The sequence below is a fragment of the Macaca thibetana genome, chromosome 2, assembly GCF_024542745.1.
Source record: "Macaca thibetana thibetana isolate TM-01 chromosome 2, ASM2454274v1, whole genome shotgun sequence".
NCBI classification, from domain to species: domain Eukaryota; kingdom Metazoa; phylum Chordata; class Mammalia; order Primates; family Cercopithecidae; genus Macaca; species Macaca thibetana.
The window spans coordinates 84,716,161-84,860,339 of NC_065579.1; the positions used below are offsets into that span (position 1 = coordinate 84,716,161).

At 38.8% G+C, this 144,179-nt stretch overlaps 2 protein-coding genes and 1 pseudogene across 8 annotated transcripts; 1 reads left to right on the plus strand and 2 right to left on the minus strand.

Moving 5' to 3' along the window:
* Positions 1-1,273: 1,273 nt before the first annotated feature.
* On the minus strand, positions 1,274-1,689 carry LOC126948393 (60S ribosomal protein L32-like; annotated as a pseudogene).
* Positions 1,690-27,406: 25,717 nt separating this feature from the next.
* FXR1 (FMR1 autosomal homolog 1) lies at positions 27,407-94,344 on the plus strand. 6 transcript variants are annotated; one of them, XM_050780113.1, is made up of 18 exons: positions 27,407-27,826; positions 48,681-48,733; positions 50,464-50,557; positions 61,883-61,954; positions 62,375-62,523; positions 62,745-62,838; positions 63,558-63,674; positions 65,610-65,780; positions 68,410-68,488; positions 72,431-72,540; positions 79,026-79,112; positions 80,442-80,499; positions 80,587-80,649; positions 85,604-85,807; positions 87,695-87,895; positions 88,584-88,664; positions 93,109-93,200; positions 93,920-94,344. In XM_050780113.1, exons 1-18 carry the CDS (start codon positions 27,407-27,409, stop codon positions 94,088-94,090), a joined length of 2,316 nt encoding a protein of 771 aa, XP_050636070.1. In that variant the 3' UTR covers positions 94,091-94,344. The 6 variants fall into 6 exon arrangements, with proteins under 6 accessions (XP_050636070.1, XP_050636067.1, XP_050636071.1 ...); XM_050780110.1 differs by having other exon boundaries at positions 80,442-80,649; XM_050780114.1 differs by lacking the exon at positions 88,584-88,664.
* On the minus strand, positions 88,661-107,323 carry DNAJC19 (DnaJ heat shock protein family (Hsp40) member C19). 2 transcript variants are annotated; one of them, XM_050780151.1, is made up of 7 exons: positions 107,152-107,323; positions 105,717-105,768; positions 105,567-105,640; positions 104,638-104,717; positions 103,624-103,694; positions 102,352-102,429; positions 88,661-88,679 (listed from the first exon to the last, which is right to left on the minus strand). In XM_050780151.1, the coding sequence occupies exons 1-6, from the start codon at positions 107,152-107,154 to the stop codon at positions 102,359-102,361; spliced, it is 351 nt and encodes a 116-aa protein (XP_050636108.1). In that variant the 5' UTR covers positions 107,155-107,323; the 3' UTR covers positions 88,661-88,679; positions 102,352-102,358. The 2 variants fall into 2 exon arrangements, with proteins under 2 accessions (XP_050636108.1, XP_050636107.1); XM_050780150.1 differs by lacking the exon at positions 88,661-88,679 and having other exon boundaries at positions 102,264-102,429.
* Between the last annotated feature and the right edge of the window lie 36,856 nt (positions 107,324-144,179).

Sequence of the window (144,179 nt, forward strand, 5' to 3'; positions counted from 1 at the left end):
AAACATGCATACCAGGAAGCAGAATCAGGAGGGCTACTTTAGAATTCTGCCTACCACAATGTACAGAGTGTAGAACCTACTGATGACTGAAAATCTGTGAAACACAGCTTTAACCAACCAACTCTCTCTAGACTGTTTCATTCATTCATTCATTCATTCATTCATTCATTCATCTATCCATTCATTCATCTGACTTATGTGAAGCACTTAGAGCCAGGCACATAATAAACTGATCATAAGTGTTGACTACCATCATTTTTATTTTTTGTGTGTGTTTTAAGCAACAATTGAAGATTGTCTATGCTCAACGCTAGGTAGTAGAAGGGAATACAAAGAAAAATAAGACTGACCTCTGTTTAAATTCTGGGAGTGAAGGTGGAGGACACCCACATAAACAAGCGATAACAATTCGATAGACTATGCAATATTACAACTCTGCACCATGTAAGATGGGTGTGCAAAGAAGGAATGCCAATTTTGCACTGTGTCAGTGGTGCCTCCACAGAGCAGAAGACAATTTAGTGGCATCTTGAAGATACTGTAGTTTGGCTGATAGTCAAGGAAGGGGACATTTCGAACCTATGAACAACATGAAAAATGACAACAGTGTGAAAAAGCAAAATTCAGCCCAGTTTAAGTTTTTCCCTCTGTTCACATAGAATTTGAAAATATTTATACTGCATTGTATTATACCACATAAGTGTTTGCAACATTTTGTACTCATTATTTTTCACCAACTCACATGCTCTTTGAAGGAAGTTTTAAAAATATACATATCAACTATACTTGGTACTTAATAAGTAATTAATGAATGGGGAGATGGATTTCAGATTGAATTGGGAATAATACTATAAGCCACACTAAGAGGTCTGGAATTAATATATTTGTGAAAGGTAGCTGTGAGGTAATGTTAAGAACAAAGACTCTAGAGTTAAACTACCTGGCTCTGCCAAATTACTGATCTTGGGCAAATCATTTAACCTCTCTATGTCCTGGTATTTGCATTTGTAAAACTGGAATGAAAAATGCTGTTTCAAAAGGGCTGATGCAAAGATTAAATAATATAAAGTACTTAGAAGAATATCTGGCATATATTACATGTTCAATATATGTTTAAAATGGTGATAATATGATGAATTGATAGTGTCAGATAACAAACAAGAAATCGTGTGTTTAGAAGTAAGAAGACCATTTGACTAAGGTTTTTTGTTTTTTGTTTGTTTGTTTGTTTTTGCAGTTTTTACATTTTTATTTAAATAGAAAACGTGCATATGAGTTGTCTACTCATTTTCTTTGCTGCGCAGCCTGGCATTGGGGTTGGTGACTCTGATGGCCAGCTGGGCAGCTCTTTCCACCATGGCTTTGTGGTTCTTGGAGGAAACACTGTGAGCAATCTCAGCACAGTAAGATTTGTTGCATATCAGCAGCACTTTCAGCTCCTTGATGTTGTGGAACAGGAACTTCCAGAAGCCACTGGGCAGCATGTGCTTTGTAGTTTTTGTTGCTCCCATAACCAATGTTGGGCATCAAGATCTGGCCCTTGAACCTTCTATGAACCCCGTTGTCAGTACCTCTGGGTTTCCGCCAGTTAGGCTTCATTTTGATGTATCGGTCAGACTGGTGCCAGATGAACTTCTTCGTTCTCTTTTCGACAATCTTGGGCTTCACAAGGGATCTGAGGGCAAACATGATTCTGAGGAGGAGATGACTGCCACTTCCGTAAGCAGCGCCCAGGTTGGGGTTTTAAAAAATTAACTTATTTATTTTGAGACAAGGTTATAAGACTATATATATATATATATATATATATATATATATATTTTTTTTTTTTTTTTTTTTTTTTTTTTTTTTGAGATGGAGCCTTGCTCGGGAATGCCAGGCTGGGGTCCAGTGGTGCAACCTCGGCTCACTGCAACCTCGGCCTCCTGGGTTCAAGCAATTCTCCTGTCTCAGCCTCCCAAATAGCTGGGATTACAGGTGCCCACCAGTATGCCCAGCTAATTTTTTTTGTATTTTTAGTAGAGATGGGGTTTCACTATGTTGGCCAGGCTGGTTTTGAACTCCTGACCTCAAGTGATCCACCGGCCTCAGCCTCCCACAGCACTAGGATTACAGGCATGAGCCACCGTGACCGGCTGAGATTTTCTAACTTTTGTACTTTTTTTTTTTTTTTTTTTTTTGAGACGGAGTCTCGCTCTGCCACCCAGGCTGGAGTGCAGTGGCCGGATCTCAGCTCACTGCAAGCTCCGCCTCCCGGGTTTACGCCATTCTCCGGCCTCAGCCTCCCGAGTAGCTGGGACTACAGGCACCCGCCACCACGCCCGGCTAGTTTTTTGTATTTTTAGTAGAGACGGGGTTTCACTGTGTTAGCCAGGATGGTCTCGATCTCCTGACCTCGTGATCTGCCCGTCTCGGCCTCCCAAAGTGCTGGGATTACAGGCTTGAGCCACCGCGCCCGGCTGTACTTTTGTAAAGACTGGTTTTCACCGTGTTGCCCAGGCTGGTCTCGAACTCCTGGCCTCAAATGATCCACCTACCTTCGCCTTCCAAAGTGCTATGGTTACATGTATGAATCACCACACCTGGCCTAAGGTTGACTTTTAAAAAAAGAATTCTTGGCCGGGCGCGGTGGCTCAAGCCTGTAATCCCAGCACTTTGGGAGGCCGAAACAGGCGGATCACGAGGTCAGGAGATCGAGACCATCCTGGCTAACACGGTGAAATCCCGTCTCTACTAAAAAATACAAAAAACTAGCCGGGCGAGGTGGCAGGCGCCTGTAGTCCCAGCTACTTGGGAGGCTGAGGCAGGAGAATGGCGTAAACCTGGGAGGTGGAGCTTGCAGTGAGCTGAGATCTGGCCACTGCACTCCAGCCTGGGCGACAGAGCGAGACTCCGTCTCAAAAAAAAAAAAAAAAAAAAAAAAGAATTCTTATCAGTAGAGAGGGATAAAGACTGAAAAATCACAATGGAGAAGGCAAAAACCAGTTAGGATAAAGACTGAAAAATCACAATGGAGAAGGCAAAAACCAGTTAGGATAAAGACTGAAAAATCACAATGGAGAAGGCAAAAAACAGTTAAAGGGCTACTGCAAGCATACAGAAGAGATGAGTAGAAACTGAAGGAATACAATGAGAATGTAGATAAAGAGATAAAAGTGAGATATTTAAAATGTTGAAGTAATGAGGCCTACTAGGTAGAGATGTGATAAGAAATGAGGAGAGATTCATGGGTAAATTTAAGTTTTTACTTAAACAAAACATTATGAACAATTGGGTACATAATGATGCCATTAGTTAACATAGAATATAGAAGAAGATCCCTTTATTTGTGGAGGCAGATAAGTTCTTTTTGGAAAAAATTATATTTGAGGTCTCTTCAAAACTTGCAATGATTTTAGAGAAGATTAAGTTTTGGGAGTCTCTAGTGAATGTTCAGCATTTAAGATGGTTGGATATAAAAATGCTCTAGAAATAAATGCTCGGTGCCACAAAGTGGAACCAGCATTCAGGCAAAAGTTTTCTCAGCAAGGCAACTTACTTCTGCAGAAGGGTGCCACTTGCATCAATCAAGATTGCAAGAGCACACAGAACAAAGGAGAGCAAGGTGTTTTTATCTCTGGCACATAGTCCTTACCTTTGTGTCACTCGCAATGGGCTGGGGTCAGACCACACAATCTGAGCTGACCCAATTGGCTACTTTCAAATATCTTTGTAAATATGGAAGGGAAGGGGGACATGAGGTACAGTGGTGAAGCATGTGAGACATGCAGTATCAGGCAAAGAATGGGTGCAGGTAAGCAAGGAAACAGATGTGAGTTATTGATTAGAGCTGACGGGAAGGGTGTAGGCTGTTTACAGTAACTAGGGGCGAGGAGGCATGTAGAACAAGAAAGTTAAGTTTGGGAACAAAGAACCAGGAAGTTAGCAGGCTAAACCTTTGAAGAGAAACTTTACTGTATCCTGCAAGAGCAGGAAAACATGAGATTTTTCAGGAAAGTTTAAATGAGAAGAAACTATAAAAGAGTAAATGCAATTTATAGGTAGGACTATTTTGAAAAAAAGAGGCTACATGGTGTAATTTACAGAGCAAAGGAGACTATATTATTGTATTAATATAGACTATCATATTGAAGAGTAATATTAATAAAAGATGGAAGGCACCAGGCATGGTGGCTCATGCCTGTAATCCCAGCACTGTGGGAGGCTGAGGTGGGCAGATCACTTGAGGTCAAGAGTTCAGGACCAGCCTGGCCAACATGGAGAAACCCCACCTCTACTGAAAATACAAAAATTAGTGGGTGTGGTGGCAGGTGCCTTGTAGTCCCAGCTACTCTAGAGGCTGAGGCAGAAGAATCGCTTGAACTCGGGAGGCGGAGGTTGCAGTGAGTGGAGAGTGTGCCACTGCACTCCAAAAAAAAAAAGAAAAAGAAAAAAAGATGCAAGGCAAATTAACTGATTAATGAAGACTAGATATAAACTCCCCTAGAGCAAAGATACAAAGATTTCTGTTTTGGCATGACAGTATCTTGCCCAGTACTTCATTCATTATAAGTTCAAAGTAAATATAGATGAATACATGAGATATGAATGATAAAAATAAATAGAACGGATGCAGTGGCTCACGCCTGTAACACCAGCACTTAGGGAGGCAAAGGTGGGAGGATAGCTTGAGCCTAGGAGTTCGAGACTTGCCTGGGCAATATGGTGATACCCCCATTCTCCAGAAAAAATTAAAAATAAAAAAACCATGAATAGATACCTAATCTATGTAACAACATGGAAAATGCTTAACAATATGTGCACAAAAAATAAAGCAGAATATAAATTGATCCTCTGGTGTGTACTGGAGTTTGAAAAAAAAAGTTGATCAGCACTATGATTATAATTTTGTAAAATTTATATGTGCAAACAGATAAGAAGTCAAGACTTAAATGAAAATAGTTTGTTAGGGTGATTAAAATACTGTTCCCCGAACTTTGGGAGGCCAAGGTGGGTGGATCACAAGGTCAGGAGATCGAGAGCATCCTGGCTAACATGGTGAAATCCCATCTCTACTAAAAATACAAAAAATTAGCTGGGCATGGTGGCGGATGCTTGTAGTCCCAGCTACTTGGCAGGTTGAGGTAGGAGAATGGCATGAATCCGGGAGGCAGAGCTTGCAATGAGCTGAGATCACACCACTGCATTCTGGCCTGGGTGACAGAGCAAGACTCTATCTCAAAAAAAATACTGCTCCCCCTGAACCCCAACGATTTATTTGGAATTCCATTCATAATGTAATTTAATAAGAAAAAGAACTGTTAAAACATACTTTTAAATTTTATTTATTTACTTTAGAGACAGGGTCTTGCTCTGTTGCCTGGGCTGAAGCACAGTGGCATGATCATAGCTCACTGCAACCTTGAACTCCTGGGCTCAAGTGATCCTCCTGCCTCAGCCTCCTGAGTAGCTGGGATAACAAGCACATGCCACCACACCTGACTAAGTTTTAAAGAGATTTTTTGGTAGAGATGCTGTCTTGCCATGTTGCCCAAGTTGGTAATGAAACATTTTTGACCAGAAGGCAAGATCACTGACCTCCACAGCAAGCTTGAGTCTATTGTGGTTACCTTAGGCTAGCCAATTCACCTCTTTGAGGTAGTGCCATTATGCCAAAACATGAAAAAGATGATGTCAGATACAACTAGGTGGAATGGAGACAGTAATAAAGGGGATAGTATTCTAGTAAGAATATGAAGGCTCCTAAGGATCAAGATGACTGGAGCATAGAGTATAAGGGAGCTATGGCAAGAGTAGAGCTTGGCCTAGAGATTCCTGGCAAATAACTAAGGGATTTATGTTTTATCCTCTGTCGTTTCAGCTATTTGGGTGGCTGAGATTGGAGACTCACTTGAGCCCAGGAGTTTGTATTTAGCCTAAACAACGGAGTAAGACCCTTCCTAAAAAAAAGAAAAAGGAAAAAAAAATGTTATTCTAAGGACAATGGGAATCCATTATAGGTAGAATAAAGCAAGCTGTGGCTCTTAGAAGACCAGAAGCTCACGTGAGGAAGCATAAGGTTTTATCAAAACTTAGAGTTTACTTAAGAGGCTGAGGTGGGAGGATGGCTTGAGCCCAGGAGGTCTTGGCTGCAGGAAGCCTTGATCGAGCCACTGCACTCCAACCTGGATGACAGAGACCCTATCTCAAATTGTTTTTTAAAAAAAGCAAAAACAAAAACACTTAGAGACTATCACAAGATAGCTGTTCACCTGACTTGCCTGGGCAGGTAACCTTAGGAAACTTCTCAACTTCTTCAGGAATGAGGACTGAAAATACATTATCACAAACTCATAATCTGGGGACTGTGATTAGCCTCCTAAAAACTTGCTCACCTCCACATTATCCTGAATATTTTCCAGAATTTGCATGGAAAATTATGGGCCTCCTTATTTTAGAATTTTTTGCTTTCAGTTCTTTCTTATTGTTATTAAACAGTACTTGCCTTTTAACATAAAATTTTTATTCTGGAATAATTTTAAATTTACAGAAAAGATTCAAGTGTAGTACAGAGTTCCTATATACACTCCAACTAGTTTCCCCTAATGTTGGCATTTTTTTTTTTTTTTTTTTTTTTTTTTTTGAGACGGAGTCTTGCTCTGCTGCCCAGGCTGGAGTGCAGTGACTGGATCTCAGCTCACTGCAAGCTCCGCCTCCCGGGTTCACGCCATTCTCCTGCCTCAGCCTCCCGAGTAGCTGGGACTACAGGCGCCCGCCACCTCGCCCGGCTAGTTTTTTGTATTTTTCAGTAGAGACGGGGTTTCACCGTGTTAGCCAGGATGGTCTCGATCTCCTGACCTCGCAATCCGCCCGTCTCGGCCTCCCAAAGTGCTGGGATTACAGGCTTGAGCCACCACGCCCGGCCATGTTGGCATCTTATATTGCTGTAGTACATTTGTCAAAACCAAAAAACTAGTATTGATATATTGCTATTAACTAAATTCCAGACTTTACTAAAATTTCACTAGTTTTTTTTTTTTCCACTAATTTTTGTTACTAATATTTGGTTCCAGGATCCAATCCTGGATAGCAAATGGCATGTATTATCATGTCTCTTTCATCTCCTCTAGTCTATGACAGTTTTCGCTTGTTTTTCATGACATTTTGTCAGTTTCAAGTCAGTTATTTTGTAGAATGTCCCTCAGTGTGTTTTTGTCTGATAGTTCTCTTGTGATTAGACTGGAGTTAAAGATTTTGGGGAAGAATACCACAGAGGGGAAGTGCTCTTCTCACCATATCCTATCACAAACGGGATGCCATCAACATGATTTGCCACTGGTGATATTAGCTTTGATCACTTAGTTGAGAAATCTGTTCTTCAGATTTCTCCACTGCAATTGTTTCTTTTTTTTCTTTTCTTTTTTTGAGACAGAATCTCACTCTGTTGCCCAGGCTGGAGTGCAGTGGTGCAATCTCGGCTTACTGCCACCTCCACCTCCACTTCCTGGGGTCAAATAAGTCTTGGGCCTCAGCCTCCCAAATAGCTGGGACTAGAGGCACCTGCCACCACGCCCAGCTAATTTTTTTGTATTTTCAGTAGAGATGGGTTTTCACCATGTTGGCGAGGCTGGTATTTAACTCCTGACCTCAAGGGATCTGCCTGCCTCAGCATCCCAAAGTGCTGGGATTACAGGCGTAAGCCACCGCACCTGGCCCAATTGTTTCTTATACATACTTTATTCTTTCAACATCACTAAGTTCAACCCACACTCCAGGTGAGAAGGAGTAAAGAGGGGAAAGAGTGAATAAGTTCCATCTTCAGGAATGGGGGTTATCTGCATATATTATTTGGAACACTTCAGTAAGAAAAATTTGTCCCTTTACTCCCATTTATATGGTTATTTACTCATACATATCAGTCTAGATGCCTTGTTATTCACTATGTATGTTGAGTATAATCCAATACTACTTTTTATTTAATTTATTTATTTATTTATTTATTTTTGAGATGCAGTTTTGCTCGTCACCCAGGCTGGAATGCAATGGCGTGATCTCGGCTCACTGCAATCTCCGCCTCCCGGGTTCAAGCAATTCTCCTGCCTCAGCCTCCCAAGTAGCTGGGATTACAGGCGACTACCACCACGTCTGGCTAATTTTTTGTAGTTTTAGTAGAGACAGGGTTTCACCATGTTGGCCAGGCTGATCTCAAACTCCTGACCTCAGGTGATCTGCCTGCCTCGGCCTCCCAAAGTGCTGGGATTACAGGCATGAGCTGCTGTACTCAGCCTTATTTTATTTTTGTGACAGGGTCTTGGTCTGTTGCCCAGGCTGGAGTGCAGTGGGGCAGCCTCAGCTCAAGCAATCCTCCCACCTCAACCTCCATACCCAGCTAATTTTTGTATTTTTTGTAGAGACAGCATTTCACTGTGCTGCCCAGGCTGGTCTGGAATTTGCAGGCTCCATCGATTTGCCTGCCTCAGCCTCCCAAAGTGCTGGGATTACATGTATGAGCCACTGAGCCTGCTCTACTTTATTTTTTTGCTCAGATTACCCAGCTTTGGCCATTGAGAGCTCTTTCAGGTTGGGTCCTGTGTTTTTGATGTACTCCCATCCTTTAATTTTCTGAGTACTTCCTTGCTTTCTATAAGCCTCTGTAAGCATCTGGAAGATGCTTATGGCTCATTTAATATTTTCTCTGGCCCAGCCCTAGAATAATTTATTTCTCCATATATTCTTTTTCATTAACAATTTGTCCCAGCTAGGTACGGTGGCTCATGCCTATAATCCCAATGAGACAGCCAGGTGGAGGAGGGTCCCTGGAGAAACTCCAACCAGGCTGCCCACTGAGGTGGAGCCTTGGGAAGTTCATGATGTTTGTAGCAGGGAGGAACCTGGCTCCTCCTCTTCCTGTATGGAAGCTGAGACTCAAGCTGCAGGTGGGAAGCACTCTAGCAGGGACTCTGTCCTAGCAAGAGTCCCTGTTTCCCCCTTTTCTTCATTTTCACCCAATAAAACCCTGCTTTACTCACCCTTCAAACTGTCTTCGAGCCTAATTTTTTGTGGCCGTGGGACGAACAAGGACCCCATCTTTAGCTGAATGAAGGAAAAGTCCTGCAACATTTTTTGGCGCCCAATGTGGGGCCTCAAAAAGCAATGAGTGAAATGGGGACTCCAAACCTCTCACTGTTGTTTCTAAGCCTTTCATCGTTAGACTTCTGAGGGTGGGAGAAACCATGTCCCCAGCTCCCCATCACTCCTGCACCTTTTCATGGCCTTTTCCTTCCTTTTTCAGGACTGACCAGTGAGTAGCAGCTCCCCATGACTCTCCCCTCCTTGCTGGGGCTGGGATGCATGGCCCAAGGTTCCAGCACAGCCAGGTGGCTGGCATTTTCCACCATGTGCCACTGGAGCCTTCCCTTTCCCCAGCCAAGGGGCTCTTCTCCATCAGACAGTAATTAAGCTTTTCTCCTGTTGGAGGAACAAGTTGTATAAGAATAAGAGGTTATTTCCCAGGCATGTTTAAACCTTTCATCTTTCCTGTTCTCCACCCATCAGCAGTTAACCTTTAAAATTTCTCCCCCATTTGAGAAGACGGTTTTACTAGGCCAGGCCCCAACTCTCATTGTATTCTTTGCAAAGTTTTGGTTGTGAAATCAAGCCTCCATCTTATTTTACATCCTGAGGGCAAGGCTTGTAACTCCAGTGGCAAGGCTTTGTTTAGCAATCCTGCCTTAGGGAACAAGTTTCTTTCTGGTTTGATAGCTGCATGTTTTCCTAGCCCTGTCTCTTAAAGGGAGACTCCCAATGACTGGGTATTCTGCTTCTTAGTGTGTGTGTTGTGCATAATGTCTGTAAAAAGAGCTCTAATTAATTTGGCCTAAAGGAATACAAGGGCTTGGATCAAATACATTTTAAAGGGAAGATAAATGCTGTAGTACCTTTTAGTTCACATGACTTTAATCTTTGAGAAATAAAAACAATCCTAAAGATTTGGTAAAATGCAGGTCAGATGCAAAGTTTGCTAAGTGTTTTAAGGTTACAAACTGCCACTGCACTCCAGCCTGGGTCACTGAGCGAGATTCCATCTCAAAAAATAAAATAAAATAAAATAAAATAAAATAAAATAAAATAAAATAAAATAACAAGGTTTTCCTAAAGTGCTAATCTGCTCTTTGGCAAAATTTGTAAAGGGTGATAAAAGATTTTTGCTTCTTTAAAATTTCTAAGTCATGATTTTGGCAAAATAAATAACTTATGGTAATCTGGAATTCTTTTTTTTTTTTTTCTTTGAGACAGAGTCTTGCTCTGTCGCCCAGGCTGGAGTGCAGTGGTGCAACCTCCACCTCCCTGGCTCAAGTGATTCTCCTGCCTCAGCCTCCTTTGTAGCTGAGACTACAGTCACATACCTCCACACCTGGCTAATTTTTGTATTTTTAGTAGAGATATTGTTTCACCACGCTGGCCAGGCAGGTCTCAAACTCCTGACCTCAGATGATCCACCCACCTTGGCCTCCCCAAGTGCTGGAATTACAGGTGTGAGCGACCATGCCCAGCCTGGAAATGTGGAATCCTATTCCATAATATCAAGTGTTTTAAACCTCAAACATTTAACAGCCTTCCCAAAATCAAACTTCAGCTTCACAATTGTCTTTCCTGGCACCTGGCTTTTCAAATACTTCAGAGGGGCCGGGCGCGGTGGCTCAAGCCTGTAATCCCAGCACTTTGGGAGGCCGAGACGGGCGGATCACGAGGTCAGGAGATCGAGACCATCCTGGCTAACACGGTGAAACCCCGTCTCTACTAAAAAATACAAAAAACTAGCCGGGCGCGGTGGCGGGCGCCTGTAGTCCCAACTACTCGGGAGGCTGAGGCAGGAGAATGGCGTGAACCCGGGAGGCGGAGCTTGCAGTGAGCTGAGATCCGGCCACTGCACTCCAGCCTGGGCGGCAGAGCGAGACTCCGTCTCAAAAAAAAAAAAAAAAAAAAAACAAAACAAATACTTCAGAGGGCCCCTGAAGTGTCCAGAAAAGAGAGGTAAACAGGATTGTGTGACAAGTTTAGGTACATGGAATTGCCAAAATATGCTTAATCTTCTTTAGGTTGTATCTTGGTGAATAATGCTAATACATGTTCCAAATTGTATGGAATTTCTAAAATTCTAATATCTGAGTATATACTATCAATCATAATTAAGGTTTTTATCTTAAGTTATTGTAAACCATAGAGATAACCAAACTTCTTCATCACTCGTATTTCTAACTAACTACCCTGGACATTTTGCTATTCACAGATAATTGTTGTCTTGTTTTAATCCTTTTCAAAGATGGTTTATAATGAGTGATAGAACTGTTTTTTTTCTTTTTTTTTTTTTTTAGTAGAGACGGGGTTTCACCATGTTGGCCAGGCTGGTCTTGAACTCCTGACCTCAGGTAATCTGCCTGCCTTGGCCTCCCAAAGTGCTGGGATTACAGGCATGAGCCACCACACCCAGCCATGATGAGCTATAGAACTTTAACAGGTGCTGTCAAATATAGGCTTCCCATAACTTTAGGGAGATTATAACATTGGAATAAAGGAAAATGTATAGGACTCATAAAGCTGAAATGCTCACAAATATCAAGCAGAACAAGAGTTAACTAAATGGACAGAACTCAGCTGAAGCAACCTTTTTGAAATTTGCTTGGAATATTGCTGATCCTTGTTTTGTTTTTCAGAGTCAAGGAAACTTTTTTCTTTTCTTTTTTTTTTTCTTTTTGAAATGGAGTTTTGCTCTTGTCACCCAGGCTGGAGTGCAATGGCGCTATCTTGGCTCACTGCAACCTCCACCTCCTGGGTTCAAACGATTCTCCTGCCTCAGCCTCCTAAATAGCTGGGATTACAGGCACCCACCACCATGCCTGACTGATTTTTTGTATTTTTAGTAAAGATGAGGTTTCACCATGTTGGTCAGGCTGGTCTTGAACTCCTGACCTCAGGTGATCCACCTGCCTTGGCCTCCCAAAGTGCTGGGATTACAGGAGTGAACCCCCGCACCCAGCCATTTTGAACTATTTAAGGCCTTTAATAATTCAGTAAGGTATGCTCCCATGAACAAAATTTGGAGTATGTTTGTTTTCCTCTGCCTGGTTCCTCTAAAATAACACAGTGAAACCCCGTCTCTACTAAAAAATACAAAAAACTAGCCAGGCGAGGTGGCGGGCGCCTGTAGTCCCAGCTACTCGGGAGGCTGAGGCAGGAGAATGGCGGGAACCCGGGAGGCGGAGCTTGCAGTGAGCTGAGATCCGGCCACAGCACTCCAGCCTGGGCGACAGCGCAAGACTCCGTCTCAAAAAAAAAAAAAAAAAAAAAAAAAAATTTGGAAACTATCTGTGAGTATTCATACGGCAATATAGTTGTTTGCATCAGTGCAGTAAGAATCCATTTTCTTTTGCAAAAGGACTCAATTGGAGAAACTGGTCATTTTATCACTCGATGGGTATGCTTTCCTTTAAGGAGTCAATCTCAACTTGCAGAGCCAATAAAAGCCCAGTGGGGAAACTGGCCTCATACCCTTGCCTATGCAGTCCCTGTACAGGATTCCTGACCTGTGGTCAGTAAAGAATGTCACTTTCTAACAGGTCTAGGAACTCCAAGTTTATCTTGAGACCTTAAGAGGACAGAATCACCCAACTCAGAGGTGTTTGAGGATACAAACCCATGGTTGGGCTCAGCTTTAAAGGTCTTATCTGAGATCCCTTGGGGAACAGAGTTCCATCAAAGCCAATCCAAAAGGCCTATGTAGAAGTAATTATTCTTGCAGCACTTTATGCAAATAATCAGGCCAAGTATAAGATTAAAATCTATTTTGCAAACCACTCAGTCCTATCATAATTTTTTTTAACAAAAATGAGGACTGGAGAGAAAGAAATTATGTTCCCAAACTTATCATACATTTGTCACTAAATTCTAAACTCAGTAGTTTTTAAGTTTTCGCCTACATGTTAGACTAGCCCTGCTTGTTCCTGTGAACCAACCAGCAGTCTCCAGCTGCAACTCAGAAAAGACAAGAGGGATGGTAATGTAGAAATCCAGATCAATATTCTGGTTCCAGGCAATTATCCTACAAATCCTGCCAGGTGATGGGGATAAATAGGATGCCCATCACTTGGAGGTTTCCTTTTTGGGAAAGTAAAACCATGGGAGCTAACGAAAGCCAGGCACCATGCACCCAAATTCTAACAAACATAACTATAGCTACCAGTTACCTGGGTGTGTCACAAGACATCCTTTTCTCTCCCTTGTTGGAGAAGGACTCAATTCCACAGTTTCACCCTAGCATTTGGCTTATGATAAGGAGTCTATGCACCGCCCCCTCGTGACACATTTTTGTCCCATACTCAATTTCAAGCTTCAAGTCAAAGTCCTAGGAAAGAAAACTGGATCTAAGGGATCCAGAGGCAGATGACAACAGAGGTTAAAAGGCACAGTGCAGGTGAGCGTGGCTGACTCCTGTAATTAAGCCAAGTCCAAGCTTCCTATTTCATGGATAAAGGCCGCGTTAGCATCCATGATGTAAATTAGGTCTAGGCACATCAAAGGCTACTGACAACAGGGGAGACAGGGTATATGTGGGTAAGAGCAGATGATTCTCGCCCCCTAGAGCCCCCTGCTTCATGGGTGCAAGTCACTTTGACACCCATGGCGGCACCTGCCAAGGTTGCAGGGACTTGGAGATGCAAGGATGGAAGATGGAAATAGGATGCTCTTCCCTCTCTCCCTCATGTACCCTGGGTATCTGCTAGGAAGAGAAGGGAACCAGGGAAACCTGCTTCCCTCTTTCTAGATGGGTAGCCATTCATCTTCAGTCTATACCTCATTCGAATGCATACTGAACCTCTGGGACTCCTTTAAAAACTCCTTGTTTTCCTTTCTCCTCCTCTGTTCTCTCTTCACTAGTAGGTAATTGTGTTTTCATATTATGCTCCTCTGAGATGCATCCTCCAACCTGAAAGAGTTAATTTGCCAAGCTTAAACTGGTTGTCTTAGGATTGGACTTAGGGGAAGGGAACCCAGAAGCCCAACATGCCAGCAAAAGGGTACATTTTTTTTTTTCCAGTTGAGCTTTTGGCTTCCCTCTCCCTGTGCAAACTGGTAAAAGGCCTAGGGATTATTGAGCTGTCCTTACCCCTACTCTTGTTTCTTGCCTTCAGGCCATCAAACTCCAGTCATGCAATTGGAGCTTCTGACAATGGCGCCTTCTGCTGGGAACCCTTACATAGGCCTCTGAGGTAGCTCTGACTTCTGTTTGCCGGAAAACAGTGCCCCCCGTCAGCAGGAAGCAGTTAAGATTCGTCTTCATCTGTATCCTTAATCTAAGGACAGTAACTGATGTACTTTTTTTTTTTTTTTTTTTTTTTTTGAGATAGTTTCGCTCTTGTTGCCCAGATTGGAGTGCAATGGCATGATCTCAGCTCACTGCAACCTCTGCTTTCCAGGTTCAAGTGATTCTCCTGCTTCAGCCACCTGAGCAGCTGGGATTACAGGCATGCGTCACCACGCCCAGCTAATTTTGTATCTTTAGTAGAGACAGGTTTTCTCCATGTTGGTCAGGCTGGTCTTGAACTCCCGACCTCAGGTGATTTGCCCGCCTCAGCCTCCCAAAGTGCTGGGATTACAGATGTGAGCCACCGCTTCCGGCCAGATGTACTTCTTTAGAGGGGGAAGTGAGATAGCCAGGTGGGAGGGGGTCCTCAGAGAAACTCCAGTCAGTCTGCCCACTGACGTGGAGCCTTGGGAAGTTCACTTTGCAGCAGGGAGGAGACTGGCCCCTCCTCTTCCTGTGTGGAAACTGGGATTCGAAACAGCGTGTGGGAAGTGCTCTAACAAGGACTCTGACCTAGCGAGAGTCCCTGTTTCCCCCTTTCCTTCCGCTTCATCCAATAAAACCCTGCTTTACTCACCCTTCAAACCATCTGCGAGCCTAAATTTTTGCAGCTGTGGGACAGACAAGGACCCCCATCTTTAGCTGAACTAAGGAAAAATTCTACAACACCAGCATTTTGGGAGGCCAAAGCGGGTGGATCACCTGAGCTCAGGAGTTCAAAACTACCCTGGACAACATGGTGAAACCCAGTCTCCACCAAAAATACAAAAATCAGCCAGGCGTGTGGCACGGGCCTGTAATCCTGGCTCTCAGGAGGCTAAGGCAGGAGAATCACTTGAACCTGGGAGGCGGAGGTTGCAGTGACTACACTCTAGCCCAGGTGACTTAGCCAGACTTTGTCTCAAAAACAAACAACAAACCCAGTTTATACCAGATTCAGCCAGTGGGAATGTCTCCAAACTGACTAGTGGGTTCTTTTAACATGGTCCATCAGTATTTGAACTATATGTACATTGTGGCACAGCAGCATGTACTAGGTTCATCTCATACTCTCCTTCCCCGGACATGGAATCAGCCATTTCTCCTGGAAGCCTTGGTTCCTATTATTGGGGAACTGCGTTTAGAAACTAAAGTCTGAATGATGGGCATACATCTGCTTCTTTAAAAATATAAAATGTTTTATCAAAGACATTTTTAATGAACTAAAAAGATAAGACTTTAGGATTTTTAATGAACTAAACAGATATGACTTTAGAATTTTATTCATAGGCATAAAATATGAGCTAGGATGCCATGGACTTCAAAAAGTACTTTTTTTGATTTTGGTGGTCTTGAAAGCATTGAAAACTAGGAGTTATTTGATTGTAAACATAGACTTGACCTTAGACTTTTATGAATATCATAATTTATTACTGTAGTGAAGACATTGTAAAAAATACACAAGACCAAGTGCAGTGGCTCATGCCTGTAATCCGAGCACTTTGGGAGGCCAAGGCAGGCGGATCCCGGGCTCAGGAGTTCAAGACCAGCCTAGCCAACATGGTGAAACCCCATCGCTACTAAAAATACAAAAAATTAGCTGGGCGTGGTGGCAGGCGCCTGTAATCCCAGCTACTTGGGAGACTGAGGCAGGAGAATCGCTTGAACCCGGGAGGTTACAGTAAGCCGAGACTGCGCCATTGCTTTCCAGCCTGGGCAACAGAGCGAGACTCCATCACAAAAAATAAAAAAAAAAACAAAAAAAGAAAAACATACACAATCATTTTTAATCATCTTTATCCTTCTGTAACTGTTCATTTTATTTTCTCTTTCCATAATTGTGCATTTTATTATTTTTAATCTTCCATAACTGTTATCTTAAGTGCATGTATTTATTTTTAAGTTTTTTTTTTCCTTTAAATCAATGTTACTGTGCTCTTATTTAAAAGGAGGGGACCACCATTAGCTTCAAATAGCACTAGCCCAATATTTCTGAAACATTTAAATAAGCCTTTATTAGTGGAAAGTTCTCTGGTCTATTCACTAGTATTTCATTCCAATTTTTAAAATGTTGGTAACATCCACTGAATTGATTTAATGATCCAATAATGAATCGGGATTAGACGTCTCTACTAAAAATACAAAAAAAGTAGCCAGGTGTGGTGGCATGTGCCTGTAGCCCCAGCTACTTGGGAGGCTGAGGCGGGAGAATGGCATGAGCCTGGGAGATGGAGCTTGCAGTGAGCTGAGATTGCGCCACTGCACTCCAGCCTGGGCGACAGAACGAGACTTGTCTCAAAATGATAATAATAATAACAATAACACTAAGTAAGGCTGGGCACGTTGGCTCACACCTGTAATCCTAGCAATTTGGGAGGCCAAGGCGGGCAGATCATCTGAGGTCAGGGGTTTGAGACCAGCCTGGCTAACATGGTGAAACCCCATTTCTACTAAAAATACAAAAAATTAGCCAGCTGTGGTGGTGCATACCTGTAATCCCAGGTACTCAGGAAGCTGAGGCAGGAGAATCGCTTCAACCTGGTAGGCAGAGATTGCGGTGAGCCGAGATCGCGCCATTGCACTCCAGCTTGGGCAATGAGAGTGAAACTCTGTCTCAAAAACAAAACAAAACAAAACAAAAAACCACTAAGTATTTACAATGATTTCAAATAAATGAGTCTTTTACTTAAAATACTGAATCTAGTAGTAATAGACTTCTGGAGCTTAATAATAATAATTTAAATGCTTATTACATGCCAGACACTGTGTAGTCAGCACCTTTACATATATTTCTTTTTTTTTTTTTTTTTTTGAGACGGAGTCTCGCTCTGTCACCCAGGCTGGAGTGCGGTGGCGCTATCTCGGCTCACTGCAAGCTCCGCCTCCCGGGCTTACGCCGTTCTCCTGCCTCAGCCTCCTGAGTAGCTGGGACTACAGGCGCCTGCCACCATGCCTGGCTAATTTTTTTTTTTGTATTTTTAGTAGAGACGGGGTTTCACTGTTAGCCCAGATGGTCTTGATTTCCTGACCTTGTGATCTGCCTGCCTCGGCCTCCCATAGTGCTGGGATTACAGGCGTGAGCCACCGTGCCCGGTCACATATATTTCTTTACTTGATCTTATCAGCCCATTGAGGTAAACATTCTACATTTTAAAAAGAGAGAACTAAAGCTCAGAGATGTTAAGTAACTCACTAAAGACCATATAAAGGATTCTAATTCTAAAGTTCGCGCCCTTAACTGCAACATCACAACATCTCAGCACTATTAGCAATTTAATTAAGGTGGAATGAGCATAAGAGTTACATTATAAGGGTTGCCTAAAAGGGATGGTAAAGGAAAGCAGCTTAGGAGTTGAAAAACGGCATGATAGCATAGGCCTGAAATATGATCCTAAAGTTGAGAACCGTGTCTATTGACTTTCAGAACATTCTATTTTTCTCGGTCAACACTGGTGCTACCAGACCTCAGACCCTCAGTTCTGCATTAATGCATCTCAGTCCTGGATTGTCTACAGAACAGAAAGGATACTCTTTCTTCTGAATAAAATTGTATTTCTTCTTTTTAGTTTTGATCTTTGTCAAAAATTCTACCTATTTAAAGAATCAGGCTGCTTTGGGCACACTGCCTGTGGGGTAGCCCAGCTCCAAAAGGAGCACTTAAAAGGAAAGAAAGGGGCCAGGCGCAGTGGCTCATGCCTGTAATCCTAGCACTTTGGGAGGCCGAGGTGGGCAGATCACCTGAAGTCAGGAGTTCGAGACCAGCCTGACCAATGTGGTGAAACCCCATCTCTACTAAAAGTACAAAATTAGCCAGGTATGGTGGTGGGCGCCTGTAATCCCAGCTACCCAGGAGGCTGATGCAGGAGAATCGCTTGAACTTGAGCTGAGATCACTCCACTGCACTCCAGCCTGGACCACAAGAGTGAGACTCCATCTCAAGAAAAAAAAAAAAAAAAAGGCCTGGCGCAGTGGCTTAAGCCTGTAATGTCAGCACTTTGGGAGGCCAAGACGGGAAGATCACTTGAAGTCAGGAGTTCAAGACCAGCCTGGCCAACATGGTGAACCCTCATCTCTACTAAAAATACAAAAATTAGCTGGACATGGTGGTGGGAACCTGTAATCCTAGCTACTTGGGAGGCTGAGGCAGGAGAATCACTTGAACCTAAGAGGCGGAGGTTGTAGTGAGCTGAGATCATACCACTGCACTCCAGCCTGGGTGACACAGTGAGACTCTGTCAAGAAAGAAAGAAAAAAAGAAAGAGAGAAGAGAGAGAAAGGAAGGAAGGAAGGAGGAAAGGAAGGAATGGAGGTAGAATCAATTAGTTTTCAGAAAATTTTAGAAAACTTTAATGTCTCACTACTCTCCATAATTATTTTGCTTTTCCCAGAGACAACTGCGTTTAACTTTTTGGCTTATTATTTGGTGTCTTCCACATCTCTAAAAAATATATGGTCATTTATCTATTGCCCACATATTATGGGCATTGTGGAAAATAAGACCTCAGCTCTCTTCCCTTTATTTCCCACATTACACATGCACAAGTACCACTGCTCTTTCTTCAACTTACTCATGTTGGAATTCAGTTGGATCAATTTTATATGTCTTTTCATAATATTTATATATTCAGAGCTGAGCCATGAGATAAATGAGGACTACTTTTCTGAAATGACTTTATTTCTTCCCAATGTTGTTAATTATCTTTTTAAAACTTGCTTAATATTCTAACTACCTATTCATAACTCAATCCCAACAGTCCATTAACCATCTAAATATCCACTCAGGAAGTTCATTCACAGGAAGCATTCTATCAGATTAATCCTGAAAAAGTCTCTCTCAGAGATGTTTTTACTTCCTAAAAACTGGGCTGGACGCTGGGTGTGGTGGTTCCTGCCTATAATCTTAGCACTTTTTGGAAGGTCGCGGCAAGCAGGCGGATCACCTAAGGTCAAGAGCTGAGGTAGGAGAATCCCTTGAATTGGGAGGCCGAGGTTGAAGTGGGTGGAGATTGCTCCACTGAACTCCAGCCTAGGTTATTTTTAAAACAAAACAAAACAAAACAAACACAAAAGAACAATAACAACAACAAAATGGGCTGGTTACACTCTTTTAAAAATTATTTATTTATTTATTTTAGTTTTTCAGATAGCCATTTCTGGGTTCAAGGGCTGGTTAAACTATTTTTTTTTTCTTTTTTTACTGTTGGACACCATTGACTAGATGGTTACACTCCTAATACAACTGTCATACTGACATTGTCTTCACCATCTTCACCAACATCTGGGGATCCACTCCACCTCTCCTCTGTGTTAGAATCCTTTTTTGACCCCTCAATTTTCTTTTTTTCCTTTGGAATAACCATAATCTTTAGCTGCTTCCTCAGAAAAAAAGGTAAGTAAATTTTTTACATTTTTTAATGTCTTATTTTCTTTCTTTTGAGACAGAGTCTTGCTGTGTTGATCAGACTGGAGTGCAGTAGCGTGATCTCAGCTCACTTCAACCTCCACCTCCTGGGTTCAAGTGATTCTTGTGCCTCAGCCTCCTGAGTAGCTGGAGTTACAGGCACGTGCCACCATGCCCAGCTATTTTTTTTTTTTTTTTGAGACAGAGTCTCACTCTGTCGCCCAGGCTGGAGTGCAGTGGCACAGTCTCGGCTTACTGCAACCTCCACTTCCCAGGTTCAAGTGATTCTCCCACTTCAGGCTCCCAAGTAGCTGGGATTACAGGTGTGTGCCACCGTGTCCGGCTAATTTTTGTATCTTCAGTAGAGACAGGGTTTCACCATGTTGGCCAGGCTGGTCTCAAACTCCTGACCTCATGATCCACCCACCTCGGCCTCCCAAAGTGCTGGGATTACAGGTGTGAGCCACCACACCCAGCCTTTTATTTTTTTTTTTTTTGAGACGGACTCTCGCTGTGTCACCAGGCTGGCGTGCAGTGGCATGATCTTGGCTCACCGCAACCTCCACCTCCTGGGTTCAAGCGATTCTCCTGCCTCAGACTCCTGAGTAGTGGGGGCTACAGGCACACAACAACATACCCAGTAATTTTTGTATTTTTATTAAAGATGGGTTTTCACCATGTTGGCCAGGATGGTCTCCATCTCTTGACCTTGTGATCTGCCCACCTCAACCTCCAGAAGTGCTGGGATTATAGGCATGAGCTGCTGCGTCCAGCCTTTGTTTTTTAATAGAGAAGGGTTTTTGCCATGTTGGCCAGTCTGGTCTCGAATTCCTGAGCTCTAGTGATCGGCCTGCCTTGGCCTCCCAAACTGCTGGGATTACAGGTGTGAGCCACGGTGCCCAGCCTTAAAGTATTTTCATTTTACTGTTACAGCTGATGATAGTTTAGCTGGCTATAAAATTCTAATTTTAAAATAATATTCCTTCAGAATTTTGGAAGGCATTGCTCAAGTATCTTATTTCCATTTTTGCTATTTAAAAGTTTAAAATGATTTCAATCCTCCATCTTTTGTATGGGACCATTCTTTCATGTCTAGAAGCTTGTAATATCTTATTTTCTTCTCAGGCATCCTTGAATTTCTTGATGTGCTTTCGTGTGGGTCTATTTATGTGTGGGGCACTAGATGGGGTCTTTCAATGTGTCACTACATGTCCTTCTTCTCTGGGAAATTTCCTGAATTATTTTGTGTACAATTTTTCCTCCTCCTTTTTCTCTGTTCTCTCTTTTTAGAATGCTTACTATTTGGAAATTGTATCACCTAGACTGATATTCTTGTTTTCTTATCTTTTCTGGTGTCCGTATCTTAATCTCTTTGCTCTATTTTCTAGAATATATTCTCAACTTTATCTTTCAACTCCTTTATTGAGTTTTTTTGCTTTTGCTGGCATACTGTTAATTTCCAGAAGCTCCTTTTAATTTTCTAAAATAAATAAATATATAATGTGTGCACAATAGTATATATATGTCATAGATTTTATATATATGTAAATATATACATATGTATAATTCTATACACACCCGCACACACACACACACACACACATACCCAACCATCACCACCACCACATCTAGCAAATTAAAATTTTTTTTTCTGTAGAGATCAGGGGGTCTCACTCTGTTGCCCAAGCTGGTCTCAAACTCCTGGCCTCAACTCAAGTGATCCTCCCAAGGTGCTGGGATTACAGAGGTAAGCCACCATGCCAAGCCTGAATTTTTTTTTTTTTCTTGAGACAGAATTTTGCTCTCATTGCCTAGGCTGGAGTGTAATGGTGTGATCTCGGCTCACGACCACCTCCGCCTCCTGGGTTCAAGTGATTCTCACGCCTCAGCCTCCTGACTAGCTGGGATTACAGGCATGTACCACCAAGCCTGGCTAATTTTTGTATTATTAGTAGAGACAGGGTTTCTCCATGTTGGTCAGGCTGGTCTCAAACTCCCGACCTCAAGTGATTTGCCTGCCTTGGCCTCCCAAAGTACTGGGATTACAGGTGTGAGCCGTTGCGCCTGGCCAATATTTGTAATATTTATAAAATCAGGCACAATTCGTTCTAGAAACTGTTGGTTGATAAGTTAAAAGTTATTTTATATTTCCTAATTTTTTGTTTCTTGAGGAAGGAGAACTACAGTCTCAATTTACAAAAGTTAAAATTGGTCAGGCGCGGTGGCTCACGCCTGTAATCCCAGCACTTTGGGAGGCCGAGGCAGGCAGATCATGAGGTCAGGAGATCAAGACCATCCTGGCCAACATGGTTAAACCTTGTCTCTACTAAAAGTACAAAAATTAGCTGGGTGTGGTGGCTTGCGCCTGTAATACCAGCTACTCAGGAGGCGAGGCAGGAGAATGGCTTGAACCTGGAAGTCAGAGATTGCAGTGGGCCCAGATTGTGCCACTGCACTCCAGCCTGGCAACAGAGCAAGACTCCATCTCAAAAAATAATAATAATAAAATAAAAGTTAAAATTAATTTCAAGGCTGGGCATAGTGGCTCAAGTGTAATCCCAGCACTTTGAGAGGCCGAGGTGGGCGGATCACCTGAGGTCAGGAGTTTGAGACCAGGCTGACCAACATGGAGAAATTCTGTCTCTACTAAAAATACAAAATTAGCCAGGCGTGGTGGTGCGTGCCTGTAATCCCAGCTACTCGGGAGGCTAAGGCAGGAAAATCAATTAAACCTGGGAGACAGAGTTTGCGGTGAGCCAAGGTTGCTCCATTGCACTCGAGCCTGGGCAACAAGAGTGAAACTCTGTCTTAAATTAAAAGAAAAAAAATTAATTTCAAGTGAAATACTTTAAGATTTAAAATGATAGCACGTTTCAGTATCACATTAAGGCAACTCAAGCTAAAAATAGTGACACAAAATTTATCAAAACCTTAATCTTAATGAGTGTTAGTAACTGGGTATACAAGGTTTCACTCTGCATTTACTTTTATTTTAAAAAAGTATTTTCCTTTTTGGAGTGCAGTGGCGCAATCTCGGCTCACTGCAGCCTCCGCATCCCGGTTCAAGCGATTCTCCTGCCTCAGCCTCCTGAGTAGCTGGGATTACAGGTGCCCACCACCACGTCTGGCTAATTTTTTTGTATTTTTAGTAGAGAAGGGGTTTCACCATGTTGGCCAGGCTGGTCTGGAACTCCTGACAGCAAGTGATCTGCCCACCTAGGCCTCCCAAAGTGCTAGGAATACATAATGTAACTCAGGAGGCAAAGGCTGTAGTGAGGCAAAGGCTCTAGTGAGCCAAGATCAGGCCACTGCACTCCAGCCTGAGCAACAAAGTGAGACTCTGTTTCAAAAAAAAAAAAAAAGAAAGAAAGAAATAGTACTGCTTTTCAATACAGAAAACTTGGAAAATACAGAAACTCACAAAGAAGGCAGGGCATGGTAGCTCATGCCTCTAATCCCAGGAGTTTAGGAAGCCCAGGCAGGAGGATTGCTGGAGCCCAGGAGTCCAAGATCACCCTGGTTAACACAGGGAGACCTCAATCCCTATTTAAACACACACACACACACACACATACACACAGAGAGAAATAAACATTCATAATGCCACTACCCTAAGAGAACCACTGTTAGCATTTTGGTAAAGTCTTTGTAATACATTTTCATGTAATATACATATATGTATCCTGTACAAAATTGGTTGCACATATAAGCTGCTTTTTACAGTTATAGACATCTTCTCTTATCAGTAGATAGTCTTCTATAATTTCGTTGCTAGTTGTTGTAGAATATTCCATGGTATATTATTTAAAAAATGAAAATATCTTTTTTTTTTGAGACAGTGTATTGCTCTGTTGCCCTGTCTGGAATGCAGTGGTGCAAACACAGCTCACTGTAGCCTCGACCTCCAGGCTCAAGCAATCCTCCTGCCTCAGCCTCCTGAGTAGCCTGGACTACAGGTGCACACCACCACACCCTGCTAAGTTTCGTCTTTTTTGTAGAGACGAGCTCACATTATGTTGCCCAGCCTAGCTTTAAACTCCTGGCCTCAGGTGATCCCCTTGCCTCGGCCTTCCAAAGTGCTAGAATTAAAGGTGTGAGCCACTGTGCCCAGCCAAAAAGATCTTTTTGTTGATGATCAGGTAAGATGCTCATTGCGAAAAATTCAGATGGGGCAAAAAATATAGACATTATATAGTTTATGTAAATCATTAAGCCATCTTCTGGAAATATCCTTTATTAATATATGGAGATATTAACTTTCAGACTTTATATACGTATATACACACAACATACATATTTTAATATGATTATGTATGGTGTTTTGTGACATTCTTCTTTAAAGTGAACATCTTTTAATGATGATGAAAATAGATCTACATCAAAATTTTAAAGTTTGTGTAATGTCCCATTTTGAATATTACATGGAGGCTGCAAACAGTCATTGATGTGGCTTTGGAAATGGAAAGTAAGAGGGCTCAAATCGTAGTTCTGACACTTAGAGCTTGTCTGATCTTACGCATGTTACTGGTTGCTATAGAGCTCAGTTGCTTAACTGAAATCACGAAGTCTACCTAGAAGAAGTAGTGAAGTGTTGGCTGGGTTCCACATTCAAATGTTTTCTCTACACAAGGCCTGAAGAGGGACAATATTTATTTATTTATTTATTTATTTATTTATTTATTTATTTATTTATTTATTTTTGAGACGGAGTCTCGCTCTGTCACCCAGGCTGGAGTGCAGTGGCCGGATCTCAGCTCACTGCAAGCTCCGCCTCCCAGGTTTATGCCATTCTCCTGCCTCAGCCTCCCGAGTAGCTGGGACTGCAGGCGCCCGCCACCTTGCCCGGCTAGTTTTTTGTATTTTTTAGTAGAGACGGGGTTTCACGGGGTTAGCCAGGATGGTCTCAATCTCCTGACCTCGTGATCCGCCCGTCTCGGCCTCCCAAAGTGCTGGGATTACAGGCTTGAGCCACCGCGCCCGGCGACAATATTTATTCTTTAGAGTTCAGGCAGTATGAGATGCTTTGGCTTATGCCCAAGTGGAACTTTTGCATCCATACTCAAAATCACATTGAGAACAAACCAAAAATACACTAAAAGCCAAAACAGAGAGAGAGAGAAGAGAGAAGAGAAGAGAGAAGAGAAAAGGAAGAGAGGGAAGGCAAGGGAAGGCGAGGGAAGGCGAGGGGAGGCGAGGGGAGGGGAGGGAAGGGGAGGGGAGGGGAACCCATAAAGAAAAGCAAACTCAGACCCTCATACACTGCTGGTGGGAATGCAAATAATGCAGCCACTTTGGAAAAATCTGGCAATTCCTCAAAAGGTTTAAACATGGAGTTATCACGAGTCAGCAATTCCATTTCTAGCTATATACCCAAGAGAAACAAAACATACATCTGTCTATACCAAAACATATACAGAAATTTTCATAGCAGCATTATTCCAAACAGCTAAAAAGTAGAAACAATGCAAATGTCTATCAATTGATTAATTAATAAATAAAATGATGTGGCATATCCATACAACAGTATATTTGACAAAAAAGAATGAGTCGTAATACATTCTACAACATGGATGAAACTATAAAACATTATACTAAATGAAAGAAGCCAATTACATATAGGCCAGGTGCAGTGGCTTACGTTTGTAATCCTAGCACTCTGGGAGGCTGACGTGGAGGCAGTGGATGGTTTGAGCTTCGGAGTTGGAGACTAGCCTGGGCAACATGGTAAAACCACGTCTCTATAAAAAATGCAAAGATTAGGTCATGTCTGTACTCCCACCTACTTGGGGGCTGAGGTGGGAGGATCGCTTCAGTTCAGGAGGTGGAGGTTGTGGTGAGCGGAGATCAAGCCACTGCACTCCAGCTTGGGCAACAGAGCAAGACTCTGTCTCAAAAAAAAAAAAAAAAAAAGCCAGTCATAAAACACCACATATTCTGCAATTTCATTTATATTAAATATCTAGACTAGGCAAATCTATACAGGTAGAAAACAGGTTAGTGATTTCCTAGGGCCTGGGGAGTTGGGGTTACATCTAGAGCGATTGCTAACAGGTATGGGGTTATTTTTGCAGTGATGAAAATGTTCTAAAATTGACTGTGGTGATGGTTGCACAAATCTGTGAATATACTAAAAACTACTGAATTGTACACTATAAATGGGAGAATTATATCTAAAGAAAATGTTTTAAAAAAGTAAATAGGACATTATAATTCTGAAGGATCATGAGATACGATATAAAGTGTTAGCATAAGACGCCCTTAATAAATCGTGGCTATTACTCATTGATGGGCATTTAGTTTGTTTACATTTTTCTCATTGTGATCAACACTTTAAAAAGAACATCCCAGCCCACTGTGGGATGGCCAAGAGTTCAGGGTTACAGTGAGCTATGAGTGTGTCACTGCACTTCGGCCTCGGTGATAGAGATCTCGTCTTGAAAAAAAAGGAAAAAAAAAAAAAAAGGCTGGGAGTGAATAAATAGGTTGGGCACGGCAGCTCATGCCTGTAATCCAGAGGCGGGTAGATCACGAGGTCAGGAGTTTGAGACCAGCCTGGCCAGCATGGTGAAATCCCGTTTCTACTAAAAACACACAAAAATTAGCTGGGCGTGGTGGTGTGCGCCTGTAATCCCAACTATTTAGGAGGTTGAGGCAGGAGAATCACTTGAACCCAGGAGGCAGAGGTTGTAATGAGCCGAGATCACACCACTGCACTCCAGCCTGGGCGATAGAGCGAGACTCTGTCTAAAAAAACATAATAAATCAAATCAAATCAAATCAATAAATATTGTAGTCCCAGCCACTTGGGAGGCCCACGTGGGAGAATCACCTGAGCCTGGGAAGTCCAGGCTGCAACGTTTATCACACCACTGCATTGCATCTTGGTAACAGAGCGAGAACCTGTCTCTAAATAAATAAAGAGAATATCCTGTACATGACAACAGCGAGCACTTTCACAGCCCTCATTTTCCCCCAGAATCTTCAGAGATGCAGACGTGCTCATAAAATTTATGTACCTTTTTTTTTTTAGAATCTGAAAAACTGGGTCAGTGGGCATTTCATGGGAATTACAGAATGTTAGCAAAGTATCCTTTCCTAACTTTTTTTGCGAAAATGGTAATAATGTAAGTATAACGAGAAGCACTTATAGTATTATTTCCAAAGCCCTTGCTTAGGGAAGAAGCTTCAGTATTAAGTTGTTAAAATCCATACCCAAAGTATTTGTTATGCTTACAAAACTGGAGATGGTTCTGCTTTGATCCTATTTGTGGAACTTTGCATACATTTAGCAGAGGAAAACGTGGTCTCCTGCTCTATTGTTTGTCTGACTACTTTTAATAAGGCGAATTCACCTAAACTCTATTCTAGGGTGGGAACACAGTTGACTTGCACTGAAAATACTCAGTTTGACTTTTAAATAGCTAAAGTGGTAACAGGTGGGGAGAGGGCTAGACCAAATTGTTTGAGTGGATGTGGAACTGTGGAATTTGAGTCAAGAGAAGGCCCAACTTTTTTTAAAGAAAGAGCGGGGCTAAATAACTTGGGGCACAATAGTATGTCTATTTTGTAGGCGTCCCTCTTCCCCAGGGCAACTGGAGCCCAAAAAGTGTATGATAAAGCCATTCCAGGGCAGCCAGCACTTCCAGAAATTTAAGGTCAGGATGCCGGAGGGCTGGGGAATGCCGATGTGCCCGACAGGCTGTGCCTGGGCAGTGGCAGCTGGAGGCACTACTCGGCCGCCGCGGTGCGAACAGCGGGCACTGTGGGGCGGGGACCTAGGGGCGGGTCAACAAAGGTCGGGCGATTGTGTCGGGAAGCAAATCCGACGTAGACGGCGGCGGGCGGAGCTCAAGGCCAGTGATGCAGGGTGCGCAGCGATCCCACCTGGAGAGTCGGGGCGGCACGTTGAGACCCCAGGGGTGAGGGGCGGGGGATCCAAATCCCCGCCCTGTTTTCCCCTCCCCTTTCCCCGCCTCCTTCTCGCCCCTCCCCCCTCCTCCCCTCTGGTTGGAAAGTTTCTAGAATCTCTTCCCAGCGGCCTTTGCGGTTCCAACATGGCGGAGCTGACGGTGGAGGTTCGCGGCTCCAACGGGGCTTTCTACAAGGTACTGACGGTTTTGCCACTTTGTCTAGTATTCTGGGGGCTGGAGCGCGTTTGAGGGAGGGTTGGTGGTCCCAGAAAGGGAGGTTTGGGTTGGAAAGGAGGCCAGGCCAAAGCTCGAGGCCGCTAGATTCCTTGCTTCTCCCCCCTCCACCCGCGGTTTAACGGTCTCGGGGGCCGGGGCTCCGTTATGTTTTGAAACAACACGTCGGACGCCTCTTGCATTTTCCTAGTTATGAACCTTCTTGGTTGCTAGTACGGTTCTTGGCGGGCCGGTGGGAAGCAGCTCAGTGGCTGCTGGGCGGCGTGAGCTCTCTCGGAGCAGGCCGGAGCTCTGGGAGGTGGGGGAGTCGTGAAAGGAGGCGGTGGGATTGTGTGGTCACACCCGCTCCCCCGCCCCTCGAACTGGGCCGGGCGGGAGCTCCTCAACCCGCTCCTCAGACCCCTCCCCACCCCCTGGGGCGGGTGTATCGCGGAATCTTTGGAATTCACCCTTGTATTTGAGTTTTGGGCCAACAAATCTTTAGTGCCTGAGGAGAATGAGGGTACCGGATTGAGGGTTAGGATCGAAGACAGAAAAGCAGAAAACCTTGAATTGTGGCGGGTTGGAATATTTTTGCGGCCTGGGAAATTGGGCGGCGCCTTAGCCCCTCTATTACGGAAGAAAAGGAGAGTTGTGTGCTTTAAAGTAAGATTTAAAATGCGAAATGGATCAGGGAGATAGGTGGAGAGGTGACTAATTTCTTTATATCACTGCCCCTGTTTTTGGAGGGAGGTATTGTTTTGTTTTGTTTTTCCCCCACGAGGTTTTTTTGTTTGTTTGCTTGGGGAGGAAGGGCATGCATTACTATGGAATCGGGGCTGAAAAACGTAAGAGGAATAGAGTAGAGGAATTTGGTGGGGCGTTCAGCGTTCACATATCTGAAAATGAAATCCTAATAGTTTATTTTTTGCTGCTATAGCATTCTTTTCTCCTTATTTTCCCGAAATATGCCAGGCCGTTACAAGATCAATACAGAACCTCCCCAGCTGTTGTCTGTCAGTCAATCTCACTAAGCCAGCATCTCAAATGTTTGAGAGTCTTGGCTATTTTTATGAAGGGCCGCCTTCTAATACATGAGTATTGTGCGTATGCAAAATGAATTCTCACAGGTTTTCATTTCAGGGTACCTTTTATCCCTTGGGTTTTTATTTTATTTGGCCATGATTTTCTATTTTCAGGGTTTTGTTTTTCCTTTCTTAGTTTACTGATTAGCTCTGTGGATTTGGTTTAACTGTCACGTGGTACTAGCATAATGGGGAATCACAGCGTATAAAGGATCCCCCTAAGCTTTTTGCAAGTTTAAATCTCCTTAGGTGGTAAACTTAAAGTAGGAACAGTGCCTGTTGGAAATGAGACGTTATGTTAATGCGTGAGTAGTTACATTAACGTTCTTGGTTTAAGACTTGATGTCAGACCAATGACCTAGGTGAAATTTGAGTACATATTTAATTGACTTTTGTTGTTACTGAAACCTGGTGGTTGCTTTCCCTGGACGACTGAAGATACAGTTCTCTGGGTAAGACGGCGCAAAGACAAGACTTATCCATGTTTTTCCTGTCAAGTGTAGATAAGTCGTTTTGCATCACTCCCCACCCCTTTCCCTAAAAGTTTTAGATTCTCACTATTTGGCTATATAGTTCTGGTGTAAGGGAGGTATGCATGTTTTCTTGCACATTGGAAAAAATAAAGTGATTATTTTGCTTTAATTCATGGTTCTGCATCATGCATGTGGTAGACAACTATCTTTAGCAAAGTATATTTGTCAATAGCGTGCTATACAAGATTTTTTTCCTTTTTTAAATAAGGTGAAGATAATTTGTTTTAGTAAAGATTGTTTGCAGTCTTTGGTTTCTCACGGTATTTTTTTTTTCCAGTCAATTCACAATGAATCAAATGTCCCCATTTTGGAACTCTGAAGTATTTATTATTGATCTCTATACATACTCTACAGTCTACTGCTTGTTTCTACTTAGACTTTGACTCCATTACTCATTTTGCCTCACAAAGTGAGTTGGTACTTTGGCAAAGGTTGGAAAGGACACTAGCCACATGTGTGTGCACTGAAACCATGTACGCTTGAACACTTGGAATTTTATGTCCAGCCATAATCCACTTGCACATGCACTTTGTGGAAACTCTGGTCTTCAGAACTCTGGAAGAAAGAGAATGGAGAAGTGGAAAAGAGTCCTGGATTTGAAGTAAACAGATGAGAATTCTAGGTCTGTACTTCACCTTACCATAATCTAACAATGGACCCCTGAACAAATCTCTCTGTCTAACATGAGGGGCATGAAGTAGTTCCGTGATCCCCAGTATTTTTTCATCCTATTAAACTGCTGACTTGAAAAACATTGGTTTATTGCACAGAAATTTATTGCTTTTTAATCATTAGAATGTAAAAGTTGAGGTTAATTTACATACAATAAAATAAACCTTTTTTGGTGTACGGTTATGAATCTTGATAAATGCTGACAGTTATCAAGATTAACTGTCACCTTAACTGTGGCGGTGTCAGCATTTATCAAGATTCATAGCCCCCAAATTTCCATCATGCCCTTTTCAGTCAACCATTCCTCAACCCCAGCTTCTAGAGTGTTTTCTGTCCCCATAGTTTTTCTTATTCAGAACACTACGTATGTAGAATTATACAATATATTGTGTAGTGTTTTGAGTCCGGCTTCCATTTAGCATAGAAGCAATTTAATTTTAATTAGTTTTTTTCCAATTTAGAAGATAATGCATGGTCACTGAGGGAATTTTGGAACTCAGCAAAAACTAGAAGTTGCCTTGAGATGAGAGCTGTTAACATTTTGTGTATTTGTTTTTTTACGGTGTTTTTCAATGTACAGGTGATTTGAATTTCCCTCTTTTCCCCTTCTCTTAACCCCATATAGGCAGAAGACACACATTTGGCTATAAGCATGAATTGCCATTGATTAGTTTCAAAGTCAGTTATACCTTGAGGCAGTGCTCTGTAGACTTTGATTAAAGTTTTTCTAATAGAACTGAAACTTCATTTCACAAATTAATTGGAACCAATGAAACGCAGAAGATCTGAATATTTTACCTAAAATTAGGGTAGCCTTTAAAAAATAGTATGTACACAAATGATGGCATACTAAATACATTGTTCTGCATTTAACAGTGGCTCTATAGTTAAAGAGATTAAAAACTTGATTTGTGCATGTTCGCAGCCCTAAAAATCTGTGGGGATGAGAGGGAATGGGAAGATGTTAATTAAGCATTTGATGGTGGGCTATGCTGTTATATAAAATAACATTATAGCTTTTGTACTTCTCATACCTAGAGTAGCATCTTAGGTTTTATACTACCGGGCATTTAAGGTGTCTTGAAAAATAAAGTTTTATTGAGGTAGAATGTGTATTCTATAAAACTAACCTTTTTTTAAGTGTACAGTTGAATGACAGTGTATTTACAGAGTTGTGTAACCACCACCACAGTCTTCCTTCAGAACATTCCATTACCCCAAAGAAACCTCCGACTCATTTGCATCATTAAAGTGCTTCTTAACTGTTGTATAAATATATATTAATCTTTGTAATAGCATTGCAATTTTTATGGCCTTGGGCTGAGTATAATTTTATTTTTATTTTTTGAGACAGAATCTTGCTCTTTTGCCCAGGTGGGAGTGGAGTGGTACGATCTCGGCTCACTGCAACCTCCACCTCCCAGGTTCAAGTGATTCTCCTGCCTCAGCCTCCCGAGTAGCTGAGGCTACCGGCATGCGCTACCACGGATGGCTAATTTTTGTAATTTTAGTAGAGACGGGGTTGTTCTATGTTGGCCAGGCTGGCCTCAAACTCCTGACCTCAAGTGATCCGCCCTCCTTGGCCTCCCGAAGTGCTGGGATTACAGGTGTGAGCCACCACGCTCGACCCTGAGTATAATTTTAAATAGAAGTTGAAAGTAAGTCACTCAGTTTCTGGCTCATAGGAAAATTTCCATGGTGTTCCAAGGGAACCTGTAATTTCTTAAGATTTCAATCACTTTCTACAGAAGGTAGAGTTCTTTTTTTTTTCTTTTTTCTTGAGACAGAGTCTTGCTCTGTCACCAGGTTGGAGTGCAGTGGCGCAATCTAGGCTTGCTGCAACCTCTGACTCACTGGTTCAAGTGATTCTCCTGCCTCAGCCTCCTAAGTAGCTGGTATTACAGGCATGCGCCACCACGCCCAGCTAATTTTTTGTATTTTTAGTAGAGACAGGGTTTCACCGTGTTGGCCAGGATGGTCTCGATCTCCTGACCTCATGATCCGTCCACCTCGGCCTCCCAAGGTGCTGGGAATACAGGCGTGAGCCACCGCGCCTGGCCAGAGTAAATTACTTTTAGAGCTCTGTCTGCTTTAACTATGTAACTGACTACAAAACAAATTTCAAAGTACTATAATATTTCTGTAATTCCCTATTTAGCTTGATTTAATATTAAGTGAAATTCGAGTGTAATCTAAATTATACAGTAGGTATATTAATAGTGGTGACCAATAGAATTATAGTAAAGAAGTTGTGTTCAGAGAGTATACTGACTTTTCAAGGTTAATACAGAATCTTGTTAGTTGGTTTCACTGTGGAGATTTGTAATTGAAAAAACTATAATTGCCTTAATATTAGGGCACCCTGTTAATTTAAAAATACATAGTTCCAGATACTTCAAAATGGTTGTTTTGCATATTTAAGAAGATAATTTTCATTAAAATGCTAAGGAATGAAGATTTAACTGAAAGTCAAAATAAATGATCACAACTTTTATTTTCATTCACAGATAGTTGCAAAACATGCAGGGGAAGGAAGGCTAGGATTTTCTACTCTATCTTGCTGATGGTGATCACAGTTACTAAAAAGGCAACTTAGGCCAGTGACTCACGCCTGTAATCCCAGCTCTTTGTGGGACCGAGGCGGGTGGATCAGTTCAGGAATTGGAGACCAGCCTAACTAACATAGAGGAACCCCGTTTTTGCTAAAAAATACAAAAATTAGCCGTGTGTGGTGGCACACACCTGTAGTCCTAGCTACTTGGGAGACTGAGGCGGGAGAATCGCTTGAACCTGGGAGGCAGAGGTTGCCACGCCATTGCACTCCAGCCTGGGTGACAAGAGTGAGACTCTGTCTCCAAAAAAAAAAAAAAAAGTCAATTTAAATGCATATTTTTCTTGTAAAGTTTTGTATTTTGTATTAAAAGAGCAACATATAATTACGAAAAATATGAAAGCAGAAAAGCACATCTTATCTATCTCGAGATATATTGTCAAGGTCCTGGCTTTAAATACTTCCAGAAATTTTCCATATTTTTACTTTTATGTACCTGTGTATTTTCTATGTCAGGTATTTGTGTGCCTTCTGTAAGATAATAGTTTAAGATGAGAGCCTGTTCTTTACTAGATTATGTATTAAGCTTCTATATGTATTTCCTGGTTTTCTTCTCCCAAGGACTCTATGAGGTTGGTTTTATTTTTAATTTTTATTTTTTAGTAGAGATGGTGTCTCGCTGTTTTGATCAGGCTGGTCTCAAACAATACTCCCGTCTGGGCCTCCCAGCGTGCTGGGATTACAGGCATGAACCACCAAGTCTGGCCAGCATTAGGGAATTTTCAAAGTAAGTTTTAGGATAGTGAGCTTACATTTTCATTAGGAGGAAAAGGGCAGACACTTTGCTGGATTATAACTCTGAGTAAGTTCTCTATCACAGTGTTAAGGTTGTCAAATTAACTTTTTTGTAGTGGAAAGAGCAATATGCATTCACTCCATGATTGACCCCTCATTCTTGTCATAGCTTTTAACTGGCAGGATCATCCAGGTAGACACCTTGATTTTCTCATATGCAGTGTGAAGTGTATTTACTTTAACCTATTTTGTAAGTTGTGAAATCTTTGCTAGTTTCTGTTAATGGCAGTTCCGTCTCCCTTTAGCAACTGTAACTAATTTTCATTGAGTACCCGGACTACTTACCAGACTTCCTAGGTACCTTACCCGAATTTCCCATTTAATCTTGTCAACCACAGTGAAGTAGATAACGCCAACATTTGAGAATACTGAGGCTAAGTGAATCCAGGTCTGTAAAATTAGATGCTGATTCAAGATTCAGACTATGAAGTTTGACTCCATAGAACCAATTTCTTTAACCATTATGATACAGTATTTTTTAAAGTACAAATATGTTTCACCACATTATTACTAATTTCGAATTATTACTAATTGAGGAGAATTGTGAGGAATAAATTGGGAGGTTCCCAGAGAAATGATTTGAGCTATGCCTTTGCTTCAGACAAATCTGCTCTTTCTAATATGGTGGCCACCGGCCACGGAGCTGAAATGTACTAGTCTGAATTGAGATATGCTTTAAATGTAAAGTACAAATTGGGTTTCAAAGCCTTAGTATTAAGAATGTGAAACACCTCAGGAGTTGTTTTTTTGAGCCAGAGTCTCGCTCTGTTGCCCAGGCTGGAGTGCAGTTGCACTATATCAGGTCATTGCAACTTCCGCCTCCCAGGTTCAAGTGATTCTCATGCCTCCGTCTCCTGAGTAGCTGCGATTACAGCTGTGTGTCACCACGCCCAGGCAATTTTTGTATTTTCAGTAGAGACAGGTTTTCACCATGTTGGCCAGGCTGGTTTCAAACTCCTGACCTCAAATGATCCACCTGCCTCAGCCTCCCAAAGTGCTGGGATTACAGGCGTGAGCCACTGTGCCGGGCCAATAATTGTTTATATTGATTACATGTTGGGTAATATTTTAGGTATATTAGGTTAAATAATATTGAAATTAATATTACCTATTTCTTTTCATGCATTTTGTTTTATTTTGAGATGGAGTCTTGCTCTGTTGCCCAGACTGGAGTGCAGTGGCACGATCTCAGCTCACTGCAGCCTCTGCCTCCCAGGTTCAAGCAATTCTCCCGCCTCAGCCTCTTTGAATAGCTGGGACTAAAGGTGCCCGCCACCACACCCGGCTGATTTTTGTATTTTTAGTAGAGATGGGGTTTCACCATATTGGCCAGGCTGGTCCCAAACTCCTGACCTTGTGATCCTCCTGCCTCAGCCTTCCAAAGTGCTGGGATTACAGGCATGAACCACTACCTCCTTCCTTTAATCAAGATAGTTTATGCTATCAGTGTATTTAACTTGCCTGCTATTCTCTATCTTCACTGTTTTTCTAGCTGTCTATTTTGGGAGGATGAACAGAGGTCTCCATTAGTAAAACAGCTGATGAAGTTTATTATTGTTGGAGATTTCTTCAGGATCAGGAGCCTCAGAGGCTCCTGAATTCCTTTCTTAATCTACATAATTAATCATAGATGACTGTTTTTGGTTCCCTTTTCATATAACTTTTTTTTTTTTTTTTAAACAGTTTTTCAGGTTATTTTCAAATCTTAAATTTTGTTGATACATGTACTTAGTTCATAGTAAGCCCTCGCTATATATTTGTTGAATGATGTGTAATCTTAGTAACTGCTAACTTCATCATTTCTGATTTTGGTTCAAACTGAACTTAAATGATTTTTTTAAAGAAGTTATGTTTTGATCTTGGTCAAGTTCAGATACTGTCACAAAACTTTATGCATACATAGAGGGAACAGTATAGAACTTAAACTCTGCAACAAAAAAGTCAGGATTTTTTTTTTTTTGAGTTTAGCTCTGTCGCTCAGGTTGGAGTGCAGTGGCGCTCTGCCTCTTAGGTTTAAGCGATTCTCGTGCCTCAGTAATTACCGTAGCTGAGATTGCAGCCATGTACCACCAAGCCTGGCTAATTTTGTGTTTTTAGTAGAGATGAGGATTTGCCATGTTGATTAGGCTGACCTTGAGCTCCTGATCTCAGGTGATCTGCCTGCCTCAGCCCCCCAAAGTGCTAGCATTACAGGTGTGAGCCACCATACCCGGCCCAGAATAGTTTTGGGTGGCCATTTGGAACCATTAACTCATTCCATTTCAAAGAGAACTGTTAGATATTACATACAAATGGGTGAACCTAACAAGCCGAGAACATTACTGGTAGGTAAGCAGTAGTAGTAGACACTTGTGTATTCTTAAAGAAATCTTCACATCCTCAGTTGTCCTTTTTTTTTTTTCCCCCAAATTCAGAACAGTTACGTGCTCAATACTAATGAACGCTGAATGCTTGCCTTGAATAACTTTTTTTTTCTTATTAGAGCTTACTCCATAATTGGCTGGGTGTGATGGCTCTTGCCTGTAATTCCAGCACTTTGAGAGGCTGAGGCAGGTGGATCACTTGAGGTCAGGAGTTCGAGACCAGCCTGGCCAACATGGTGAAACCATCTCCACTAAAAACACAAAAATTAGTGGGGCATGGTGGCTGGTGCCTGTAATCTCAGCTACTCTGGAGGCTGAGGCAGGATAATCCCTTGAACCCAGCGTGGGGGTGTGTGCAGAGGTTGCAGCGAGTTGGAGTGCAGTGCCACTGCACTCCAGCCTGGGCAACAGAGTGAAACTCCATCTCAAAAAGAGAAAAAAAAAAAAAAACCAAACTTGCTCCATAGTGGTGCAATAATTAATGTATAATGTAATTGGTAAATTTGCAGACTTTTTAAATTTGAGGAACAAGTATCTAGTGATTTAAAATAATTTTATTTTGTAGATTGAGTTGCGTAGATCTTTTTAAAAAATATATTATTCGAAGTTAAGACTTTTTTGATTATAGTAGCAGCCTTGACTGGTACTTGTTGGAATCAAATTACAACTTAGATCGTTTAGGTGTTGTAAGCATCTTACAAGTTTATTACACAAAATGTAGATTTGAAATCCCTAGAGAAGGAAAAATTAGAAAGAAGTGGGGAGTGGTGATGCACATATGTGCTGTATTGAAAATGTGTTGGCTGACAATAAGGTATATTCTAACTCTTAAAAGTATATGTTTGCATATACATGTGTATAATTTTATACACACATAAGTATGATATAAAAACTTAGTCTATTGTGTTCTTATTTTTTTTTTTTTCCCTTGGTTGCTCTTTCACCTCTGCCTCCATATTAGGTAACCCTTGTTTGTAGCAAGTATACATGGTTCCATATATTTCACCATGCTCATAGAATTGTGTATAGGTACACATTCAATTACAAATGTAGGGTTTTTCAGTATTACTGTATTAAAATGTAGGGTTTTTCTAGTATTACTGTATAAAAGTAGGATCATCCACATCTCAACTATTTTCATGCGGAGTATGATTTATTTTTTAAGGTTATATAGTCATAGGAATATCTTAAATTCAGCCATTCCCCAGTTAATAGACACATACTTTGTTTTCAGTTTTTTGTCACTCCACATAACTATTTCCATTGGATAGATATCAAAGAATGGGATAGCTTGGTGAAAGGGAACCTTTAAAAAAAACAAAAAACTAATAAATGTTAAAAGGTTACTTTCCAAAAAGGCTTCTGATGCTTCCTGTTTTCTCCATCAATAATAAATGGCAACTCTTTTTCTTTGATCTCTGCCAGAAATTGGTTTAATGATCTTTAATTTTTGCCAGTCTGTTGGATGCAAAGGGATATCTCATTGGAACTGGATCCCAGTTGTGAATTTTAATGTTTGTTTGCCATTTGCACTTGTTCTTTTAAGACTTGCCTTTGTTTGCCGTTTGATTTTGTTTTTCTAAGAATTGCCTGTCTTGCCCATTTTTCCATTGGGATGTCTTTTGTCAATTTTGGAAATCTTTGTATTATGGATATTAAGACTGATCTAATGTAAGAGTATCCCCTCTCTCACCTATTTATTTAGATTATTAATTTTGAGATAGGATCTCAAAATAAATAATACTGTATCACCCAGGTTGCAGTGCAGTGATGGGATCATGGCTCGTTGCAGTCTTGACGTCCCAGGTTCAAGCGAGCCTTCTACCTCAGCCTCCGGAGTATCTGAGACTACAGACATGTGCCACTATGCCCAGCTAATTTTTAAAAAAAGCTTTCTGTAGAGATGGGTCTTGTTATGTTGCCCAGGCTGGCTTCCAACTCCTGGACTCAAGTGATCTTCCTGCCTCGGCCTCCCAAAGTTCTGGGATTACAGGCGTGAGCCACACTGTTCCTGCCTCCCCATCCTTTTGACTTCTTTTCTTGTATTGCTGGTCATAGTGAAATTGTAGTTTTTAACATAATTTTTTTTTTTCCATTAAGAACTGGGTTTCCAGTCCTGGTTAAGACAGTCTGTGCCCAGATTATACATATAATTTCTTAGGTTATTTTGGAGTTTTATTTTTACATTTAAATAGTACATTAATATTTTTGCATGTTTATATGAATAGGCAGTTATGCTAGTGCCATGTATTAATCATCTCTGTTTGAAAGTTGTTTTTCTTGCTTGTGTGGGAGTTAGGTACTTGCTCTCCTTAGCCTAATCTCCCTGACTTCTAGGATTGGGATGAGAGGATGCTGCTCAGTATCCTGGAGTGCTGGATCCCATTCCAGATTGATAGACCCTCCTAAGAATTACTCCAAAGAGTCTGGAGTGTTCTGGGAATACCATACAGAGATCTCGAGAAGGGAACATTGGGATTTGATTTTTGGCAAATAAGGCCAGTTAGGGATCTTATTTTCCTTACATTGCAGTCTTGGATCCTCTCTTTTTATACCTAGGACACAGTAAGTAGTGGGATCTGAGACCTTACAGGGAAACCACTGTATTGTAGTGCCTTCATTTAGTGAGGCTTTTTTTTTTTTTTTTTTTTTTTAACCTTGCCCTGATAAGGAGCCCTTTATATAATCTGTTAACTGTGTAGACAGTCCAGAACTTTATTATGAATCCTTTAAATTACTTGTCATAAAAGCTCCAGGAAGATTTACCATGGTAGTTGTGGGGAGGGAGTAGCTTTAAGTACTCCTAGCACATCTTTGAGTGTCAGGGAGTACCCCATTTTAAGAACCTTCACCTCTTTTGTTTTGCAAATGGAGAAATTGTTGTTGTTTTAGGATACCCGGTCTGTCGATCTGTCTCCCTGTGTTGCCCATGCTGGCCTCGAACTACTAGGCTCAAGTGATCTTCCTGCCTTAGTCTCCTGAGTGGGTTGGGATTACAGACCCTTGGGCATCCTTGAGAACTTTAAAGTTGCCTAGATAATGATGACCACCCAGATGTGGGAGACAAGAAGTCAGACTTTTGCAGCTTGAGTTTCTTTTTTTCCAGACAGAGTCTTGCTCTGTCCGCCAGGCTGGAGTACAGTGGCGGGGTCTTGGCTCACTGAAACCTCTCCCTCTCGGGTTCAAGCGATTCTCCTGCCTCGGGCTCCCAGGTAGCTGGGAGTACAGGTGTGTACCACCATGCTCAGCTAATTTTTGTATTTTTAGTAGAGATAGGGTTTTGCCATGTTGGCCTCGAACTCCTGACCTCAGGTGATCTGCCTCCCTCGACCTCCCAAAGTGCTGGGATTACAGGTGTGAGCTGTCATGCCCAACCTTCAGCCTGAGTTTCTTATCTGAACTATAAAGCACAGAAACACAGTTTCTCTGTTCTACCGGTGATGGCACATAGGTAGTAGTACCATTCTAGATGTATGTGAGAGAAGTTAATTCATTACACACAGTGGATGCCTTACTGCACTGGGCTGTATTCTCGTAGAATCCTGGTTAAAAAAGATTGTTTGCTGTGTTCAGTTTTCTCTTTCATTTTGAAAATCTTGTTAAATGGATCATGCAGTGTAGGGTGCAGAACAGGACTGGACGTGTTGATTTTAGGGGTCAGTAAACTATGGGTGGAGATGTCTGAATAGTTGGAAGTTGGGTTTCGAATCAACAGAATAGATTGTTTTTCCATATGTAGATTTGGGAAATCAGTGGAAGATCAACTAATTTTTGTACTTTTAGTAGAGATGGGCTTTCACCATGTTGGCGAGGTTGGTCTCAAACTCCTGACCTCAGGTTATCTACCTGCCTCGGCCTCCCAAAGTGCTGGGATTACAGGCATGAGCCACCTGCCTGGCCTCAATGCAATTTCATTATACATAAAACAGCATCAGTTGTCAGAGGCACTGTACCATGAAGAAGGAAGAAATGTGCCAATTCATCTGAACAATGGTTATCTTTATTTTTTAGTATTCTTACATAGTTATTGAAAGATATCCTTCAAACAGTCCCATACATAAAATGGGAAGTTAAAGCAAAAGAAATTCATTAAAACATATTTGTATTCAGGTACCTGCGTTTCTTCTCAAAATATCTTCCTCAGTGCCATGGAGAGTATTGATGTCAGCGAACTTTAAAAGTGCTCTCCTGGCTGGGCATGGTGGCTCACACCTGTAATCCCAGCACTTTGGGGGCCGAGGTGGGTGGATCACAAGGTCAGGAGTTCGAGACCAGCCTGGCTAATGTGGTGAAACCCTGTCTCTACTAAAAATAAAAAAATTAGCTGGGCGTGGTGGCACGTGCCTCTAGTCCCAGCTACTCGGGAGGGTGAGGCAGAAGAATCGCTTGAACTGGGAGGTGGAGGTTGCAGTGAACCGAGATCAGGCCACTGCACTGCAGCCTGGGTAACAGAGCGAGACTCCATCTCAAAAAAAAAAAGTGCTCTTCTCTGTTGTCTCCAGGATTTTCTTCCAATAATTTTTACTCATTTTGTGAGCTTTGATCCTGGTGCTTTCTAGATTTTATCAGAAGGTGTCAACAGACAAACATTCTGATAAGAAACCACAATCATTCCTACAGTGGTTCTTTGTTGGTTTGCTGACTGAAATGCTAAGGGGTTACCATCAGGTGCCACAGAAAATCGCAGGCAAACCAAGTTTGAGTACTAAAGAGTGATATTTATATCCTGACTGACATGTGTCAATTGACAGGTGTCTATCAGCTATTCCAATATGCCATCCATTGTAAGAAGCATCCTGATTTCAGAGATGTTAAATCAGTCAAATTGATGGGCTGGAAAGGTAGACTGGGGCCAGAGTATGAATCAATAAATAAACTGATAATTGATCAAGGGATAACAAGTGATAATAAAATCAATTGTGGCAGTTCTTGGGCGGGAAAAAAAAAAAAGCCCGAGGTGCTGAATTTTGCTTGAATTACATTAGTAACTTTTTCTCATGGGCTATATATTTTGTAATCAAATTTATCCACAGCAGTAATATTTAACTGATGTAGTTGGGGCAAGTGGAGAGTTAACCTAGTCAGAGGAAAGACCCTTCACCATCTAACGAACAGCTCAGTGTCTCTAATAAAGAAGGATATATTTTAATCAGTTTATCTTTAGAAATACAGTAAGTACTTTATCACAAGTTTGCATCAGGAATTAAGCCATGAACTGCACTTTTTTCTTTTTTTTAACACATTTGAGAAGGCATAAAAAATGTAAAGTTATTTCTGACTGTTGTGCCAAATCTAGAGAGAAAAATAAAATGTTTAAATTTCATGCCAGCGATTCCTGAGAAGAGAATTAAAAAGAAAAACAGTAGTCTTAAAGCTGGAGTGACAGACTATGTAAGAATACTTGATCAAGTTTGAGGGAAGCAGTAATGTGAGTCTGATACTTTCTTTTGCTTAAGAGAATAAATGTGAACTAGAGGTGTAATTCCTTCCTGACAGGAATTTTCCATGAAAATTTTAATAGGCTGAAATCTTGAGATTGGAGTCATTAAAAAGTTGGGTTAAGCCAAGGATAGTTCCTAATCTCTATTGAGGAGGATTGTATTGTATGTTTTTTTTTGTTTGTTTGTTTTTGGCTGGCTGTTCTTTTGTTGTCATTAGAAAAGAAAAAAAGGAGTTTGTTTTGCAATCAGAAAACTCTTCTAAGAAGAATTTTGAAATACGAGAACACTTTTAGGGTGTAAATCTTGGATTTTTTGGTTCTGGACTTCCATTTTAAAACTTCGGATTCAGGCTGTGCTGTTTCTGATTACATTTGGTAGTCTGCCAAATATTGAGGTTTTAACGTTTCCATTTACTCCTTTATAAGGTTTCTGTTTACTCCTTTATAAGGAATGTAAATTTAGTGTTGTAATGAATTGCAGGGGTAGGAAGGCATTAGTGGGTCTTAAATCTAAAGTAATAGATGAATTTGTAATCATAGTTGTTTTCCAGTCAAAGGGATTTTTCTAGAGTAGGACGGTATATTCTTAATGGGTTTATTAGGAAAGTTCCTGAAGGGACATCTCTACAGATTTCTAAGCCACAATTCAATCAAGGTACCTGATCTATTGATCGGTATTTTAAACATTAAAATTTTCTTTCAGCTCGAATCTAGGGTTTGGACACGATAATTTCCTTACCAGTTGTGAGTTAGTTTTTTTTTTTTTTTTTTTTTTTGAGACGGAGTCTCGCTTTGTCGCCCAGGCTGGAGTGCAGTGGCCGGATCTCAGCTCACTGCAAGCTCCGCCTCCTGGGTTTACGCCATTCTCCCACCACCTCGCCCGGCTAGTTTTTTGTATTTTTAGTAGAGACGGGGTTTCACCATATTAGCCAGGATGGTCTCGATCTCCTGACCTCGTGATCCGCCCGTCTCGGCCTCCCAAGTGAGTTAGTTTTTGATACTTTGGGAACCTTGCCTTAAATATCTTTTTATGATAGGTGCCTTATTTCCCGTGATTAACATTACTACCAGACTCAATCTTGTAGAGTTTAAAACTATATGAACTGGCAAAAGGATTTCATCGTTTGGTTCATAGTGATTTAGTGAAAAGAGCTCAAGACAGATGAGGTTTTAAATTTGTATTTTTAACCTAGGGAGTGAAACTTTGGGGCTATATAAGATATGTATTGTTTCAACTTTCCTTTCTTTAAAATGAGTGCTCTTATAAAATGAGTGGTTTATAAATGATATTTTGTCTGTCCTCATACAGCGTCAGTAGGTGACTTTTCCACAGTCAGGGGTCCATAATACATCTGTTTAGATTTTTTGCTATATTTGTAATATTAATCTTTTAACTCCTGAAATATATTCATACAATGTTTCTTTCTGTTTAGCCTATAGGATTTTTTTTTCCACAACAGCTCCTGTCAAGTTGAGAAACTTTTTGTTTTTCAGCTATATTCTGTAATTTCAAAAATATATTCATTAGGTAAGCAGATATCCTTTGTACGTTTTTCTTTCCACAGGCCATTTAAGCACCCATCTAAAAAACAATGAGTAGACCTTTATGGTAAGGTAGGATCTACAAGACAAACTGAAGAGAAAAGCAAAGTTCAGAACAAATTGTAGCAAATGTTTAACACTTTAAAGGAGATTTGTGTATTATTAAAATTACATTTTTCCCTGTGAATTACTTGTTCATCTAGTTCATGTCCATCGATACGTTTTCTATCAGCTTGTTCTTACTTAGTCACCTAAGAATATTTGGATTGGGGATTTAACCTTGTTGTATGCTGTTTCACCACCCTTTTCTCCTTTGTATGTGATGCTTTTATATTTTAGCTTCTTGGTAGTATACTTTTATCAAACTTCATGGCTTTTGGGTTTTGTTTTTTTGATTAGAAAGGCCTTCCTTACTGCAAGGTTATAGATAATTGATTCCTGCTTTCTCCTGGAATCGTTACTGATTTATTTTGAAGTTTGAATGTTTTATCTATTGAATTTTTTTTTTTGCTGGTGAAGACATCCATTTCTGTTTTCCCCAAGAATTATTTAAATGTTCCAGTACCATTTTAAAAAGAGTACATTCCTTCCCCATTTGTAAATTCCTAAATGACTTTAGGCCTACTTTTGGAATCTGTGTTCTGTTCCTTTGAAATATCTTTTTCATCTTCATTATTGTAGTTTTAAAATCTCTAAGGTTTGGTAAGTATAGAGTGTTATTGTTCCCTCCCATCCCAGCCCCCCACCCCCACCCCATTTTAGAAGTTTCCTTTTTGAATGCTTTCTTTTTTAAAATTTTTTGAGATAGGCTTATTTTATTAGGTTATCCCTCCCTGCCCTCCACCCCCCGGCCAAACCACATACGCACTCTTAATATTTCAGTGGGATCCCATTGAAATTGTAGGTTTATTTTAGGGGCATATTGAAATTTTTATAATATCAAGGTCCCTAAGAACATGATGGTGTTTTACATTTTCCTAAATTTTGTATTTATATTTATTAGAGCTTCAGACATTTTTGTAAATAGCTTCTGTGCATATTTTTATTGTTGAGGACACTTGTAGGATTTATTTTTTGGTTGTTGCTGTAAGTAGAATTTTTTTGTATAAAATTTTTATTTTACAGCTGCCTGTTGTTTACATGTAGAAAGCTAATGGATTGTTAGTTAACTTGCTGCTTAAGTGGATCTTTGACTAGAACCTTTTAAAAAAAAATTGTTTTATACTAGATTGCTTTCAAAATTAGTTCTTCGGATAGTGCTTTTTCACTGCTCAAGGATTCCTTCTACTCCTTCCATCCCTACCTTCATTTTACACTTAATTTATTGCATTTTTTTGTTTGTTTGTTTTTGAGATGGAGTTTCGTTCTTGTTGCCGAGGCTGGAGTGCAGTGACACTATCTTGACTCACTGCAACCTCCGCCTCCTGGGTTCAAGCGATTCTCCTGCCTCAGCCTCCCAAGTAGCTGGGATTACAGTCATGCGCCACCACACCCGGCTAATTTTATATTTTTAGTAGAGACGAAGTGTCTCCATGTTGGTCAGGCTGGTCTCTAACTCCTGACCTCAGGTGATCCGCCCGCTTCGGCCTCCCAGAGTGCTGGGATTACAGGTGTGAGCCACCGCGCCTGGCCCAATTTATGGCATTTCTGGTTTTTTACTACATGTTGCCTATTTGTTGTTTTGTCAGAGTTATGTGGGCATTTTAAGATTTTTTTCCCGCTTATCCATAGTAAGCTGTGAACGTTTTAAGATTTTGAATACACTTCAGATGTGTTATATTGCCTAGTTATTCATGATTATCTTAAATTATAGTTAAGAGTTTCAAATGTAAACGTTGTTGGACTGTGTGAGTGAACAAGACAAGTGACCTTTTAATAAGGATGCTTTGAAATCTTCCGTGTCTGCATATGTATGGAAAGAAGAAAAAGAAATGTCAAAGGCTTTCTTCTGAGAAATACGGGGCCTGAGCCAGGTGGGTGTGAATAGGAAGAGAGACAGTCAAACACCCCAAGGATTGGGGATTGAGGACAGAAATTATGGAGACTTAAAGGCATAAAGCACCCTGCCATGTGCAGACACATGTGGCTGTTACTGGTGTCTCCTATCAGATTTTGGCAAAGACCCAGCCCTGTCAATTTGGGTCTCTTGAGCAGGCGGGGAGACCTAGCATCATTCTGGTGGCCTGGGGAGTACAAAAATACGTTTAAAAGTATTGACTGTGTCCTATCAGGTGGACTAAATTTTAGAGAAATCTGGCCATTAGAAACACGTTTGTCTAGAATTTAGGACTTGGGGATTAGATTTTATGGAGTAGGATGTTAGAAATTGTTCACTGCAGTCCAAATAAATTTTAAGGACTAGGCGTCAGGCCTTAATCTAGTAAATCTTATGGCAGAATGATACTAGCAATGAGTAGATGCTCAAGGGCCGGGGTGTGGTGGCTTACGCCTGTAATCCCAGCACTTTGGGAAGCCAAGGTGGACGGATCATGAGGTCAGGAGATGGTGACCATATTGGCCAACATGGTGAAACCCAGTCTCTGCTAAAAATACAAAAATTAGCTGGGTGTGGTGGCGTGTGCCTGTAATCCCAGCTACTTGGGAGGCTGAGGCACGATAATCACTTGAACCAGGGAGTTGGAGGTTGCAGTGACCAGAAATTGTGCTACTGCACTCCAGCCTGGTGACAGAGTGAGACTCCATCTCAAAAAAAAAAAAAAAAAAAAAAAAATTGTGCAGAGCTGTGTTTTAAAGTTTGTGAAAAATGTGCACTCCAAGTTGATACTGATGTTTATGGTGGAAGTGTTTGTGGGAAAGGTAGAAGTGATTTTTAGATAGAAAATAAAGTTCTTATTACAAAGCAGAGTGAGAAAGATTATTATAAAGGTGAGAAAGGAGAGTGAAATTTTCTAGTGATTTAGACTTCTGATTTGAACTAATCCACTATGAATTATACAGAAACTAGAAAGATTAATTTGTGAGACTTTTCAAAGTTAGTGAGAGTTTGTTGAAGGACTAGAACATGTTAGTGGAGGTTGAAAATATGGCTGTCTTCTGATGGGAGAGATGCTTTACTAATATAAACATGGAAATTCTCGGTTTCTGAAATTTGTTAAAAAATGGCAAGGGTATAATACAGTTATATTTGCTGGTAATATAACTGTGAATGCGCGGACCAAAGTGATTGTTGAAAGTGAATGTGGGCCAGGTGTGGTGGCTCATGCCTATAATCCCAGCACTTTGGGAGGCCGAGGTGAGTGGATCACCTGAGGTCAGGAGTTCGAGACCAACCTGGCCCACATGGCAAAACTGTCTCTACTAAAAATACAAAAAAATTAGCCAGGTGGTGGGGTAGTCCCAGCTACTGGGAAGGCTGAGGCAGGAGGATCGCTTGAGCCAGGGAGGTGGAGGTTGCCTTGAGCCAAGATTGCACCACTGCACTCCAGCTTGGGCAACAGAGTGAGACTCTGCGTCAAAAAAACCAAAAAAAACAAAAAGTGAATGTGCCCTACTAGAAACTGTCCAGAAAGTCATCATTAGCATGGTCAGATAATCAAAGCCTGAACTAGAGTGGCAACTCTTAATATTTAAATTTAGGGAGGATTAATTAATAAATACCTCCAGAATTGCAAGGCAGGAGCTACTATAGCAGTCTTTTTTTTTTTTTTTTCTTCCCCTTCTTTGAGATGGAGTTTTGTTCTTGTCGCCCAGGCTGGAGTGCAGTGGTGTAGCCTCGGCTCACTGCAACCTCTGCCTCCTGGGTTCAAGTGATTCTCCTGCCTCGGCCTCCTGAGTAGCTGGGATTAAAGGTGTCTGCTATCACATCTGGCTAATTTTTGTATTTTTAGAAGAGATGGGGTTTCACCATGTCGGCCAGGCTGGTCTCGAACTCCTGACCTCAGGTGATCTGCCTGCTCCGGCCTCCCAAAGTGCTGGCATTACAGGCGTGAGTCATTACACTTGGCCTACCATAGCAATCTTCAAGAGGAAGGGTATCCTTGGTTTTAGGCCTCAGTGAGGATGTTTGCATAGAAATGTCCAATAGCACACACACAAATGAAACAATAGGCAGTTGGAGCTGGAGAAGAGGAGTGAACCATTCCCAGTGCCAGTTAATATTTTGAAAATTTTGCTTAGAAAAATGTCTGACACAGAGTACACCCTTAAATATTTTTTTTTGGTTTTTCTTTTTTTTTGTTTTTTTGTTTTGAGATAAGCCCGTAATCTGTCACCCAGGCTGGAGTGCAGCAGCCTGGTCATGGCACAGCAGCATGATCATGGCTCACTGCAACCTCTGCCTCCCAGGCTCAAGTGATCCTCCCACCTCAGCCTTCCAAGTAGCTGGGACCACACACGCCACCAGGCCCGCCTAAGTTTTTTGTATTTTTGGTTGAGATGGGATTTCACTCTTGCCTAGGATGGTCTCAAACTCCTGAGCTCAAGCTGTCTGCCTTTCTTGGTCTTCCAAAGTGCTGGGCTCCCGGGCTTGCTTTGTTTTTTATTACTGTTACCCCTCTTCCGTCTACTTTGTAAGTTTCAAAAACAAAAACAAAAAAGAACAAAACATTTGTTGTTGTTGTAAGTTTGCCTTTTCCCTTTATTCTCTTTGTTTTGGGTTTATTCCTTCAAATCTCTTTAGTGTTACTTAATGGACTTTTGGGAAGGAGTGAGATAAACAGATGTGTTTGTTTTTGCCTTGCTTTGACGAGGTATTATACATGTGTTTATATAGCTAGTTTGCTGTGGACGTTATGGAGTCGTGTGATAAAGATGTTTTAGAAAAGTATTTCCTATGTACCCCATGGTTGAAAGTATGTATAAACATTTCACTAACATTCAGTAATTTGCGGTTCTGATTCATAGTAATATAAAGTCATTTAATGTTCATTGTAATTATATAAGTGCCAAGGACTGCTTGCCTGTGGTTACAGAGTGGTGGAATCAGGATTTCAGCAACAGTAATTCTACACCCAAGTCCTTTGCTCTTTCTTGAGTATGTCACATCTTACGGTTTCTTCCAACTGTATTAATCAAAGGAAGATAAAGAAGGCTAATTTTAATATTAATTTTAAGCCTGAAAAATGACCACCAGTTGTTATTGAGAATCTGTATTCATTCCAACATAGTTGTGAACAATGTACTCACTATAGCCCAATTTTAAGGGAAGGGAAAGAGAAGTATGTAGAAAAAATAAGATTAAGTTAATGGCAAAGATAGTATTCAAAATGTAGTCATGCATTTTACTGAAGGTGGACTATAATATTGATAACATTTATAACAAAATTGAGTTCTTAGTTTGTGCCAGGTACTGTGCTAAACATTACTTCATTTAGTTCTCATAATTTTTCATTAGGTGGATGATACTGTGATTAATTTCATTAGTTCAAAACTGTATTCAAGAATATACAAGTGATAGAGTTTGGGTATGAATCCTGGCAACCAGTACTCTAGAGCTTGAACTCTTTGTCACAGTAGTAAATACTGAACCCTTAGTCACAATACTAAATAACTGCCTTGCTGAACTAATACCTGAGATGTTCCAGGGATGTACATTTACTTTTGCTAATTCCCAGGTAGATGATACCAGGTGAAAAATGAGATTCAGAGAGATTAAGTAACTTAAAAGATCATGTATCTCGTAAATGGTAGAGATGGAAATCAAACTCACATCTGCCTAATTCCAAACCTGTGTTCTTTCAGTACTCCCTATTATCTTTGTATCTCTAATACAGCCTTTTAGAGTTATGAAGTGCTTTAATATTGATATGCTTTTATAATGTTTTTGTGTCTTGCAGGGATTTATCAAAGATGTTCATGAAGACTCCCTTACAGTTGTTTTTGAAAATAAGTAAGTTATTTTTGTTGACAAAGGCCTTCATATTAGAGGTGGCAGTGCCAAACTGTTTGCTTCTAGGGGGTGGGGAGGTTTGGTTGTTTGATCGTAAGTCTATCTTTGATAACTGTTTATCTGTTTTTCTGTCCATAATTGTCACTTTTTTCATAACGCTCTTCTTTGCCAAAACATGTTTAGATATGAATCAGTTTTGCAGAAATAGATGGCACAAATTAGATGATAATATGCTTAATACTTAAAAAGCCCAGAATTTTCAAATGATGTAGAAGGTCTTCCAGTTGACTGCTGGTCATCAGAATAAGTATTAAGCCATCTTTAATTGCCTGAGGGGTATGTAATCTAAAAATGTGAAAGACAGCATACTGGGCTTGGTTAGGAAGGGCTATAAAAGAGCACTGGGCTGGGTGTGGTGGCTCATGCCTGTAATCCCAGCACTTTGGGAGGCCAAGGTGGGCAGATCACCTGAGGTCGGGAGTTTGAGACAGCCTGGCTAGCATGGTGAAACCTCGTCTCTACTAGAAAATACAAAAAAATTAGCTGGGCATGGTGGCGGGTGCTTGTAATTCCAGCTACTTAGGAGGCTGAGGCAGTAGAATTGCTTGAACCCAGGAGGTGGAGGTTGCAGTGAGTGAGCCGAGACTGCGCCGTTGCACTCCAGCCTGGGTGACAAGAGGGAAACTCTGTCTCCAAGAGCACTGTTTAATTGATGGTCAGAAAAAAACTGTTCAGCTTCCACTTTTAAGCTGTTTCTGGAATTGCCTGAAAAGATCATTGCCTAACAGCTGCTTCATGTAGAAACAAGTGTTGAGATGATTTCTATCTTTGAGCAGCTGCCATTTGGACAGTAATGGTTAAAAGAAAGCATCCCCAAATCTTTTACTTGTCAGCTGCTACTTTGCCCAGCCTAGGCAGATGGAAACTTGAGGGACATTTTATGTCATAGTATACTTCCCAGACATATAAATGACCTATGAGAAATTAGAGTAGGGAATAATTTTTTACTTTATAATTTCAGCTTTTAAAATACAACATAAAAAATGTCAGTTAACTACTAAATTGGTTTAATACATTAATATTTGCTACAGAGTTAAAAATAAGCTTTTTCTAGGTTCTAATTATAATGTATGTATCCACTGTAGGAAAGATAAATGGAATGGGAAAACGAAATCTTTTGTAATTCAGCTGTTCAAAATAATTGCTGATAATTTTCTGTATTTCTGTGAATATGTATACTAAAAAGAGTTAAACAGTTTATATTGTTTTCTAATCTATGAAATTGTGTTTCCTTTGATAGGTCATGTAGTTGTGAAACTATTTGAAATAAGTTGGTATTACTACTATTTATTGGGCAGCTGTGTCGATTCAACATTTTGAATCAAAGTTAGTCATCAGTGTGAACTTAGCTTATTTCATTTGCAGAATAATGTACGTACTGCTCTTACGATGAGTAATTTGGGAGAATGTGTGTACTTGCTCTTAGGATAAGTAATTTGGGAGGTAATGTACAATTGTTAACAATTTTGTTAATTATGAACTTCATTAAGAGTCATACAAAATCTGTTCTACTTCAGTAACTAATTACTTGGGAAATTATTAATAGTATGAATGTTGTTTTTCTTCTCTTTAGGGAAAGCCTAAATGATAAACTAACTTGAAAAAATATGCAACACCAGGTGTAGACTGTATATTTTTAAATTGTTAATACACCTTTTCTAATCCTTCAGTTGGCAACCAGAACGCCAGGTTCCATTTAATGAAGTCAGATTACCACCACCACCTGATATAAAAAAAGAAATTAGTGAAGGAGATGAAGTAGAGGTATGTTTTTTTAAGTTTATTTTCTTGTGGTGTCTATTTTTTGATTTAAATAAATATTCTTTTAGGAAAATTAGCTTAGTTGATGGAGGATAAATCTGATTCCTTTTCTCTGTTCTTTCTATTGGTGGTAATGGCCGTGTAATATAGCAGTGCTTGAGTTTTGGAGCTAGAATGGGTCTCACCTGTCCCATTTTTAGCTGTGTAGACTTTAAATTTATCATTATAATTTGGAAGTCATGGATGATAGGGTATTTGCATTTTTAAAAGAACCTAGAATAGAACTCTGTGCACTATGGTGTTACCTTTTTCCTTCTTTTTGCTAATTACTTTGAATAATTTGTCTTACGACTTGCCTGGGTGTCTTTATGAGGTGTTGATAGTTATTCTTTTACTATAGTGATCATTAACAGAGTTAATATATAACTGTAAAATACTGTAACTAGCTTTCTGCCTTCTAGAATATTCTAGAAATGTCTGAGGAAAAATTTAAAAGTACAGAAAACCAAAAAAAAAAAAAAATGGAGGGAAAGAAAAATCACAGCTCACAGATGAATAAAACACTGTTCATGTTGTGCATGTTCTTTCAGGCTTGTCTCAGCATCCCAAAATGATGAGATTACAGGCGTGAGCCACCGCCCCCAGCCCTGCAAACATTTTATTTAATTTATTTTTTTGAGATAGAGTTTCCCTATTGTCTTCCAGGCTGCAGCGCAATGTCGCTATCTTGGCTCACTGTAACCTCTGCCTGCCAGGTTCAAGCGATTCATCTGCCTCAGCCTCCTGAATAGCTGAACTACGGGCGTGCATCACCATGCCTGGCTAAGTTTTGTATTGTTAGTAGAGACGGGGCTTCACAATGTTGGCCAGACTGGTTCTTGAACTCCTGACCTCAGGTGATCTGCCTGCTTTGTCCCCCCAAAGTGCTGAGATTACAGGTGTGAGGTACCGTGCCTAGCCATTTACAAACATTTTAAATGTACATATTCTGTACTAAGCACTTTGCAAGTGATTTAGTTATCTGCCAGTTTTATTTTATTGTTTGAGATGGAGTCTTGCTCTGTCTTCCAAGCCGGAGTTCAATGGAGCGATCTCAGCTCACTCCAACCTCCGCTTCCCACGTTCAAGCGATTCTTCTGCCTCAGTCTTCTGAGTATCTGGGATTACAGGTACCCACCACCATGCCCAGCTAATTTTTTTTACTTGTAGTAGAGACAGAGTTTCACCTTGTTGGCTAGGCTGGTCTTGAACTCCTGACCTCAGGTGATCACCCACCTCGGCCTCCCAGAGTTCTGGGATTACAGGTGTGAGCCACCACACATGGCCTGATTTTTTAATGATAAATTTTCTTTGAGCTCTCATTAATATAGGTAATAAGCTAGGAAGTCAAAAATTGCAGCACTTCAATCCCTGACAAACTTAATTTAGCGTACCCACTTTGGTGGAAGTCAGAGATAAAAGAGTGAGTAAAGTGAGTGCTTTACTTATTCATGAGGGACTTGGCTCATGGCACCCTGACATAATTTATACTTTGCTTTAGTAAAAGCAAAATAGTACACAGTGAACTTAGTGCAAATAATTAAAATCCAGGCAGAATGGCAATAAGTTAAGAAATAACTTTTTGTAAGCATACCTGTAACTATCTGTGTGTATTAGAGTTCTCGAGGAAAATGTTACTGGTGGAATCCGGGGGAGACACGAGGAAACAAAGTGGTGAAATGACTGCTGCAAATCAAGAAGTGTAAAGTGGGGTCCTTGGTGGGTGCTATATATGGCGGTGATACTGCAGATTACTATGTTCATTTGGACTTTAGATTTTATTGAAAAAGGTTTTCTCAATGTTGTATCTTTTTCTAATAGTTTTCTGTGAGAATAAAGAGGCTTGATTCGTTTTCATTTTTTGAAATTTCTGGTATAGTGTTTTTTGGATTTTGAGTAAGCAAAAGTTAGGTCAAGAAAGGAATGATGTAGGTTTGGACATGTTCTAGAATTAGAAATGTGTGGCAGTCAGTTTTGAGAGGAATGCTTCTTATACTTTTTTGTTGTTTAGACACTTAAAATTGATAGTGTGGAGTCTCAGATTAAAGGGAAAACTATTCTTGGCGGGGTGCTGAGGGTGTTGTTACAGTGTACTTTTTCCATTCCTGTCCAGGAGGGTCCTGCCCTGTTACTGAACAGTGTCTGGCTCACCCCTGTGGTCTGCCTCCGCCTCTGTGAAGAAGACATTGATGTAGAGATTGAGTGATTTAGAAATTGAATCTAGTTTTTTTTCTTTTTAAATTTCACATTATGTTTTATGATTCAGCTCTGGTCATATTTGCTCTCTAAAATTTTGTAAGTCATCTGAAATTAAGATGTGATTTTTTTTTTTCACTTTTGAAAAATTTGAAAATTCATATAAGGAAAAAGGAAAATTCATATAAGGAAAAAATCTTGCCACCCATAGGATTTTGTTTTTTTGTCACCGTTTATTAAGGATTTATCCATATTACCTAGAGTGTTTAGAAACTCTGAGTTAGTGCTTTCCCAGGTAATGTTTCAAAAGCCTCCTCCCCTCCTTTAAATTTAAAGTAATAAAACTTAATATAAAAAATGAAATGATAAAAAATTATATAAAGTACCAAGTGAACCTTCCATCTTAATGTAGGTGTACTTGTCCACCCACCCTAACTTAAATCTCATTTACCAGAGTTGATTCTCTTGTGAGTTTTTTTGTTTGCATGTATAAAGGACATATTTAAGTTGAAAAAAAATTGGGATTAAGTTATATATTTTTGACTTTTGTATTCACTTAATTAGGACAGCAAACATTTTCTTGTCTTCTCATTTAAATTTACCTCATTTTTTGTAACCACCTCAAAATTATTTGGTGTGGATATATCAAATTAAAAAACATTGAAATTACCAAATGTTTTGCTGTTAGCTAAAGAAAACAATGCGAGAATTGAAGTTAATATTCTTATGCAAATCTGGTAGTATTATAGTTCCCATGAGGTTAAATTGCAGAATCAAAAGGCATGATATATACATTTTTAAAAGTATTAAAATGTACCGTTCATCATCCAAAAATGTCTTTGGAATTACCACTTTATAATTTTATTAACCCTGGAGGTATCTTTTTCATACGTTGAGTGACTATTGTATTGTTCATATGTACAGTTTTGTAAACTTGGTGGATGGAAGCTGATGTCTCCTGAATTCTCATTTCCTTAATCATAATATGGGAACATCACTTAAATTAGTTTATTGGCTCTTAACCCCTTGTTCTGTGAATTGTCTATTTGTTTGTTTGTGTAGTTTTTGGGGTAGGAAATCCTTGCATTTTGTGGCTGAGTTTTATCTTTAGTTTTATTTTTGAGACAGAGTTTTGCTTTTCTTGTCCAGGCTGGAGTGCAATGGCACGATCTCGGCTCACCACAACCTCTGCCTGCTGGGTTCAAGCGATTCTCCTGCCTCAGCCTCCCTAGTAGCTAGGATTACAGGCATGCGCCATCACACTTGGCTGATTTTGTATTTTTGGTAGCGACGGGATTTCTCCATGTTGGTCAGGCTGATCTCGAACTCTCTACCTCAGGTGATCCTCCCGCCTTGGCCTCCCAAAGTGCTGGGATTACAGGTGTGAGCCACCGTGCCTGGATCTGAGTTTTGATCTTTTTATGTTTTTTTTCCTCAGGCAATTTTATTTTTTATTTTTTGAGACGGAGTCTCACTAAGTTGCTCAGATTGTGCAGTGGCACAATCTCGGTTCACTGCAACCTCTATCTGCCGAGTTTAAGTGATTCTCGTGCCTCGGTCCCTGAGTAGCTGGAATTAACAGGCGCACGCCACCATGCCCAGCTAATTTTTTTTATTTTTAGTAGAGATGGAGTTTTGTGATGTTGGCCAGGCTGGTCTCGAACTTCTGGCCTCAAGTGAACACCTGCTTTGGCCTCCCAAAGTGCTGACATAATAGGCGTGAGACACTGCGCAGGCTTACTTTTACATTTTTGAAGTACGTTTTTTTACATCTGCTTCCCTGCATTATTTTTCCCTTATATGGGGGCGTGGGGATGGGGAATACTTTTAGATTGCTTCATATCTGATCGCCTTAGTTATGAAATGTAATTTTTTGGTCAATAAACACTTTTTCTTAAACTTTTTCTGGGATTGTGCAAAATAGCAGAGGTAAGCCTGACATCTAAGCTGATAACCTGTTGTTTTTTTTTTTTTTGTCGGGGTGAGATGGAGTTTCACTATTGTTGTCCAGGCTGTAGTGCAATGGCACCATCTTGGCTCAGTGCAACCTCCGCCTCCTGGGTTCAAGTGGTTTTCCTGCTTCAGCCTCCTAAGTAGCTGGGATTACAGGCATGTGCCACCACACCTGGCTAATTTTGTATTTTTAGTAGAGACAGGTATTCTCCATGTTGGTCAGGCTGGTCTCTAACTCCTGACCTCAGGTGATCCACCTGCCTCAGCCTCCCAAAGTGCTGGGATTACAGGCTCGAGCCACCACGCCCAGCCCTGATAAAGTTTTTTATAAGGTTTCTTCCTTGCATTTAGCATATTTGAAATTTTAAAAACCTGTTTTTGAACTGTGAGGTTTTCTGGTTTAGTATTCATTGTTAAAATAGGAATTGGCAAGTTTTTGTTCTTGTGGCATATGCCTTTCCTTTTCTAGTCATATGGTGGATTGTCAGGCATTATGGTTATATATCTATATATTATATTAAAATGTTGGGATAGGCGCCTTGAGAGAAATTGGATTAAAAAAGAGAATAAAAATTATCTGAGGTAAGACACTCATTTACAACTTTTTAGGTTTTTTTTTTTTTTTTTTTTTTTTTTTTTTTCCAAATTTTAGTTTTTTGAGACAGCATCTTACTCTGTCACCCAGGCTGGAGTACAGTGGTGCCATCATGGCTCACTACAGCCTTGACCTCCTGGGCTCAAGGGATCTTCCTTGCCTCAGCTTCTCAAGTAGCTGGGATCATAGGCATGTGCCACCATGCTGGGCTAATTTTTGTATTTTTTTGAGAGATGAGGTTTTGCCATGGTGCCCAAGCGGGTCTTGAACTCTTGGGCTCAAGCAGTCGCCCCCCTCAGCCTCCCAAAGTGGTAGGATTACAGGCGTGTGCTACTATGCCCAGCCTAATTTAGCATTTTATTTATGTAAAAGATATACATGGATTATTTATTCTACTTTTTAAAAAGTTTTAAGTTTGATTCTTTTGGCCCGTCTGAAGTTTTTAGCTGTCTGTATTTGGACGTAGTTTTTCTCATCATACCAAGATACCAAGACCATTGTTAGTCTTACTGCTTAGGACATGCTCACACATAAAGGAGAGAAGAACATAGTCTTTGTTACTTGTTTTTGTCTTGCGGAGTGGGTTTCTAGGACTTGATTCAGTAAAGAAAGTTGGTAGAAAACTGATTTGTTAAAGTATCAGCCTTAAAGGTGAATGAGATAATACTATTATTTAGGTAGAGAAATCACACATGTTCATTCCAGATGTTAAACTTTTCTAACGTGCGTTTTCTTAAAATGTAATAATACAAAATGGCAGATACATAATAGCAGTACTCAGTAAATGTATTTCACATGTTGAAAATGTATTTCACATGTTGAATTACGTTTTTTTACATCTGCTTCCCTGCATTATTTTTCCCTTATATGGGGGCGTGGGGATGGGGAATCCTTTTAGATTGCTTCATATCTGATCGCCTTAGTTATGAAATTTAATTTTTTGGTTGATTTATGGTTATTTATGATTGATTATTTAGTTTAATAGTAAATAATATTTGGAAAATTTCTTTGGAAAAATGGAAATATAGTTAATTTATTGAAGACTGGTAAAAATTCTCTTTGATACTTACTCTTTTTTTTTTTTTTTTTTTTTTTTTTTGAGACGGAGTTTCACTCTGTCGCCCAGGCTGGAGTGCAGTGGCCGGATCTCAGCTCACTGCAAGCTCCGCCTCCCGGGTTCACTCCATTCTCCTGCCTCAGCCTACCGAGTAGCTGGGACTATAGGCGCCCGCCGCCTCGCCTGGCTAGTTTTTTGTGTTTTTTAGTAGAGACGGGGTTTCACCGTGTTAGCCAGGATGGTCTCGATCTCCTGACCTCGTGATCCGCCTGTCTCGGCCTCCCAAAGTGCTGGGATTACAGGCTTGAGCCACCGCGCCCGGCTGATACTTACTCTTAATTTGGCTACTTGAAAGACATAGGTTGAACATTATGAACTTCAGTGAAAAATTGATGACTTTAGGATCCAGATTGTAATTACATTTAATTCACTTACAGTTGTTTACTTGAGTTTAGATTTTTTTTTTTTTTTAAACAGAGTGTGACTTGGAATCATTTGGTGGAAAGAATTCTGAAATAGGCTTTTGGAATTTGATTCTTCTTATTTATTTAGTCCTGCACTCCATAAAATGATAGTGATTAAAATGAGTGCTAATGTGTTTTTAGGCTTCTCATCATGGTCACTCCACAGTCTTCTGGATTTTAGTATGTTAGAGCAGTGTGTGGGCCATTTTCTCAGAGTGTGAATTGTTCCTGTGAAATAGTTTGCAGAGTTAAGTAAAATCTGAAGAAAGGGAATTTTTGTGGGGTGCTCTTATTCAATGACATATTTGTAAATCAATTCAGTAATTAATGTTTAGGATGTAATACACTAGAGCACAGTTTTAATGCTGGCTTATTAAAGTGATATTGTGGGAGATATACTCTTCATTTTGTATAGGGTATGATTTGATCCATAGCACTAAAGTGGATCCAAATTAATAATGGTTTCTTTTTTTGTTTTCTTTTGTTTTGTTTTGAGACGGAGTCTTGCTCTGTTGACCAGGCTGGAGTGCAGTGGCATGATCTCGGCTCACTGCAACCTCTGCCTCCTAGGTTAAAGTGATTCTCCTGCCTCAGGCTCCTGAGTAGCTGGGATTACAGGCACCCGCCACCATGCCCTGCTAGTAGAGATGGAGTTTCACCATATTGGTCAGGCTGGTCTCGAACTCCTGACCTTACGTGATTCACCCGCCTTGGCCTCCCAAAGTGCTGGGATTACAGGTGTGAGCCACTGTGCCTGTGCCTGGCTCTTTTTTTTGTTTGTTTTAGAAGGAATCTTGCTCTGTCATCCAGGCTGGAGGGCAGTGGTTTGATCTTGGCTCACCTCCCAAGTTCAGGTGATTCTCCTGCCTCAGCCTCCCGAGTAGCTGGGATTACGGACACCCGCCCACCACCATGCCCAGCTAATTTTTGTACTTTTAGTAGAGATGGGGTTTTGCCATGTTGGCCAGGTTGGTCTCAAACTCCTGACCTCAGGTGATCCACCAGTCTCAGCCTCCCAGAGTGCTGGGATTACAGTTGTGGGCTGTGCGGCCAAATTTGTAGTGTTTTGATTCAGGCTCAGGAATTTATGTTTAGTCACTTTATGAGAGTAACTTGGTCTTTCAGGAGTGAAGTTATTAATGAAGCTTATAGAAATGAATATTAAGTTTAAAATATTTCACTGTTCAGTGAGAAAAGCCTCCAGGCAGTTGAAAATGGTTTATTTAGGAAGCTAGATTCATGGATGGTTATGCTTTGGTGAAAATAGAATAAGGGGGTTAGGTAGTTTTAAGACATAACATTTTCAGCAAATCAGACTTGATGTACCCACAGATTAACGAGATATTCGAGCTGCCTCTCTGAGATAGTTATTTGAATGGGCACCTTCTTTTAGTTGTTAGGATATTCTTTTTGTAACCCTCAGTATACTTGGGAAAACAGTCATCACTAATCATTTACTACATAATTTTGTAGCAGAAATAATTAAAGGGTAGTAAGGTCATTATTAGACCTTATTCTTTTTTTTGAGACAGGGTCTCGCTCTGTCACCCAATTTATAGCATAGTGGCATGATCATGGCTCACTGCAGCCTTAACCTGCCAGTCTCAAGTGATCCTCCTTCCTCAGCCTCTGAAGTAGCTGGGACTAGAGGCATGCACCAACCACACCTGGCTAATTAAAAAAAAATTTTTTTTTATAGAGATGGGATCTTCCTGTGTTGCCCAGGCTGGTCTCAAACTTCTGGGCTCAAGCAATCCTCCTGCCTCAGCCTCCAAAAGTGCTGGGATTACAGGCATGAGTCACTGTGCCCGGCCATTATTAGACTTTTTTTAAGGCCATTATTGACTCCATGCTGGAGTATAGTGGAGCAAACACAACTCACTGCATCCTTGACCTCCTGGGCTCAAGCGATCCTTCCACCCCACCCCAGGCCCCCAAATAGCTGAGATTACAGGCACATGCCACTATGCCTGGCTAATTTTTGTACTTTGCATAGTGATGGTGTTTCTCCATGTCGTCCAGGCTGGGCTTGAACTCTGGAGCCAAAGTGATCTGCCCACCTCAGCCTCCCAGAGTACTGGGATTACGGGCGTGAGCTACCACGCATGGCCTTATTAGACATTTTAATAAGAGTTTAAACATAGCAAATCCAACTTTTTCATATTTTCCAGATTTTGATGATATATGTATCTACAATGAATGCAGTTGTCTAAATGTAACTAACTGCTCACTGTTACACATGAACCTAGGACATACCAATCTTACAAATACTGCTAGCAGATTTAAAATATATGTCTAATAAATTCTAGCTTATTCTGGTTATTCTTACAGTTAGATTATCAGAATGCAGTCCTTGAATACTTTGGAACTTTTAGTGGCATCTCATTCTATTGAGGAAGGGATAGCCATCTCTGCTGTAATTTTAGTATTTTTAGTCAATTGAATTGACTAATCTACTGAATATTTTTGCATTTCATTGTCTTTTTTTTTCTAGTTAACCTTTGTATGCACATCTGCTTTTGACATTTCCACTTACGAAGTACATTTCGGCATACAAACGTTTCTTAAAATTTTATCTTCAATTTTTATTTTACCTTGTTTTTTTTGGAACAGAGTCTCGTTCTGTCACCCAGGCTTGAGTGTAGTGGCATGATCTTTCCTCACTGCAGTCTCAACTTCCCAGGCTCCAGCAATCCTCCCACCTTAACCTTCCATGTAGGTGGGACCACAGGTGTGCTCTACCACACCTGGCTAATTTATTTTGTATTTTTGGTAGAGACGGGGTTTCATCATGTTGTCCAGGCTGATCTTGAATTCCTGAGCTCAAGCAGTCCACCTGCTTGGCCCTTCAAAGTGCTGGGATTACAGGTGTAGGCCACTGCGCCTGACCACAAACATCTTAAAAGATGAAAGAAGACTGTCTAATACCCTTTTAGCAAACCAGGATGATCTGGGTTCTGGTTGGAGGATTTTGCAGTCTCAGTTGACTGGATTCTCATCATTAACTGGATGAGAATGCACATCATCTTTCCCTCTTCTTAGAAATACATTGTTTGAGAATATTCATCTAAGATGTCACCATCTGAAGACTTCGTAGTCTGAGACTTTGCTTTGTAAGATGATTTCACATTTATCAGTAGAACCTAGTGTGCTGCTGTCTCTTTGCATCTGTTGTCTGATACCTCTACTAATTAGAAAGGCCTTCCTCTGTAAATTTTTCTTCTCTTCGCAATTATGAGTGAAAAATTCATAATTATCAACTGGTCAACGGTAGCTAAAAGCAGACTACAAGGATGGTGTTTTTGATCTTTTGAACTGTTTTGAAAGAGATGTGATACCTTGGGCTATGCAGTAAGGAAACTGTATGAACATTAACAATTTATTTCACTGTTGCATCCTCTAGGTGATGCCATCATTCCTCTGTTCCATGTTAGTCTTTATTTAAAGCATAGCTGAGAATAACTGATGAATGTTGATGAAATAGTAAAGTGTTTCAAGACATAGGAAAAATAAGATCACTAGATTCTCCTTACATTTATAAAAGGGCCCAGTGGATACATATAATAATTACAGTATAAGGGTGAGTTTTATTCTAGTGTTAAACTTTCTTATTTTTGGAATATGTCTAAGGAAGAATATAAGTCATGAGATATTGATCCCTTTGAATAGTTAGATCTGTTTATAAAAGAAATGGAAAAACTAAAATTGAGTTTAATGGACCCTGATTAGTAAATTGGACTTACTGGTTTTTCTCATAGCTTTTTTTCTAATCATGGTGTACAGTAAAGTTCATTAGTAGGTTTTGGTTTATTCATTTCCAGTTCCAGTATTCCTACCACTTCCAAGATTACTTTCAAATCATCCTGATAGAAGCTTCAGGCTAAAAAAGTCTTTGTTTTTAGTTGTTTGCATTTATCTCCCAGAAGTCTGTTAATATCCACTGATAGGTTTCCTTGGTCATCTCTGCAAAGGCATTCAATCTTGGTTTTTATTGGTTCTTAGTTGTTTCTTCTCAGAAACAACTTTTCTACCTTTCTCTATATTGAAAATATAATGCATTAAAGAAGCTCTGCTGTATCATAAGAAATAACTCTAATCCCAAGTAAAAGCTTCTGTGACCTATTGCGTTAATAAAGCTGATATTTATAGACATAAAGAATATAAGACTTGTTTTTTTGTGGATAGTTTTTGTTTTGTTTTGGAGATGGAGTTTCGCTCTAGTTGCCTAGGCTGGAGTGCGATGGCATGATCTCTGCTCACTGCATCCTCTGCCCCCTGGATGTGATTATCCTGCCTCAAGTGATTCTCCTGCCTCAGCCTCCCGAGTAGATGAGATTACGGGCACCTGCCACCATGCCCAGCTAATTTTTGTATTTTAGTAGAGACAGGGTTTACCATGTTGGTCAGCCTGGTCTCGAACTCCTGACCTCAAGTTATCCACCCACCTTGGCCTCCCAAAGTGCTGGGATTTCAGGCGTAAGCCACTGTGCCCAGCCTGGATAGGAGTTTTGTAAGATACTTAATGTATTCTGCTAGATGGACTGAATGTGTGTAATTTTTTTTTTCAGTTAAACAATTTTTTTTAGTTCATTTGATTTAGGTTCTTCAGCAAGGGATCTAAATGTCATATCCTCGATGGAATTTAAAAATTAGGTTAATCACTTTCTGAGAACAAGTTTTAATATTAACAATGTTGACAGAAACAGGAAGACCTGTGTTTTACATTATTTAAAACTCCTTTGTAAGAGTATTTCTTTAAAATAATACTTATGTTTAGTAAACCTCATGAATGTGGAATTAATTTCCAAGAAGCTAAATTGCCCAAAAAAGTGTAGTTTTATTTTTAAGTAGTAAATTTAAATGTACATATCACTTTCATTAAATTGCATTTAATATACCAGTTTAAATAAAATAGCATTTTTGATTCTTAAGTTTAATGGGATTGGGCATTAATAAAAAGTCATTATTTACAGCATTGAAATCTTTTGGGATGAATGGATATAGGCATTTTTTTTTCTTCTCAGGTATATTCAAGAGCAAATGACCAAGAGCCATGTGGATGGTGGTTGGCTAAAGTTCGGATGATGAAAGGAGAAGTAAGTAATCTTCACACTTGCTTTGTGACTAGTTTCTAAGGAATTACCTCAAGGAATTACCTCAGTGTTTGGTTTTTGTAAATGTTATCAACTGTTAGTTTTATTTCTGAAAGCCTACCTGAGAAATAGTTGATCACACATTTCCATTAGCATTTATTTCTGTTTGTGTTCTGTATTGGCAAACACCAAAGCTGCTCTCCAGAGGTACACCTCAAGCATGTAAGGACCACCGAGGTTCATGCTTGTAAGAACCTATAATCTAGTTTAGGCAAATCAGATTTATGTAACTAAGCTGTGCTTAGTGTTTATGCCACATGGGGGAGGGTCCATTGGTTAAGCTGAGCAAGGTAATTAGAACTTCATTTAAACTTCATTATTTTTGTTCAGATGGGATTTTTAAAGTATTTTGATGTCTTTTAGTTTTATGTCATTGAATATGCTGCTTGTGACGCTACTTACAATGAAATAGTCACATTCGAACGACTTCGGCCTGTCAATCAAAATAAAACTGTCAAAAAAAATACCTTCTTTAAATGCACAGTGGATGTTCCTGAGGATTTGAGAGAGGCGTGAGTAATTTTATTTACTTTTGAATTGTTCTGTGAATTAAGAAGATTTTTCAGTCCGACAAAACATTTTCCCTAATGCCCAATCAAAACCTTGTGTTGGAAAATCATCTTAATGAACAAAGGTTTTAGTGAGGGATGTCAAAATGAAACACTGACTTTGTATTATAACTCCTCTGAATTTAATCTGTTGAGGTCTTACACATGAATTAATTTCTCTCTAGGTGTGCTAATGAAAATGCACATAAAGATTTTAAGAAAGCAGTAGGAGCATGCAGAATTTTTTACCATCCAGAAACAACACAGCTGATGATACTGGTAAGATAATACCATATTATAAGGTAGCTTATTGATGGGTATTGCACAGATTTTATAATTAGATATTTCGGCCAGGCGCGGTGGCTCAAGCCTGTAATCCCAGCACTTTGGGAGGCCGAGGCGGGCGGATCACGAGGTCAGGAGATCGAGACCATCCTGGCTAACACGGTGAAACCCCGTCTCTACTAAAAAAAATACAAAAAACTAGCCGGGCGAGGTGGCGGGCGCCTGTAGTCCCAGCTATTCGGGAGGCTGAGGCAGGAGAATGGCGTAAACCCGGGAGGCGGAGCTTGCAGTGAGCTGAGATCTGGCCACTGCACTCCAGCCCGGGCGACAGAGCGAGACTCCGTCTCAAAAAAAAAAAAAAAAAAAAAAAAAAAAGATATTTCAAAAGAGAAAAGCTAAGGTCAACTTAGTGTATAGTGAATTTATTAATATAGTGTGGGAGAAAAATTTTGCAGCTATAAAATGTTAATTACATTCTTAACATCATAAAATTCTTATGTGTGAGATCCTGGATTTTTCCCAAATCAAGCATATTCTGAATAGCGGATCTAAATAATACAGGAATTCAGAAAGGAAAGTGTGATTACTCAGAGTAGTGTTAGATGAAAAAAGTGTAGTAGATGAGAAGCAAGGAAGGCTTTGTATAGAAGATGGTGTTTGTGCTATTTGGAAGAATGATTAAAGTTTTGAGTAATTAGCTTGTTTGTTTATAGTCTGCCAGTGAAGCAACTGTGAAGAGAGTAAACATCTTAAGTGACATGCATTTGCGAAGTATTCGTACGAAGTTGATGCTTATGTCCAGAAACGAAGAGGCCACTAAGCATTTAGAAGTAAGTGGGTTTACTTACAAAAGAGTTTTCTGTGTCCCTTTTAGTTTTTGTCTGTTTTTGGAGACAGATTCTGGCTCTGCTGCCCAGGCTAGAGTGTAGTGGTGCAATCTTGGCTTACTGCAACCTCCGCCTCCCAGGTTCAAGCGGTTCTGCTGACTCAGCCGCCATGTAGCTGGGATTGCAAGTGTGCCCCACCAAATCCAGCTAAGTTTTGTGTTTTAGTAGAGATAGGGTTTTGCCATGTTGGCCAGGCTGGTCTCGAACTCCTGGCCTCAAGTGGTTGCCCGCCTCAGCTTTTCAAAGTGCTGGGATTATGGGCATGAGCCACCGAGCCTGGCCCCCATTTAGTTTTATATTTTATATTTTTCAAGTTCTTTGCTTCAAATGAAGGCAGCCTAGGACCTCTGTTGCGTAACTATTTGGAGTTGTCGTGTCTGTAGAAGAATTGCTTTTCTATTTTACCTTGTATCAAACATAGCCTTTCCTTTGCTAAATGCCTGTTGACTTGTTGATAGGACTTAGATGACAGGTGCCAAAGAGCGAAGAAACTAGAGATACTCAGTAGACTGTATTGCTAGTTCTTTACTTTGTATTTAACCTTTTTATTTTTTTTAACTGCCTTGTCGTCTGTCAGTCATGATACCTTTCATCAGTAACTAGTTCACTGTAACAACTCTTGTGTGAGAGGAGAGGAGGACTAGGAGTGGTGTATCATGTGACATGTATTAAAATATGAAGCTTATCATTATATCTCTGTCTTATCCTAAGATACTCAGTTGTGTCCTGTTCTTTGCTACACTGTTAGGATACTTGTTCTTCCACTCACTCACACTTTCTAGATCTGGATGAATACACATGCATGCACACATTGTGTTGTCTTAGAGAAATTGAGATGTGTTTATTATCCTTAGGACAATTTTGGAAGTGTTCTCATTAATTTAAAAGTTCTGAACAAAGGATATGTGAACAAATCTGTCTGTATCTGGAAAAGTGTTTTAGCCTAATAGACGAATACAACAATTTCTTTTCCCCATTCATTTTATGACATTAGATGAGTTTCCTTTATTAAGAGACTGCGTTTTTTTTTTTTTTTCGTTATGTGGGTTTTCAGTGCTTTTTTCTTCTCGTGTTTTTCTTTACACTGTGGTAAAGTGCATATGAAACTTAGCATCTTAACCATTTTTAAGTGTACACTTAATATTAAGTATGTTTACATTATTGATCAATCTTCAGGGCTTCTCATATTGTAAAACTGAAAATCTGTACCCTTTAGACAGCTGCTCATTTTCGCCTTTCCCCAGCCCCTGGCAACCATCATTCTGTTTTCTGTTGCTATAAATTTGACTATTTTAGATACCTCATGTAAGTAAAATCATTTTAGTCTTTTTTGTGTCTGGCGTATTTTACTTAGCATCAAGGTTCGTCTGTGTAGCATGTGTCAGAATTTCCTTTTTAAGGCAGAATGTATATACCACATTGTGTTCATTCATTCATTGATCTGTGGATTTGGGTTGCTTTCACCTCTTGACTATCGTAGATAATGCTATGAACATGGATGTGCAATAAAACATTTTGTGGCCACATGTGGTGGCTCATGCCTATAATCCCATCACTTTGGGAGGCTGAAGTGGGAGGATTGCTTTAGCCCAAGAGTTCGAGACCAGCCTGGGTAACATAGTGAGAGCTCGTCTCTTCAAAAAATAAAAAAATAAAAAATTAGCTGGGCTCAGTGGTACGTGCCTGTATTTCCAACTATTCAGGAGGCTGAAGTGGGACGATTGCTTGAGCCCAGGAGATGGAGGTGGCAGTGAGCCTTGATCATGCCACTGCATGCTAGCCTTGGTGACAGAGTGAGACCCTGTCTGAAAAAAAAACATACAAAAAAGCCATTTTGCATTTTGATCTTTTATAATACTAATTTTCCTTTTTTATTAGTGCACAAAACAGCTTGCAGCAGCTTTTCATGAGGAATTTGTTGTGAGAGAAGATTTAATGGGCCTGGCAATAGGAACACATGGTAGTAACATTCAGCAAGCTAGGAAGGTTCCTGGAGTTACCGCCATTGAGCTAGATGAAGATACTGGAACATTTAGAATCTACGGAGAGGTAAGTTCTCTTTCTCCTGCCTTGGCCTTTACTATAATGTATTAACCATCTATTGTTTGATTATATTTTTATCTGAAATTCCAGTTTCCCAGTGAAACATTTTTGAGGTAGAATTTATTCAGTTAGCATCAGTCAGCCTAGTAGTCATTACTTATGCAGCTGAATTGAGTTAACTTTGTATTGAGGGGAGTGAAAGATTTACTAACTAATTAAATATGTAGTTTTTAAAATTGAAGTTTCTTAACTGCTTCGGAATTTACTTCAGTTTTATACCCGTAACAAATAATCTCTCCAACTGTTTTTTTTTTTTTTTGAATGTTTACTGTGTGCCAGGCACTGGCAGGAGTAAATGGCATATATTAGAATAGCTTTTCTAGAACTCGAATTTGTATAATGCTTCGTCACTGGTTAATCATGACGTTTGCAGGGGTAGAAAATTAGTAAGTTATTTTTAAAAAGTTATTCAGCCAGGTGCAGTGGCACACGTTTGCATTCCCAGCTACTTGGGAATCTGAGGCAGGAGGATTGCTTGAGCCCATGAGTTTGAATCCAGCCAGAGCAACGTAGAGTTTAAAAAAATATATATAAATTTATATATATACATATACACGTACCTTATCTGTATTTTTATGTATGTAAATTGAGACCATCCTTCAAATTTGAGTAACTGGATTTTTTTTTTTTTTTTTTTTTTTTAAAAGAAACAAGGTTTTGCTATGTTGCATAGGCTGGTCTGGAACTCCTGAGCTCAAGCACTCCCCCTGCCTCAGCCTCCCAAAGTGCTGGGACTGTAGGCATGAGCCACTGTGCCTGGCCTGGAGTTTTTTTTGAATGACAATTTTGTGTCTTGACTTTTCATACATAGCTCTTATGAACAGCTTCTTTCACATGGTAAAGCTGACTAGAGGCTTTACTTTTAATTTTGAAACCTTTAAAAGTAGACAGTATAACATAGTAATTAAGGCAGCCAAGCACTGTGGCTCATGTCTGTAACCCCAGCAATTTTGGAGGCTGAAGCAGGAAGATCACTTGAGCCCAGGACTGAGAGGCTGCAGTGAGCTATGATCGTCATTGTCCTCTAGCCTGAGTGACAGAGCAAAGTTCTGTCTTGTTGAGAAGAAGGAGGAGAAAAAAAAAAAAGGGCTTTGGAGCTATACTGCCTGGGTTGGAATTCACTTTAAGTAGGCCACTTTGAGTAGGCTTGGAGTTTGTTACTTTGCTTCCTTGTATAAGTGTTCTCATTATAAAATAATAATAGTGCTTACCTTAATATAGTTCTTAAAGATTGGATACATTATACAAAATGTTGATTGCATATGGTATATCACATAGTGTGCACACAATAATTTGAGCTATGGTTTTATTTTATTTATTTATTTATTTTTTTGAGACGGAGTCTCGCTCTGTCACCCAGGCTGGAGTGCAGTGGCCGGATCTCAGCTCACTGCAAGCTCCGCCTCCCGGGTTTACGCCATTCTCCGGCCTCAGCCTCCCGAGTAGCTGGGACTACAGGCGCCCGCCACCTCGCCCGGCTAGTTTTTTGTATTTCTTAATAGAGACGGGGTTTCACCGTGTTAGCCAGGATGGTCTCGATCTCCTGACCTCGTGATCCGCCTGTCTCGGCCTCCCAAAGTGCTGGGATTACAGGCTTGAGCCACCGCGCCCGGCCTGGTTTTAAAATTAAAAAAATTATTTGCTTTTTAAATATTTTTAGAGACAGGCTCCTTGCTCAGGCTGGAGTGCAGTGGTGTGATCATAGCTCACTGCAGCCTCAGACTCCTGGGCTCACGCCATCCTCTGGCCTCAGCCTCTTGAGTAGCTAGGACTATAGGCATGTACTGCCATGCTGGGCTAATTTAAATATGTATCTATATATTTTGTAGAGAGAGAGGTTTCCTATGTTGCCCAGAGTAGTCTTAAACTCTTGGCCTTAAATGATCCTCCTACATTGGCCTCCCAAACAAAGTGCTGGGGTTATAGGTGTGAGCCCACTGCATCTGGCCTTATCTGTGGTTATTAAAGAACAAACGTTAAAAATGAAAATGACTTAATTGAGAAGTAGAAAGTCCATGTAGAGACTCACTCCCAAACCTCTAGTCGTTTAAAATTGTACTCATTAGAAATTAGGAATTTTGATGATCTTACCAGTGGGTGCTTTTAAAAAATGCATATCTGCAAAAATAGCTTTTTAAGTTATATACCTGATTTTGAGAATAAATAAAATAATTCAGACAATTTGAACAATTTGTATTGTTAACACTTAACATGAGAATTTCAACCTGGGAGTATAGACTAGTATATTTAGGATTGGGTTAAAGTTTTGGCTGTTCAGCAGCTGTGTAATTTAAACTCTGACACTAAATTTCTCAGCAGCTTAAAGATGTTAGAGATGTTATTTTATTTTTGGTTTTAATAGTACTGACTGATTTGGGATTTTTAAAAATGATTTTTTTCTTAAGTACTTTGTGAATCACTTCACCTGAAATCTCTCACCAGTGGAATGAGCATAATCTTTTAGTAGAATATAATCTTATTCAGAATTTTCTCTTCTCTCATCTTTTTGTTTTGGATTATGGGTTGCTTCAAGATTGAAACAGGATTTCATTTTTACTTTTCCCCTCATCTACAGAGTGCTGATGCTGTAAAAAAGGCTAGAGGTTTCTTGGAATTTGTGGAGGATTTTATTCAGGTTCCTAGGAATCTTGTTGGTAGGTACTTTTACTAAATGTTAAATAAGTTAAACATTAGTTACATATAGCGACTTAATTGAAAACTGGTCTTGTAGTCTGATAACCTTATTCCAGTTTTGTGTAGATTTATTTAGATAGCAATAATTCTTTTTTTGGTGATAACATTTTGTGTAACTTGTTATTGTCATATGTTAAAAAGTAAAGATGTTTCTTCTGTACAAGATGACCCACTAATAAGGCCCAGAGTTTTTATAACAGTTTGTCATTACAGTTTTTCATCAGCCTTCTCATCCCTTGGGATCTTTCCTATTCTCACTCCTTTACTCTCTTTTTATCATTGATATATATTCATCAAAATTATGATAGTACTTTTTGAGAAGGTATTTGTGGTATTTGTTTTGTTTAGTGTGGAAGAAAAGTAACAGTGAACTAACAATAGGGTAATAAACTTCTACACAGTAGGTCCTGAATAGTAGGTTGTCACAAGGCATAGAATAATAAGGTAAGAACTTGTGGGCAGGAGAGAAGGATGATAATATGAGGGGTGATTTCACTGTTAATTATTTGACACCATTGTTGAAACTGTTGTACCCATGGATTATAGTTAAGTGACAAGAATTTGCATTTGAAGTTATGGTTAAATGAGCATTATAGGTTGGAGTGAGTTCATTTATAACTCTGTTATTAATATGCCCTATATCTATGCTGTCTGTCTTTTTGCTATTTGAGGCAATTGAGAAGGCTTTGGTTATGTGTTAAGTACACAGTGACTATACTAAAAATTGACGCTCTAAACATTTAATATAAAAAGCAGCATCAAGATAATGTAGTGAAGTTTACTAGAAGGGGGATGAGTTTTTGTTGCCTATTATCTCTCATTATTTTTTTTTTACACTAAGGAAATACTTTCAGCTTCTTGGGTTCCATTTATAGAATGTGGCTTATTCTGCCTTTAGGAAATGTTTAGCCACAGGCGTTCTATTTGTTAAATTGTGTAAAACAAACATTAATAGAAAAATTTAAAAAAAAAACGTCCATTCTAAAAACATTTTTTTTTTGGCCATTAATAAGTAGTATATTCAGGAAAAGTAGTTTAAAACACAGAAATTTGTGTCTTGGAATTTAACTGTTGGTATTTATGAAAAAAGCCTTCCCCCCCCCCCGAGATGGAGTCTTGCTTTGTCACCCAGGCTGGAGTGCAGTTGCAGTGACGCACTCTTGGCTCACTGCAACCTCTGCCTCCTGGGTTCAAGCGATTCTCCTGCCTCAGCCTCCCGAGTAGCTGGGACTGTAGGTGCCTGCCACCACGTGTGGCTAATTTTTGTATTTTTAGTAGAGATGTGGTTTCACCATATTGGCCAGGCTGGTCTTGAACTCCTGCTCCTGATCTTGTGATCCGCCCACCTCAGCCTCCCAAAGTGCTGGGATTACAGGCATGATCCACCGCGCCCGGGTGTAAAAAGCCTTTCAGTTCTGCTCAAACATTTGGATAGGTATGACATTACTGCCAATTGTGTAAGCTCTACTTTATTAGTTCTTGGTATACCATTGTTCACTATAGACTGAACTGCTGGAAAGAGGAGATGTTAAAATTCAGTATAAACTTGAAGAATGTTGTATAATTATACATAGGTAAGGTGCACAATGTTATCAAATGTTTATCAGTATCAAATGAAATCACCTTTGATAAGCTGCTTTTGAAAAGGATGCCCTTTTAAAAAATCGTAATTATTGACATCTGTCAGTACTAACATTGTGGTAGCTGCTGTACAGAATGTAACTTTAACTTAACTAAGGTTTCCTCACTTGTAAAAATGATTTGGCAATGGGTTTGTGAAAGGGAACCAGGTTTCTTTTCAATCCAAGTCTATCCGTTATAAAAGATAGCCTTGGTCTTAGAGAGTTGTAGTAGGTGGTGTGAGTAAAAGTTTCTGATATTTCAAAAATAAGAAAATTGGGTGTATTTGTAGTTCTGTGTTCTCTCTATTCAGTGAAGTGGTGAGTACCTGCTGTCTCTTTTCCTGTATCCTGTCTATGTTGGCTTTGGTGATGCGGGTTGTGTGCTGTTTAGGAAATACACAATAGCAGTAACTATTACACATTGGTGAGATACTCAGGAACTTAGTACAATAATTTCTGCTGGTTGTCATGTGTAAAAGTACAATGTTTCCCTCCATAATGTTTTATGGATGAAGCAGTCTTTTGAAAAATAGTACGTTTTTAGTCCAAATGAAAGAAAAAGAGAACTGAGGAGTGAAAGGGAATGAGAACACTTGGTAGGTAAGTTCCAAAGAGGATTACTTTATACATTCATGTTCTGAGAGTTCTAAGACGACCATTCCCACCCCTCCCAAATCAAAGGGAAAAATATCTGAACATTGGTTTGAAAATGGTTCAAAACCTTTCACCTCCAGAAGCCTTCCTTAATCACTTCTCTCTGTCCCTTCAGCATTTATATTCAGTGCTCAATTTATACTGCAGGTCTGCTTCAGTTTGTCAATATGGTCTGGAATTTAAACTATGGAAATGATCATATAAAATATTGACGGTCTCTGGTGGGACTAAATAAAACTTGCAGGTAGGTTCCTGCCAAGGACCCCAGAAGGGTGATGGATGATCACTCAAAACTGGTATAGTTCACAAGAAGGAAGTGGCAGAAGTTCTGGGGGAGGAATATGGTATATCAACCTAATCTTTGTTTTTCGAAAGACATTTGCTTGTTTTTAGCAGGGTCAAGGATGGAGTTGCTGCTTGAGCTTCACTGTGTTAACAATGAAAGTTGCTTTTATGTGCTGCTGCTAGGGCTGCTCAGAGAAGATATACGTCATTTGAATTCCCTGCCCTCCTTTTTTTCTTTTTTAACCTGTTCAATTGCTACTGCTTTTAAATTTAGGGTTATTAATGGGGAAGGAGGCTTGAGAGTAGGAATACAAGAGAGAAAAACCCATTATAGTCCTTTTATTGTATTGACCAGTCTACTGTTGTCATTGTTCTTATTCATTCTTTAATGGAAACTGTTCAGGCATGCAACAGGAAAATCTGCCATTTTAACCCCTTCAACCAAGGTTTAAGTTTTTGTGAAAAGTGATTTATTTAAAAAATTGAGGATGTGGACTTGATAACAAATATGCTGTTGCTGTTCATTAAGGGGTACATCTGTTCCATATGGTGAAAGTTACTTGAATAGTACTTGTTAATAGGTACACAACTCAGTGTTGCTTTGTTATTTATGTGAGTATATGCTGATCTTTAGATAGTCCTTTAGGGAAAGAGAGCCTTTTGATCCCTTTGTTAATATACTCAATAACTGCTGTTTGACAGACTTGTAACTGTAGAAAAGTTAAATATTTGAATTTTATGTCATTTTACAGTATTTTATACTTAGCAAGACATCATGTGCATGCTTTATGTTTTTTTTAATATAGCTGTGAAGTACTTGAAAAACTTGGTATAAAATGTAATACATGTAAATATTCATTCTAAAGTTATGTTCAAGTCATAGAAATCTCTTTTACAGATAGAAACTTGAAAATAAAAGCAAGATTGATGAGTTTGTTACTTATGTGAATTAATAAAGTGATAATAATTAATGCCAAATTAAAATAGTTTTCTCTTTGCCTTTATGTATATATCCAAGGTTTTGAAATGGGTTGGATGTTTAAAAAATATGAAAATGATATAAGCATATTTTAAAGTCTAGATTTTGAAAATTTCTTACATGTGAGCACTGTTTGTCAGTCCCAGTTAGTAACCTTAGGCATGCTGAAAGAGGAGTAAGTTTCAGACCAAGGGTAAAATTTTTTGGTAGTCTATAGGGTGAGTTAATTGAAAGTAAAAAGATGGGAGTGTCACTTGATGGTTGTAATTTAGTGGCAAGTTACAAATAATTTGGGGCTGACACTGAAAGAATAGCAGAATTGATTTTTAGCTTACCATTATATTTGTTTTCTCTTACTAAAGGAAAAGTAATTGGAAAAAATGGCAAAGTTATTCAAGAAATAGTGGACAAATCTGGTGTGGTTCGAGTAAGAATTGAAGGGGACAATGAAAATAAATTACCCAGAGAAGATGTAAGTATTTAAAATGTAATTTCTTTCCCTCTTGAAAATGTCCTTTTTTTTGGCCAACTTAATAGTTGTAAACATTTTGTCGGTTTTATCTGATACAGAGGGTTTTTCTTTCCTTTTTAAAAATTATGTTTTTATAACAATATTTCATACACTTAAAAAAGTCATTTTCTACTGTGTGGGCCTTGTTCTTGTTGTTTTGATAGTACTTCAGTAAAAAAAGTCAGTTTTGATATAAAGATTTCTATTTGATAATCTTAACAGTTATTTTTCATACGTAGAGTGTAAAGCTGTAGAACTTGATACTCCCAAAGAGTTTTTTTTTTTTTTTTAATTTCAATAGTTTTTGGGGTACAGGTGGTTTTTGGTTACATGGTGAAGGTTCTTCAGTGGCGATTTCTGAGATTTTAGTGCACCTATCACCTGAGCAGTGTACACTGTATCCAATATGTAGTCTTTTATCCCTCATCCCCCTCACAAACTTCCTCCCCGCTGAGTCCCCAGAGTCCATTATAGCATTCTTTTGCCTTTGCATCCTCATAGCTAAGCTCCCACTTAGAAGTGAGAACATACGCTATTTGGTTTTCCAGTCCTGCGTTACTTCACTTAGAATAATGGCCTCCATCCAAGTTGCTGCAAAAGACGTTATTTCGTTCCTTTTTATGGCTGAGTAATATTCCATGGTGTATATATACCACAGTTTTTTTGTATCCACTCATTGGTTGATGGGCACTTAGGTTGGTTCCATATCTTTGCCATTGTAAACTGTGCTGACAAAGGAATTGTTGATTGTACTCTCCTTAACTATTTTATACAATCTGAAAGTATTGACTATTTCTTAATTGAAATCATTTTATGCTTTTACATTGCTGTAGAATCTGAAAGTATTGATCATTTCTTTTTTCTTTTTCTTTTCTTTTTTTTTTTTTTTTTTTTTTTTTTGTGGAAACAGAGTCTCACTCTGTCACCAGGCTGGAGTGCAGTGGCACATTCTTGGCTCACTGCAACCTCTGCCTCTCTGGTTCAATCGATTCTCCTGCTTCAGCTTCCTGAGTAGCTGAGACTACAGGTGTGCACCACCACCCCCAGTTAATTTTTGCACTTTTAGTAGAGATGGGGTTTCACCAGGTTGGCCAGGATGATCTCAATCTTTTGACCTTGTGATCCGCCTGCCTCCGCCTCCCAAAGTGCTGGGATTACGGGCATGAGCCACCGTGCCCGGCCTTGACCATTTCTTAATTGAAATCCCATTATGCTTTTACGTTGCTATAGAATCTGAAAGTATTGACTATTTCTTAATTGAAATCCCCTTATGCTTTTATGTTGCTATTTTGGTCGTAGCTTTCTAAAATTTTTTGTCTTCTTTCTTCCCACATGTTGATATTTTGTCCCTAATTTTGTTCTTTGCTCCTTTTACATCATTTTAAGGATCTCACATTGATGGCTTTAGTGATCAACTCTATATACTTAAGCTTTGTGTTCCTGAATGTAAGACAAGGATTTTTACAAAATCATCTCTCAGAAAGCAGTACACTCACAACTTCTTGAGCTTTGCACAATAGAGTATTGTATGGGGAGTTTGTTAACCTGTTGGATAGAGGATCAGTCTTTTAAAAAAGAGAGAAAACTATATATTTAGCCCAGCCAAGTATTTAGTGTTGTAAAGATGTCAAAGATAGCCACTTCCTTTATTCCTTTTAATTAGAATGTGGAGGTGAATATACAAGAATGAATGAGGAAAACAAATATTTAGGTATCATACAGATGAATACTTGTCTCTTGGAATGCTATTTTCAGTGATTTCATTCTACACTGCTTTAAAAAGTGCAAATCTTGCATAACTTATTCTTCATAAGTACTCCTGCCCCATTTTGCATTATTTTAAGATGGCTTAGATAAGGTTTAAAACTGATGGTCTTATGCCATTATTATTGTCATCGTTTTCGTTAATGCTTAGTATAACTAACGGTAAGATGAATGGTGAACCATTTGGCATACAACCAGTGCCTAACAATTGGTCTGAAAAATCATAATATTTATTGGCCAGGGCCATTAAATTGGTCATCTATGAATTTCTAAGCTGGATATTAATGTCTTCTCTTAGCTTGATTTATTCCCAGTTGCTTTTTGGTATTTACTGTTTTGTAGTAAGTGTACTCTTCTTGGTTTCCTTCATAAGTAAGAATTTACTGTACTTTCTTGTGTTTGTAGTTTTAGTCATTGTTACTGTCATTTCTATGCCAGGGTTAAGAGACGTAAATGCTTACAGAGGCCAAGCAGTTATGTGATTAGGCAAGTTGGAATGTATAAGATAGGGATGGAAAGGACAGTGCCTTTCTTAATGGGGAATGCATGCCTTATTTGTTGCTACAATGGTTTTTTTTTTTTTTTTTTTTTTTTTGGAGACGGAGTCTGGCTCTGTCATCCAGGCGGGAGTGCAGTGGCCGGATCTCAGCTCACTGCAAGCTCCGCCTCCCGGGTTTACGCCATTCTCCGGCCTCAGCCTCCCGAGTAGCTGGGACTACAGGCGCCCGCCACCTCACCTGGCTAGTTTTTTGTATTTTTTTAGTAGAGACGGGGTTTCACCATGTTAGCCAGGATGGTCTCGATCTCCTGACCTCGTGATTCGCCCGTCTCGGCCTCCCAAAGTGCTGGGATTACAGGCTTGAGCCACCGCGCCCGGCCAATGGTATTTTTTGAGAAGCAGGAAACCTATAATATACAGAATTTTTCCGTTTTCAAAATACTGCATGCTAAAATAAATCTGAAGGTTGGTATTGGCTTATTGGGAGCCACCATGTCACAATTTAAGTTGGAGACTCAGTCTATAACTTGTTTACTCTAAAGACTTTGGTGATCTCTCCAGACTAGCCTGAGATGACCTTTCCTGCATGTATACTATAGCAATTATTGTCTTTATGATTGGGTTTTTAATGATAGTCTTTCAGTCTTACTTATGTTTTGTTTTCTGGTATGTGTCTCCAAACCAGTTATGAACTCCTTGAAATCAGGAAATCAAACCTGAACTTCCATATTCTCCAATCTCCCCTATGACTATGAATTGAATAGAATGGGCACTTGATAAATATTTTAAGACATTTAAACTTAAAAAAATTAAGTTTGAGTTTTTAATTATTAAAGTTTACGTAAAGGTTAGAATAATACAAATGGGTATAATATCAGAAATAAATGTGTATCTGTGCCTTGTACATGTCTCTCCTTTCCTCTCCATGCCTACTAGGCTTTAACCTGTTTCAACTACCTTTGTATGCTTTTATTTTGCATTAAAAACAATGCTGCAGTCAACATCCCCTGTGACTCTTTGCCAACTATAACTGGAGAGGAAATTCCTCAAAGTGGATGTGATAGATCAAAGGTTTTATAGTATTTAAATTTTTAGAGCTTGATAATTACTTTCTCACACATCACCACCACCAGTGTAGGAAATAGGTCTGTTTTCCACATACTCGCCAATACTAGGTTTTATTAAATTTTAGTTAATACCGTTACAGTAAGCGTACACTTTATCTTTCTATATGTTTAAAAGACATTTTTTTATTTTTCTGTAACCACCTTTTTGTCCTTTATGTATTTTTTGTCTTTAGTATCAGTGGGTGATAAGACCATTGCTTGTTTCTTTTGACTTGATTTCTTTTTATCCTGAGCAGGCATTTTAAAATTTTTATATTGTTGGATTTTTTAGGCTTTTGCTTTATGACTGGATTTTCTGTCATGCTTGGAAAGGTCTTTCCTGTTCCTAGATCAGATATCTTAATCTCCACTTGTTTTTGTTGTTGATGGTTTTTAGTGCATAAACTTTTTGCTCCAGTTTGTTGTAAGGTGTCAGGAACAGGGATTCAGATTTTTCTTAGTGCTAAGTGATTATCTCAGTGTCACCTATTACATATAATCAGTTTTTAGTATTAAAAAAAAAACTTTTAAGTTTCTCCAAAATAACTTAGAAAAATGAACTAATATTCATTAGTAATCATTTACTCTTTAAAGTTTACCATTCCTTTTCTTTGGTGGTAACTAAAGGTGATAACATTTCCCATTCAAGGTCAAGGCATTGTATTTTCTCTTACTCCCTGAAGGTCATCTGTCTGGAATGACTTTATGTATTTGGCAAAATTTTATTTATTTTTAACATTTGTTTTACATAACAATATTCTTTCTTATTCCCTTAACTTTTCACACCTGGAGTGGCATAATTCACTTTCTCCTTAAAATTCCTGTTTTTTGGTCATATCATTAATGCTGTACAATGAGTTTTTTATGAGAATTTTTTTTTTTCCTGAGATTTTTGATTATCTTTAGAACAGAAACTTTATTCTTACACCTTAGCAGAAGATCCTGGCAGTTAACAAATAGATGTTATTTGGAATTAGGTAACTAGATGAAATTGACTGGCTCAATTGCTAATTTTATGACTTCAGCAAGTTATTTTGTTAACCGTAAAACTGGGATACTATTTCTTAGTTAATTTTTAAAAGCATGAAATAAAATACATGAAATGCATAATACAGACCTGAAAACAGGCTATATGTTTAAGATTTTTTTTTAGGTCCTTGCCATCCCACCTCCTTTTTTATTCACTTTGAATGCCCTTTTATCTGCTTGTGAACTCCTGAGGTCAGTGTTAAGACTTCCCTACTCCCTAATCTTAAATTAGTTTCCCTTGTTTCACACTTTCATAGTTGAAATGACTTCTTCACAGCCACTGGGAACCTCTGTGCTGTATCCCTAGCACTTGCCCTGTTGCCTAAGTTTTAAATCAACTGTATCTAAAAATCATTACTCTTAAAAATTACTTTGAAAATAATTGAGTCATATATAGAACTAAAATGTCTTAAGCCATGCCTAGTTTCATATTTAGAACCAAAAATCCCTAAGCCATTCTGTTTAAGTAACTGTTAGAAACTATTCTGTAAAATGAAGAAAATGAGAGACATGGAAACTGATTGGGAGAGTTAAGCTTTACTCTCATTTTTCTCAGCCATTAAGAAGCTGGAAGTATGTTTCTTTAAAGAAGAAAAATTCACAGTGTGCCATCTTACTTCTCTTTTCTGCCACTTTTTAAAAACCTTCTTATTCAGAAATTCAGCAAAGTAAACCAAGTCTGACCTAATACTTTGATTTACCTCTACATATCTTAATAATTCCTTTAATTTTACATTGTGTAAATATTTATGCTCTGGAGGTGATATTTCTTTTAGTGGTCAGGAAGTACCTCTTGTAGTACACAGACACTTAAGATTTTGTTACCTGAGCACATACTGTAGGGATAAGTGGGCTAATGTGCTTTATTATGCTTTAAAGCTATACCTACTGAGATGATATATCTAGCCTGTAAGTTTATAGCCAGTTTGAAGGAAAACTGTTTATTTTTGTTTTTGGAGACAGAGTCTTGCTCTGTTGTCCAGGCTGGAGGGCAGTGGCACAGTCTTGGCTCACGACAATCTCTGTCTCCCAGGCTCAAGCTATCTTCCTACCTCAGCCTCCCAAGTAGCTGGGACTACAGGCATGTGCTGCCGTGCCAGCTGATTTTTGTATATTTTGTGGAGATGTGGTTTGTCCATGTTGTCCAGGCTGGTCTCGAACTCATGAGCTCAAGTGATCCACCTGCCTCAGCCTCCCAAAGTGCTAGGATTATAGGTGTGAGTCACCATGACCTGCCAGAAAATCATTTTAACTTTAAAAGTTGATTTATATACTTGGAAAATTAAATTGGTTATAAATCAGAAAATTTGGTATAAACTGATTTTTAAAAATGATTTTTAAAGTGTTTAGCACACAGAACACAATTTACAACAGTAAATTGGGGTGCAAATCTGACAAGTGATCGAAAATCTGAGTATTTCAACTTACATGGATTTTAGCATTTTTTCCCCCTTAAATCTTGAAGTTTAGTACATGTAAATTGCTGCGTGTTTCAGAAGAGTTTTCCTAATTGTATATTGGGGCTGGGTACAGTGGCTCACGCCTGTAACCCCTTTGGGAAGTCAGTAATCCCAGCACTTTGGGAAGCCAAGGCAGGAGGATCACCTGAGACAAGGAGTTGGGCAGCAGAGCAAGACCCTGTCTCTACAAAAAATAAAAAATAATGACTGGTTGTGGTGACACGCATCTGTAGTCTCAGCTGCTCTGGAGGCTGAGACAGGAGAATCACTTGAGCCCAGGAGTTTGATGCCGCAGTGAGCTGTGATTGCACCACTGCACTGTAGCCTGGGCAACAGAGCAAGATGTCATCTCAAAAAAAAAAAAGGTAGGGGGTGTGTGGGTGGGTGTGTGTGTGTGTGTGTGTGTGTGTGTGTGTGTGTGTGTGTGCCTGCCTGTCAATTTCATGTCACTTTCAGACTCTGTGTGTGTGTGTGTGTGTGTGTGTGTGTGTGTCTGCCTGCCTGCCTGTCAATTTCATGTCACTTTCAGACTAGAACTTTGTTAAAATATTAAACACTGAAGACTTTTTTTTTTTTTTTTTTAAACAGGGTATGGTTCCATTTGTATTTGTTGGCACTAAAGAAAGCATTGGAAATGTGCAAGTTCTTTTAGAGTATCATATTGCTTATCTAAAGGTTTGTATATGGTTCATACTATATTCTGATATCGTTGCTGCATTTACTACATAAATGTTGTACATTTGCTACAAATTTTAAATGTCCTCACATTAAACATTTTATATTTGAAGTAAACTTCAAATCTTTAAATATTTTTGTTAATTCAGCTTCAGATTTGCCATTTTTCTACATAAGAATTTAAAAAGTCTTTTGTCATCTTAAAGTGATTGGCGTTGTGTGCGTAGTTTCTCTTCTCTCTGAGTTTTTATATTTCTTTCTTGTTTAAGAAATGATTACTTTCCTTTGTCTTCATGCAGTTTGACTCTCAGATCACTTATCTATCTGCATGTTCATACTGCAGCCATTTAGTTTTTACTTTTGTACTTTACATACAAATAGGGTACAGAACCAGGAGTGACATTGGGATTCCTTGGTAACTTTGGCATTATGCAAATCATCTGCATCATCTCCATAGACATTATTTGATAATTTGTAACCATTGTTAACAAAATAGTCTATATGAGTTGATACATAAAGAGCAAGGGTTTTTAGAAAAATATGACCCATAAATTATTAAACATTTTAATTTTATTTTCTGCTCTTTCCCTTTTATTCCTGCTGTTTCTCTTTTTAAAGTATAATAATATCCTCACCTGTTCTCTGCCTCTAGTATGTTTTCCTCCCAGTTTGTTGTATCATTGCTGCTGTTACTATTTTGAGATCACTCCGATAATGTCATTTCTTTCTTTTGAAATTCATCTTTATATGAAAAGTCGCAATTAAAACTGGCATTTTGAAGCCAGTGCTTTATCTTTCAGTACTCATCTTTTAACCAAGAGTTTTCTCTAGACATCTAACCTTTGCATCTTGTAATGACCTCAATTTCTGAATGACCAAGTCTAGCAGCCCTTCTAGGTCACAACTCATGTGTGTCTACTTTGATAGGAAAGTAGCTTGTTAATAGTACCTTTCATAGATGCTGCCTGTATCTCATTCGGCAGTTCTAACTCCTTGAGGGCAAAATCTGGTAATATTGTATAATTGTTAGCTATTTAATAAATAACTTATTTTAAAGCTGTTAAACATCCCCTTGATCGGGGAGAGTCCATGTCCTCTTTTATATTGTATGCCTATAGCAGCATGTTCGGCACACTCTAGGCCGTTCAGTAAATGTTGAACTGAAACAGCAAATGACCTCATCAATTCTGTTGACTAGGAACACAATGCTCTTTACCATCTACTTCCCTAAGGTCACAGTTTTGGTAAGGAGCACAGCTCTAGCTCTAGGCTTTAGGAAGACAAAAAGTTATATATAAGAAGACTTACTCATTTTTGTTTTGATTGTAGGAAGTAGAACAGCTAAGAATGGAACGCCTACAGATTGATGAACAGCTACGACAGATTGGTATGGGTTTCAGACCTTCTTCCACCAGAGGGCCTGAAAAAGAGAAAGGATATGCCACTGATGAAAGTACCGTCTCTTCTGTACAAGGTTCTAGGTCTTATAGTGGAAGAGGCAGAGGTCGTCGGGGCCCTAATTACACCTCCGGTTATGGTAAAAAAACTTTTTTTTTTTTGTAGTAGTAATAATAGTAGTTTAGGTGCTCTAACACATTTTCTTATAATTAGTTCATTATCTTGGCTTTGAGGGTAGAAGGTAGTTTTGAAGGTTTGGTACATGTCTTAATAGTAGTGATGGTATACGTTAAAATGACAGTAAAATATATAAAATTTCCAAGCAGTTATGTAACGAAGCAAAGCATGTTTTTAAGTTGGTAGTTCATTGTCATGTTCATTATATTTACAAATAATACATACGTAACTTGTTTTTCAAATACTTTGCTAGTACAGTTTTATACATTTCCCAGTAAATACCTAGTAATGGTGGTGATACTTTTAGGAATCATCTTTTGTCTACCCTCTTCAAGTAAAAAATGAAAAGTATGCGAATCACTGCCAAGATTGCATATAGCAAGTCTTTACCAGCTTTTAAAAAATATTTTATTTACTCATTTGGCATATTTGAATATATTAACATCTCACATCTGGAATTACTTTGTTTAACAACATTTCACTAAAATGAAGGCTCTGAAAGCCAGAATCTAATTTAACACTTCATAAATGAACATTTTCTAAAATATATTTCACTGTGAGGATTGGGTATAACCCAGGTAGGAAGGGGACAGTGGAGTGATGATAGTCAACAATTCTCTAATCCTAAATTCTCCCTTATTCTTCTTCAGCTTTGGAGTTGTTCCATTTTTCTACATTTGGACTTGGATCTTAGCAGTGACCTGATTTGTTTTTTTCCTTCGCCCATTTTCTTTCTCTTTTCCTGTTCTTTTCTTCACTCCTATACTTACTCTCTTTTGAGGAAATACAAAACATTTTCCAAAATGTAAGGCATTTAAGGAATATAGAAATAAATGCAAATTTCCTGCTTAATTGAAGGATCATGTAATGCTGACAAAGTTATATTAAACCTGAACTATCTTCAATTTGTTGTAGAGTTGTAAGTTTGTGTCCCTTCCCTTTAATATCATATCTTTATGTTCTCATTTTTACGTATATATTTTTATTTAATGCAGTATTGAAACCTAAATAGCAAAATTCTAATAAAGAAGTATTCAGCATATAAATGGATGAAAATTGCAAACTGTTATTATATTTCTGAAAATGTTTAATGCAAAAGACAGTTAACCAGTAATCACATAGAAATTAAATATATTCTCATTGATTTTTGAACCATACATTATTAGCATAGATAATCAGACTTATTGGATGAAGAGTACGATGAATTCATTGAATAATTTTATTAGCTTTTGTGGGAAGTCTGCTTATTGAGAGCTTACTCTGGCAAAATGCTTTTGTTGAGAGTAGATAATTTATGTGAGAGGTAGAGAAACATCATCTGGATTCAAGAAAGCTGTGCAAATTGTTCAGTAGATGGCACTCTTAGCTCTGAATCTTAGCGGAATTAATAACATTTTATTTCTTGAAATAGTTACCAAATCTGAGTGGGCTTGGAAAAGCACGAAAAACCATTTGAATTTGGTTGTAGATGTTCATGTATACTTTATATGAGCGGGACTTTTAGTTGATTTTTATATATATATATATTAAAGTACGAGTTTTATCAGTTTAATAGGAACTATAAGAAACATTTCCCAGTGTAACATCTCCGAAGTTGGTAAATGTGCGTTAAATTGGACATCTTACAACTTTAACAACATTTTCTTTTTTAATGACACATAAAATAATATCTTAAAATTGATGGCCTCTTGGAGTTGATAAAATGTGATTAGTTTTAGCTATTAAGCTTAGCACAACCATTGAAAATGATATAAACCATCTTCATAAGGTGATTTTAGAAGTTTGAGGGGGAAAATATGATTTTAAAATTGGTTAAAAACACAATGTCATTATGTTTCGTTACTTTTTTTTTGTTTTTTTGAGACAGAGTTTCACTCTTGTTGCCCAGGCTGGAGTGCAGTGGTGCGATCTCGGCTCACCGCGACCTCTGCCTCCTGGGTTCAAGTGATTCTCCTGCTTCAGTCTCCTGAGTAGCTGGGATTACAGGCATGCACCACCACGCCCGGCTAATTTTGTATTTTTAGTAGAGACAGGGTTTCTCCATGTTGGTCAGGCTGGTCTCAATCTCCCGACCTCAGGTGATCCGCCCACCGTGCCTCCCAAAGTGCTGGGATTACAGGCGTGAGCCACCATGCCTAGCCTGGTGTCGTTACTTTTAAAGCTTGTTTAAAAAGACTTTGAATCCCCAACTTGTATTTTACAAAATTAAGGGGTTGGAATAAATGGTTTCCCTGATTATTCATTAGAGTATTTGTTTTCAATTGCAGTAAATAAATTATCACAAACTTAGAGGCTTGAACCACAGAAAGTTACTGCCTTATAGTTCTGTTGGTCAGAAGGCTGACATGGGTCTCACTGGGCTAAAATCTTGTCAGCTGGGCTATGTTTCTTTCTGGAAGGTCTGGTGGGATTCCCCTTTCGGTAGTTGAGAAAGTTTCTCTACTTTTAAAGACCCGGTGAGATTAGTTTGGACCCACCTGGATTATCCAGGATAGTCTCTCTATCTCAGCGTCCTTAGCCTTAGTCACATGTGCAGGGTCCTTTTTGCTATCACAGAAACATTTCATATGGGTTATTAAGAATTATTTAATATGAATAATGTTGAGCACTAGCCAATTCATTAAAATTTTGGGGGTTATGGCCTCAATATCTGTTTTACCTACTGAAATCTATGATTTAGACATTCCCTCTAAGTATCTTGAATACTATATGTAGGTTAAATTTAAGGAAGACTTTACTTGCTGTGACACGGGGTTAGATAAATACTAGTCTGGATTTCAAAGGATACTTCAATAGGAACTTTTGAGAGAGTCTTCAAAATGAAGTATTCTTTATTTGCCCTGAATTTTGGCAATGGTTTCAGATAGGGTATATGTGTGTAAATAAATTCAGAAGTTCTTAAACGTTCTGAAAGGTTTTTTTTTTCACTATTCAAGGAGAGATAAATTGCCTTCATTGCAACTTTTATGACATCATGTTTAATAAAGTGCTTTTTGTCATTTGGTGAAATAAATGTTAGGGGAGATTAATTCCCTTCCCTGAGATTCTAATCCCAACAAAGAATTGAAAGTGAATAATAGAAATTTGATGTATTCTTTGAAAAAACACATATCCAACTAATTACCAAATTGCTTTTATAATTGACTAGTTAAATCTATTGTTAACAACATGTGGAGAAAAGGTAGGCATCCTAGAGTTACCTTTAAAGGAGAAAGGGAGTAGGCACCTTCATGTATAAAACTTCATATACATATATACATATACCTTCATGTATAAAACTTTACATTTTATTCCCTGCACCTTAAAACTTTTTATGTCTGAAGAGCTCATTTTTCCTCACATGATTGCAGAGTTTAAATATAGGGAACTTCAAGGTATTTCATGACATCACTCTTATCTGAGAATTTAGCAAATGAACTTCAAAATAATGTAGCAAATTATTTGGTTGAGAAAATTGTTATACACACTGCTAGGCATTTGAGGACATGTAAGATGGAGTTCCACCCTTTATCATAGACCAATTTTGAAGTAATTCCAAAGGAGGAAAAATAACACGGCAAAGTCTATGATAAATATGGGGCGATTTTAGGATAACAAAAAATGGGGAGATGCCTATTTTAGTTGCAGTGGTCTGGAGTTAGAAATTGAACTAGGCTCTGAAGGAGATATATTTGGTCATATAAGAGGGAAAGAGGAAGTGGCATCCCAGAACTAACAAGTAGAAATGAATATGATAGTGATTGAGTCATACATATCTGACACTTTAGTTACAGTAATTATTAAATAATGATACTGTAGGCTTCTGATGATATCTTTGTAGTGTTTAAATAAATTTTTGAAAGGTCACCATTACAATAGTTGCAGTGTTAGAAATGGTCTGTAAACTTCTAAAGGCATGCTGAGTATTTGTCTCACTGGTCATGGCTTTAGTTCTGTTGTCAGGAGAGAGACCTTCTGTTTCAGAGAAACCTTAAATTCTGTTTAGTTGTTGCACATATTAGGTTGGTGCAAAAGTAATTGCGGTTTTTGCCATTAAAAGTAAAAGTAAAAAAAGCAGAAAGTAAAAGTAATTTTAATGGCAGAAACCACAATTTAAGATGCTAGTAAAGTATGCTATCATTTTATATACAACCTACTGGAAAAATTACTATGATAAGCTGGAAGCTTATAATAAAGATGCCATCAATTATAAGAAATATCTTGATTTCAGAGATGTTAACATGTGAAAAGTATACCCTAGAATCAGTGAAATGATGGTGAAATACACTATACAGTTAAACTATTCATTTTTGTAAATATGATTAATTTACTCAAATATTGGATAGAAGTTATTTTTATTGTATGAATAATTTAGGTTATTAAAACCCAAATGAGCAGAAACATTTGACTATCCATATTAAATACATTTTAATATTGATACATGATGGATGCTCTTGTTTGTTCTTTTTTTTGTGTGTATGCCAAAACCCAGGAATTAATGTTATGTGTATTTTCTGTAATTTTTCTGTTAACTGCATTTCTGCACATTAGTTTTTTTTAACTTCCATGACTTTATATTTCCTGGATATTGTCCTTTTTTGCTGATGGAATGGTCACACCTTTGACTATAACATGACATAGCCCATCTTAGACTGTAGTGAGGGATTCTTCTGCTGGTTTTGAAGAAGTGAGCAGCCTTCTGCACATCAGTTTATTTTTAATCTGTATTAAGGAATAGATACTATACTATATTAATAGTATAATAATATTTGATTATTCCTTAGTACATTTCAGATTGATTTTAACTTTCATGGATCTTTCTTTGAAGCAGCCAAACGGTATTGCTTATTTAAACAATTTGTAGGAAATAATTTTGAACATTTTAAAAGCCTCTTTTTATAGAAATCTAATTGGTTTATGTTCTTTTCTTCTCCAAGGTACAAATTCTGAGCTGTCTAACCCCTCTGAAACGGAATCTGAGCGTAAAGACGAGCTGAGTGATTGGTCATTGGCAGGAGAAGATGATCGAGACAGCCGACATCAGCGTGACAGCAGGAGACGCCCAGGAGGGAGAGGCAGAAGTGTTTCAGGGGGTCGAGGTCGTGGTGGACCACGTGGTGGCAAATCCTCCATCAGTTCTGGTAGTCTTTTCTATACTCTGTCAGCATCATTCTTTGTAAACAGTATAATTTTACACAAGTTAGTTCATCTCCCAGGGGGCCATCCATTTTTGGAAGTTTCTCTTTCTACGCGTCTTAGAGAAGGTAGTGGATCATATAGAGTATCAGGAAAAGCCCTTGTAGAGTGTTTCTCAGTGAAGGTTTACTTAGAATATTCTGTTCACAACTTTAGTTGACAGCTTTTCTTTATATTATGAGGGTCAGATGTTTATCTCTTCAGGTTTGGGAGGCTTATTTAATTAGAAATTCTTTGTTTTCCCTAGAATTTTTGGGTTATGTATTTTTGTTTGCCAGACAGACCCAGAGATTTCTAATGCACGGAGAGATGTCAGTACTTTTCTATATTTAGTATTGAAAACTAAGTGAAGAGCGTTCTTAGCTATACTATATAGTACTTTGGGAACAGGGAAAAATTGTGGAATTAACTAAGTTTTTTAATCGTTTGAGGAATTGTGCTGTAAAGGAGTGTTTGGATGACTAAAGATTTGAGGGTGTAAGAAACATTTTACTTAATTCTGTCTTCTAAAATTTTTTTATGCTTTACATTAAGTTGTAGGAGTTTCCAGAATATTCTTGGTTAGCATAACAGGCTAGGGGGATTATTGCCAGGGATACATAGACTATTAAGGATATAACTTTTAACATATCATTATGGTATACCACTTTAAGAAACCCACACTTTCCTTAATGTTATACCCATGAAAACTTATGTAGTATTTTAATATTATAGAAAGTGTGTGTAGATACATTAAATAAGATGCCAGCTGTGCTTACAAATTACAAAAACTGGAACAAATCAGGGCAAAAATTAGGAACTTGTTCTTTGTTTCTTTAGATTTTCTCACTTTCCACAGTAATATTCTTTGAGCCCTAATAAACTTACAGGCTTTCAGGAAAATAGCTTTTATATTTTAGTACACTGTGTACAGTTACCAAGGTGATTAAAATTACAGTATACTGAACTGAAAAATAAATGTACTTGACCTAGTGTTTTATGATTAATGGATACGCTTAGTGTCTTTTGCAAAGATGGTTAGCTTGCTAGCTGTTACCAAAGGAATCTTAGGAAAAATCGGAATTAGTTGAATTTCTGCTATAAATTTGATTGTTGGAGGTAATAAATGCACATAGGTAAGACGGGTATTTTTCTTATGAATTATACCTTAACAGTTTTTCCTTTTCTACCTTCACCTAACCTTCACACGTTGTTTCTAAAGATGGAGTACTAGTCAGCATTCGTTTCAACATTTTCCTTTCATAACCAGTTAGAAGTTCAACCTTATTTAATTGGCTGCTTTGTTTCATCTTGTTTTGATTGCTTCAGTTCATGGTTACAGATTTCTATTATGTCATGGAATGTAGGTATTGAGTATTATTTGGGAAATAGTCTATCAACATCAACACAAGAAAGCTGCAGTCATCCTGAACTCAGTTACGGACGAAAGCTCTTTCGTATAATTATTTCTTAACAGCTGAATATTTATTTCTTTTCACTTTTGTTTTTCTAGCCTCTGGGCAGGATAACCTTGAAATGTGAATGCCAGAATTAGCATGTAATACACTATTTTCTAATGTATATTTTAAAAACAAGGCACAGGAAATGTTAGGAAGCCAAGATGTCTGGTCACTTTCTACTTTAATTTTTCATCACCACTTAAAGTTTTATCATATTTAATTATCTTTGTTATTTTCCAGGTAAATAATATTGAAAACATTTTATGTGAAGACAGTGCATTTTTATTGGGGGATATTGAAGTTTATCATTAATTGATATAGTTCAATATAGATCAAACATTCATAATTGCAGTCCTCTTAAACGAATATTTCTTGCCTCTGACATGAATATAGTGCTCAAAGATCCAGACAGCAATCCATACAGCTTACTTGATAATACAGAATCAGATCAGACTGCAGACACTGATGCCAGCGAATCTCATCACAGTACTAACCGTCGTAGGCGGTCTCGTAGACGAAGGACTGATGAAGATGCTGTTCTTATGGATGGAATGACTGAATCTGATACAGCTTCAGTTAATGAAAATGGGCTAGGTATGTAAGCACTTAGGGAAAAGAAATACATATATATATATATAAATTGTATACTATTGTTAGTGTATGAAGCTTTTTTCAAAGAAAGTATGCAATTCACAAATTGACCTTTTCTTAGTGTTTACTTGGAACAAGGTAGATAGCTTTTTGTCTGTCTTAAATGTTTAGTTCTCAGATTTCTTATAGCCAAATTATTTGAAACTTGGAGGGTTAAAGTGCCCTTTGATGCCATTAAATCAGTACGGCAAGGTACTTAGTGCTTTTATTGTCCCCAAGCTAAAATCAGGCTTTCAACTTACCTCTTTTAAAATAATTATAAATGACACTGGTAAAGGTATATATATCAGGAGTAGGCATTAATTTTCAAGGGCTAAAATGTCATTAACTTCGGTATAAACCAAACTGTACTAGAGAGGAAAACTGTGTCCCTGAATGATGGCAGTTTAAGTCTGAGAGTTTTACTGTGAGTTAAAACCCTCTGAATTTCCAGATGATAATTCCATTTTTAATCCATTTGGAATGCTGAAAGCTACAAAATGTATTTCCTGTCAGTAAACATTTGTTGTTTTATTTTTGGTGTTTAATTAAAAGTTTATTTTTACCCTTTAAATCTTTGAAGGAAAGGTTTTTTTTTTGTTTGTTTGTTTGTTTTTGTCAGAATAGTTCATGGTAAACTTTGCAATTACAGATGATAGTGAAAAAAAACCCCAGCGACGCAATCGTAGCCGCAGGCGTCGCTTCAGGGGTCAGGCAGAAGATAGACAGCCAGGTAACTTGAGTGGACCTGTTGACAACATCAGGTTACAAGCATGAAAAAAATGTCATATGTCTGCTTTCTAAATATATTATACTTACATGTACACATGTGTGCATATACATTCAAAATTTGCATTGCATAAATTGTTTATTCAACTAATAAGACTACTGCTATTAAGAAAATGCATTCTTCCTTCACAGTGTGTTAGTAACTTGTCTAATTGAACTAATGTTGTGTCCTAATTGTTTACATGGAAATACTGTTGAGAAGACCATTTTGTTCACTTGCCGGTTTCTTCACACTTGAGATGGGGCCTGCCATCCCAGGGACTATGTTGTAGATTGTAATTGAGGTTGATTGGCAAAACTGGGCAGCTTTTGCATGGTGCCTGCTTACTGTATCTGAATTTAGCACCTCATTTTTGTGGGAGTTGTAATACCCACAATTTAAAAAAAGTATAAAAGAGAAAAATATTTGAAGGTGTCTTTAACCTAATACGAGGAATGCATGTTATGTTTTTGTTTGTTTATTGTAGTGTGATGCCTTTTCCCTTACACCCACTAACTATTCAAATTAATAGTACTTACTTTTAGAATGTTTATTTTATGTAGTCATTAATTCTTAGTAACTTCAAAGAAAGTTGTTTGCTGTGTCTATTATTTTGAACATAATTCCATTTCCTATGTACAGAGAATCACATGTATATTCACAATGAAGCAATTGTGTGCACCAGAAATAAACCCCTTTCAAACTAACCAATTTTTGCATTCTTTCCAAAACCAGTTCTTTTATGTGTTTTCCCCAAATAAAGAATGTAAATTCTGGCATCTTTACTATTTTAAATTTAGTGGTTGTAGAGACATTTGGGAAAACTGATTAAGAGAATTAGTTTCCATCCCTAAAAGTTCATGTTTTAAAGATAGTTGCAAAATTTTAGAGCAATTAAATATTGTCAAAAAATTGGAAGTGTCCAGAAAATAATTTGTTTTCCTTCTCCTCCTTTCCTCCCCTCCTTTAATGTTGGAAATATATTTTAGGGCTGAGCGCAGTGGCTCATACCTGTAATCCCAGCACTTTGGGAGGCCAAGTGGCAGGATTGCTCGAGCCCAAGAGTTTGAGACCAGCTTGGGCAGTGGGATCCTGTCTAGAGAAAATACAAAAATTAGCTGGATGTGCTAGTGTGCACCTGTAGTCCCAGCTACTCTGGAGGCTGAGGCGGGAGAATCACTTTAGCCTGGGAGGTCGAGGCCGCAGTGAAGGGTGATCGTGCCACTGCACTCTAGCCTGGGTGACAGAGTGTGACCCTGTCTCAAAAAAAAAGAAGTGTTTTAGATGAAGACATTTTTTCATTTTTTGAAGGTGGTACAGCAGTGATACAATTTCTGGCCCTACTGTAAACAAAATTCAGGCTCTCAGTATGAATGTAACAATATATTACAGCATTTATTAACTAGATACATGCTGGTTTATTACCAAGTCAGCAGGCATAAACGGAGTAACAGTGGGGTTTGTTGGAGAAGAGGCAAAAATTTCTGTATGGTATTAATTGCAACTTGAGTAGTTTGGAGGCTTCAACAGTTTGACAATGATTTCTGTTCCATACTGCATCTGTTCCTTTTTTACTACTTCTTTGGGATTACTACTTCCCTCTTTTAAAACTTCTTGCATTTCCTAGCTTGCCCCTTCTCCCAAAAGATAGGGTGGGTGAAACAAGCACAAAATTGTTACCCTTGATCCTGGTAGCAGTTCTAGGAGGCAGCCTCCATCTAAAGTTAACATCAACATTCTCTTTAAAACGCTCATTTAGGCCGGGCGCGGTGGCTCAAGCCTGTAATCCCAGCACTTTGGGAGGCCGAGACAGGCGGATCACGAGGTCAGGAGATCGAGACCATCCTGGCTAACACGGTGAAACCCCGTCTCTACTAAAAAATACAAAAAAACTAGCCGGGCGAGGTGGCGGGCACCTGTAGTCCCAGCTACTCGGGAGGCTGAGGCAGGAGAATGGAGTGAACCCGGGAGGCGGAGCTTGCAGTGAGCTGAGATCCGGCCACTGCACTCTATCCTGGGCGACAGAGCGAGACTCCGTCTCAAAAAAAACAAAAAAACAAAAAAAACGCTCATTTAATTTGATCTCATCTGCTCAAAATTTCTTGCTGCTCTTCGTGTAAATTAAGCAGTGAATATTCTTTACCATTCTTAGAATGTGACAATACACACTGGTGTCCAGTTGATTAACTTGGATCCCTTAGAGGAAATTCTAGAGTCCATGTCATTACACAAATTGCCTATATTTTTTCTAGATATTGTTATTTATTAATCTGTATTGGATTTTTAAGGGGCTTTGTATTATAAGGACTGGCTATGAACAGGTTTTTATTTGAATTAACAGAGGTTTCTTTTGGCTTCCTTTTATTTAGGTAGGGGATACCCCAGCTAAGTGCTTGCTGATTTAGTTGAAAACTGTATCAAAATATATTATTCTATCTCTGTACACAGTGGATGAAAGGTTCTAGGAATTGTTTCAACATGTGTTAGGTTGGTGTAGTTTTTGCACCCATCCCAAAATGGTGAAAACCACAATTACTTTTGCACCAACTTAATTTAGCAGCAGGGTTTCCAGTTAGATGTTTAGGTGTCACTGAGGGCCGAACTTGGAAACAGTGCATTCGCTATGCTGTTCCCCACACTGGCTAGAATTGTTCTTGTAATAGGTTTGCTGCCATGTATATAGACATAATAAAGTGGATTATTACAATAGCCCTTTTCCCAATATTGTAAACTTTTTAATGTAGTTATAAATATATTAGCAATGAATTTAATTTAAAAAAGCCTCAAGATGAGCGTACTGAGTTTCTTACAGTTTGGAAGGAAAGAGGTAGTTTCAGATTTGAAACATCTTTAGTGGTTTTCTAGTAAATGATACATGTAAGTTCTTAAATAGGTTGTTCCCTTGTAGTTTTAAAAGATATACACGATAGTTCTAGGAAGTTCTTGGATCTTATGACAGTGTTAGCATGTTAATTCATAATTAAGAAACATGAATTGTAAATACTATCCAGCTTTTTATCATACCTGAATGATTTAGTTGTTTTCATAGAATTTATACTTTATGGACCAATTCTCCCCATACCTAGTGACTTTAAATAAATAATTTAAAATTTACCGGAGTTTTCATTCTTCACATAATTAACTTGCTCCCATAATTTAAAATATATATTGTGCTTTTACATATCAGGGATTTTCTAAAACAGTTTGTGATAGAAAATAATTACTTGAAAGAAAAAAGGGTGGTTCTTTTGATATTTCTTAAAATCAGTGAATTCTAAGTTTCAATTCTTTTTTTTTTTGAAACAGAGTTTCACTCTTGTTTCCCAGGCTGGAGTGCAGTGGCACAATCTCAGCTCATTGCACCCTCCACCTCCCAGGTTCAAGCAATGCTCTTGCCTCAGCCTCCTAGGTAGCTGGAATTACAGGCTGTGCCACCACGCCTGGCTAATTTTTCATTTTTAGTAGATGGGTTTTCACCATGTTGGTTGAACTCCTGACCTCAGGTGACCCGCCCACTTTGCCTCCCAAAGTGCTGGGTTTACATTTGTGAGCCACCATGCCCGGCCCTAAGTTTCAGTTCTTGAGTGTTGATGTATAAAGTGAGTCAGTCCACATACTGTAGAACATAGGTAATTTGTTGAAGTTGGGTTGACGGTAGGGTGTTAGTTTCGTTTAGTCTTTTTCCTAATTCACTACTGCTGCTACTTTGCAAATACACATTTAAGATAGTCCCTACCAAGACTGACAAAGGGGGCGTGGGAGGGGTGTCACTGAATACACTCTGGACCTTTTCCCAGTCTGATCAATGTCCACATTTTTAGGGTGGTGGTCTGTCATCTTTAGTTTGCTTGTAGTTTCTTATTTTAATCACTCAGAATAGTTTCTAGTGTGAAACGTTGAAACAAAGCCATAGGATAAACCACACTTGGATATCTTAATTGTGCTTTAAAAAAAAAAAAAAATTGAGTAAATATTTTTGTATCTGATGAAATTTTCAAATTTAAGTATATTATACTATGATTTGGATCAAATTTGCCCCATTTACCCCCACTGACAATTGCAAACACTGGGCTTAGAACACTGCGTTTGTATTTCCTTTTACTGGTTGTGGGTTTCTCTACCAACTTTGTTCCACAACCTTAGGGTCAACCAGAAGCAAATAGCTGGATTCTTGGCAAAGAGGAATTTAATCTAGATTTCCTCAATCTCAAGCTTGAAATTTTCTTCAGCACCAAAAACCCAGGCAGATTTTTAAAGCTTTGTTTTTGGTTGGAGGTGATACCCAGCTTAAGAAAATTTTGACACTGGGTGACCCACCACTAGTTTAATAGTGAAATTACCCTTTATCCATAAATAAACTTTAGAAATATTTTTTCAACACCTGTAATTTTTTTCTCATCTTTAACAGTCACAGTTGCAGATTATATTTCTAGAGCTGAGTCTCAGAGCAGACAAAGAAACCTCCCAAGGGAAACTTTGGCTAAAAACAAGAAAGAAATGGTAAGGAGAATTTAACCTGTAGGTTTTTGTTGTTTTTTTAATTTTTGGTATGGTTTAGCTTTATTTTTTTACTACTTTTACTGTGTGATCACTTGTTTCCACAAATAGACAATACTATTTTACTTAGACTCTTGAATATGTTCTTGGCCCCAGATAACTGAAGATATGCATGCTTGAGCCTGAAATGCTTTTTAGTTAGAGCTCCAAATAGCATTTATAAAATTCAATCTGCCCAAAGATATTGGGCATAGAGACTGTTGCCTAATTCAGGAGCAATAGGCTATATACCTCTTCTCATTGATGGATATAGACCTTTTAAATTTTAGTTCTTTTAAATGCTTTACGGTATTTGATATGTAAATGTGATTTTTCAAAAGGTGAGTAAAGTAGGTGATTATTTAAATGTTTAATATTAACTGTTTATGTCATTTTCATGGTGAGCTTTCCAGTGTTTTAAAATTAGGTACAGTTTTCGTTAGTTCAGATGTTTTGTGTGGTTTGGGCACTGCTAGGTACTAGAGATACAAAGTTGGAAAGACCCATAGAGTGGAATACTTTGGTATTTGTTTTGAATTTTAGAGACGTTTTAATACTTTGATCCATTGTGGCATATGAAACTGAAAATTTTCATTAGCTAATTAATGTTTATGTAGCTGTTTTCCTCCTCAGCTATAGATTTCATTTATAAAGAAGTTGAAAAAGTTGTCTCCCTTTGGCAGGCAAAAGATGTGATTGAAGAGCATGGTCCTTCAGAAAAGGCAATAAACGGCCCAACTAGTGCTTCTGGCGATGACATTTCTAAGCTACAGCGTACTCCAGGAGAAGAAAAGATTAATACCTTAAAAGAAGAAAACACTCAAGAAGCAGCAGTCCTGAATGGTGTTTCATAAACTGAAGAAGTTCCTAGTTTACAGTTCTTTTACATTACATTTACAATAGTGCTTGTACAAGCTTGCCAAAGATAGAATATGGATCGCCAGTCTTTACATCGCACTTTCAGTTCCTCCATTTGGAATTCAAAAAGGGGAGGGATCCTGAAGAAATCATATGTTAAACATACTTTGACACCTACTGTGTTATAAAATATATCATCAGATGTGCCTTGAGAATAGTATATGTAACATTAAAAAAAAGTTGCTGGCTATAGGAAATGTTATTTTGTTTTCAAAATATGGCAGAGATGGGGGGTGGTGGGTGGGGTGGGATCCCTAACGTAATATTCTTTATGAAAGCATTAGCTGCTTTTGTTACATTTTTAATATGCAACCACTTCTTCACCTGAGGAAAACTAGAATGAAATGCAGTCTAAAATATTTTGCACTGAATTGTAATTTCTTCATTAGTTTAGTCTGGAAACTGGTCTGTTTTAATGTGTTTTTTAAATGCTGTATGTAGAGGAAAATCTGCAGACCACTGGAATACATTTGTTAAACTCATCTGCAGGGACACTGGGCGATACTTGGCAGTGACTGTTCTACCTTGAGGCTTTGTTTGGTTTATTTATTAAAGTGTACAGTATTTAAAAATCAAACATAGCTTTAGTTAAAACACTAAGCTGAATTAGTCATGTCCATTCAGACATAACCTGAACTACTGAAAAGATCAATTTCCAGAAGGTTTATTCTGTATAAACTACATGTTAGTCTTCAGTAGAGTATCTTTTTTTTTCCTTTTTTTTTTTTTTATTTCGGTTGTTTGATGTGCAATATGTTTTTGTATGCAGGTAGTAAATAAACTTTGATCTTCCATTTGCTGAATTTTTTTAACTTTCTACTTTTTACACCAATTGTTGCAAAGTAGTTGGAGCTATTTATAGGCTTAGGATAGTATACTTTGCTTTTTAAAAAGCAGTTATACTTGCTGGTAAATAGCATTAAAATGTCAGCTGGCATTTAATCATTTTGTAATGAATCCTCTGAAATCTTAACACAAGTTTAGGCTGTTAGATGCATAGGTAATTAATAATACATGTGATAATTAGGAAAAAAAACCTAACAAAATTCTAATCAAAGGCAACTTTGGAAGACAATGGGGGATAGAAGGTATGACAAGCAACTTTTAAATAATAGGCCAATGTTTTGCTTCTTGATTCTCAACTTATTTTGAAGGCTCTCATACCAGTGACTAAAAATCAGTTATTAAACTTTATATGTTTTAGCCAGAGCTTAATTTTTATGAAGATAAAGACATGAAGTTTAACAGTGGTACAACAATTAGTACAGCTAATTTTGAGGTCAATTGTTAGAAGGCTTTGTTCCACAATATTATATAGACCACTGAACGAAGAATGACAGCCCTTTGCATCATTTGGCATACGAAAAGTGTTTTTTGTGTGCATAGTTTAATTTTTTATGTGCATAAAAATGTGATTTTATATGATCTGAAGGATAATTCAGGATACAGTTTAAAATGTAAAATTTGCCAGGTCAGTATATATAACCCTAGCCCTCAAATTAATTATAATTAAGATTAAAGTGCACTGGTATTAAGTGCTTTTTCCTGAAGCCTTCTGATTGGTTCTTGGTAACAGAATTTTAAGGTGTGAGTAGTGCAACTCTTGTCCTTTATATATAAAAGGTATCAAGTAATTTCATGTTGTGATTTAAAAAAAAGTTACCCACAAATGTCTTTTTTTAAATCGATCAAAGTTAGAAACAGTTTAAATAGTCTCAGTTCTCTTACATAATTGGGTTAAAAATTATAAGGTATTAGAGGAAAATGCCAAATTGGCAAATTGGTAAATAAAAAAAATGATTTTTCATTCTCTCCCATGTAGAATAGTCAGATACACTAAAATCCATTTTCCATAAAGATTGTTTCAATGGGAATGGAAGAAACAAAATCTTAAGAGTAGAGCTGAACCAGTTCTTCATACTAGCAATAACCACACTAAGTTCATTATTTTACAAATGACTAAACCCAGTGTCTTGTCCTTTAAAAAATATAGGTACTGCAGAATTGTGATAAATATGCATTTGTTTTTTTAAAGAGAGCCCACTCCCCAAATGGTAGCCATTAATTCAGGTAGTCTTCTAAATGTATTTGAGAGGGGTCCGTCTTTTTGGCTGCTATCCTAGTTAGATGAGATGTTGCTATGGGAAGAACTTGCCAGTATACACTAAACAGACACTTAAGCAAAAGATACATTCTGGAGCCAGGCGCGGTAGCTCATGCCTTTGGTTCTAGCTCTTCAGGAGCCTGAGGTGGGAGCATCATTTGAGCTCAGTTCTGCGCCATTGAGACCCTCTTTAAAGAGAAGGAAAAAAGGTATTCTGGAAGGTCTTGTGCAGTTCCAACAATGTTTCAGCATATATATATATGAATTCATATGATACCTGAACGGAATCACGAAGTAACAGCTGTGATTATATGGTAGCAAAAATGACCTGCTTTTCCTGAAGCTTTGGGAGGCCTACGATTCCTAGTTTAGGCATCATGATCTTTGTTAAGCCTTAAAGGGGGCTAAAACTTCTGCAAAATGGTGTCTCTGGTAACACGTCAGACATAATTGGCAAAAGTATAGGAATGCACAAATCTTTGTTTTGAAATAATCATGTATTTTAATGTGGAATTAGAAGCAGCACATCAAACTGGTGAGTTCATAGAAACTTACCTCAGATGCTGCTGGGTTCCATTGCTGTTGTGTTAAGTCACGTATTTTTGTAGCTGCTGTTAGCTGTGTCTAGTGTTTTGTAACCTAAGGAGGGTCTTATAAAAGTTGGTATGTTAACTAAATCTTGGATTGGGAAATAGCACCATTTGTATCCTCTGCAAACAGATTTATGCTTTTGAGGTTCAAACCAACTAGTGTTCTCATAGGCTGTTGCCTAAGGACAGATAAAAATGGAAAACAGGCTGTGTCCAGGGACAGATGATTGGTTGGTGATTAAGAATGGCAGTAAAGGAAAATTACACCCGGATTTTCTTCTGTAAGGTTTCAAGGAACTTGGATTTGAACTGAATCTACTGTTTTGGAAAAAAATCCCAACAAAAAGGATGTCTGTTATTGTCTCAGTCTTCCTGTCTTTGCTACACGATTTGGATCCCTTATGCTTTTTCATAAGAATATGTGTTTGCTATAGTGAATTTGCTAGCCCCCCCCTTTTTTTTAAAATTTCAGTTCTTTATTAGAACGTGTACTTGAATGGACTACAGTTGCTTATAACCCATGTTGATCTTTGCTAGTATTTGGGGTTTTATTTCAGGAGCTTTTGCAATAAAGCAGGAACTGCAATCTGCTTAAAGTCAGACTGTTAGCAAGTGGTGTTAACTTAAAACTGACTTAAGCCCATTACATTGAACAGTAGGAAATCACCACTTTTGTAAGGGTCAAAAATGATCAACTATTAACAATTTCTTTAATTACAAATTTTAAAAAAGTTTATCAGTATATCACTTCAGATTCATCTGTATCTTCTGTACTAGTACTTCCAGTACTGAGGTAAGGTACACAATTCCCCTGGAAAAACTATACTCTAGTTTTGTAAGATGATTTCCCAGTCCATTTGCTTGTTTCTTCTTTTGATAATTCAAAGAGATGCTTTAGGTGACAGTACAGAATTAGAAGCCACTATTTTAGCTCTATAAACTTTTTCTCTATGGTTTCAGTTTTATGCAACCAGAGAGGGCTGGATGAGTTGGTATCTTTAAGGCCCTTCCAATGGTAATTTGAGTCTAGTCACATGTCAGACCCTGGGCAACACCTAACCGAATGCCCAAGTATTCTCATAAGGAGTATGCCAAACTTAAGTGGTGTTTGTTTTACATATGTATCCATCCCAGACATTTTCAACTATGCTGAATGCAATCTATAAGATATTCCAAACAAGGACAAAGTAATTTTTCACAAGTCTTACAGCCCCACTATTAAGTATGCTACTTATTAGCTTCTTGAATTTCTTTGTATTTCAGTGATTGGTATGTTCTTTTTATTTTTGGAAAGTTTTTACCTCTTTGTACCCTCTTAATTGGATTAACTGTAAAATGTACGTACTAATTTATTAGTTTTAGAGAATATTTTCATTAAAAATATTTTCCAATAGTTTTTCTAGATAAACAATTTTTACTTAATTGTTGCCTGGTTGCTTAAATTTCAACCTCTTTAGACTTCCTTTTTCAGCTAACTTGGCTGTCTTCAGGTTGTGAAAAAAAATGTAAACATATATTTGAAATTTCATTAACTGAAACTGCAGTAAGGTGGCAGCAAATGTTAACCACAACGGATTATCCCATATCATTGGACTGTTCTATTATTGGGTCAGGAATAATAGGTGACACAGGATAGAAGCTCTTCCTATATATATCTTGTTACTAAGGCAGTAGTTGGCTCTAAGCTGAAAAACAGCACACTGTACAGCAGTCCAAAAACTAAAACCAGAGCTTAGGTCATTCAAGTTAACTGGTACTCAAGGTTACTCATTCCAGGATACTTTACATAACCAAAAACCTAGGAGAGCATTCTACATAGTAATTTTTTTTTACTTTGTTTACATAAAATTTACAGGTTTTTTTTTTTTTTCCTTTTTAGCTTAGTCTGTTCTTTGACATTGTTGATCCATGTTCTAAATTTTCCTCAGATTTAACCTGTTTGGAGGCTCATGTGCACTCAGAATGTGAACCTACTACAAGCTTCTGAACTGCAAAACAACTTTTTTTTAAGGTCACTGTCAACCTTATACAATTTCTCATGATTGAAAGAGAACTTCTCATTCCAACCTAAAACACCACTAACCCGTTTAAAAATGAAGCATTATGCCTGAGTGAAATTTTATTTTTAGACATTTCTGATACTAAGTTTTCTTTATGGGAGCCCATATATATTCAGTATACTGAATTTACACAGCTTTCAGTGTGGCAATAAGCTAGTTCCCTGATTTTTCTCAGTTCTCATTGGTATTCTATTTAAATGTTTCCATAAGTACTCATCATTTGGAAAATAGTTGATGGCAGGGCAGGATAACTTGCTTAAAACTAAAGTTGGAGAAAGAGTTAACTTCCAGGACAACCCATTATAGCTCACTTCTTACCAACAAAGCAGTATACAGCACCTTAGGACTCATTTCTAATAATGTCAACCCAGATGGCCAGTAAAGCCAAAAGGGAAGAGGCTAAGTGACTCACAGAAATCTCTGAATTTGAGGTCTAATATGAAGGCTATAGATAGGAATTCCCCACAAACTTCTAATGAGGACTAATATGAACATAGCAAATTGGAGAAGACAGCCAGGACCTAATTCTAGTTTCACTAGCTGTGGGACCTGAGAAAACGACCACTTGCTCTGGACTTTTGTTTCCCAAGCCATAAAACGTGGAGGAATCCTCACAATTTCAAGTTGGTCATGTATCCTTCCCTTTTACAGAGAAAGCTGAAGCCCCAAAGCTCAGATTTACCTGGCTTCTGCAGAAGTTTAACTTGCAACCTACCTCCCATTCCCTAAATGTGTTTAATCATGCCGCCTTCTTTAAAATTTATCTGGAAGCACCAATGAATAAAGACAAAGGCCCCAAACTGGATCTGTGGAGATAAATACCAGACTCACATCTCAGTACCATCAAGGAAAACATGCTTAGGTTATCAGAATTGTAAAGCCATAGTACAAAAGTTAGGAGAATGGAACTTGGGATGTAAGAAAGATCAGCCATTCTCAGCATGTCGCCTTGGGTGCTTAACTTTACTAAACTTCCATTTCCTCACATGTAAAATGTACATCATAATAACCAGTCTACTGAGAGATACAGGAAGAATACTTAGCACAGTGCTAGTACATTGTAAGTATTCAAATGTTACAGACCAAGTATTTTGTAAGAAAATACCAGTAAAAGATTAAAGTTTTTTTTATGGATCGTATTGGTATCAATCACCTACCATGATCTTTAGAGCCCTCACATGGATGACATTTAAATGTTCAGTTTGCTTAACAGCCTTCAATGAAACATGGATTCTTCTACTTAAAAAAGGTAAGCCTTGAGAAAATAAAACTGATTACTATGCAAGAAAAAATGTGCTCTGCTGTGCTCCCTGGTATTATTTTTAAGTGGTTTCCGTTGTTTTAACACCTATCTTAAAACAGGTGTGCTGTCTGCACTGAACACCCAAAAGTATTTATATCTACTAAGTTAAATTTCCCTTTTTAGAGTTAATGCTTCATTGCCTGTCAGCGTATTATCACTGTCTGTCTTTGAAAAATGTGCTTTTAAGTCTTAACTATTTCTTCATAAAGATCTTGTTCAGAGGAACATTTTTTGATTTGTCCAATGGACTGAAATAAAAGGTTAGTAAACCAAAATACAGTTGATCCTCATTATTAGTGGAATTCCTTATTTGTGAATTTTCCTACTCACTAAAATTTATTTGTAACTCCAAAATCAACATCCTTTTCTGGTCATTTGTGAGTATTTGCAGAGTGACAAAAAGTTTAAACCACTTTATGTGCACAAGGCAATGCTCTACTTGTTTAAGCTTTCACACCATAAACAAGTATCCTTTTTGTGGTCTATTTAGTGCCAAGCTTCATGTTTGTGCTTTTTGTTGGTGATTTTGCTGTTTTAAGATGGTTCCCAAGAGTAGTAGTGAAGCGTGCTACCTACTGTTCTTAAATGCAAAGAAGGCTGTGATGTGCCAAGTATGAGTTATAGTGCTGTTGGCTGTTAATTCAAAGTTAATGAAATACTAAAGAATGTTTTCAAGCAGAAACAGGTAGATCAAGGTTATATACTGACTGGCAGACAATATTGTGACCGAAGGGTCACAGAATCTGTATTTCTCTTAGGAACTTGTTCCTTACAGGCGAATTCAGTGTTCACAGCCACCTTAAAGAACAGAATTACCACAAACAAGAACCAACTAACTGTACCTTCATGTCTCCTTGTCCCTGGAAATAAAATAATTTATCTTGCATAAAAGCCTTAGAAGCTAGTGTTTCATCATACACTAAATCACAACAGACTCCATCAGATTTTAAACAAGGGTATAGGATAGAAAACACAAAGAGCAGATACACCTTTATAAGGCAGATAAATATTACCTCCACTATTTTTTTTAACCTCAAAAGTCCTTGTATCCTTCAATAATTAAGAACCTTATGATGATTTAAGGAAGTTTAGATGGTAGGTAGTAAAATTTATCATCTTAGAGCTACACATAGAAATATTCCTGTTGGGAAATACATACTAATTTATATCAGATGTTTTATAAAGGTCCTCTGGTTAAGATCCTTATATATTTTATGTTAGATGAACAGTAAGTAATTTGCCTTTAAACATCATTTAAATTAGTATATAAATTCTAAATAGTCCAAATTAAACATGTTGATATTGAGAACATTTGTTTTCAGTTTTGCTAACAGTGTTTATCATAACAATTGCAGAAGTTTGATTATGTCAAGAAATAGCCAACTGAAGGAATAATTTATAAATGATCAGTACTGTTGAGGGGCTAGCTGAATACAATGTAAATACTTCTCATGCCTGTAATCTAGCACTTTGGGATGCTGAGGCGGGAGGACTGCTTGAACCCAGGAGGTTGAGGCTGCAATGAACTTGTGGTTGTATCAGACCTGTACTCTGAAATATTTATACTATTTTTAATGCATGAAATAAAAATTGTATGTACATAGAATACACACACACCCCTAGGTCAATTTGTTAGGTCTAAGTTGTGGTTAAATTCACTTTTAAATACAAGGTTCCAAGTATCCAAGTTGCTGGGCCAGTTGCCTATACCTGGAACAGCCTTTCCACCGAATAAGGTAAGAGTCCCTACTTAAAACAGCCTGAGCTAATTTCCATCATACTATTTATCACATAGTCTAATTATCAGTTTATCAGTCTCCCATTAAAGTGGGGGCTCCCTCAGAGCAAGGACTGTCATCTTCACTTTGCTTTGAAAAGTAGACATAGGTCCCAAATCATCTGCTAAATGAGTAATGAACAATATTTCTATTCAGATGGTGTGTGCTTGCCCATAATTAATATGCAAATATTCTAAACTAATCTGATTTTAAATCCCCAAATTTAAACAAGAAAAATATACCAAGGCTTTGAGATTTAGCTTGTGCTAAATCATTTTTTAAAATTGTAGCTCTGAGGCATTTTATTATAAAAACTTAGTACTCATATACATAAACTAATATGAACTTAAAATTCATCATACATTTACTTCATTTTTTAGCTTGACCTTCTAGTAAATCTTTAGCTTCATTGATTTTGGCTGCTATATAAGGAGATCCTCCTATAGGAAGAAAGAAAAAAGAACAGTTACAATATGGATTCTCAATTTCTGCTTGGTAAAAAGCTACTCTTGTTTCAAGGACTCCAATGCTTATCTGAGGGAGATTTAGCAGAAACAGTGTTTTTAATTTTTAAAAATTAACCCTGACACTGCAACTGGATGACCAGATACATGGTAATATATGTGACCAATGAGAAATGAATTTACGTGAGAGAGATTTCTACAAAAATGACACCTTTTTAGAAAGCTTAAACTGATAGAAATAGGATTTCTATCACATATACTGGATACATATGTATATGCCTTTGAACTGGTGTTAGCCTATTCATGATTACAGGTCATAAATGAACATCAGTTATACCATGATATTCTCAAAGGCTTCTGAGCTGTTTACTGGAAAGATACCAGTTTGCTTTATATCCTTTTTCTGTCCAGTTTTTCTATTATCTACTGTCCCTTCACAATGTCAATCAACAGCTGCTTTCCTACAAATCTGCTGGAGGAGTGATTCTCAAAGTATGGTCTTAGACCAGCAACAAATAACAGGAAACTTAGTATAAATGCATATTTATGGGGCCCAACTGCTGACCTACTGAATCAGAAGCCCTCCATATAATACAAGCTGAATTTCATAAAAGACACTGTGAAATCAGATATCAAACAATTATAACGCTGTTTAAACTGAAAAACCCTCTTTATTAATGAAAGCCCTCTCCTGTATAAGTAAAAGGATACAAACACTAGAACATGAATTCTGTGGTCTAATTTTTGGTATTCAAAGAAATTCTTGCTTTCCTTCAACACAGCCAAGGCTGCATAGAAGTGTATCAGAAACGAATAAATAAATCCCATTAAGTTTCTATCTAGGTAATCTCCGTTTCAAGGTATCTAAAATGGATAAGGAAAAATGACGTTTTAGTTTTACTGAAATTTAACATCTTAATTTATAATAAATGTAGGCCAAAAAACCCCACAAAACATAGTAATAGTAGCACTTACATCTGCTCACTCTGTAAATAAAGTTTTCACTCAGAATTTAAGATACCAAAAATATATGGCTCCAGCCTAGGAGACAGGACTTACACACAGATTTAAGTGTTTCCCTTCTAATAGCCAGGAATTTGAGATAAAATCCCATTAATAACAACTAGTCACACGAGCAACATCTACAACAAGAATTTAATGACTACTTACCTTTGTCAGGATGATTTAAAAGCATAATTCGTCGATGAGCATCTCTTATTTTCCCTTTATTGGCAGTAGGGCTAATTAAAAAAAAGAAAAGGTATTTACTTCAACCTACTTCTGTATCACATCAAACAATTGTACATAAAGGCCAATTAAAGACATTGTGAAACTAGTAAATTAACACAACGATATGAAAAGCTGTTTAGAAACCTCAACACACCCAATGCGTATCCTAAATTGGGGAACTAAACTGCTCCTTAGAAAAGTAAGGCACTCAAAAATGTGTTGAACTTGTAATACTCATTACAACAGTCCTTTTATTGATAAGAAAAGCATGTTTAAGGATTTGAAAGTGAAGAAGGCAGAATTTTTTTTTTTTTCTTTTGAGACAGTCTCACTCTGTCACCTAGGCTGGAGTGCAGTGGCTTGATCTTGGCTCACTGCAACCTCTGCCTCGCGGGTTCAAGTGATTCTCCTGCCTCAGACTTCCAAGTAGCTGGGATTACAGGCGTGTGCCACTACGCCTGGTTAATTTTTGTATTTTCAGTAGAGACAGGGTTTCACCATGTTTGCCAGGCTGGTCTTGAACACCTGACCTCAAGTAATCCACCGGCCTTGGCCTCCCAAAGTGCTGGGATTACAGACATGAGTTACTGTGCCTGGCCAAAGGCAGAATTTCACCACACACAAAAAATGTCAGTTACAGAGAACACTGAACACTGTGATAATCTGCTGAGGAGTCTATCTCTCAATAAATGAAAAAGTGCCTGTGTTTTAGCAAACACTCTAGGAAAAAAGAAAAAGTGCTTAAGTGCTAGTGTGCCTTCTGATTTGAAGGACTGTTTACATCTTAAAAATAACATGAAGGAACAGTACAGTTTCATTGATTAGAATTGGTAATATCAATCTTCCTAGGACAAAATCCCCATGACCCTCTCCTATTAAAGGAGAGAAGGTCTTATATTTCCTCATTGCTCTAGAGTGGTAGAAAAATGCTAAAAATATTAGAGATTATTTTACCTTACACCTAGTATTAATGCTGCTTCCCGTTTTGTCATTTTGGGTTCAAACCCACCTCTATAATAGCCACCACTGAAGGCCTGGAAGAAGAAATGCCATTTGTAAAGAAAGGTTAATACAATAAACAAAGTCGCTTTAAAAAAGAAGTCTGGAAATATTCACAGAGCCAGTAGAAAAACTAAGACATTCCAGAGGACTTTTAAGTGCAACTCCTGAGGTATTAAGAAGTGGCTCAAGAACAGGATCTGGAAGTCTTTTGAGACAAGAGGTTCAAGGGTATTTGAAACAAGACTTTAAGATACATATACAGAAAATACCACTATCAGCTCCTCTGGCCTTGCTATGTCAGAAATCATATTAGTAAAGCCTACAATCACTCTATTCTGTTACACTTAATCACAACATAAATATTCAACAGATGATCACAATCAAATCTATTCTTAACTGTGACCACATAGGGTATGACCAGAACATCAAGTCAAACCCTACAGCCTAATTAACTAGAGTGCTACCTATGTATGACGTTTGGGAGTGCCAGGGCCACATGGTAAGATCGGATCACTTTAGAATCTCATATACCTCTGTGTGTGTCATGCAGAGCAGATAAAGGAAAACAAGAATATGTATAGATGATGCTGAAGGTGATGGTATGTGAAAAAGTGATTATTTCACAAGAAAGTTGGGTCTAGTGGGGTACTAGAATTATCAATACCCCATCCAACTCTGTCACATATAACATCTGATGTTTCAGGGTAGCACCATTACAAAGTTCAGAACTTCTATACTCTCCTTGTGGGAAGCAGGAGAATGGGTCCAAAGCAATCACTTAGAACTTCATGGATATTTGGAAATTTACCCTTCCTTAAGTGTGGCTCTAGGTTTCAAATACAAGCAGCAAAGAATTAGCAAAAGTGTTCATTAAGTCTTACAGATTTTGGTAGGCTTTGAAAAACTTGTTTTACTTGAGGCTCCATATGCTTCATGGCTTGCAAAACATAACGGCCTAAAACCAAAAGCAATAGAATAAGTAAATCTCCAATCTCCCCGACTTCACTTCCACCCCCAAACCATAAACAAACCTGCAAATCCTGCAGCAGCAATGGTCAGTCCAACTGCTACCACTGTACTGGCCTGGTAAGGGGGAGAAGAGTAAATATTTACTTCTCTAATTCCCACCCTTTCTCATTTTGCCCATTCTCCCATCACCAACTCATTACAAACTGCATTTTAATAGGAGAAACAACATTTTTTTTCCTTTTTTTTTTTTTTTTTAAGAGGCGGAGTCTTGCTATGTTGCCTAGGCTGGTCTTGAACTCCTGGCCTCAAGCAATCCTCCCACCTAGGCCTCCCAAAGTGGTAAGATTACAGGCCTAAGCCACCATGTCTGGCCGAGAAACAACTTTTAAGGCAGAAATATTCTGCCCAGCAAACCTTAAACTACTGCATCTGTTATACCGAATGTATTAAAGTTACCGGATTCATTACTATGGGAAAGACGGCAAGTTCGACTTGCTTATTTACCTCTACAATAGGGAAAAAGATGATTCCCTCCGTTTGAAAACTTCTTTCATCCCCGGACAAATTAGGTTACATTAAAGTTCAATCAAAAGTAGTGGAAATAGGCCGGGCGGGTGGCTCACGCCTGTAATCCCAGCACTTTGGGAGGTCGAGGCGGGCGGATCACGAAGTCGGGAGATCAAGACCATCCTGGCTAACACAGTGAAACCCCGTCTCACTAAAAACACACAAAAAAATTAGCCAGGCGTGGTGGTTGGCGCCTGTAGTCCCAGTTACTTGGGCGGCTGAGGCAGGAGAACGGCGAACCCGGGAGGCGGAGCTTGTAGTGAGTCGAGATCTTGCCACTGCACTCCAGCCTGGGCAACAGAGCAAGACTCTGTCTCAAAAAAAAAAAAAAAAAAAAAAAAAAAGTGGAAATAAGATTTCTGCTACAGAAGGAAAAACTGTTCACAGACGGCTCCTGTAAAATTCTGATAACGCATTTTCGAGGCTAAACGTGGGCTAAACTAGGAGAATATACCTTTGGCACTGCCCTGTTGTTTCCTAACAACAGAGGCCCAAATATGTTCAGGAATTTCCGCATGGAGACGACATCTGTCGGCAAAAGCCAAAGAGAAGGATATAGCAAAGTGGAGCCAGTGCTGTGAAGATGTGTTAGGGCAAGGGCACCTATAATCAAATACGTTTCCACTAATCTCCGAGTCCATGATAGACTTCTGACCTTACAGGAGTTCCAGGCAAGCAACGCCTTAGCGCCCAGAGCCCGTGCGGACAAGAAGCTGGAGAACCGTGCAGAAAGACGATGTAAAAACACAAAGACCCAAGAGGAGCGAGCCAACAGGGCTGTGTCCTGGTGAGTGTGACGCCCCGAAAACCGAAACCTCCCGCCCAGAGTCGCACTAAGGAGCACAACTTCAACTCCACACCTCCGAGGCCGGGAGCTGAGGCTGAGGCCTGGGCCGGATGTTGCTAAGGAGACCGGAAGGCCGCACTCACCATGGCTCCGTCTGCGCTCCCTTGCTTCCACCGGGAGCACGGCTCATCCCAGCTCAGAGAGCGCGGCCAACACCTGCACGCCTTTACCAGAGAGCGACGCAACCCCCAACCTCAAGCACAAACCGCTCAAGCACAGGCGCCCTACGCAACACGGCAGGAGCAGCCGCAAACTAGGCCGGAAAACTGTCGTAAAAGGGGACGCGGAGGAGAAGGAAAGTCGCTCAAGCAGTGGACAGAGCGGAGAAAGCGACTTCGGGTTGGTTGAAGGGTGGGCGGATCTTTTCCTTTCTAGGTGTAGAGGTGGGGCTTCTCTGTGTTTTCTGTCCTTTGCTCCTGGGCGGTGGGTATTTGAAAATTCTTGCAGGAAAGGGCATGGGCAGCTTTACTCAGAACGATTCCCCCCCCCCCATCTTAGCACCTCGTTTTGCCTTTATTTTATGTTAATAATTGTCAAGGGTGGTGAATATAGTTAAACATGCTGTGACAGATTTCCACCACGAACCCAAACAAATACGTTGTTACCCAGTGTACTAAACGAGATGCCCAGAACAACAAATGAAACCAACCTGTGTTTCAGGGGTTGCTCGGTAGCATTTTTTAATTTAAAAGAACTTCATTTAAGGATGTGATTTGACAAGACTTTGTGAATGTTTGGGTTTTCGTTTTGTAGAATGGGATTAAAGTGTTCATATTCTGAACATGGAAAGTCAAGATCCTACAACTGAAAAGGGCTATTTAAAAGTTTTCCTCCTCACCCAAAATAAAAAGTAGGGCTGGATTTTGCCCTTACGTGGACATCAGTTTCATACGTCCCTACATAAATGCTTGAGAAGAGAAAAATAATGGAAACAATAATGGAATTTTACAATGCAATGTTTACATGATCAAAATAAGTTTGGAGTTACTTCCCTCTTAGAATTTACAGATTATTAAGTATCAGTTTACATTGCAATGCAATTCTGCTTTGATGACTTGGTTACTTATTAAACAAATATGCAAAATTTTTGGCTTTGTTTTCCTCATCTGCAAAAACAGTTTGCATTTGATAATCCAAGAGGTCTTCTAGCTCTAAGGTTTTTGTGACGTAATTTATTGTCAATACATGATTTAAGGTGACATCCAGCACTAAGACACTAGCATTAAGTTTATAACTTCCTCTTTTGCCTCTCTTTTATCTAGTTTTTATCCAGCAATTACAAAATAAATAATCAAGTGAGGCATAAGACCTTGGGACCAAATTGGCATCAACAAACTAGAATGCTATCTGGAAAAATTTATTATGCATATTTTTGGTATGTACAAACTATGTAATGCAGTTTTCTGGAGGAACAGATTTGCAATAGAATCTAATTAGCTTTGAGACTTTACAAAAGCCCAGACTCAGGAAATTGGGAGTGGCAACACAGCAAGACACTTTGTTGAGCTGGAGATAGCTCTGTTTTTGGTGGCAGATCAAACTGGAGGTAACCTGGCTCTGTCACTTACTAATACTGTGACTTGGACAAGTTATTTCTGATTGAGTTTCTTCCTCATTTGTAAAATGAAGGTAATGATAACTACCTTGCTGAGTTTTTGTGAATGTAGAGATTATGCACATATTGTGTTCTGCACATAGTTGTCACTCAGTGTGGGGCTCTTATTATTATGAGGGAAACCAGAGTACAAATTGGAGGGTAGAAGCCTTCCTCATTCTCGTGACACCGCATTCATGAATCTAAGTCTGGTTGCCTCTTACCTACCTGCCAAGATCCTAGAAATAGCCTTGAAAAGTAATCTTTTTAAATGTCCATTGACTGATGAATAGATAATCATTCCTCATTTCTTCCAGCTTCTGATGACTACCAGCATTCCTTGACTTGTGACTGAATCACTGCAGTGTTGTAAGCCAGCATCTTGAAATCTCACTCTGCTCCGACTTCTCCATCTTCACATTGTCCTTCTCTTCTGTTTGTAAAATCTCCTTCTGGTTTCCTCTTAAAGGATATATGTAATTGCATTTACCAGCCACCCAGATAATCCAGGATAATCTCCCCTTCTCAAGATCCTTTATTTGATCATAGTTTCCAAGACTTTGCCATATAAGGTAACATTCACAGGTTCCAAGGATTAGGACCTGATATCTTTGGGGCACATTATTTAGTTTACTATAGAAAGTAATAAAAGATAAAAGAGGGGGTAGGGACAAAAGAATGAGAAAGGACTCAAGCACATCTTCTTAGTTTCTCATCCCAAATTTTTAAATCAGGTAAGTCACTTCTCCTTGGGAAAAAATAAGTGAGGGTTGAGAGCAGTAGCTAAGAGTGTTCTTGCACTGTGGCTTTCAAATATTTTTTGGCTGTCATCCTTAGTAAGAAATATATATTACACTGTGACCCAAGGAGCAAATACCTACTTGCGCACACAGATATATATTAGATAATACTTATCCTTACTTCATGAAATGCATACTGGTCTTTTCTGTTTCTTAAAAAAATAAGTGCTAGAAAACCTACTAAACTCACAACCCACTAATTGGTCATCACCTAAAGTTTGGAAATTACCACCGCAAAAGTCCACATTTGGTACTATAATGCCAGGCAAATAAGGGGGTTGCCCCACCAGCTAAAAGCCATGTGCCAAACATTGTACTAAATGCTTTACACAGATTGTTTCATTTCACCCTGTGAAAGTAACATTTACTTCACTATATTGCTATATTGCTGGATGCATTTTGCTTTTCCCCAGATCCTCTCTCTACGTTTTTTTCCTGCTCTGTGCTCCAGAGGAGCAGAAAGGTTAGGAGGGTGACCTTAATGAGCTGTATCCATGAGCAGCTCTCTTGTTTTCTGCCTTAGGATTCATTTAGGTCTGTGATCAGGAGATCAGAAGGCAGGAGGAAAGTGAATTCATGGTTTTTATTTCTACCTCTCACTTTCTGGTGATTGCTGTAGGCTGACTGAATTGGTCTGCTGAAGAATACTGCTCCTGTTGTGTGCACGTGTTCTGGTCATTACTCCTGCCTCTCACTCCTTCAGATTTAAGGGTAGTCATGCCTTTACTACTGGCCCCTGCTTGCTAGGCACAGGGCACTTGAACATTTTATGCCAGTTTCCCTTCATCCTGTCCACATCTTTGTAAACAGTCCTCTTATTAAACTTTCCATTTGGCTGTGGTCTGAATGTTTGTCTTCCCCCAAATTAATATGTTGAAACCTAATAACCATTGTGATGGTATAAGGAGATGGGGCCTTTGGGAAATGATTAGATCATAATGGTAGACTCCTTGTGAATCAGATTAGCACCTTCATAAAAGAGGCACGAGAGAGACTCTCGTCCCTTCCACCCTGTGAGAACACAGTGAGAAGGAACTGTCTGTGAAACAGAAAGGGGGCCCTTACCAGACACACATTCTGCCTTGGTCTTGGACTTAAGAGTGAAAAGATTTCTGTCTATGAAGACATGGGCCCTCATCAGACACCAAATCAGTCAGGACCTTACTCTTAAAATTCCCAGCCTTCCAGAACGCTGAGAAACAAATTTCTGTTGTTTATAAGCTGCCAGTTTATGGTATTTTGTTATAGCAGCCCAGACTAAGGCAGTATACCATCTGTTTCCAACATGAATAGTGACTATTATTTTTATGCTAATTTTTTTTTAGTTGAAGTCTTACCCTGTTCCCTAGGCTGAAGTGCAGTGGCATGATCCTAGCTCACTGCAGACTCTAACTCCTGGCATCAAGTGATCCTCCCTTCTTAGCTTCCCAAGTTACTGGGACTATAGGCATGAGCCACTGAACCCAGTTTGATGATGACGGTAATAAGAGGCCGTTGTAATAATTCAAATGAGAAGTGATGGTAGCAGTGTTGGTAGAGTGAAGTGGCTGGACTTCTGCTTGTATGTTTAAGGTACAGCTGAAAAAATTTGCTGATGGATAAGATATAGTGTATGAGATAAAGAAGTCAAGAGTGACTCCAAAGCTTGAAGCTTTAGCAGCTTTAAGGATGGATTTGCAACTGAATGGGACTAGAAAAACTTTAGGAAGAGCAAGCAGGAAATGGAAGGCTTTTGCCATGTTAAGTTTGAAATGCCAATGAGATGTCAAAGTAGTGTTGTCTAATAGGCAATTGGACATACAACTCTGGTGTCAAAAGAGAGGTTTGGGAGTCGTCAACCCATGGATAGGCTTCGAGGCCATGGAACAGTCATCCTTTGCATGAGTGGAGACAGAACGAAGAGGAATAAGAACTGTGTTTTGGGATACATCTGTGTTTGGAATTGGGACATGAGGAAGAAAAGAGAAAATTATTTAATAGACTGAAAAAGGGTGGGCATAAACCAGGTAAGTGTGGTGTCTTGGTAGCCAAGTGAAGAAAGTGTTCAGTGGAGGAAGGAGTGATTAACTGTGTCAAATGCTGCTAATATTCTTCTGAGGGAGAGCCTTTGGAAACAAAAAAGCAAGACAAACAAATGTTGTTAGTAGTCAAATAATAAAGAATTGAGAATTGACTATGGGAGATCATATTCATGAGAATTTTTGTGGTGTGATGGCAATGAAAGTCTGATTGGAGTGGGTTCAAAAGAGGATGGTAGGAGAGAGAGTGAAGATATGGATTATAAGAAATCTGTTTTGGCCGGGCACAGTGGCTCACACCTGTAATCCCAGCACTTTGGGAAGCCGATGTGGGTGGATCACGAGGTCAGGAGATTGAGACCATCCTGGCTAACACGGTGAAACCCCAACTCTACTGAAAATACAAAAAATTAGCCCAGTGTGGTGGCAGGTGCTTGTAGTCCCAGCTACTAGGGAGGCTGAGGAGGGAGAATGGCGTGAACCTGGGAGGCGGAGCTTGCAGTGAGCCGAGATTGGGCCACTGCACTCCAGCCTGGGCGACAGAGCGGGACTCCATCTCAAAAAAGAAAAAAGAAAAAACAAAAAACAGAAATCTCTCTTAAGGAATTTTGCTGAAAAGGAAATTATAGAAATGGGCAGCGTGAAAGGAGGAAGCAATATAAGGAGAGCCTTGTTTTTTTGAAAAATACAAACAAGAATGAGCTTGGAGTAAGATAAAAGTAAGAAAAGTGATCAGGCACGGTGGCTCATGCATGTAATCCCAGCACTTTGGGAGGCCAAGATGGGCGGATCACAAGGTCAAGAGATCGAGACCATCCTAGCCAACATGGTGAAACCCTGTCTCTACTAAAAATACAAAAATTATCTGGGTGTGGTGGCATGTGCCTGTAGTCCCAGCTACTCAGGAGACTGAGGCAGGAGAATTATTTGAACTAGGGAGGGGGAGGTTGCAGTGAGCTGAGATTGCACCATTGCACTCCAGCCTTGTGAGGAGTGACTCCGTCTCAAAAAATAAATAAAAAAATTAAAAATAAAAGCATTTTTAGCTACTATAGGAATAGGAATGATCTTATAGAGGAGAAAATTTGGAAAAATTCATTGAATTAGGTAATTTAAGAATGAGAAGAAAATGTAGAAACCATATTTCCCCCAGCAGCTTTATTTTATAAATGAGGAAACTGGGCCTCGGATAGGTTGACTGACTTTTCTAAATCCCTGACAGAGTCCAGTAATTTTTGCCTTTCTGTTCACTTTCTAGATATGTATAATGTTAGGGTCATAAAATTAGATGGTCCTAGAATTGTCTTTGCCTGTATTTTCTTACCACTCTTTCTAGGGATTATTCGAGGTCTGGATTAGTGACATCTAAATTCCTCATTAGTAACAATTTAAGCCCAGGGGATCTATCTTGTGTAGGCAGCTGTTCACATAATGCTATGTGGAAAAGCCCTTTGTCTAAAACTCAGTAGGCACTTGGTAGATACTCCCTTCCTTTCCCTTCTTTGTTCCACCCATTTTTGTCTCTTCCTTCTCTCCTTTCTTTCAATGATCCTGCCATCTCCTGATAATCTACTGTGAAAATAAAATAAAATATGGGATCCCAATTCACTACTCCAAAAGAAAAAAAATGGAGCTGAAAACTGACTCATGCAAAAAGCTGACTTTCCTTTTGTTGCTAAGTAGATAGCTACAGCTATCTCAGATAGCTACAAATATCTCCATAGGTAGCTCCTCTATGTTCACCTTATCTTCTGCAAAGTGTTGGTTAACTGAGCATAAGACAAATGCATTATTGACTATTCTCTTCCCTGCCCTTTTTCTCTTGCAACATGTGGATTGCCATACTTTCCTTCTTTCCCCTCCAGCCCATGTTTCCCCTTTAAATATTGAAGCCCTCAAAATTATCTTTGAAAGACGGCGTAGACCACAGACTGTTTCTGTGATTCTGTGTTTATTTCTTCCAGGCATGTCCTTAACCTTAGCAAAATAAACTTCTAAATTGATTGAGACATGTCTCAGATACCTTTTGGTTTACACTACCATTGGGAATTCATCTTATGTCTCCTGTCTGAATGTGAAGTTCTTGGTGAATGATCAGACTGAGATATGATCAACAGACTCCTCTATGAAGTGTTTTAAGAGATCATTTTGGTATTATAACTGGTCAAAGGAAGATTTTAATTGGAGTGCAAAAAAAGAAAGGAAGGAAGGAGAAGATATTTAGAGCAAGAGGGTTTGAGGACAGGCCCAAGTAGGAATGATGTGAGGATCCAAGGCACTGGGGAAGAAGAGGGGATGCTGGGAAGCCAGAAGGGAACACCCAGGGTCCAATCACTTTTTCTTCCAGCTGGCCTCATCTGCATCCAAGTCAGGTGACCCTGCTCTGCCCTGTGGCTATTATAAAATAATTTATGACTGTTTCTCCTGTGACTTTCTCACCCCTTTTCTCAATTTGCTTCATTTTTCTCTCACTGCATCTGTTTTATTTTATTGTATTATTTTTTGAGACTTAGCCTTGCATCACCCAGGCTGGAGTGCAGTGGTGCAATCATAGCTCAATGCAGCCTTGAACTCCTGGGCTTCAGGAATCCTCCTGCCTCAACCTACTGAGTAGCAGGGACTATAGGTGTGTGCCCCTACACACAGCTAATTAATTTTTTTTTTTGTAGTGATGGTGTCTTACTATGTTGACCAGGTTGATCTGGAACTCCTGGCCTCAAGTGATCCTTGGGCCTTGGCCTTCCAAAGTGTTGGTATTACAGGCATGAGCCACCATGCCCAGCCTGCATCTGTTTTAGACTGACTTCCTACCTTCCTTTCTAATTACAAAGACGTGTGTGTGTGTGTGTGTGTGTGTAAGTCTAGAGCATGTGGCTGGTGGACCAGTGAGAGAACTGCACTGTATTTGATCAGAATAACAGCATACAGGAAACATATATTTGAGGATAAAGGCTTTACTCTCTTCTCAAGCAGTGAGGAAAGAAAATTGAGACACTGTGGATTTCAGAGAAAACTTGAAAATTGGGGTAGCCTAAGTGCCTTTCCAAAATGGAGATTCCTCAACTGACCCTCCATTTCATTCCATCTTCGCATGCCTTTGGCCATTGCCTTCTCCAGTCTTTTTTTCTCCTTCCTTAGCCAGGGTTCCAATTATATGCAGCAGCTTTATGCGTTAAATAAATTGAGCTCTCCCTGCTGTGCTGTCAGCGAATGGAACTGACCAACAGAACAATCTATCTAAGTGCATCTTGTGCCCGGGCCAGACAGACAAGCATAATTATTTGATTGCTGGAGATTGCTACTAAATGAGGATGAAATAGCGGGTCTGAGACTTGTTGGTGAATATTATTAATACTATAGTGTCATGCATTAATAATACAGTGTCATGGGAAACATAGCTACACTGGAGGGTCTGTCTGAAATCCCATTTGAAATCGCATTTGCAGGGAGCTAGATGGTTGAGGAGATGAGTGATAATAAAGCAAAATGCCTTTAAGCACAAATTTAGGAGTTTCAATTTGACTTAGGCTGAAGTTAAGAGAATATACATCACCATTATACATTATTTGGTGACCAGAATAAAGCATGGGATACATCCCTGGCTAATTGTCATAAAAATTGTGCTTCTATAATATTCTACTGTGAAAAATCATCTTCACTGTCATCATTAGAGTGCTTGAAGAGAGGCCACTGCAAAAACTCCATAAAATTCTTTCTGGCACCTATTATGCTCTCAGTTACTATTTGCGTAGCAAACTTCTTTAGCCTGGCACCACAGACAGTCTTTCCAAACTTCTCTTTCACTTCTCCCCTTCATAAACCTCATAGCCTTGTCAAACGGGATTTGTCACCACTATTCTTCAAATGTGCTCTAAATCCACTGCCCCCTGGGCTTTTAGCCAAGTCACTCCCGCTTTTCCAAGTGCCCTTCCCAAATCCCATCTCTGTCCCTCAATTAAATGTCCAGATCAAATGTGCCTTCTGCAAAGCCTTCTTTGTTCACTCAAGTCTGGAACAGGTGTCTACAAACTTTTTATGTAAAGGAACAGATAGTAAATACGTTAAGCTGTGCAGGCAGCATATAATCTCTGTATTCTTTCTTTTTTTAAATGAAAATATAAAAATGATCCTTAGCTTGTAGATCATTCAAAAACAGACCACAGGATGAATTTGGCTCATGGAGCATAGTTTACCAAACCATGGTCTAGAGTGATCTCTCCTTTCTCCAAACTCCTGTACAATTTTGTTTGTGTAATACTGCCAGTTTCTAGATAATGTCTAGAAATTATTGATATAGAAGTGTTTTCTCTATTAGACTGAAGATCCTTGAAAGAAAGCATGTCACATATACTTTTTCTTTTAGTTCTTTTTTTTTTTTTTTTGAGATGTAGTCTCGCTCTGTCTCCCAGACTGGAGTACAGGCAGTGGTGCGATCTCGGCTCACTGCAAGCTCTGCCTCCCGGGTTCACGCCATTCTCTCACCTTAGCCTCCCGAGTAGCTGGGACTACAGGCGCCCACGACCACCCCCGGCTAATTTTGTTTTTGTATTTTTAGTAGAGACGGGATTTCACCATGTTAGCCAGGATGGTCTCAATCTCCCAACCTCGTGATCCACCTGCCTCTGCCTCCCAAAGTGCTGGGATTATAGCCGTGAGCCACTGTCCCTGGCTTTTAGTTCTTTTTTTTTAAAAAAAAAATTTTATACTTGAAGTTCTGGGATACATGTGCAGGACATGCAGGTTTGTTACATAAGTATACACGTGCCATGGTGGTTTGCTGCACCCATCAACCCGTCATCTACATTAGGTGTTTCTCCTAATGCTATCCCTCCTCTAGCTATCCCTCCACCCCCACCCCCTGACAGGCCCTGGTGTGTGATGTTCCCCTCCTTGTGTTCATGTGTTCTCATTGTTCAGCTCCCACTTATGAGTGACAATATGCGGTGTTTGGTTTTCTGTTCCCATGTTAGTTTGCAGAGAATGATGGTTACTAGCTTCATCCATGTCCCTGCAAAGGACACAAACTCATCCTTTTTTTATGGCTGCTTAGTATTCCATAGTGTATGTGTGCCACATTTTCTTTATCCAGTCTATCATTGATGGGCATTTGGGTTGGTTCCAAGTCTTTGCTATTGTGAACAGTGCTGCAGTAAACATACGTGTGCATGTGTCTTTATAGTAGAATGATTTATAATCCTTTGGGTATATATCCAGTAATGGGATTGCCGGATCAAATGGTATTTCTGGTTCTAGATCCTTGAGGAAACATCACACTGTCTTCCACAATGGTTGAACTAATTTACACTCCCACCAATGGTATAAAATCATTCCTATTTCTCCACATCCTCTCCAGCATCTGTTGTTTCCTTACTTTTTAATGATCGCCATTCTAACTGGCATGAGATGTTATCTCATTGTGGTTTTGGTTTGCATTTAATGACCAGTGATGACGAGCTATTTTTCGTATGTTTGTTGGTTGCATAAATGTCTTCTTTTGAGAAGTGTCTGTTTATATCCTTTGCCCACTTTTTGATGGGGTCGTTTGTTGTTTTCTTTTTGTTTGTAAATTCTTTTGTTGGTAAATTTGTTTAAGTTCTTTAAAGTTATTTAAAGTTGTTTAAATAATTAAAATTAAATTATTTAATTATTAATTAAATAAACAATTAAATTATTATTTAAATAATTCTGGATATTAGCCTTTTGTCAGATGTATAGATTACAAAAGTTTTCTCCCATTCTGTAGGTTGCCTGTTCACTCTGATGATAGTTTCTTTTGCTGTGCAGAAGCTCTTCAGTTCAATTAGATCCCATTTGTCTATTTTGGCTTTTGTTGCCATTGCTTTTGGTGTTTTAGTCATCAAGTCTTTGCCCATGTCTATGTCTTGAATGGTATTGGCTAGGTTTTCTTCTAGGGTTTTTATGGTTTTAGGTTGTGCATTTAAGTCTCTAATTTATCATGAGTTAATTTTTGTATAGGTGTAAAGAAGGGGTCTAGTTTCAGTTTTCTGCATATGGCTAGCCGGTTTTCCCAAAACCATTTATTAAATAGGGAATCCTTTCCCCATTTCTTGTTTTTGTCAGGGTTGTCAAAGATTAGATGGTTGTAGATGTGTGGTGTTATTTCTGAGGTTTCTGTTCTGTTCCATTGGTCTATATCTCTGTTTTGGTACCAGTACCATGCTGTTTCGATTACTGTAGACTTGTAGTATAGTTTGAAGTCAGATAGCGTGATACCTCCAGCTTTGTTCTTTTTGCTTAGGATTGTCATGGCTATACAGACTCTTTTTTGGTTCCATATGAAATTTAAAGTAGTTTTTTCGAATTCTGTGAAGAAAGTCAGTGGTAGCTTGATTGAAATAGCATTGAATCTATAAATTACTTTGGGCAGTATGGCCATTTTCACGATATTGATTCTTCCTATCCATTAGCATGGAATATTTTTCCATTTGTTTATGTCCTCTCTTATTTCCTTGAGCAGTGGTTTGTAGTTCTCCTCAAAGAGGTCCTTCACATCCCTTGCAAGTTGTATTTCTAGGTATTTTATTCTCTTTGTAGCTATTGTGAATGGGAGTTCGCTCATGATTTGGCTCTCTTTTTGTTATTGGTGCATAGGAATGCTTGTGATTTTTGCACATTGATTTTTGTATCTTGAGACTTTGCTAAAGTTGCTTATCAGCTTAAGGAGATTTTGGGCTGAGATGATGAGGTTTTCTAAATATACAATCATGTCATATGCAAACAGACACAACATGACTTCCTCTCCTCCTATTTGAATACCCTTTATTTATTTCTCTTTCCTGATTCCCTGGGCAGAGCTTCCAATACTATGTTGAATTGGAGAGGTGAGAGAGGGCATCCTTGTCTTACGCTGGTTTTCAAAGGGAATGCCTCCAGTTTTTGCCCATTTAATATGGTATTGGCTGTGGTCTGTCATAAATAGCTCTTATTATTTTGAGATAAGTTCCATCAGTACCTAGTTTATTGAGAGTTTTTAGCATGAAGAGGTGTTGGATTTTATCAAAGGTCTTCTGCATCTATTGACATAATCATGTGTTTTTTGTCATTGGTTATGTTTATTTGATGGATTATGTTTATTGATTTGCATATGTTGAACCAGCCTTGCATTCCAGGGATGAAGCTGACTTGATCGTGATGGATAAGGTTTTTGACATGCTGCTGGATTCGGTTTGCCAATATTTTATTGAGGATTTTTGCATCAATGTTCATCAGGGATATGGGCCTGAATTTTTTTTTTTTGTCTTACCTTTGCCAGGTTTTGGTATCAGGATGATACTCGCCTCATAAAATGAGTTAGAGAGGAGTCCCTCTTTTTCTGTTGTTTGGCATAGTTTCAGAAGGAATGGTACCAGCTCCTCTTTGTACCTCTGGTAGAATTCGGCTGTGAATCCATCTGGTCCTGGGCTTTTTTGGTTGGTAGGCTATTAATTACTGCTTCAATTTCAGAACTTGTTATTGGTCTATTTAGGGATTTGACTTCTTCCTGGTTTAGTCTTGGAAAGGTGTATGTGTCCAGGAATTAATCAATTTCTTCTAGATTTTCTAGTTTATTTGTATAGAGGTGTTTATAGTATTCTCTGATGGTAGCTTGTATTTCTGTGGGATCAGTGGTAATATCCCTTTTATCATTTTTTATTGTGTCTATTTGATTCTTATCTCTTTTCTTCTTTATTAGTCTGGCCAACAGTCTATTTATTATGTTGATCTTTTCAAAAAATCAGCTCCTGGATTCATTGAGTTTTGGAAGGGTTTTTCATGTCTCTATCTCCTTCAGTTCTGCTCTGATCTTAGTTATTGCTTGTCCTCTGCTAGCTTTTGAATTTGTTTGCTTTTGCTTCTCTAGTTCTTTTCATTGTGATGTTAGGGTGTCTATTTAAATCTTTCCTGCTTTCTCCTGTAGGCATTTAGTGCTATAAATTTCACTATAAACACTGCTTTAACTGTGTCCCAGAGATTCTGGTATGTTGTGTCTTTGTTCTCATTGGTTTCAAAGAACTTCTTTATTTCTGCCTTAATTTCATTATTTACCCAGTAGTCATTCAGGAGCAGGTTGCTCAGTTTCCATGTAGTTGTGTGGTTTTGAGTGAGTTTCTTAATCCTGAGTTCTAATTTGATTGCACTGTGGTCTGAGAGACTGTTTGTTTTGATTTCAGCCCTTTTGCATTTACTGAGGAGTGTTTTACTTCCAATTACGTGGTCAATTTTAGAATAAATGTGATGTGGTGCTGAGAAGAATTTTTGGGGTGGAGAGTTCTGTAGATGTCTATTAGGTCAACGTGGTCCAGAGCTGAGTTCAAGTTCTGAGTATCCTTTTTAATTTTCTGTCTCTTTGATCTGTCTAATATTGACTGTGTGTGTTAAAGTCTCCCACTATTATTGTGTGGGAGTCTAAGTCTCTTTGTAGGTCTCTAAAAACTTGCTTTATGAATCTGTGTGCTCCTGTATTGGGTGCATATGTATTTAGCAGAGTTAACTCTTCTTGTTGTGTTGATCCCTTTACCATTATGTAATCCCTTCTTTCTCTTTTTTGATCTTTGTTTGTTTAAAGTATGTTTTATCAGAGAGCAGGATTGCAACCCCCCTTTTTTTTTTTTTTTTTTTTTTTTTTTTTTTTGCTTTCCATTTGCTTGGTAAAGATTCCTCCATCCCTTTATTTTGAGCCTATATGTGTCTTTGCACATGAGATGGGTCTTCTGAATACAGCACACCGATGGGTCTTGACTCTTCATCCAATTTGCCAGTCTGTGTCTTTTAATTGGGAATTTTAACCCGTTTACGTTTAAGGTTAATATTGTTATATGTGAGTTTGATCCTGTGATTATGATGCTAGCTGGTTATTTTGGCCATTAGTTGATGCAGTTTCTTCATAATGTTGATGGTCTTTTCAATTTGGCATGTTTTTCAGTGGCTGGTACACATTTTTCCATTCCATGTTTAGTGCTTCCTTCAGGAGCTCTTGTAAGTCAGGCCTGGTGGTGACAAAATCTCTCAGCGTTTGCTTCTCTGTAAAGGATTTTATTTCTCCTTTGCATATGAAGCTTAGTTTGGCTGGATATGAAATTCTGGGTTGAAAATTATTTTCTTTAAGAATGTTGAATATCAGGCCCCACTGTCTTCTGGCTTGTAGGGTTTCTGCAGAGAGATTCGCTGTTAATCTGATGGGCTTCCCTTTGTGGGTAACCTGACCTTTCTCACTGGCTGCCCTTAACATTTTTCCCTTCATTTCAACCTTGGTGAATCTCACAATTATGAGTCTTGGGGTTGCTCTTCTTGAGGAGTATCTTTGTGGTCTTCTCTATATTTCCTGAATTTGAATGTTGGCTGGTCTTGCTAGGTTGGGGAAGTTCTCCTGGGTAATATCCTGAGGAGTGTTTTCCAACTTGGTTCCATTCTCCCCATCACTTTCAGGTATACCAATCAAACATAGGTTTGGTCTTTTCACATAGTGCCATATTTCTTGGAAGTTTTGTTCATTCTTTTTCATTCTTTTTTTTTAATCTAATCTTGCCTTCATGGTTTATTGCATTAAGTTGATCTTCAATCTCTGATATCCTTTCTTCCACTTGATCGATTCAGTTATTGATACTTGTGTATGCTTCACGAAGTTCTTGTGCTGTGTTTATCAGCTCAATCAGGTCATTTATCTTCTTCTCTAAACTGGTTATTCTAGTTAGCAATTCCTCTAGCCTTTTTTCAAGGTTCTTAGCTCGCTTGCATTGGGTTAGAACATGCTCCTTTAGCTCGAAGGAGTTTGTTATTACCCACCTTCTGAAGCCTACTTCTGTCAATTCATCAAACTCATTCTCTGTCCAGTTTTGTTCCCTTGCTGGCAAGGAGTTGTGATCCTTTGGAGGAGAAGGAAGTTCTGGTTTTTGCAATTTGCAGCCTTTTTGCACTGGTTTTTCTTCATCTTCATGGATTTATCTACCTTTGGTCTTTGATATTGGTGACCTTTGGGTGGGGTGTCTGTGTGAATGTCCTTTTTGTTAATGTTCATGCTTTTCCTTTCTGTTTGTTAGTTTTCCTTCTAACAGTAAGCTCCCTCTTCTGCAGGTCTGCTGGAGTTTGCTGGAGGTGCACTCCAGACCCTGTTTGCCTGTGTATCACCAACAGAGGCTGTAGAACAGTAAAGATTGCTGTCTGTACCTTCGTCTGGAAGCTTCATCCCAGAGGGGCACCTGCCAGATGCCAGCTGGAGCTCTCCTCTATGAGGTGTCTGTTGACCCCTGCTGGGAGGTGTCTCCTGTCAGGAGGCACGGGGGTGAGGGACCCACTTGAGGAGGCAGTCTGTCCCTTAGTAGAGCTTGATTGCTGTGCTGGGAGATCCACTGCTCTCTTCAGAGCTGGCAGGCAGGAATGTTTAAGTCTGCTGAACCTGCATCCACAGCTGCCCCTTCTCCCAGTGCTCAGTCCCAGGGAGATGGGAGTTTTATCTATAAGTCCCTGATTGGGACTGCTGCCTTTCTTTCAGAGATGTCCTGCCCAGAGAAGAGGAATCTAGAGAGGCAGTCTGGCTACAGGGGCTTTGCAGAGCTGTAGTGGGCTCTGCCCTGTTCAAAATTCTGGGCAGCTTTGTTTTCACTGTGAGGGGAAAACCGCCTACTCAAACCTCAGTAATGACAGACACCCCTCCCCCCACCAAGCTTGAGTGTCCCAGGTTGACTTCAGACTGCTGTGCTGGCAGTGAGAATTTCAAGCCAGTGGATCTTAGCCCGTTGGGGGTGGGATCCACTGAGCTAGACCACTTGGCTCCCTGGTTTCAGCCCCCTTTCCAGGGGAGTGAATGGTTCTGTCTTGCTGGCATTCCAGATGCCACTGGGGTATGAAAAAACTCCTGCAGCTAGCTCGGTGTCTGCCCCAGTGGCCGCTCAGTTTTGTGCTTGAAACTCAGGGCCCTAGTGGCATAGGCACCTGAAGGAATCTCCTGATCTGCGGGTTGTGATAACCATGGGAAAAGCATAGTATCTGGGCCAGAGTAAACCATTCCTCACGGCCCAGTCCCTCATGGTTTCCCTTGACTAGGGGAGGGAGTTTCCCGACCCCTTGCACTTCCCAGGTGAGGCAATGCCCCGCCTTGCTTCAGTTTGCCCTCCTTGGGCTGTACCCACTGTCTAACTAGTCCCAGTGAGATGGGTTGGGTACCTCAGTTGGAAATGCAGAAATCACCTGCCTTCTGTGTTGATCTCACTGGGAGCTGCAGACCAGAGCTGTTCTTATTCGCCATCTTGCCAGCTGGGCCACATATACTTCTTATTACTCCTTACCACACCTGTTATAGTGCCTAAACATAGAAAGTACTCAAAGGATATTTGTAAAATGAATATTTATTCATTTCTGGAAAACACTTATGGTGTTTTCCAGAAAGAATATAATTTATTTCTGACTCTTCTAAGCTCTTACTTTTATGAGAGCTAGGTAGATCTTCTATCTTTGGGAGGCCGAGGTGGTAGATCACCTGAGGTCAGGAGGCCCTTACCATGGACCCCTTTGCAAGGCCTTGGTTACCATTAATGCAACTGGTAATTAGAGATGGAATAGTTTCATTTATTAAATATTGCATTCATTGAGCATTTATTATATGCAAGACACCATTCTAGGCTTCCAGAAAACATCAATGGATAAGACAAAAATCTCAGCCCCTGTGGAGCTTTGCGCTGTAGGTTGGGAAGCATTATCTTAATATGAGCTTTCCTCCTGATTTGTTTCAACTTCACTTTCCTACTTTTCATAGTGTTGACTTGAAAATAGTATTTGCCACTCGGTTTACCAGGGTGTGAGAAATAATAAAAATTGTACTAGTGGAGGGTGATACTGATTGTAGACCTAAGACACTTGGAAGTATTTGTTTTAAATATGTACAACCACCTAAGGAATTTATGAAGCAATTACAGTAGTCCTTCTTTATCTACAGTTTCACTTCCTGTGGTTTCAGTTATCCACAGTTAATCACCATCCAAAAATATTAAATGGACAATTCCAGAAATAATATGTTTTAAATTGCACGCCATTTGTATGCATGAACTACCAAGCTGTTCTGTTCTGTCCCACCCTGGAGTGATTCATCCTTCTGTCCTGTGTATCCATGCTGTATACCTTACCCATCCATTAATAATTTAGTATTCCTCTCAGTTATCAGACCAACTGTTGCAGTTTCATAGTGGTTGTATTCAAGTAACCCTTATTTTACTTAATGATGGTCCCAAACTGCAGGAGTAGTGATGCTGGCATATTGTTATGCATGTTCTGTTTTATTATTGTTGTTGTTCATCTCTCACTGTGGCTAAATTTATAAATTAAACTATATCCATAGGTATGCATGTATAGAAAAAATAGGTGGGCACAGTGGCTCATGCCTATAATCCCAGCACTCTGGGAGACAGAGGTGGGTGGATCACCTGAGGTCAGGAGTTCGAGACCAGCCTGGCCACCATGATGAAACCCTATCTCTACTAAAAATACAAAAATTACCCAGGCATGGTGGTGGGTGCCTATAATCTCAGCTCCTTGGGCGGCTGAGGCAGGAGAATTGTTTGAACCTGGGAGGCAGAGGTTGCAGTGAGCTAAGATTGCAGCACTGCACTCCAGCCTGGGTGACAGAGCAAGACTCTGTCTCAAAAAAAAAAAAAAAAAATAGTATAGTCATGTGTCATTTAATGACAGGTATACATTCTGAGAAGTGTGTCCTTAGGCAATTTTGTTATTGCTTGAGAGTGTACTTAGACAAACCTAGATGGTAGAGCCTATCACACACCTAGGATATATGGTATAGACTACTGCTCTTACACTACAAACCTGTATGCACAGCGTGTTACTGCACTGAATGCTGTGGGCAATTGTAACACAGTGGTAAGAATTTGTGTATCTAAACATAGAAAAATTACAGTACAAATATGGTATAAAAGATTTAAAAATGGTACACCTGTATAGAGCACTTAGCATGAATGGAGCTTGCAGGATTGGAACTTGCTCTGGGTGAGCCAATGAGTGAGTGGTGAGTGAATGTGAAGGTCTAAGACATTACTGTATTTTTCTTTCTTCAATAATAAATTAACCTTAGCCTACTGCAACCTTTTTACTTTACACACTTTAAAAACTTTTTAACTTTTTGACTCTCCTGTAGTAACACTTAGCTTCAAACACAAACACATTGTATAGCTGTACAAAAAATATTTTTTTCTTCATCTCTTTATAAGATTTTTTCCATTTTTAATTTTTTTTTTTTTTTACTTTTTAAACTTTTTTGTTTAAACACACACATTAGCCTAGGCCTACACAGGATCAGGATCATCATTATCATTTTTCATCTCTATATTTTGTTCCATGGAAGGATCTTCAGTGGCAATGAAACCCATGGAGCCGTTGTCTCCTATGATAACAATGTCTTCTTCTGGAATACCTCCTGAAAGACATGCCTGAGATTGTTTTACAGTTCACTTCATTTTAAAGGTAGAGGGAGTGCACTCTGTAACTGGTAAAAAAAAAAAAAGTACAGTATAGTAAATACATAAACCAGTAACATAGTAATTTATTATAATTATCATGTACTGTATGTAATTTTTTTTTTTTTTGGAGATGGAGTCTTGTTCTGTTGTCCAGGCTGGAGTGCGGTGGCATGATCTCACTGCAACCTTTGCCTCCCAGGTTCAAGTGATTCTCGTGCCTCAGCCCCCCGAGTAGCTGGGATTACAGGTGCGTGCCACCATGCCTGGCTAATTTTTAAATTTTTGTAGAGACAGGGTTTTACCATGTTGGCCAGGCTAGTCTCAAACTCCTGCCCTCAAGTGATCTGCCCACCTTGGCCTCTCAAAGTGTTGGGATTACAGGCGTGAGCCACTGAACCTGGCCCGTACATAATTTTATATGTTAGACTTTCATATGACTGCAGTGCAGTAGGTTTGTATACAGCAGCATCACCACAAACAGGTGAGTAATATGTTGCTCTATGGTTGCTATGACATCACTAGGCAATAGGAATCTTTTAGCTCCATCATCATCTTTTGGGACAATGGTTGTATATGTGGTTTGTCATTGACCAAAACATAGTTATGTGGCACATGACTGTATATATAAGGCTTTGGACTATCCATGGTCTCAGTCATGCACTAGGGGTCTTCGAACCTATCCCTTGAGAATAAGGGGGACTACTGTAACTGGCATTTAGTAATCTTGTTGTCAATCAAGATAAGCTGGTGATCATAATTGTCACTTAGCTACATTACAGATGATAAAAAAAGTCTACTAGAGGCAGTATCTTGATCACAAGCTAAATTAAGCAACGTTTAGACTAGGCACATAGAGCTTAATATTTGGTGGTAGTTTATAAAAATAACTTACCTATTAGGTAAAGGAGTAAAGATTTGACTTAAGGTCTATTTGAATTCTAAGTCTATGATCTTTCCCCTGTAATCAAAATAATGTTGGGTCATATTGAGTTCTATTCTGAGCACAGATTTGCGTTGAAATTAACAACAGTGAACTGAAAAATAAAAATAAGAAATAAAAACAATCTACACATACAATTAGCTGAAACACATCAAGATATTTTATGGCCGTGGTCCCCAACTCCCACCTCAGAGACTGGGTATCAATCTGTGGTACCGGTTAGGAACCAGGCCACACAATAGGAGTTGAGCAGTGGGTGAACAAAGCTTTATCTGTATTTACGGCCACTCTCCATCACGCACATTACCACCTGAACTCGGCCTCCTGTCAGATCAGTGTCAGTGGTGGCATTAGATTCTCACAGGAGCATGAACTGTGAATGTGAACTGTGCATGTGAGGGATCTAGGTTACATGCTTCTTATGAGAATCTAATGTCTGATGATCTGTCACTGTCTCCCATCACCCCCCAGATGAGACTGTCTAGTTGAAGGAAAACAAGCTCAGGGATCCCACTGATTACATATTATGGTGAGTTGTATAATTATTTCGTTACACGTCACAATGTAACAATGATAGAAATAAAGTGCACAATAAATGTAATACAGTTTCATCATCCTTCCTCCCTCCGGTCTGTGGAAAAATTGTATTCCACAAAACTGATCCTTACTGCTTGCTTGCTTTCTCTCTCTCTCTCTTTTTCTTTCTTTCTTTCTTTCTTTCTTTCTTTCTTTCTTTCTTTCTTTCTTTCTTTCTTTCTTTCTTTCTTTCTTTCTTTCTTTTCTTTCTTTCTTTCTTTCTTTCTTTCTTTCTTTCTTTCTTTCTTTCTTTCTTTCTTTCTCTTCTTTCTTTCTTTCTTTTCTTTCTTTCTCTCTCCTTCCTTCCTTCCTTCCTTCCTTCCTTCCTTCCTTCCTTCCTTCCTTCCTTCCTTCCTTCCTTCCTTCCTCCTCCCTCCCTCCCTCCCTCCCTTCCTTCTCATTCTTTTCCTCCTCCTCTCCTCTCCTCTCCTCTCCTCTCTCTCTCTCCTCTCCTCTCCTCTCCTCTCCTCTCCTCGCCTGTCCTCTCTTTTCCTTAGATGTAGTCTCACTCTGTTGTCTAGACTGGAGTACAGTGGCGCAATCTCGGCTCACTGCAACATCCACCTCCTGGATTCAAGTGATTCTTCTGCCTCAGTCTCCCAAATAGCTGGGCTTACAGGTGTCTGCCACCACGCCCAGCTAATTTTTGTATTTAGTAGAGACAGGGTTTTGCCATGTTGGCCAGGCTGGTCTTGAACTTCTGACCTCAGGTGATCTGCCCGCTTTGGCCTCCCAAGGTGCTGGGAGTACAGGCACCTGGGATTACACCACACCTGGACCTTACTGGATCTTTCTTAATGTCTGCCTCACACAAAATCCATTGCCAGACAAAACTCAATCTCCCAGTTGTCTCCCAGTTCTGTTTACTCAGCTCTTTTTCTTCTTGCCACCACTCTTCAAGCTATGTCATTCCCTTCTTCAGTCACTCTCTGCCCATTCAATGTTTTTTTTTCCCCATTTCTTTATTTTCTCTCCCTTCCTGCAGTACACACTATGGTAGGCTGTTCTTTGGTGGGTAACCTATGCAGAACTACTCACACAGGCCAAGGTAACTGAGAGGCTGAAGAAGTAGGCTAACAAATCCATTTTTTCAGAAAGAAACATTAAACAGGGACTTATGGCCAGGAGTTGTGTGACTCATACCTGTAATCTCAGCACTTTGGGAGGCTGAGGGAGGTGAGTTGCTTGAGCTCAGAAGTTCAAGACCAGCCTGGGTAACATGATGAGACTCCATCTCTACCAAAATTACAAAAAATTAGCTGGGCATGGTGGCATACACCTATGGTTCCAACCCCTTAGAAGGCTGAGGTGGGAGGATTGCTTGACCCCAAGAGGTAGAGGCTGCAGTGAGCTAAGATTGCACCACTGCACTCCAGCCTGGGTGACAGAGTGAGACCTCATCTCAAAATAAAAATAAAAATAAAATAAAATAAAAAAAGGAGAGTTACAAACAGAAACCATGTCTTAGATAGTTGCAAGACAGTGGATCCTTGCACTGTTATCCTTTAGACACAGGGCTTGTATACTATAGGGAAGAGGTATACTTGCTTCAGAAGGAAGGTGTGAGACAATTGGAATTGACACCTCAGAAAAGGCAAGAATGCCATGTGTGTCATAGCCTGTAATTTGCTTAAGGGCAGGATTTATGGTAAGTATTTTCTCTTACACATGAAACAGAAGATAAAATAAAAATTTTAAAGGCATTTCTGGGACCAGGGTTAATCAGAAATCAGTATGTCAAATTAGCATCCAAAGTGGAGTTGCTTAAGCCTCAACATAGGCCAAATTCTAAGATAGACCCCAAGAATTCCACCTATGCTGGTGTACACCCCTTATATGATTTGCATCGCCTTGGATGTGGACTGGAACTATGAAGATGGTAAGACAGTCATGTAACTGCCCAACAGGTTCACCTTTCCTGCTGACTAGATAGCCGATTTATCAAGACAGGGGAATTAAATAGAGAAAGAGTAATTACGCAGAGCCAGCTGTGTGGGAGACCAGAGTTTCATTATTACTCAAATCAGTCTCCCTGAGCATTCAAGGATCAGAGTTTTTAAGGATAATTTGGTGGGTGGGTGGGGGTGCCAGTGAGTCAGGAGTGCTCACTGGTCAGGTCAGAGATGAAATCATAGGGAGTCAAAGCTGAGTCAGTTCCTGCGTGGGGGCCACAAGATCAGATGAGCCAGTTTATCCATCTGGGCGGTGCCAGCTGATCCATCAAGTACAAGGTCTGCAAAATATCTCAAACTCTGTTCTTAGGTGTTATAATAGTGATGTTGTCCCCAAAAGCAATTTGGGGAGGGTCAGAATCTTATAGCCTGCAGCTGCATGAATCCTAAACCATTATTTCTAATCTTGTGGCTTTTAGTCTTACAAAGGCAGTCTAGTCCCCAGGCAAGAAGGAGGTTTATTTTGGAAAAGAGCTGTTACCATGTTTGTTTTACACTATAAAGTAAGTTCCTCCCAAAGGTAGTTTGGTCTGTGCCCAAAAATGAACAAAGACTGCTTGGAGGTTAGAAGCAAGATGCAGTTGATTAGGTCAGATCTCTTTCACTGTCTCAGTTATAATTTTGCAATGGCAATTTCAGTCACTCCCTTGATTAGATTACATAACTTGGTAAAGGTGATGAGATATTCACTCTTGTGGTTACATTACTTTATATAAGACAGTATCATAGCAGACTATAGTGTGATTTTCTGGCTTGCTTTGAAGAAGGAAGCTGTCATGTTGTGAGAGGGCCATGTGGCTAGGACGTCACAGTGGCCTCTAAGAGTTGACAGCCAGTTAAAAAAAAGGAAACTTCAACTCTATAACTGCAATAGCTGAATTCTGCGAACAACTTGAATGAACCTAGAAGAGGTCTCAAGCTTCAGATGAGAGCGTAGCTCTGACTGACATCTTGATTTAAGGCTTGTGAGATCCTGAACAGAAAATCCAGCTACATTGTGCCCAGACTTCTGACCTACATAAACGATGAGATAATAGACGTTGTTGCATGGCAGTACATTTATGGTAACTTATTAAACAGCAATAGAAAATTAATGCATGTACATTAACTTAGTTTGTGTAATAAGGTCCAGAAATATCTGGGAAAAAAGTGGTTCTGGTATTTTTTTCACACTACAGTACACAAATAAGACACCTAATGATGTGGCATTCTTCTATGACAGTAGTGGCTCCCTATATCTGTGACTCTCAAAGGGAAAGGGAAAGGCTTAGGTGGTTTGTCAAAGCCCCCAGGTACCTGGGATATGCTTTGGGTTGCAAACTACTGCATTATAATATTTCAGGGACTGCTTAAACTGGGTCTGCCTCCCATCTCTGGACTAGGTTATACACTGACTATTTGATTTTAATGAGCTGGAAATTTTAAGTCAACAAAGGTGACTTAAAAGTCATGTTCCCTCTTCCTGATAAAATTCAATGCCAGACAATATCTAGATATAAATTGCTGTTATGGTTTTGTGAAAATAAGTAATTCAAAATCTAAGCAGTTGGAACTTTAAAATATTTGAGCCTTAAAGGAATGCAATTATGGGACCCTGTTCACATGACAGGCAGCAGTAATCTAGGTAGTTGTAACTTTGATTTTCTGATTAGATTAGCCTTCTTCCTCACCTACATTGGTAAAATATTGTAAATGATTGAAGAGCACCAGGGAAGGCCCCTTTTCTCTTAACTGTTGATCTTCATTATAGATTAATTTCCCTCCTTACTCTCTCACACAAAGACTGTATGACTATCACACTGTCTAAGATATAATGTTAAGTACATGCTTTTAAATTGGAAAGGAAAAGAAAACAAGTTGTATAAAGATTTCTGAGTTGGTGCTAAAATGAGGTAAGACTTTGGGGCTATGGGGTTGAAATGAATATATTTGTAGGTAAGAAGGACATGAATTTGGGGGGACCAGAGGCAGAATGCTATAGTTTGTGAATATTTGTTCCCTCCAAAACTCTAGTTGATTAAAAAAAATTTTATTTATTTATTTTTATTTCAGTAGGTTTTTGGAAAACAGGTGGTGTTTGGTTACATAAGTTATTTAGTGGTGATTTCTGACATTTTGGTGCACCCACCACCCAAGCAGTGTATACTATACCCAATGTGTAGTCTTGTATCCCTCACCCTGCTCCCACCCTTTTCTCTGAGTTTCCAAAGTCCACTGCATCATTCTTATGTCTTTATGTCCTTATAGCTTAGCTCCCAGTTACGAGTCAGAACATACGATGTTTGGTTTTCCATTCCTGAGTTACTTCACTTAGAATAGTGATGTTCAATTCCATCCAGGTTGCAGCAGATGCCATTATTTCATTCCCTTTTATGGCTGAGTAGTATTCCATGGTATACATATATATATACCACATTTTCTTTATCCATTTGTTGATTGATGGGCATTTGGGCTGATTCCATATTTTTGCTGTTGCGAATTGTGTTGCTATAAACATGCATGTGCAGATATCTTTTTCACATAATGACTTCTTTTCCTCTGGGTAGATACCCCATAGTGGGATTGCTGGACCAAATGGTAGATCTACTTTTAGTTCTTTAAGGAATATCCACACTGTTTTCCATAGTGGTTGTACTAGTTTACTTTCCCACCAGCAGTTTAAAAGTGTTCCCTTTTCACCGCATCCATGCCAACACCTATTATTTTGTGATTTTTTGATCATGGCCATTCATGCAGGAGTGAGGTGGTATTGCATTGTGGTTTTGATTTGCATTTCCCTGATCATTAGTGATGTTGACCATTTTTTCATATGTTTTTGTATCTTCTTTTGAGAATTGTCTATTCATGTCCTTAGCCCACGTTTTGATGGGATTGCTGTTTTTTTTTCTTGCTGATTTGCTTTAGTTCCTTGTAGATTCTAGATATTAGTCCTTTGTCAGATATATAGATTGCAAAGATTTTTCCTAGAGTGGCAGTATTAAGAGGTGAGACTTTTTTTTTTTTTTTTTTTTTTAAGAAAAAAAATGTCTTTGTGTCCTTATAGCTTAGCTCCCAGTTATGAGTCAGAACATACGATGTTTGATTTTCCATTCCTGAGTTACTCCAGCCCAGGCTGGAGTGCAGTGGCGCAATCTCGGCTCACTGCCACCTCCACCTCCTGGGTTAAGCAATTCTCCTGCCTCAGCCTCCGAGTAGCTGGGACTACAGGCGTGTGCCACCATACCTGGCTAATTTTTGTAATTTTAGTAGAGATGGGATTTTACCATGTTGGCCAGGCTGGTCTCGAACTTCTGACCTCAGGTGATCCAACCACCTCAGCCTCCCAAAGCGCTGAGATTACAGGCGTGAGTCACCACACCCAGCTATTTGTTCATATTTTTACCATTTCCTTCATTTGTTTTGTTTATTTTGCTCTTCATATTCAAACTTCTTGAGATGTTTAACTGGTTAATTTCTAGCCTTTCCTCTTTTCTGATGTATGCAAATACTATAAATTCTGATATATGCAAATTCTGTAAGCTACCTCTAAAGATTGCTTTGGTTGTATCCCACAATTTTGGTTTGTTATGTAGTGTTTTCATTATTGTACAATTCCTAAGATTTTCAGATTTTTATTGAGATTTAGTTTTCTTTGATCTACATTGGTCGTAAAGTACATTTATTTGTTATCAGACTTATGAAATTTTATATTACTTAATTTTGAATTGACTTCTAGCTTAATTACAATGTGGTTTGAAAACATATTCTATATTATTTCATTTTTTGAAATGTCTTGAGATCTGGTTTACAATTCAGCATATGGTCACATTAGTAAATATTTTATATGTAATTGTAAAGGATATGTCATCTGCCATTGTTTAATATGTATCATTAGGCTGTTTACTAATAATGTGATACAAATCTTCTATATATTGCTAATTATCTGTTTGTTGTATCAGATTATGAGAGAGGTATGTTAAAATATTCTACTATAATTGTGGATTTTTCTATTTCAGTTTTTAGGTCTTTTGCTTTTTGCTTTTTGTGTTTTGAAGCTATGTTAGCTTACATAGAAATTCAGAATTATTACATATTCCTAGTTGGATTACTCTTTTTATGAAATATTTTTTTAAATCTCTGCTAATGCTTCTTGCTTAAAGTTTTCTTTCCTGACATTAATATGTCTACAGCAATTTTCTTTTGGTTAGCCTTTGTGTGCTGTGTTTCTTCACATCATTTCACTTTCCACCCTATTCCTTTATATTTAATTACTGTTATACCTTTGGAGTTAAAAAAATCCAATTTGACAATTTTAGCCTTTTAATATGACTGTTTAGTTCATTTATATTTAATCTAATTTATGGCATCTTATTTGTTTTCTCTTTAACCTTCTTATTTCATGTTCTCTTTGCCCTTTTTTCTTGCCTTCTTTTGGATGTCAGGCTTTCATTTTTAAAATTCCATTCCTGCTTCTCTATTATTTGTTGGTTGTGCATTCTTTGACAGTCTTCTAGTGGTTAACCTTGATAACCAGCGTAACTCTTTAACTTATGAAAATGTAATATAAATTAGTAGTTCTTACATTTCCTAGAAGACTTTTTCCCATTCTGCCTTTTGTGTTATTGTTGTCATCTATTTTAATTCTACATATATTTTAAATACTGGAAACTTTATTTTTACTTTATATAATAAATATTCATTAAGATTTATCTAGATATTTATCTTTTCTGTTGCTTATTCATTTTGTTTTTTTACCTACATTTTCATATCTCTTTCATGATTATATTCCCTCCACCTGAAGAAATACATCTAGTATTTCTTTTAGTGAAGATCTATTGATTACCACAGTTTTTATTTGAAAACATACTTATTTCATTTTACAATTACTGCATATAGTTTCTAGCTCATGACAAATTTTCAGTAAAAAAGTATAGCTGTTTTAAATTTACATCTGATTAATTCAAACTGAAACCTTTATGACTCTGTTTCTCTTGTTTGTTATTTTTATTTATTCTTGTTCATGTTCTCTTGCCTTCTTTTTTGTCTACTTATACTAGATTTTGTGCTGGACATACTTGAAAAATTATTTGTAGAAATTATTTCAGAACTTGTAAGATGTGACCTTCTTCCAAATGGGATTTTTGTTTCTTTAAGGGTCTACAAACACTAGCCTTTGGGATATCATTAATCTGGCATTTTCCCGACCACTCAGATGACTTAAATCTGGAATTCCCTTCCTGGTTCTCCCAGGTACAGCACTTTGGGATGCCAATGCAAAAATGGAGATTTTACTAGAGCCCTTATCATTGGGGGGCCAGGACTTACTCAATTTTGTCACCCTAGCTGCACGAGCCCATTAAAAAAGTATTCTTTAGTGTCTCAACTACTTCATCCAAAATTGGCAAATGTTATCAGAGTAAAAGAGGTCAATATTTGTTAGCCTCTTTGGATTTCTGACGTTGTTGATACCTCAGAAAAGTTATTTTCACAATCTTGTTAACTCTTTGATCTATCCGTGTCAATGTTTTAAATATTATTCATTTTTTTGGCAGTTTTCCTTTGTTAGTAGGGTGGTGTGGATCATTTAGTCAACCATGAGTAAACTCCAAAATCTTCCTGTTCTTTATAACAAAATAAAAAATAAGCAAGATCTGACTACATACAATTAAAGACATTCAATAAAGAATGTGTAAAAATCACACGTCGTTTTACCCCGTTGCAAAAATATCACTCATCTTCTGGGAATGGACATAGGAAACCTTGTATACCACGCTTAGACATGCAACAGTCATCCCATCTACTTCCAATAAGTACAAACATTATTTGCACAGTAGTTAGAGATCTCTGGCCTCATGAATAGAATTTTCTTTGGGAACTCTTATATTATATGCTATAAATGGAACGGATAAAGCTGTGTGTTGTTTTAAATGTAGTTAATGTTGGAGGACAGAAAGAGAGAGAGAGAGAAAGGGAGAAATTGGTTTGCTGATGATATTACTGTAAACCTAATCAGATTTATAAGTAGGCCTGTGGGATAAACTGTCATGGGGGATAATTTCATGATAATCGTGACTGGATGTGATGGGAGATGGAAAGGAGAACTTGGTATTTTGGATTTCTGTCTAAGCCCTGTGGAATGAAGAACTTCAAGCAGAAGGTGAAGGAGTGCTTTAATGGTGGGTTTGCTGAAATGAGGGCACCAGATATGCTGTTATGATTATCAGTGACAAGTGAGACACAGAAAGGGCACAAGAGGGTCTGGCACTGAGAACTCTATGGGGATCAAATGTCATTTTCATAACTTGGTATTGTGACAATTGGGCATCCAAAGAGAGTTCAACAGGCAACTGGAATTATGGTGCAGAGAATGGGCTAGAATTTAGTATGGAAGATACGAATTTGGCAGTCATCAGCCTAGAGGTAAGATCAACCCCTTCAAAAACGAAGATGTTAATTGTTAATAGTGATTCTAGGCTGGGAGTGGTAGCTCATGCCTGTAATCCCACCAGTTTGGGAAGCCGCAGTGGGTGGATCACTTGAGGCTGGGAGTTCGAGGCCAGCTGGGCCAACATGGCAAAACCCGGTCTCTACTAAAAAAATACAAAAATTAGCCGGGCATGGTGGTGCATGCCTGTAGTCCTAGCTACTTGGGAGGCTGAGGCACTAGAATTGCTTGAACCTGGGAGGTGCAGGTTGGAGTGAGCTGAGGTCGTGCCACTACACCTCAGCCTGGGTGACAGAGTGAGACTGCCTCAATAATAATAATAATAATAATAACAATAATAATAATAATTCTATAGAAACTATAAAAATCCAATTGTTTTAAAAACATAATTCAAGCATTTCTTTATTCTTTGACATATTCCCGAATTGAGATGACCTGGATTATTTAAAAACAAAAGAGTTCTGTGTGTGCAAAATAAAGAACAGTGAAACAGTAACCTGAACCCCACTGAAAGAAATCTATCAGTTAGCAGAGTAGTGATGGGCTTATAGGTGGTGGACTGATTGAAGGTGAAGACAATGAAGGCAAACATGGAATAAAGAACTAAATTGGCCGGGCCTGGTGGCTCACGCCTATAATTCCAGCACTTTGGAAGCAACCTCAGCAGGTGGGCAGGTCACCCAAGGTCAGGGATTTGAGACCAGCCTGGCCAACATGGTTAAACCTTGTCTCGACTGAAAATACAAAAATTAGCCAGGCTGTGGTGGCGTATGCCTGTAATTCCAGCTACTCGGGAGGCTGAGGCAGGAGAATCACTTGAATCTAGGAGGCAGAGGTTGCAGTGAGCTGAGATTGTGCCATTGCACTCCAGCCTGGGTGACAGAGCGAGACTCCGTCTCAAAAAAAAAAAAAAAAACAAAAACAGAACTGAATCATTTGTTTTCAATAAATTAGAATGTGGTTTATAAGTAACTACAATAGCTAGGAAGACATGTGGGCTCAGTCTCAAATACTGGAAAGCATTTATCAGAGACAATCAGGGATAAATTTGAAGTTGAAAGCTTTCTGCAAATTTCTTTCTTACTCTCAGGTCACTTTTCAGGCAGTGGGGAGTTTACTTCCTGGGTCACTAGGAAGTCAGTTTCCCTCTAGTTTTCCTTCCTTTATCCCATTCTGCCCACCCCACTATCAGGCTCCTGGTTGAAACAGACTAAGTTATTCTTAGCTCCTGGCCTGCTCTATCTTATTATCTTTTATCTCAATCCCCATATCTAACGAGTCACTTCCCTTTGCTAATTGTAGCTTTGAATTATCTTCTCTTTTTGTCATTCTTGCTGCTACTGCCTTAGTTTAGATTCTCATCATTTCTTGGCTGAATTATTAACTAACAAAGTAAGTGACTATGAAAATGGTATGGTGGAGTAAGCTGGGTTTTTCTGAAGGAAATATTTACCTACTTGAACTGGAGAAGGGAGAATTTCCTCCTTTTTAAAAAAAAACTAAAGGGGTATTGGACGTAAACTCAGGAACATGGGCTTACATGGAGATTCCACTCATGTGAGTGGAGAGGCTTTTTCTTCACTGAGCCCTGGCAGGAGGCATGCATGGATTCAAAGTCAGATTTTCCCTTTTTATTTCTTTTTTTTTCTAAAAATATTTTAATGAAAAAGTTATCTTTCTGTAAACATTTCATTATACTACAAATGAAACATCTGAATCCATTACAGAACACTTCTGAATTCTTAAAAATCAGAAAACATATTGAAGTTTTAAAGTAATTTTTGAATATTTAGATAGGCTAACAATCTTACATTACCCTTGCACACTGGCATGCTTATTCACTATTTAGTGACATCAATTACTGGAACTCCAAGAGACACTGTCGTTATTTAGGTTTCAAATTGTGACTTTTATATACTGGAACTCTTAAAACCAAGCCTATTTCACTTATTTAGTTACTTAACAAATATACTTTATTACCACATATTCTCCTTTAGGACATGAGTATAAATTCAGCTTTTTAGAAGTGTAATATTGGAAGCAGTAACCTACAAGTTGGTTTAACAAAATCAGTTAAATCTGCCTCAAACACTTATATAACAATCTTTTTTTTACTGCTCTTACAACTTAAGAGAATACTGTATTTTTCAGAAATGACAATGGAAAACAATTTTATTTCATAAATAAATGAACTAGAAAGAACAATGCCCTTAAAGTATAAAAATGTTTCATTTTTTAGGAAATTTACTTCACTAAAACTGTGTTGTGAAGGAAATTCATCAAAGGCTGTTACCTTACTCAACACATGTATAGAAATTGGGTTCTGATTTAGATACAGAACCAACTAGTTACTTTCTGAGAACGCTGGCAAACTGACTGCTCTTTATGTAGGAAACTGATAATTTAGAAACTAGAAACATTTTCTGTATTTGTCTCCAAAGGCTTTTTTTTTTTTTTTCTTCTTTTTAGTAAACTAACCACCTAAATTGTTAAGCCCTTTTGGGGGCAGTAAAAACAGCCCTTATTAACCATCAACAAAAACAGCCCTTATTAACCATCAACAACCAGTTTCAACAGTAATCCAGTATTCTTTGGGAAAATGTCTTCTTACAAAGGAGCACAATTAGGCCCCCAACTGCTTCTGGTTAACAGATGAACCAACAACAACAAAAACAGAACCGAAATGTAACCTATTGGTCCAGTGAATTCCCTGAATTTGTATGCAAGAGAACTGATGAGGCCACTTGAAGACCAACTTTTTATCTGTGACATCTGATAACTTTTCTTTTTTGAGATGGGTTCTGTCACCCAGGCTGGAATACAGTGGGGCAGTCAGCTCACTGCAGCCTCGACCTCCTGGGATCAAGGGATCCTCCCACCTCAGCCTCCCAAGTAGCTGGGACTACAGATGTGTACCACCAAGCCCGGCTAATTTTTATATTTTTTGTAGACAGGGTCTTGCTATGTTGCCCAGACTTCTCACAAACTCCTGGACTTGGGATCCATCCACCGTGGCCCCCTAAAGTGCTGGGATTACAGGTGAGAACCACAGTGCCTGGCCCTGATAACTTTTAATGTTCTTTTGAAGGTGTTTTTCCTAATATGAGGATTGGCAGCTTACTGAGTCTGTTGTGTCATGCTTATTACAAAAACGGTTTTCACCAAAGCTGAAGCTACTTTCTCTTACCAAAAATTGAGTTTACCCTGAAGACACTAATAATGAATTGTATACACCAGAGGTCACAACTGACTCAAGAGGAATACTTACGGCTATTGCAGGGGAATTTTTAATATTAAGGTTTAAAATGTGTTGGACATGGTACCAAGGTAGTTTTCAGCTGAAGATTTTTACTAATGTGCCTACTAGAGAGGGACAAAGTTGTGAAATAGGTAATATGGACTTGTAAGGAAACAAATGGTGTTATCAGGTTTTGCTGTCAACTACAAACCTTACCCAGTGAGAAATCTTTGTATTTTAGATAGTAGGAAAGACGTTCCTCATTTAGACAAGTAGGGTTCTCATTGAACCTACAAATCAAAAAGATTACTCTTACCTTGCTTTACAAAAAATTACTCTTTAATTAGTGAAAAAATTCAAATTGAAGCCTTGCCTAATGCTTATTGCCCTTCCTTGCTGGTCTAAATGCTGGACCTAGCGACTGTGGCAACTATCTCTCACTGATGTTCCAAAAAGGGAAGAGCTCATTCCTGCTAGACTTTCTTTGATATTTCAGTTGTAATAAGCAGATTTGACTAACTTTTGAAAGTTGCTCACTATCATCAATGTATGTTATGCCTTCACTTCTCTGTATTTGAAGCTCTTGCTGCTGCCTTGTCATTCTTTATTTATGCTGACTTGTCCATACACAAAAGCCTGCTGAAGTCCTGTCTTAGTGAGTTTTCTTTGATCCACACTGTACTTTAAAAGCACGTCTTAGGTCCTTTAAAGTTGGTTAAATCGCTCTCCTCATGGCTTACTTTTCCACACTGTTCACAAGAGCTAAGCTAATACAACTTGTAAACAGGTCACATACACAGATTTCACCTGCTTATATGTCATAAATCAACTTCCTATAAATGTTTTCACTATAATACTAGTTCCAGAACATAGATTCTCTTATTATTTCTAAGAACAATTCTAGGGAAAGTTACATTCCGTGTTGGAGTTTCTTTTCCTCAAGTCTTCCATAGTCTTCTAAAAGTGTTACTCTACACTGTGGAATTGAAGGAAACATTATTTCCTCTTTAAGGCTAAAGTGGGGACATCAGCAGAGTCTCCAGTGAAATAATCCTCAGCAGAGCAGTGTCTTCAAAGGAGCAATCCGGAAGAGGCAGTACCACAGTGATGAGAGGAAGGGCAGGTAGAACATATGGAGGAAATTATTCCTGATAATGTCTGTGGCAACTCACTAGGAAACTCCCAGAAATTATACTTGGAGTGGCAGAAGCAAAAGAATATACTTTCAACTTCCAGCTAGTAGGCCAGTAGGGCTCACATCATAATAACTTGGGTAAGAATAATCTCTGATAATATGCACAGGCTGGTCAGGCTGGTGACATATGGGTTATCTTCAGTATATGATTTTGAATTACTTTGGATAGCTTAAGGATGGCCATGAATTTACTTGGTTTATAATCAGAGAAGTGTTTATTTATAAATAATCTATCTATAGCTAACTGATACTTTAGTAAGAAAAAAAGTTAACTCAAATCCTCCTCTCCTTCACATTTTAGGGAAAAGCAGTAGAATATAAAAATAAATTATAACAAGTTATGGAGGACATCTGTTTAAAAATGGACCATAAGGATATCAGATTTGAATAATTTCTCATTTTCTCTTTGCACAGAATTTTATTGAATCAGTAAGACTATAGCCTTTCTAAAAATAAATTCATCAAAAAAGCATCATTTCCTTAAAGTCATTCCTTATGCTATTGTAAATGACATTTTTAAAACTTAAAATATTGAGATATAATTTATATGCCATAAAATTAGCCATTTAAAAAGGTACAGGTCAATGGTTTTAAATATATTCACAAAGTTGGGCAACCATCTCTGCTGTCTAATTCCAAGACATATTTGTTATCCCCCAAAGAAACCTAGTACCCATTTTCTGTCTCTATTATCCCCTTCCCTGATCCCCGGCAAGCACTAATCTACTTTCCATCTTTATAGATTTGTCCATTCTGTGTTTACATGAATGAAATCATACAATCATACATATGTGGCCATTAGTGTCAGGCTTCTTTCACTAAGTATAATGTTTTCCGGTATCATTCATGTTATAGTAGTATGTATTAGTTCTTCATTCCTTTTTATGGTTGCATAAAAATTTATTGTATGGCTGCACCACATTTTGGATATCTATTCATCAGCTGGTGGAATTTGAGTTTCTACTTTTTGACTATTATGAAATAACACTGCTATGAACATTTCTGTACAATTTTTGTATTAACATATTTTTTCAATTATTTTGGACATATACCTAGGAGAGGAATTGCTGGATCACTTGGTAATTCTATTTTTAATTTTTAAGCAACTGTCAAACTGTTTTCCATAGTGGCTGCACCATTTTATATTCCTACCAGCTATGTATGGTTCTAATTTCTCTGCACCCTCACCAACACTTGTTATTTTCCAATTTTTTTTTTCATTATATTCATCCCATGAGGTGCAAAGCGATGTCCTGTATTGGTTTCTATTTGCATTTTCTTGCTGACTAATAATGTTGACCATTGTTCTCATCTTCCATCTGCTTATTGACCATTTGTGTATCTTCTTTGTAAAAATGTCTGTTTAAATTCCTGTTTTAAAATTGGGCCGTCATTTTTATTATTGAGTTGTAAGAGTTCTTTATTCTGGAGACTAAATATCAGATACGTGATTTACAAATATTTTCTTCCGTTCTATGGGTTACCTTTTTCCTTCTTTCTCCTTTCCTTCCCCTTCCCTTCCCTTCATTTTGAGACAGCATCTCGCTCTGTTGCTCAGGTTGGAGTGCAATGGCATGATTATGGCTCACTGCAGCCTCAACCTTTCAGACTCAGTGATCCTCCTGCCTTAGCCTCTAGAATCACTGGAACCACAGGTGCATGCCACCACATGCAACTAAATTTTAAATTTTTTTGTAGAGATGGGGTCTCACTACCTTGCCCAGGCTGATCTTCAACTCTTGGCTCAAGTGGTCTGCCCGCTTCTGCTTCCCAAAGTGCTGGGATGACAGGTATGAGCCACCATGCCTGGCCAGATCTTTTTAAATGTAGGCATTTACAGATACACATTTACCTGAGTCCTGTTTCACTGAATTCCACACTTTTGATATATTGTATTTTTGTTTTCAGTTAACTTAAAGAATGTCCTAATTTCCTTTCTGAGATTTCCTTTGACCCATTGATTATTTTGAACTGTGTTTCACACATGTGTTCTACATATTTGTGATCCCCAATTTCCTTCCTCTATGGATTTCTAGTTTCATTCCATTGTCGTCAGAGAACATACTCAGTATGCTTTTAATCCCTTAAATTAATGAGACTTATTTTATGGCCTAACCTGTGACCTTTCCTGGGGAATGTTTCATGTGCACTTGAGAAGAATGTATTATATATTTTTCTGTTATTACGTGAAATGTTCTATAGATACCCGTTAGGTCTAGTTGGTTTATAGCATTGTTTAAGACTTCTGTTTCCTTACTGATATTCTGTCTAGCTATTTATTATTGAAATAAAATTATTGAAGATATCGGTATTAAAATTTCCAACTATTATTGTTGAATTGCATATTTCTCCTTTCGGTTCCATTAGTATTTTTTCTTCATGTATTTTGTGGCTTTGTTGTTAGATGCATAGGCGTTTATAATTGTTATATCTTTTTGTTGATTGACCTTTTTATCATTATGAAACATTATTCTTTGTCTTTGGTAACAATTTTTGTCTTAAATTCTTTTTCATCTGATAATAGGATTGCTGCTTCAGTTTTCTTTACATTATCATTTGTATGGTATATCTATTTTTATTCCTCTACTTTTAGCTTATTTGTGTATTTGACTCTGAAATGCATCTATTGTATATAGTATATAATATATAGTATATAGTTCAATTATGCTTATTTACCAATCTCTGCCTCTTTCTTTTTTTTTTATTACACTTTTAAGTTCTAGGGTACATGTGCACAACGTGCAGGTTTGTTACATATGTATACTTGTGCCATGTTGGTGTGCTGCACCCATTAACTCATCATTTACATTAGATATATCTCCTAATGCTATCCCTCCCCTCTACCCCCTCCCCACAATGGGACTCGGTGTGTGATGCTCCCCTTCCTGTGTCCAAGTGATCTCATTGTTCAATTCCCACCTGTGAATGAGAACATGCGGTATTTGGTTTTCTGTTCTTGTGATAGTTTGCTGAGAATGATGGATTCCAGCCGTATCCATGTCCCTACAAAGGACACGAACTCATCCTTTTTTGTGGCTGCATAGTATTCCATGGTGTATATGTGCCACATTTTCTTAATCCAGTCTGTCACTGATGGACATTTGGGTTGATTCCAAGTCTTTGCTATTGTGAATAGTGCCGCAATAAACATACGTGTGCATGTGTCTTTATAGCAGCATGACTTATAATCCTTTGGGTATATCCCCAGTAATGGGATGGCTGGGTCAAATGGTATTTCTAGTTCTAGATCCTTAAGGAATCACCACACTGTTTTCCACAATGATTGAACTAGTTTACAGTCCCACCAGCAGTGTCAAAGTGTTCCTATTTCTCCACGTCTTCTCCAGCACCTGTTGTTTCCTGACTTTTTAATGATCGCCATTCTAACTGGTGTGAGATGGTATCTCATTGTGGTTTTGATTTGCATTTCTCTGATGGTGAGTGATGATGAGCATTTTTTCATGTATCTGTTGGCTGTATGAATGTCTTCTTTTGAGAAGTATCTGTTCCTATCCTTTGCCCACTTTTTGATGGGGTTGTTTGTTTTTTTCTTGTAAATTTGTTTGAGTTCTTTATAGGTTCTGGATATTAGCCCATTGTCAGATAAGTAGATTGCAAAAATTTTCTCCCATTCTGTAGGTTGCCTGTTCACTCTGATGGTAGTTTCTTTTGATGTGCAGAAGCTCTTTAGTTTAATTAGATCCCATTTGTCAATTTTGGCTATTGTTGCTGTTGCTTTTGGTGTTTTAGTCATGAAGTCCTTGCCCATGCCTATGTCCTGAATGGTATTCCCTAGGTTTTCTTCTAGGGTTTTGATGGTATTAGGTCTAACATTTAAGTCTCTAATCCATCTTGAATTAATTTTCATATAAGGAGTAAGGAAAGGATCCAGTGTCAGCTTTCTACTTATGGCTAGCCAATTTTCCCAGCACCATTTATTAAATAGGGAATCCTTTCCCCATTTATTGTTTTTGTCAGGTTTGTCAAAGATTGGATGGCTGTAGATGTGTGGTATTATTTCTGAGGGCTCTGTTCTATTCTATTGGTCTATATCTCTGTTTTGGTAGCAGTACCATGCTGTTTTGGTTACTGTAGCCTTATAGTATAGTTTGAAGTCAGGTAGCATGATGCCTCCAGCTTTGTTCTTTTGTCTTAGGATTGTCTTGGCACTGTGGGGTCTTTTTTGGTTCCATATGAACTTTAAAGCAGTTTTTCCAATTCTGTGAAGAAAGTCATTGGTAGCTTAATGGGGATGGCATTGAATCTATAAATTACCTTGACAGTATGGCCATTTTTACAATATTGATTCTTCCTATCCATGAGCATGGTATGTTCTTCCATTTGTTTGTGTCCTCTTTTATATCACTGAGCAGTGGTTTGTAGTTCTTCTTGAAGAGGTCTTTTACATCACTTGGAAGTTGGATTCCTAGATATTTTGTTCTCTTTGAAGCTATCGTGAATGGGAGTTCATTCATGATTTGGCTCTGTGTTTGTCTGTTATTGGTGTATAAGAATGCTTGTGAGTTTTGCACATTGATTTTGTATCCTGAGACTTTGCTGAAGTTGCTTATCAGCTTAAGGAGATTTTGGGCTGAGATGATGGAGTTTTCTAAATATACAATCATGTCATCTGCAAACAGGGACAATTTGACTTCTTCTTTTCCTAACTGAATACCCTTGATTTCTTTCTCTTGCCTGATTGCCCTAGCTAGAATTTCCAACACTGTGTTGGATAGGAAGGGTGAGAGAGGGCATCCCTGTCTTGTGCCAGTTTTTGAAGGGAATGCTTCCAGTTTTTGCCCATTCAGTATGATATTGGCTGTGGGTTTGTCATAAAGAGCTCTTATTATTTTGAGATACGTTCCATCAATACTGAATTTATTGAGAGTTTTTAGCATGAAGGGCTGTTGAATT

Coding starts and splice junctions, on each gene's coding strand:
- FXR1 (XM_050780110.1), top strand. CDS start 27,407: ATGTGCCCGACAGGCTGTGCCTGGGCAGTGGCAGCTGGAGGCACTACT. Junction 68,489..72,430: donor GGTTCCTAGGAATCTTGTTG/GTAGGTACTTTT, acceptor CTCTTACTAAAG/GAAAAGTAATTGGAAAAAAT. Junction 87,896..88,583: donor AGTTAATGAAAATGGGCTAG/GTATGTAAGCAC, acceptor TTGCAATTACAG/ATGATAGTGAAAAAAAACCC.
- DNAJC19 (XM_050780151.1), bottom strand. Junction 103,695..104,637: donor GCATTAATACTAGGTGTAAG/GTAAAATAATCT, acceptor TTTTTTAATTAG/CCCTACTGCCAATAAAGGGA. Junction 102,430..103,623: donor TTTAAATCATCCTGACAAAG/GTAAGTAGTCAT, acceptor TTCTTCCTATAG/GAGGATCTCCTTATATAGCA.